The sequence below is a fragment of the Anolis carolinensis genome, chromosome 2 (genome assembly GCF_035594765.1).
Source record: "Anolis carolinensis isolate JA03-04 chromosome 2, rAnoCar3.1.pri, whole genome shotgun sequence".
Lineage (NCBI taxonomy): Eukaryota > Metazoa > Chordata > Lepidosauria > Squamata > Dactyloidae > Anolis > Anolis carolinensis.
In genome coordinates, this window is record NC_085842.1 from 214983529 (window position 1) to 215127707 (window position 144179).

Below are 144179 nucleotides of genomic sequence, written 5' to 3' on the forward strand. Positions count from 1 at the left end.
CTGACCGGGACCGCCTTCCACCTGGAAACCGATGTCCTCACTGCGATAGAACATGCAGATCAAGAATAGGTCTCTTCAGCCACCTAAGAACCCACCCCCAAGACACCAGAGATGGAAGACAATCGTCCTCGAACTACGAGGGATCACCTAAGTAAGCAGGGGACAAAAAGGTGCATCTACACTTACTTATTGTTTCTGTTTATTCATTCGCCTGGTCCCATTTCTGTTTGTTTGCCGCTAACGGAAATAGGCGCCTATACAAATGGGCTTTTCTGTCCAAGGTCAGAAAAAAAAAATCAGGCCTTGGGCGGCAAAGCACCAGGCCTGTAAGCCAGGCCTACGAGCCATCAAGCGCTCGATGCTCCTAGGCCCGGCAGACATCTCCAACCCATCCCCTGTTCGGGTATCAGCCAGCACGCCAATGCCTTAAATCAAGAAATAGTTTTCTAAGATCTATAGAGATACTGTCAGGAACACCTCAGCAAGCGAGAGTCCAAAAGTGGCAGGCTAAAACCCAGAACCTCATTCAGTGGCTGAGACTGGATCCCTCCTGGGCACACAGAAGACTGGGCGACTCTGAAGGCGCTGAACAGACTGTGCTCTGGCACCTCAAGATGCAGAGCCAACCTTAAGAAATGGGGCCACAAAGTGGAATCCACGACATGCGAGTATGGAGAAGAGCAAAGAACAGACCACCTACATACACAATGGAGGACCGTCTTACAGCGACACCAGAGGCACTCCAAATGGCCAGCTACTTGTCAAAGGACATTTAGTATAATGCCAAGTTTTTTAAAAAAAAAAACTTTGTGTTTTCAAATACATTACATCTTGACCCTCGGTTCGCTTCTGATAACAATAAATAAATACCTAACATCCAAAAACAAACAATACCTTTTTGAAATAACCCTGGAACGGCTACCCAAGCTAATGATAATAATAAAGCAGGCCTCTTCACTGTTTGGGCCTCCAACTCCCAGAAGCCCTAGCCAGCTTGTTCAGTGGCTAGGAATCCTGGGAGTTGGAGGCCCAAAGTGCTGGCGAGGCCACAGTTGAAGGCGTCCTTTCCTCCTTGAAGGAGAGCTAACGGGAAAGCGCCATGCCACGAATGGGCAGAAGGTGGCGCTGTTCCCCTCGTTTCTCATAGGCCGGAAGTGGCTGGGCGTGGGGCGTGGCCGGATGTGCGCAGTGCCGTGACTGCTGCTGCCGCCATTAAAGGGCTCGGAAGGGAGGGCGGGGGGAGAGGGAGGCAGTGAGGCCTGGGCTTCTCTCTCGCGCGTCCTTGCTCTGTCGCGCGCGCTCCCTCGGCCGTTGGCCCCGGCCTCCCTTCCCCCTCTTCCCTCTGCCGCTCTGGCCGCGCCGCCCCTCAGCGACTTCCTTCCCCAGTGAGCGGGCGGCAGGCAGGCAGCGGGCCGGCATGGAGGATAAGAGCTTCACCAAGGAGCTGGACCAATGGATCGAGCAGCTCAACGAGTGCAAGCAACTGGGCGAGAACCAAGTGCGGAGTCTGTGCGAGAAGGTACGGGCCTGGAGAGGAAGGAGAGAGGAGGCCTCTTAGCCAGCCCGCGCCCTGCGTTGGGCAACGCCGAGGCCCACAGTGAGGCAGGCCTTCAGAGAGGCCACCTCTTTCTGCTATAAAGTGGAAGGGGCTTTGTAGACAAGCAGGCCCAAGTGGCCAGCAAGTGAGGTTCTCTAGCCTTGTTCTTCGGTTGAAACCCAAAATCGACATGGTGCATTCACCTCTTCTGTGATGTACTATCGATTTGAATTGTGGGTTGCATCTGCCACATCTCAGTCCCCTTCCACACATCCATATCACCTACAATATCAAGGCAGAAAAGCCCACATTATCTGTTTTGAACTGGAATATATAGCAGTGTGGACTCAGGGTGCTTCCACATATCCATGTAACCCAGAATGTCAAGGCAGAAAAGCCCACAATATCTGTTTTGATCTGTATATAGTAATGTGGACTCAGGGTCCTTCCACACAGCCAGGTAACCTAGAATATCAAGGCAGAGAATTTCACATTATCTGCTGTAAACTGGAATATGTGTCAGTGTGGACTCGGGGCCCTTCACACAGCCATGAACCCAGATTATCAAGACAGAAAATCCCACAATATCTGCTTTGAACTGGAATACAGTAGAGTCTCATTTATCCAAGCTAAACGGGCCGGCAGAAGCTTGGATAAGTGAATATCTTGGATAATAAGGAGGGATTAAGGAAAAGCCTATTAAACATCAAATTAGATTATGATTTTACAAATTAAACACCAAAACATCATGTTATACAACAAATTTGACAGAAAAAGTAGTTCAATACGCAGTAATGTTATGTTGTAATTACTGTGTTTATCACGATATATTGAAAACATTGACTACAAAAATGGCTTGGATAATCCAGAGGCTTGGATAAGTGAGACTCTATATAGCAGTATGGACTCAGGGCCCTTCCACACAGCATTATAACCTATAATATTAAGGCAGATCATCCACAATGTCAGCTTTGAACTGGGTGATCTGAGTCCACATTGTCATATAACCCAGTTCAAAGCAGATAATGTGGGATTTTATTTAGCTGTGTGGAATCATGAGATCTGTAGTTTTATCATTTTTTGTCTTCTCTATCAAATAGTGCATGTTTCTCACCCAACTACAGGTCCCATGATTCTGTAGCATTGAGCCATAACAGTTAAAAGAAATGTCAGCACAATTTTGACAGTTCAGACCCTAAGGGCTTTTCCAGACAGGCCCTGTATCCCAGGATCTGATCCCAGGATTTCTGTTTATCCCAGATTATGTGGTAGTGCAGACTCATGTAATCCAGTTTAAAAGCAAAAAACCTGGGATCAGATCCCGGGATATAAGGTATGTCTGGAAAGGCCCCCAGGTGTTGACTTACCAAGTTGCCATTGATTCAGTGAGACTGTTATAGTGTAGGCAAGCAATGAGATTTAAATAAAAATGTTATTTAGTTTTGACGTGTATTTTTTAAAACCCTTTCATCCCTGTAAAAATGCATGGTAGTATCAAAATTTATTTTTTAAAATATATAAAAATCTTAATACAAGTATTCTTCACAATACATACAGTCCCCAAGTTACAAAGAAGAGTCTTTAGGTGTATTCTTAAGTTGAATTTGTGTGAAAGTTGGAACAGGTACATGTTTTAAGTGTAGCTCTAGCCAAATATCTGTATTTGTATGTATATATAGCGTAGGGAAGGGTGAAAACTCCCATTTGTTTTGCTGTCTTTGCTCCTGGTCAGAAGATTTCACCTCACTTTCTGTCCCTGTGATCATTGGGTTTTGAAAAAAATGGTTTGTTGTGGAAACAAGGATTAGTGAGAAAGCTTCAACCAGAGACACATTTTCCCCATGATAACTCTTTTAGAGGCGGATTTCCCTTCCCAGAGGTAGAGTTCTATCACTTCTTGTTGTCTCACCCCTGTTTGTAACCATGGATCATTTGTAAGACAGATGTCTGTAACTTGGGGAGTACAACTTTAGAACACAATGCTGTAGTGAATCTGTCACGTCCTGCATCTTTTTCCTGAAATGTTTGGCAGCAAATGTGCTTTGGATTTCAGATTTTGGAATCACTACATAAGGGTGTGTGTGTGTGTTCCAATCTAAACATGAAATGCTGTAATGTTTCACATACACATTGCCTGAAGGAAATTTTATACACACGATAAGAAGGCAGGGAGGGGGCACCATAACCATGTTTAAGTATTTGAATGTTTAAACATTTAGATATTTAAATATTTTAATATTTAAGCATGGTTATTTAAATATACAGTAATGTCATATTGAGGAAGGGACAAGCTTGTTGTTTGCTGCTCTGGAGACTAGGGGCCCTTCCAGACAGGCCCTATATCCCAGGATCTGATCCCAGGGTTTCTGCTTTAAATTGGATTATATGAGTCCATACTGCCAGATAATCTGGGATAGACAGGAAACCTGAGATCAGATCCTGGGATATAGGGCCTGTTTGAAAGGATCCTAGGAAACAATGGAGCACTTGATTCAAATTGCAAGAAAAAATATTCCACTCAAATATTAGGAAGAATTTCCTGATGGTAAGAGTGGCAGTGGAATATTCCTTGAAGTGAGGTAGAGTCTCTTTCTCCAGAGGTATTTAAAAGAGGCTGGATGGCCATCTGCCGAGAGGACTTGGATTGTGCATTCCTTCCTGATGGAATGGAGTTGAACTGGATAGCCTTTCCAACTCTATTATTTTATGACAATATCTTCAATAATTTTGTGCTTGAGGCCAAGTTTGTATATATTGAACTATCAGAAAGCAGATGTGTCACCACCTCTGCCAGTCATGGATGGTTTTGGACTGTTTCGCATTTCATGATTACAGACAATTATGCTTCACTTGTATAAATGAAAGCCATAGGTAGCTCCCTTTCTCTTTTTCTAAAGTTAAGGCTGTGTTGTATTAAAATATAATTTCATCTTTTAACTTAGAAAAACCCCGAACTCTCTTGCTCTTCCTCTATAAAGCCTTTCTGAGAACCTTCTCTAATCTCTTTCTTCTTTTAACTGCTCCCTCTTGGTTCCTAGGATTGTTTTTGACATCCAGATTAATTATTGACAAATCCAGAGTTGGGAGCTTTTAATAAATTGCCATTCTCCATGTAGATTGGGATGCAGATATGGAGAGTATCATACAGGAGCTGGTGGGAATAGAGAACTTCTCTTCTCCTGTAGTTCGTTGACACAAAGCAGGATGTAGTGGAGGGATGTGTAAACAGGCCAAAAATTAAAGCAGCCAAAGATCTCTGAAGTTGGAATTATTAAGGAACTCTGGGTAGTTCCCAAATAAAGGGAGATTCATCCAAGCGGTGAGGAGCGTTGTCAGAATTAGAGAATTAGAAGGGACCCTGGGGATCTTCTAGTCCAGCCCCTGCCATGCAGTAATGCAGAAAGCCCCTGAAAATGCTCAATCTAGTTTCTGTTTAAAACCTTCAAAGAAGTAACTCTAGTACCCTCTAATACAGTTCTATTCACTGTCAAACGGGTCTAGGCAATAAAAAATTCTTATGTTTAGGTGGGATCACTTTCTTGTAATTAGAATTAATTGGTTCGTGCCCTAGTTTTTAGAGCAGCAGAAAATAAATTAATCTTCTACATGACACCTTTTCAAATATTTAAAGATGAGTGTCATGTCTCCTCTCCAAGATAAACCATAGTCAGCTCTCTTAGCTATTTCTCACAGGATACTTGTTGTAGTAGAGCCTGCAAGTAATGTTGCAAGCAGTAGTTTGAGTACCAGAAGGGGGGAAAAGGTTACTCGCGAGCAGGAGTCAGATGAAGAACAACAAAGGAAAAGGCTCCGGGATATACTTATGTCGCCTTCTGATGAAAACACATGCAAAGGTTTTTCTAGTGATGAGGAGTCAATGAGCGAGGAGGGAGGTGTGGTGGATGAGAATAGAGGTACTAAGAGGATTACTCGGGAGCAGGAATCAGATGAAGAACGGGAAAGGAAGAAGATTCGGGATATACTTACTGCTCCCACAGATGATGAATTATTTATGGGTTTCTCTGGGAATGCTGGGTCTGGCAGTAACGAGGATGGGGAGGATACAATGGATTGGACTAAGATACAAGAAGTAAGAGATGTATGTGCAGAGCCAATCTCTAGTGACATGTTTGTGGGATTTTCGGGAGATGAGGATTGGCAAACGGAAGAGACATCCGAGTCATGGGGAAAACTATGGAGGAACTGGAGAGATGGAAACGGGTTCATGTGTTAAGACGAGGACAGCTGCAAGAGATGATGATGGGGTGGAGGCCAGCTCATCATCGGATGATAGTGTGTTAGTAAGTTAAAAGTAGGCTTTGAAATGGGTAACTTTTGCAGAAGGCAAAGTGTCAGTCTCGTGTGTATTTGTCGCTGCCTGTCCTCCTGTTGAGTTTTGGGTTCGGGTCCTGCAGCTTGGTGTTTGTGGTTCCTTTGGGTCTTCAACTTGGACTGGTTTATCGTGAGTGTGGCTTTCTCCCTTCCTGGACTCTTGGACTGATTTGACATCGGCTCTGTTTGACCACCTTGTTTGGACTTCTTCTACAGCGACTCTGGGACTTCCGCTGGCTTTAACAACAACTCTTTGCATTTAACTCTTTGGGTGCAGCACTGTCTGTTGAAATTCTTTTGTTACAGCGCTGTTTGCTGGAGCCCCCAGATGGCGTAGTGGACTAAGTGACTTGAAGGTTGGGTTGCTGACCTGAAAGCTGCCAGGTTCGAATCCCACCCGGGGAGAGCGCGGATGAGCTCCCTCTATCAGCTCCAGCTCATGCGGGGACATGAGAGAAGCCTCCCACAAGCATGGTAAAACATCAAAAACATCCAGGCGTCCCCTGGGCAACGTCCTTGCAGACGGCCAATTCTCTCACTCCAGAAGTGACGCAAGTTGCTCCTGACACGAAAAAAAAAGCGCTGTTTGCTTGCTGTTTACTTTGACTGTGTTTTAATCCAGGTTTTCTTTCTGTTTAATCCAGGTTATTTTCCGTTTGCTTTTTGGAGCCCAGTTAGGGCAAAGTCTTTGAGTTTTGGCCAGAGACACTGAAGCTAAGTGTCTCTGAGCATATTATTGTTTTACAATAAACCTTTTGTTGGATTAAATGGTGTGTGTGGCTCTTTAAGGCCTCTGTGTCTTGACAATACTGGTTTCTAGAACTTTGATTGTTATAGCCACCCCCTAACTGGATCTTTAGCCTTTCTAGGGCCTGTTATAACCTCTTTGAAGCTGGATCTGACATATAAACTGTTTAAACCTAATTAAGTTTCCTGTCCTAAATGTCCTTGCTAAGGAGGGAACTGGATGGAGCTTCATGGAAAAGTCTGTGTAAACATGCTTAGGATGCCATTGAAAGTCTACAAAAATAACCTCTTGTTTCCCTCTTTCATCAGCTACCATCTACCTAGAAGAGACAGAGTCTTTGCTTTATCTTTGCTTAGAATATTTTTCCATCAAGTTCTTTAATTGAAAGAAGCTTGCATACAATGTTGTGAATATTGATTGTACTCAGTAAAAGAAACTAATTTACTGACTCTGCTTTGTCCCCATTCTAATGGATGAACATAGCTTTTACATTTTATCCCTATGATTAAATCCTTAAATGGGCGAATGAAGTATCATTTTATAGAACAACCAGTACGTCAGGCCTCCATATAACAGAACAGGATTTTTAAATCTCCCTTGGCGGAGGCAGGCCTTCAGTAAATGTAGAAGTATTTGGATCTTGGGAGTTGCTATTTTGATGTTTATAGAATTGAAACTTCATTACATTGAAGCTTGTTTGTGTAACAAGTCAGCAGTTTTTGCTTCCAGGAAAGGAATGTACATTCTTTGAAAACGTATTCAGTGAAGTATATATGTATAGTCTTTGAAATAATGAGAAATGCTTTTTACATAATTTGAAAGCTTCTTACTTTGTTACAAAGCATGCTGATATGTAATATCCTGCTAATTAATTATTTATCTTTGTGTGCTCTTTGGGGTATATGGATCTGTTATTTCTTGAAATGGTTTTTATTCATATGAATAAAAATAAAATCGTCACATTTAGTATAAATCTATTTTAAATTTTTTTATTTATCAATCAAAATGTATAAGTATACATTCTTTCCTCTTTTTACAATATAGACATATCATATTGTATACAATCCAACAGTAAAAAAAATCAGAATCAAAAACAACTTTAAGCATATTTCTTATCAGTTTTTAACTTTTCTGTTACAACTTTACTACATATCACTGTACTACACACCTTTTATCTACTTATACATGTTTTATTAATATTATTGTTATTATATACATTATTAATGTATCAATCAAAATGTATAAGTATACATTCTTTAGTATAAATCTAATGAAGGGCACAGAAGTTGTGTCCCTTTCAGTATCCTTCAGCTTCAGCAGGGGTGAGAATTATGCAAGCCATGTGCAGCTCTAAAAGCCCTCCACCACCAAAACCACCAAAATAAAGATGTAATTTTATACTCTTAGCTGGAGCTGTATATGCATGGTGGAACCACTTTTGTGTGGAACGTTATTCTATTCTCTCACCACAGCGTTAGAGACATATGTAGTTTGAAACAGTAACATTTTTGGTTGTGCCATTGTGCTGATAGTAACCAAAATTATTTCAGAAGACTATATAGTTGTCCTTGTTTTGATTTCCTGTTAAGTCTGCCTCTTCCACCTGTACTTTCAATTTTTCATTTATGTACATCGTTGTATTCTCTTCAGGATGATTGATTAGGGGATAGGCATCACCATAATCACAATGCTTGCATTATGCTGCTTCTGCTTGCTTTGATAAGCTTAGAAAGACACATTTGCTAGCACACCAGCTTTGAGTCTCTAGAAAGCTTAATATCTGCGCGCGCACACTATTGTACAGTATGATCTCCTTAGCCACAGACATGTACAGCAACACAGACTCAGTAACCATCATTTCACTTGCGCACACTCCAAAAAATATTCCCCTGGTATTGTTTAAGGAACTCTTTAACTCCTCCAGTGCAGTTCTATGATATTCCCCTGGCCCAGGGATGCCTTAGATAGCACCGAAGTTCCTAGAGAGGCCCACAAATGGAGGTGTTTGTGAACTCTAGTGTTGTACTGTAGTATGCTTCCGAATGAAGTGTAATCAGAACATAGGGCTCATAGTTCTGGGTATCCATGGGATGGTCTTGGAACATATTGCACATGGATACAGAGATTGTACTGTATAGATCAGGCATGTACAAACTTCAGCCCTCCAGGTGTTTTGGACTTCAACTCCCATAATTCCTAACAGCCTGTTAGGAATTGTGGGAGTTGAAGTCCAAAACACCTGGAGGGCTGAAATATGCCTATGCCTGGTATATATTATGTTCATACGCTTTAATTCTTCTGTGTTTTGAAATTCACCCATATGCTTTGCAGAAACTTCTCACGCTTCTTAGAAACACACAATGATATATGCCAAGTTAGTCTGAAGTGTGCAAGTATTGTTAACTTCAGTGACACTGACTGACAAGACTGATTCTAGGGTGGTGATCTTTCTTAACAGCAGAGTACATTTGTACTCTCCATGAGCTACGCTGTTCTCCATAAATTTATAACACGGAAACATGCTAGGCTCCTGGTCAGGAATGCCTAAGTATGCAATCTAGGTGCACATTCCATTCAAGGGTGTTTGAAAGTCAAGGTGTTGCTACAAAAATGACCTAATTTTGTAAAGGATGTGTATGGCTCTTATAGAAGACATCAGAAAAAGAGTCACCCTTGTCTCATGATGTTGTAATATGTGGGTAGGTAAATAGTACCTTGAATTAGACTTGTCAGCAAATAGACAACCTGATTTTATATAGCTCCATCTAGAACTGTATTTTTCAAATTTTAGTCTTCAAAATATTTGAGACTTTAACTCCCAGAATTTCTAATTGTTGGCCAAGCTGGTAGGGGCTTCTGGGAACTTAAGTCCAAGATAGTTTGAGGACAAAACTCTAGGAACCACTAGATTCACCTGGCAGAAGTCAAGGGCAGCCTTGCCTATAGCAAATTATATAGGCAGTCTTTCAGCGTTGGTTTTTTGTTTGTTTGTTTTAATCTGAAAAAACACTTTTAGGAATCTCTGGGCCCTCCAGCACAATTCTGTGGTCAGCTTCTGACCATAAAATTCCACTAGAGAATTTAGACGTTCTTGGAGAGAACATTTTAATTGAATCTGCAAATCAAACCTGTAAAAGACAAAACCACAAATATGGAGGGCTGACCATAGTAACCTAGTGAGGAATATCTAGCAATTTATTACTTTAATTGTTATCCTTTACCAAATTGAAACCCAGATTTGAAAATACCATACTGTAGTTCATGCATACTTAAAGCATGGCTTACTATAGCCGCATCATCTCTATCCAGGAAAGGCTGCAGTGGACAAACTAGGAGAACCTGATGACAACTCCTTCAAGCCACTGAGGCTCCAAGTCACTGAGGCTAAATAGCAGCCTAAATGGCACACCTCTTTCAGGGGGACATCAGTCTGATCTAGAAATAGTAACAACAAAGTCTCATCTGAATCAAATGACAATGAGAAATAGAGCTGAGTATCACCTTACTCTGAATCCTCACACAACTTCACCCTTTAGCTTCTATCTGCGGGGAAGGGTAGAGGGCTAGGAAGATAAAATAAAATATTCAAGCTTCTGCAGCCTAACTACCAGAGAAGTCAAATAATAGTCCAAATTAAGCTTTTTTAAAGGTGACCTCATGTGAATATTGAGGAGGAGTATCCTGGGATTTTCTAACAGTGTGCGCAAGACTGCACCTGACAACTTCCTATTGTGCTTGATGATGGAATCCACAGAGCACCCTTTTACTAGTGAGTCTAAGGGGCCTCTTCTGAGTCAAAGCAATGGAAAATATCTAGTGGGGAATATGAGCAGCCCCTATATCTCTTAAAGTGGGTAAATTCTGTCTTAGGAACAAAGCAATGCTGATGCTGTTTCATATACTTGAGTGGCATAGGTGGGTAGGATGCATTTCTCCCACTCCATCAAGCTTTTGTTTATTTAATTGATTAAATTTAATTTGTGTCCAGATCTTTTCCCATATGGGACTAAAAGAGGCATCAGTTCAGGTCACATTTTTAGATTCCAGCTATGGAGGTGGGAGAATCAAAATTCCTTTTTGCTTTCAGTTCCATATATTATTCTGGCTTCCTGTAAAGCAGTTCTGATTATGTCTGAAAGTTCTCTGTGAATGTTTAAAATTATGGCTTTATTTTTATTAACTTTACAACCTTGAATCTTTAATTGGAGAAGGAAGTACAGTAGAGTCTCACGAATCCAAGCCTCGCTTATCCAAGCCTCTGGATAATCCAAGCCATTTTTGTAGTAAATGTTTTCAATATATCATGATATTTTGGTGTTAAATTCGTAAATACAGTAATTACAACATAACATTACTGCGTATTGAACTACTTTTTCTGTCAAATTTGTTGTATAACATGTTTTGGTGCTTAATTTGTAAAATCATAACCTAATTTGATGTTTAATAGGCATTTTCTTAATCCCTCCTTATTATCCAAGATATTCGCTTATCCAAGCTTCTGCCGGCCCGTTTAGCTTGGATAAGTGAGACTCTACTGTATATAAATGTGTATCTCTTCTGTAACTCAACATGCAAATCACTGGTTTTAGGGTTTCTGTTGCAGGTTTTTTTGATGTTTATATTGACTGAATTCATGCAGTTTAGCTTAATCTAATCTGCTGCTTTTTCATATTATCAGGCTAAAGAAATACTTACAAAGGAATCCAATGTTCAGGAAGTACGCTGCCCCGTTACAGTCTGTGGAGATGTCCACGGTCAATTCCATGACCTTATGGAGCTCTTTAGAATTGGTGGGAAATCACCGGACACAAACTATCTCTTCATGGGAGATTATGTCGATAGAGGCTACTACTCAGTGGAAACCGTGACTCTGCTTGTTGCATTGAAGGTATGTTGCATAGATATTTAATTATCAAGGGAGCAAATTTTAAAACTAGAATGTTGAATATGGATTCAAGTATGGAAACCTGCATGTTAGATCATAATGGTGTACCCAGTTTCTAGACTGTTTTATTGTTTGTCTGTTCTCTGACTAGGTGCGTTATCCAGAGCGCATTACAATCCTACGAGGCAACCATGAAAGCAGACAGATCACACAAGTGTATGGTTTCTATGATGAATGTCTACGGAAATATGGAAATGCCAACGTTTGGAAGTATTTCACAGATCTGTTTGATTATCTCCCTCTTACAGCTCTAGTAGATGGACAGGTAAGACACTTTTTTCACTTATGTGATATCATTGGCTACTATTTAATAAAGCTGGCATTCTGTAAACCTGGACATCGCAATCCTAACTACTGCCTGTGTATACAGTCTTTTCTGCAGCAGATTATCCATGTAGCAAACTGGTAAAAATGGATCCTTAACAATGTGTCAGTGGGCACAGGTTTTCTAAAGGAGCATCATAAATAATAAATAGTGTATCAATACTTAGATCATTGATCATTCACATAAAGGGTAAATAAGCGAAATATGAAAGTACAACAGTATAAAAGGACTGCGTGACATACAAAGCATATAGAATTTGTTTTAAAAAGTTACTACAGTTAGAACATATAGAATATATACATCAGTGCTAAGAGCATCCTCAGAGCAATCAACTGTAAAATCAGCAATAAATCTTTCCTGAATTTTCATTTTGAGTGGCCATAAAATTAGTATCACTTAAGAGGTAGAAAATGTTTTCTGTAACAGTATTGGAATGTAGATTCCAAAATTTAATTTTTGGTTGAGAATATAATGAAAAAACAAACAAACAAATAATGAGACAAATCCTCAATTTTTGGATCTCTACAAATGGACGGTCAAAGACGAATGGGAATATTTATCATCGATCATAAAACTGTAGGCATGTTTGGAAAGTGAAAAGGCTAGAAAGTTTCCCTAAGTTTTGAGAATGTAAGTCACATCTTTTCCCCTGACCCAAGTGGCATTTAGCAACAGTGTGGGGACGCTTGAAGTAAGTGGTATGTCTGCCATTTTTGGCACTCGAAGCAGAGCAAAATAGTAATGGCAACTTTTAATTAGGGCTTTCCTTAGCAGAGAGACTGCAGCAGCCATTTTAATAGGGACTTGCCATAAATGCATTCTAAGCATTCATAAAGTGAAATAGTGGTGTTGGCTGTTAAAAGGTATTATGTATTTTGTCACAATATCTAGGGGCATGTGATTATTGTTCAGTATGGAGTTTCTTCTCAAGCGTCTTCTCAAGAACAGACTCATCTGTCCCATTTGACTCTTAATGCACCTTCCTGATAGGCAGCCAAATTACTGCCAGAGATTTCCAAGGGCTCTGATGGAGACTTGTTTTTGTATCCAGAGCCAAGAAACTGTCAGCAGTAGGAATGGGAAACACTGAGTTTAAGTTTGGGATACTCACAGTTTCATCAGAGACAAACAATTCATCAATCCCAAGCTGTTTGGAGGCCTTGTTGTGCCTAGCTGTAACTGGGTTGTCCTAGAACATTTTTTATCCTTTATTTCAAGATCATCACCGGTTGTCACGGGGAAGAAAAAGCAAATTCAAAATGGTGACGTCTTATATTCCTAAAGTTTAGTTTTCTGAACTTCCATTTACAATCTACGACATTGCTAGCAGAATGGCCAATAATAAATCTGAGAAATCATAAAAACAGAAGTAGACAATGCTGCACAACAGTACAGTGCAATAACCAATTAAAAGATTTAAAAAATCCGGATAAAAGCGAGAGAGAAAAATATCAAGATATCATAACTCATTAAACACATCCTATCACATTGATGCCATCTTGTCTCCTGTATTGTTAAGAAAAAGTGACTCTTAACGGTGCCCACAGGATTTCTAAGGGAGCAAAGTAAATCAGTCTTAGAGTGATAGCTTTGATCACATATCGTGCAGTACTTTTGTGCTAACCAGAGTTAAGAATTCACATGATCAGCAATCTGTTGTACAGATTGGAGTAGTGCTACATAAATTACATCTTCATGCCTGTTTGATAACTTGATTTGACAACTCATTTGAATGCACCCATAAGCTCATAACTTGATGCATGTATACTATTTTGATATATAGAGCATTGGATACAGAGTTAGTGTGTCATGGTTTGTGTGTTAGTCTACAATTCCCAAGGCCAGGGTTTGAATCCCTGCTTGGCTATGAAAGAAGGCTAAAGCGAACCCCGTCTAAACAAATCTCGCCAAAAACCCCTAAGATCCCATGGTAGATTCACCTCAGGATCACCATAAGTGGGAAACTACTTGCAGAACCACAGCAACAGCAACAAAGGTATTGATTAAATTACGTAACATACTTCTTACACAGCAAAATGAGATGTTACATATTCTTATGTTTTCAGTTTGGAATTACTGAACCTAGCATGATAAGAATGAGCCTTTGGTAGCTGTAGTCCCCTCAGTTCTGAAACTTCCATTTCCATTTTTAGCTTTCTGTGTTTGACAGGAGTAACTGTTGCTGACTTTAACAGTGGTTAGTGCAAAACAGCCAGCTTCATAAATGTTGGCTTAAGGTTGACTTATTTCAATGTGGTGGGCAGTGGTTAATTTGAGCCCAGTTGATGCTGGCTAAATAATGTGTCTTTACATTGATTCAAGTTCCATTGGAGTACATGACATTCCTATTTGTTTCTAATTGAAAACAAGTTACTATCAATGTGTGAGGGCTTTAAGGCAATTTACTGTTTTAAGGAAGAACACTTTAGTTTAAAACATGTGATTCATCTGGTGGGGGAGAGTGGGACTAGGTTGGTGGATGGTCACCTGGGCATCCCCACAATGGAAAGATAAGTCCCTTGCTTATGTTGGCATGAAGAAAGAGTGGTTCCGCTTTCCCCCCTTTTTTTTGTTTTGGATTTGATTTTTGTGTGTAAACCATCACAGTTTGCCTACATAAAATTGCACATGTGTATGGGTTGGTATTTCATATCCTCCTGCTCTACTGGCTTTACTTTATAGAAGTGCAGGTAAACAGAAAAACAGTAAGATTAATTGATTACATAAATATGGAAAAATGCAGAGGTGTGTCAGGAGTAGAAAAAAATTGCATCTGCCGCAGTTGTGTTGACCAGACATAAACGAATATAGTGAACACGTACACATAATAGAAACACCCCCTGCACCAACGTGGCTGCATTTTTCCCCACATCTTGTCTACCTGTTGGATTAAAATGTGGAAGTAAAGGGGTTAAATCAGGCAAAGGATATTACTACACGGTCAAGCTGAGATACAACCCTCATGTAGATTCAGCCCTTAACAAAATCTCTAGGTCAGTGGTTCTCAACCTGTGGGTCCCCAGCTGTTTTGGCCTACAACTTCCAGAAATCACAGCCAGTTTACCAGGAGAATGTGAAAGTTGGACGGTTAACTATAGCTTCTGATCCTGACACTGAACCATGATATGATATTTATTTTATTTACATCATTTCTATCCTGCCTTTCTTACCCGAGAGGACTCTAGGTGGCTTACAAATCTGGCAAAATTCAATGCCAATAAACAACAATATTGTGTATGTCCAGCTGCTGCATTCAAAAAATATGTTTCAGATTCCAGATTCAGGTGGTTTTAATCTTCAGTAATAATTTCTGCTTCTCGGTTTTTATCAAAGGAAAGTTGGCTGTCAAAATACAGGATGACACAATAGGGTAATAGTTGGTGTTAGATATCAATAGATGCAATTACTCTTCAGCAATGCATATCATTTAATTCTGTTTCTCTCTCATCTTCAGATATTCTGTCTCCATGGTGGTCTTTCTCCATCTATAGATACACTGGATCATATCAGAGCTCTTGATCGTCTGCAGGAAGTTCCACATGAAGTAAGAGTGATAAAAATATATTATGATCTTACTAAGATATTGTTGGACTTTAAGCTTTTTTCTTGCTTGAATGCAAGTAGTTAAAAAATCTGGGAGTGGCAAGTCCTTCGGTGCTGTGAAATCTTACCTGGGAAAAAGTCTTGTGGAACTCGATAGGACTTGCTTCTCAGTAGGTGTGTATAGTGATGTTGTGGCAGAGAGAAAAACATGTTAGTTAAATTGAGTTTTAAATACCAACTGTCTTGTCCTGCAAAAAAAAACACCCTTAAATGATGAAAACATTTGGCTTTGATTATAGTAGGGCTAATAAGGAGCGCACAGTGCCATGTTCTGAAATTCCATCTTCTTTCCATATAATTAAAATTGGTCATCTAGATCAGAGGTGTTAAACTTGTGGCCCTCCAGATGTTTCAGATTCCAAATTCCAGAAGCCATAGCCAGCTCATCCAATGTCCAGGAATTCTGGGAGCTGAAGTCTAAAACACCTGTGGGGCCACAAGTTTGACACTGATCTAGATAGTGGTCAATCAGTTTATCACACTTTTTAATGCAGGTGTTTTCAGAAAAGACTATGCACACCTCACAATTAAAATATTTGGCCTATTCAGTTGCTAAATATTAGAGGCACACCTGGATAATTCAACACAATTCAGTATTCATTAGCTTTAGAATGGGGTGGACAAGTTGTAGCTCTTATGTTTTTTGGGTGTAGTTGCAACAGCTGTGATATCTAATACTGATGAGAGTGGTAAGCTGAAAGCATCTAAAGCAGTGGTTCTTAATCCGGGGTCCCCAGATGTTTTTGGCCTTCAACTCCCAGAAATCCTAACAACTGGTAAACCGGCTGGGATTTCTGGGAATTGTAGGCCAAAAATCATCTGGGGACCCCAGGTTGAGAACCTAAAGAACAGCTATTAACCTGGTGTAGAAAGTGGTTAGTACATTGCTATTGGACAATTTCTTTTTTTAAAAAAACAAGAACTTGAGAAGCTTTTTGTGAAAGTCATAATTTAGTAAATTTGTGAGTAATAAATCTGTAATCTCCTTCATGCACAAATGTTTATATTCAGACTTTTTTCTGTTTATTTTGAATCGTAATTTGAATGTTCGTATATTGAAAATGGTAATTACTTTAGAACGGAGTGGATATCAAGTGGTCTGTGGACTGCATGTGGCTTTAGAAGGATCCAGCATGATCCTAAGGGGTGTTTCAAAGCCCCAATATCTCCTCTTTTACGCTCTGCCCACTTCATGACATTATACAACAAATATTGTTGTTTGAGGCAATCATAGTGTCTTTTATTGTCATCATAGTGGCTGTTACGACATTGTTTCAAGAGACAAAATGACTGGTGTGGCCTTTCAGGTTCCCAAGCTTTAGCATGTTGAGCTTGTTCCTCTCACTGTGCTTTGAAATTGCTGGCTCACAAAGCATAGGCTTGAATATTAATTGTTGGGCATTAGTTATGAAAGGGTCGGCATTCCAAACCACCCTCCCACCTGTCAAACCCTGTGTAAACAGGATGTTTGGAGGGCTCTGGCCTGACCTCATGGGCATCTCATTCCTTCTCACGTTGCATGTATTTTGGTCAGACAACCAGCTACAGCTTTCAACTGGCTCTGAAGCCAGGAAACAGTTTTCCTTCATCCCTTTATCCATCTGCAAGGGAAGGGGAGGGATGAGTGAAATATCTGAGACCAGCCAAGCACTGTTTGCAGGAACCCTCTGAAGCTTTGTTTTGTGCCCACCAGTCTCAGCAATAACAGCATGCCCTACTGGGAATTAGCTATTGCTACCTCACTTCTCTGATCAGATTAGAATAATGGGGGATCTCGTCCTGTGTGGGAGGCAGGCTGCATGAGGAGTCCCCAAGATGTGGACCTTTTCAAGACTTCATGGGTCAGTTTGGAACTAAGGGCAAACTGAATATATGCCACAAGTCAGAGAGCCTCTTCCCGAGGTTTAACATGTTTTACCATAACCAGTTTATGGCATGTTTTTGTTTATTTATTTACTTACTTTATTTATATCCTGCTTTGCTCCCTGAGGGGACTCAAGGCAGCTAACAGTTGCACACTTTGATCAATTTAAAACAAAGCAAATACAACAATTAAGAAACAATTAAACAGTATTGTGTGTGTTCGGTTAAAAATACAGTTAAGATACGATACAATTAAAATGCATTTTAAAACACCCAATTCCTCCCTCCCCAAATATTGACCTTTTTGCTGAAGTCTCGCAGGAATGGGGCCTTCCTGGTCTTTCTTGGGAGGGAATTCCAGAGTTTGGGAGCAGCCTCTGAAAAGGCCCTCTCCCGTGTTTCCACCAAACATGCTTGAGCATGTGTTTTTGATTGTGTGAAATCCCTTTAAAGTTCATGTAATGGTGGTAGTGGAAGCTGAGCGCCCTTTCCCTCTTTCCTTTTGCAGCCCCCCTCCCTGAAAAGATTCCTCCAAAGGGTGCCTCATGGATTTGTGTGGGGGGGGGGGGGGGGAGTAGCTTTAAAATACGAATAGCTCGGTATTTATATTTGCAACAATACATTCATTTCACAATCATATGCATGAAGTCCTTCAACCATAGTGTTCCAACACCTTTGCGTTGAAAGAATGGACATTAGAAACTGATGTTGATGTCATCCATAGTTTGCCGAATGAGTCAGTTCTTGAGGTTGTACGTTGCTTTTAATGGAAGGGTGTGGAGTCTTTAAATAAAACATTGCATTTGTGTGCACACATCTAAAATTATATCCAGTTGCTTTGCATGCAAGAGCTGATCTTGCAGGATTCTGGCATCCCTCGGCTGTTCTCTTGAATTCTGTTTCTTTGTTTAACTCTCCGGTTTCCGTCCCTTTCTGGGATGAACTGATTCTTCTCAGCATCTTGACTGTTTTACTGTTGACTGATCTTTCGATTTCATTTGTATTTTCATTCCCACTGAACGTTTAGTACTCCTTTTCCAGTTTTGTCTCAAAGCAACAGTATTTGTCGTCCTTTGCCAGCTAATTTAAATAAACATTTACTCTTTTTTATCTTAAATATCACCTGCTGCAAACTGAAGGCATTTTTCTGATTTCTAATTTCCTCAAGTTTACTTTTATTACAATTGGCTGCAGTTCCTCTCTCCCATCTAGTTTGTTTAATTTAGATACAACATCAGTTGTTACACACCCTCATTTCAATACCAATAACAACAACAAAAATATGTAAGACACCTATGATTCTAAGATGTTTTTGATTCTTTTTCAGTTTCTATTGCTAAATCCATTTCATGAATCTTTCAGTGCTTTTAATGCATTTCTTCTATTGATACTGCTTATCTCTTAAACACTCTGGGAAATGCCCAACATTGTGAAAATATACTTCCTTATTCTTTGTCCAGTGTCCTTCTCCATCTCAGCCCCCACCATGTGTTTTACTGGCTGCCCAAGCCCCCCAGTAAAGATTTGGTTCACATGCACGGAAATGAATCTATTTTGCTACTGGTCCTACTGTGGGCAGACAAAGATAGATACAACCTTCTGATCTTATTTGAGATTATTTTTCCATTTCTGAAAAAGAATACAGTTTTTCCTGCTTTATTGATATAAAAGTTTATTATATGTAAAGTACAATTGACGTTAAGATATCCAAGGGCTAATTCTTGTTAGTTAATACTTGAACATCTAGGTGTGAGCAAATTACATCTATATTAAAGTCACTCCATGTTGCCAATTAGTTTTCGGGCAAAATACAAAGTGTAGGTTTTGACCTTTTAAGCCTTTATGGTTTGTGTCCATGTTGTGTCCACGTTACCTACAGAATCGCTGTCTCCAGCACAATCCGCCCTTTAGCACACTCTAATCAGTCAGAATCCAACTGGTGACTGTCACTCAGAAGTCCTTTTCATTGGCTGCCCACGACCGTGGAATGACTTGATGGAAGAGATCAACAGCTAAATGAGCTGTCAGAATTTAAAATGCAATTGAAAACTTATCTCCTCCAGCAGGCTTACCCAGTCAATTTTTAATCATAAGTTTTGTTTTACATGTTGCTACCATATAGCAATTCTATTATCTGTGTTTGGTGCACATTTAAAAAAATATTTTTGTGTTTTTATCTATGCAATTCTATATATTGTATGCTTTTTGACTTTGTTGTAACCCACCTTGAGCCATCAGGAAAGGCGGATGATGATGATGATGATGATGATGATATTGTTATGGTAGCTTCACTGGCTGCCAGGCTGCTTCCGGGCTAAATACAAAATGCTGGCTATTACTATAAAGTCCTAAATGGTTCAGGTCCAGGCTTTTTAACTAACCGCATCTACGCATATAAACCAACATGGGCACTGCGGTCACCGGAGGCCCTGCTCGGTCCCACTCCCATCTCAAGAGCGGTTGGTGGGGATGAGAGATGGGGCCTTCTCCATGATCACTTCCCACCTCTGGAACTTCCTCCCTAAAGAAGTAAAAATGGCCCCCTCTCTCCTCTCCTTTAAAAAACTCTTGCACTTTAGCACATAGAGAGAAGGAAGAGGAGTAGAACATCTCAATATGTAAACACATTGGACACTGGAAATCCACTTTGGTGCTGTTGACTGTGGTATATAATTTTTAACATGACATCATCATCATTTTACACTTTTAAATGTAATTTATTAAGATTTTATCATATAACTGGATGATGAGGCCTATTTGTTTTTAAGCATTTGTTTGGTTAGTTATTATAAGTTCACATTGATGTTTATTTTATGTATTATTTGATTGTGTATTTGGTTTATTTGTTATTATGGCATTGAATGTTTGCCACTTTTTGTCTGGAAACTGCCCTGGGTCCTCCGGGAAGATAGGGTATGTTACATATAATATTATTATTATTATTAATGTTTAGTTTAGCTGTTCTTCAGTTTTAGAAATCTGTACATACTTCATGTTTATTTTTTATTTTTTTGGACAGGGTCCAATGTGTGATCTCTTGTGGTCTGATCCAGATGATCGTGGTGGCTGGGGAATTTCTCCACGTGGTGCAGGCTACACCTTTGGTCAAGATATTTCTGAAACATTTAACCATGCCAATGGGCTTACATTGGTATCTCGTGCTCATCAACTTGTAATGGAGGTATGATTGTTATGATGTGCGTGTTACTGAGGTTTTCAAGTCGGTTCTCTCCTTGGAAAAAATATTGTATTAAGTTTCAGCCCCATGCCCTTTGATTCTGTTCAAGTAAGTATTTATTATTTATCAGGGGCAATTATGTTACTTTTCAAGGTAAGTCAGAATTGTTTCACTTTGCTGTAATCTTTGCCATTTTTTTCCAACAGCTGGTCTAGAAATAAAGAGATGGGCAAAATAGGCTTCTGGTTCTACAAGTAGATTTTGAATAATTTCTGGTAGATTGGCAAGGATTTTTGGCTGGCAGCTGTTTGAAAATAGTAGTATGTTTTGCAGTAGACTGACCTGATCCAAAGTATACCTGTGAGGAGACGAAAGAAATTACTAGGTAGGATTTTTGTATACAGTTGCTTTCTTTCGTTCTGGTACTCAAATTACTAGGTTCAGAATTTTGCTAAGCATGTTTTCTGCACAATCTTCAAGTCTATCTACCCTTGTTGTAATAGATATGGAGTTGTGACTAATACTAGCTTATTCTCATGATTAATGTACAAGTCTTTAAGGACCTAATGGAAAGTTGGAATCATAAAGCTGAAGGAGCATATAGGCCATCTAGTCAGGTCCTTGCCATGCAGGAATAAATAAAGCACTCTCAACAGATGGCCATCCAGCCCCTGTTTTAATACCTTCAGAGAAGGAGAGTCCACTACACTCTCAGACAGCACCATATTTCACTGTCAAACAGGTCTTACCATCTGGAGGTTCTTCCTAATGTTTATGTAGGATTTCTTTCCCTGTAGCCTCAACATAGCATTACTCCGTTGTCAATTGAAATAAATTGCCAGATACTACAAGCTCATAGTAAGTACCATAGAATGATCATTAGGTAGAAAGTTTTAAAAACAAATTCAGATCTTTTTGAGAAAGTCATGAACACTTTTAATGTTAGTACCTGAAGGTGCTTGTCACATCGTGTTCTTTAAAGGCATTTGGATGTTAAGATCTTACATATTCTTTGGGCTAGTTTAAAACATATTTGATACTAGTGAAGATAACTGAAAAGGATAAAATGAATAATTCACTCACATCGTTTAAGTATTTCTTTTTCTGACTAAAATGTGTTCCTTCTATTGCAGGGCTACAACTGGTGTCATGATCGGAACGTGGTCACCATTTTCAGTGCACCCAATTACTGTTACCGCTGTGGGAACCAGGCTGCTATCATGGAGCTAGATGACACTTTAAAATATTCCTTGTAAGACATATATTTGTTTCAATGGTTGGGATTAGGTTCAAGAGGGGAATAACTTTTTTGCTTCGTTTTGAGTATGTAAATAGAAAGTCCAGAACTTGGCAATAAGAACATTATGGAGCATATGATAGATTAGAGCGTGGAGGTGGGGTGGGAGGGCAACTGTGGTAGGACCAGGGGCTGCATTCAGGCACCTGATTGATACTCGTTGAGGGAATACTTAAAAAAATAAAATTCTGCCATTTATAGTTTTAAAACAGAAAAGGGGGAATAAATATTTGCAGGCAAGGTACCATATATGACTTTGCACAATGTTTGTTTGCCATAGCAAGTGTTACTTAAAATATAAAGCATCAATGATCTCTCTACTTTGTAGACTCCAGAGCAGTGGTCCTCAACCTGTGGATCCCTAGATGTTTTGGCCTTCAACTCCCAGAAATCCTAACAGCTGATAAACTGGCTGAGATTTCTGGGAGTAATAGGCCAAAACACCTTTGGGGTGAGTTGCATTTGCCCCACTCTGGGTTTAGAGCAAAGACAAGAGAAAATACATAATTTTGAAACTTTTATGCTGCATGTAGTCTTGATTAGGCTGTCTGTTTTTAGTACTGTTTCTCAGTTGTTCTATCCAAGCAGCAATAAAAAAAGAATTTAAATATCTTTACGAGTTAAGATAAACCAAAATACTAACAATCCACCTCATGTGGCTGCATTTTCTTGGGTTTTGTTTTTACAGCAAAGCAACAGATGCCATATTTTCCATGTTGTACATTTTACAGAAATGGGCAGATAATAATGTATTTTACCACATAATAGTCATTCTCCGCCCCCTCCCCCTAAGGGGATAAAAGGGGGTGCGACTATTACGTGATGAAGACATTTCCAGTTATGGGGCTGAGACCCTGTAGCTCCAAGGGGGCAGATGCACTGACAAGCAAATAAAGGGTGCGAGGAATCAAAATATACTAATTTTGACACCCAAAAATGGGGTGCAGCTATTATGCAGTGGTGACTTTTATGCAAGGAAATATGGTACTTCTTGTTTTGTACCTTCAAATCATTTCTGACTTACAGCGACCTTGAGATGGTATTTTGTTCATAGGGAGTTTGCTATTTCATTTCCTTTGAAACTGAGGCCCCTTCCACACAGCTGAATAAAATCCCACAATATCTGCTTTGAACTGGGATATATGGCAGTGTGGATTCAGATCACCCAGTTCAAAGCAGATATTCTGGGTTATTCTGCCTTGATATTCTGGGTTATATGGCTGTGTGAAAGGGTCCTTAATTTCTCCTTCCTCCACCTTTCTGTGTGTAAGGGCCCTAAATGTGTGTGACTTGCCTAAAGATCATCCATGGCTGTGCAGGGCTAAAAAATCCTGATCACCAGAATCATAGTTTAACACTCGGTCTTCTTCACCACGCCAATTCTTATGACAAATATACCATGATCAAAGAATATGGGAATTGCATGGATCACTAAAGTGAAAACAATGTTTTAGTTTGATTTATTACATTTTGCTATTGCGGGGGCGAGTAAAAAGACATAATAGATAACGTCTGTAATACGGTGATATAAGGGAATTTGTGGAAAGTGACCTCATAACTCCCAGCGTTTGAGATGGGCTATGACTCAGGTGAGGATCTACAAATTCCCTTTGGCCATCAAGGCACTGCAAGTCACTCAGTGAGCCAAACCAAAATTATCACCACCACATCTAAAGACACTTTCCTTCCAGTAAAACACTTATTCTTTGGGATTGCTGCTCAGATATAGCTGAGAAACAATATTAAAAAGTTGTTGAAGGCTTTCATGGCTAGAATCACTGGGTTGCTTTGAGTTTTCTGGGCTGTATGGCCATGTTCCAGAACCATTCTCTCCTGACATTTTGCCCACATCTATGGTAGGCATCCTCACTTGCCTAGTTTCAAACAGACCTCACAGCCTCTGAGGATACCTGCCATAAATGTGGGCGAAACATCAGGAGATAATGCTTCTGGAACATGGCCATACAGCCCAGAAAACTCACAGCAACCCAATATTAACAAGACTTCATTACCTTTGTTCAGTATAGTGTTGCTAGTGAAAACCTTTTACTGTAATGCCTCTGATTTAGTTCCATAAAACTGCTGAGAAATACAAACAAGCAATACTAAGTCTCATTTAAACCCTCAACTTAGGCTAGAATGATACATTGGGTGGGAGTTGCAACTAATAAATGCACCACTTCAGAGCAAACACCTAATTTTTCTTCCACTTCCTCCACAGCCTTCAGTTTGATCCAGCACCTCGCCGTGGAGAGCCTCATGTTACTCGGCGCACCCCAGACTACTTCCTATAAAATTCTCCTCCTTGGTTTGGCCTTGAGCAGTAGTAGTACACCTGGCATTTTTTTGAAAAGCAACAATGTATGTGATGAGTTGAGGTCTGTCTCAGCAAAGCCTCTTCATGGACCAAACTGTGCCATAACGAGGATGCGCAGCTTTGAGCACAACTTAAGACTGACTTCAATACACTAATCAATCCTGTATCAGCCAGTCCAACAGCCAGTTTGCCTGCTCTTTAACTGTAGTAATCGTTTTCTTCTGGACTGTTCAGAGAGGAAAGGTAACTAACCCATCTCCCTTTCATGCTTACTTGTACATTTTAGTTGTAGTTAACCGGCATGTTATCAACGTTTTGAAGTTTAAGAAAAATGCACAAACTAACTTCCCTCTTAACCCTATTGCCCTCTATTTTATGGACATAAGTAACTTAACTGGAGAGAGAAAATCCTCTTGGGAGTACGTTGTCATAAGCTTTCCCTCCATTTAACTAGATTACTGTTCTGTGTTGATCCTTTTTTCTGTATATTTGTCATGAAAGTGCTTGCATCTTATTTGATGTAATTGAACAAATAAACTTGCAGATCATTATTCCAAACAGATGGGTATTCTCAGTTGGCATAGTTTGTCTCAAACATACACAACTTATTTAAGGTGACAATATGTTAGAATACTCCCTTAGTTGTTTGTATTAATTGAATTAAACGCCTTGGATATAAACGCTTAGCACGAGACTTGATTTCACTTAGTTTTATACTAATACAAAGGCAGCAAATTGTGGGGGTTTTTCTCTAGTAAACAAGCATCGACAAGTCTTTTTTAAAGCCACTGGCCCCTTCCTAATGCTGAAAACATTAGATTTCTCAAGAAAATCTTGCTGCCTTCCCTTCTTTTCACATTTGCAATTCTAGGAACACATTAAATTAATGGAGAATATGGCTGAATGAGAACTAATTTTACACACTGCAATCTTAGTTGTAAAATTCAGCTTCCTGTAACAAAAAGCCTATTTTTTCCATTTTAGATGCAAAAATTTGCATGTTGGTAAGGTTTTTTGAAATCTAGAATGAGACTAACAAATGTATAAGATTGAGGAGGTAGAGTGGCACTCCCCTATGTTTAACATCATACTTCCTTTTGATCACAATTGGAGTGATGTTGAAGATCTGTAGTCGCCTTTTTATTAGTTTTTTTGTATGTTTTCCCACTGTTTACACATGTTTCATCACAGCTATTTTTTTTCTCTTTCCTCCCCTGCTTTGGTTAATGCAAAGGATACTGAGGGAGAGGACAGTCAAATTAATAATAATCTGTAAGATGATCTGGGAACCTTTATGGCTGAAGAATATAATATAAATACTCTAAACCACATGCATCAAACTCAAGGCCCGCAGACTGAAGCTGACCCTCCAAGTCATTTTATGTGGGCCTCTAGATGCTGGATTACAACTCCTGTGTTCCTCCTCACTAGACATCAGGACTAAAGTTGATGGGAGTTGAGGTATAGCTAGTTAGGCTACAGTTTGTTATATTTAGTTAGGATAGTGGGGATTGAATTGAGATAGAAGGCTTGTGAATATGATGTCTGACTTAAAGATGTATTTTAATCTTTCCCCAACCTCAGAGCCACAAGTGCTCTTGGATCACAGTTCCCATTATCTCCAGTCTTCAAGGGAGACGATGAGCTGTAGTGGTGCAGTGAGTTAAACCCTTGTGCCAGCTGAACTGCTGACGTAAAACAGAATGGTAACACATTGGTGTGTCCCCTGGTCAATGTCTCTGTAGACAGCCAATTCTTTCACACCAGAAACTACTTGCAGTATGTTCTCAAGTCGCTTCTGACACGATAAATACATTAAAAAAATTAAATGGCTGATGATCAGAGGTTATGGGGATTGCTGTTCAGTAACATCTAGGGACCCAAACTAGGTAAAAACTAAAAAGTATTCACCACTATTTAAAAATTACAGTTGGTCCTCTGTATCCATAAATTCCCTGTCCGATAGGGTCCTCAATGAAAATGAATTTGACACCCCTGCTTTAAATGAATATATAGTTGTTTTTAAGTAGTCATGTTAAAAGATGTAAATGCAGATGCTTCCAGCCAGGGTGCTCATAACACACTAATCAAAAAGTATAGTTGCATTGTCTGTCTTTTTGCGGGTTAAAAAAATGGACAAGTGAGGACACCAGATACAAAAGGCAAGCATACTTGACAGCACACGTTACTATCAGCATACATATATTATCCTAGGCTACTCTCATGCCCACATTTCCTCAGCAATGTACAGGAGAAGTAGGAGACTTCCAGGCATGGCTTGGTTCTCCCAGCTCTTCTTGAGCTGCTAGTAGAGGAGGAGCTGTTCTTTCTTTGCCAGCAGGTTAAGTGTACCTGGAATAGAGCCAGTACAGCCCCACTTTACCTAGAAGGTATTTTGCAGGTAGAAAAGGGTATCTTCTTATGCAACATCAAAATACACATCCTGCTAAAGCCCAAGATTACATAGGAACATCAGCAAAACAATCAAAACTGACACACCGGCCTCTGCCCTCCACCCCCAACTCATTTCCATATTTGACTCAAGACAATAGCTGGATAAAACCCTTGTTTAGAAACACACTTTTTTCCAAAAGAGAAAGACCAAATAACCCCTCTCATTCATTTAAAATATTTTATTTTATCCAAGTAGGTAGACCACACCAGTTCCAACACCAATTTCCTGGTTTCTGTCTGGGAGAAGATTTTCATCCCATTTCAGCTGCAGTAAAAAAAAAAGCCAGGGGAGGGGGAGGCGATGTACTCAAAGAAGAAAATACAATTCTGTAAAGATTAAGTCTTTGGTGCAGAAAATACTTCTGTAAGCTTCAGTTTGTTCAAGCTTTTTAACGCAGCGTAACCAGCTCTTCTGAAGAGGTTGGGTGAATGGCCACAGTTCGATCGAAGTCTGCCTTTGTTGCTCCCATTTTGACAGCCACCGCAAAACCCTGGAGCATTTCATCACATCCCAAGCCTTGCATGTGAAGTCCAACAACCTTAAAATACAAAACCATGCTCATATTTAAAACAGAACCTATCACTGTTGCTTTCTAAGGCAAAAGAGCTACAAATATATACCTATAATCCAGACAAGAGGCAAAGAACACAATATGGGTCTGGACACAATGTGGAGGTGGGGAGAATGGTATTCAAGAATCAAGTGGGTCAAACAAGATTGTGTTTTATCATCCTCTCGCTATAATTTACATGCAGAATATATATGGAAAGACTCAACGTGGAGGAAGGAATAGCCAAAATGCACAACATGCAAATGATACTGTATCAGTAGCAGAAAATGGCATAGCCATGCTTGAGGAAAATCAAAGAAGAAACTGAAAAGTAATATTACAGCTCACTAAAAACAAACTAGTGACCACACATTATTTACAAAGCCTTAATGTGGTGATGAAGACATCAAAGATTTTTGATATTTTGGGTTAGATACTTTGGGTTAGTTATTAATCAAAATGCAGTGAAGGATGGCTATTGAAGAACTAGATCAGATCCTTAAGTGTAAAGATATATCCTTGACTAGCACAATCAGGATTGTTTGGGGGATATAGTTATGAAAGCTGGACAGTGAGGAAACTGGAAGAGAATAAATGTGTCTGAAATGTGCTGGGGGAGAATTTTGTGTAAACCATAAAGTGTCAAAATAACAATAATTGAGTCTTAGAGCAATTCAAGTTTGAATTTTCTCTACAAGTCAAAGTGACCAAACTAAGTTATTGCATCATGAGATATGACATATTAATAGATGACAATGCTTTTTAAAAGGGATGCAGCAGGAAAAGAAGATCACATTGCAAGTAGATGGACTCAATAAAGGAAGCCACAGCCCAGAGTTTGCAAGACTGAACAGGACTGTTGATGATGGGTGTTTTTAAGGTCTCTCATTCATAGGGTTACTCTAAGTCAAAGCTTACACATTCTTCCTTTGCTTACCTTCTCTTCCTTAGTGGCACAGACAAGTTTCATTACACATTTTGATTTTCTTTTAGTTACAGCATGATACATTGGAATAAAGTTTGTTGTATACGTTTTGACATTCTTTTCCCCATATGTAGCTATGGCTTCCCCTGGAAACAGAGAAAGTATTTGATTAGTGAAATAACCCTCATAGTGTTTTCTGTTTCAACAGCAAGAACTGCCTCCTTTTGCAGGCTGTTTTAACTTAGAGCTGTAGGACTGAATACCAAGTATCTTTGCTTAGTCCAGAGAGTCTGCACAATGAATCAAAACTACTAAGCAAAGCCAACATTCTACAGAGCCTTGACTCCAGCGTTTGTAATTCAGTCCAAACTATCTAAAACATGGAAGACGAAATACTATGCCCCCTCATTTATATGGATTGCTGCTAGATTTTTTCAAAAATGTTCAAATTTATGATATAACTAGGCCAGAATGTTTCCTATATTGATGCTCCTCTGTGCTGAAGGAATGCATTTAAGAAAGAGTGTATGCAATGATAGCTTGTCTCTGGGAGAATTGTAGTATATAAGCCAGATAAATTAACAAGAATGCCCAGGCATGAGCTGTAGTATTACTATTTTGATATCAAGATTGCCAGGGATACAGCTATGACATCCCTGTCAGATTACTGAGCAGACTACTTATGTATGCATAAATGTATGCACTAATATAGAGGTTTCACCAGCAGTATGTCATTGACAAGCCATTCTAGGACATTTTCTCTTTTTGTATTAGGGAAATTATTTAAAAAATTGGTTCTCAATTCGTTCTCAATTACTTTTACGAATACAATGTGCCAGCCAACTCCTTCTTTCCCATCACCCAAGTATTGTTTCATGGGCCACTGTCAATCGCTGTGGATATAGTTTGTCCAAAACACTGCTTCTTTAATGATAGATCTCAATGTCAAATAGGATCTTCTGAGCTCAATTTTTGGGGTTGCAAAACATTTGCAAACACTAAAAGGTTTTCAAATGTCACCTAGACATATACATAAATCTGTTAGCAAGGAAATACAGTGTTTACAGTGAACTCTGCAGAAAATGCTTCAGCTGCACTTCAGAAAAAGGTACAGCCTGTTTGACAAGCCTTGCAAGTGCTCATTTAGTATCAGGAAATGTTTGATTTTTATACCTGTTTTGTATGCTTGTGGTTGCATAAAAATTTCTCAGATGGAAAGGGGTCACAAAAATACTTCTCAGGTGAAAAGGCGTCTCAAATGGAAAAGATTTGAGAAGCCCTGGTCTAAAATATATCTACTGGAGCAGGAATCTGGATTCTGTGGTCTTCCAGAAGGGCCTCGTGTTCCCCTTCTGTCCCAGAACCAACAATCTATAGAACCATCATATCACAGGTACTAAGGCTTGTTTGGTTTTCTTACAGAAGGGGTAATATTTTGTTTACTGAACCTTATGAGCAAAGAGATGACATCCAAAAGCCTACCTTCTGTTAGTCCAATTGTTCCAATAGGGGGGTGACTGAAGACCACAGTAGGAATGTTTGTGTAGTCGAGTTTAGAGTCTTCTTTACCTTCAAAAAGCCTGTGTGCCAGCTTCCTTCCTGCTGCTATCGCAACTGTAAGAACAACATTTTGGCATATTACTGAATAAAGTATCGGTGCATACTCGCATGCTTATAATTCACTGAGAAGAGCTGGAGTATAGGAGCACTGTACTACTAAATTACCAAAGCAGGGATGGAATTGGCAGGCTTCCCAATGTTCTTGCACTGCAATTCCCAGCATCTCTCACCACTGGTTAAATGGCCAGTCCTGCTGGGAATTGCAGTTCAGCAGCATGTGGAAGAGTGCAGGACTCCCATCCTTGCACTAAAAAGAAGCAGCAAACTTCTATCAACCAATACATTAATGAGAATCATTATTACAATTGCTCCACATGGGAGAGCTCTCTGGGAACACTGTTTCTACCACAAGCTATGCACTGAAATTGGGAAGACTGACTTGCGCAAAACAATTTAGAATGCTTTAAATCAGGCCCGCACAACCTGCGGACCTCCAACTGTTTTGGCTGCCAACTCCCAGAATTCCCAACCATTGGACTGTCAAAGTAAATTGCAGCGCAGCAATAGTTGGATGGAATCAGAATGAAGAGACATCAGAGACGTTGGTAAAAATATATACAAGTTTTACTCTACAAGACAAACAGACTTGCAGACAATGGACACAGGACTTCTCAGCAGACAGCAGAACAGAACAGAACTGATGCAATCAGCAATGCACACACACTTGTGTCTGTACACTCCCCAGTTCCAGCCACACATCAAGGTCATTACAGATTCTTAGTAATTAACTCTTTCCAGACTATGTTACATTCTGGATGATGCAATCAGTATGCAATACAAGCGAGACACAAATTTCATTTAAACACTATCTATACACAAATCCCACATTAACATGGACAAGGTGGCTAGGACTTCTGGGAATTGGGAGTCCAAAACAGCTGGAGGGCCCAAGGATGTGCAGGCCTATTCTATATGGAGGATTTTAGCATTATATACCAAGCCTTCAATGTATTATTTACACCTTTTGCATAGTGGGAAAATCGCAAGAGGAATCTAGTAGAACTGGAGCAGTGTAACAAAAGACATCAAGGGAAAAAGCAAAGCAACTGGACCGAAAGGATCAAATACCTCCCCAGAGTATGTAAGAATTCTTTCCACAGGGACAACGCAGATGGAAACGACAACAGCAACACTCTTCTATGCTGCTGTCTCCCAGCAATCTGAACTCAAGAACATGCTGTCTCTGCCTAACATAGTAGTCTATATCCATGGCGACAAGCAGCCACTGCTACCTCTGTCATACTTGAGGTTTTCTTGCCCCTTTAAAAATATCCCATCTTGTAACAATTTTGAGATTGTGTATAACGCCGCTACTTTTTGTTCTGAATCTCCCAACGTGTTTCATTAGATTGTGGTAGCTCAGCCTCTCATTGAACATCAAGAAAACCAAAGTGTTCTTCCAACAGTCACCAGCCAATCCCTCTGCAATGCCAGAAATACAGCTTAATGGTGTAACATTACAAAATGTTGACCATTTCCACTACCTTGGCAACCACCTCTCTACAAAAGTCAACACTGTCACTGAAACACAACACCGCCTGAGCTCTGCGAGTGCAGCATTCTTGCGAATGAAGCAGAGAGTGTGTTTGAGGACCAGGACATCCATAGGGATACCAAAGTGCTTGTTTATAACGCTAGTTTCCTCCCAACGCTACTATATGCCTGCGAAACGTGGACTGTCTACAGACGTCACACTCAACTCCTGGAATGATTTCACCAGCGTTGCCTCCGAAAAATCCTGGAAATCTCTTAGTGAGCTGGAAGAAGCAAAGACTACCAGCACTGAAGCGATGCTCCTACGCCAACAACTCCACTGGACTGGCCACGCTGTCCGAGTGCCCAATCACTGCCTCCCAAAGCAGTTACTATACTCCCAACTCAAGAACGGAAAACATAATGTTAGTGGACAGGAAAAGAGATTTAAAGATGGGCTTAAAGCTAACATTAAAAACTGTGACAAAGACACTGAGAACTGGGAAACCCTGGCCCTTGAGCACTCTAACTGGAGGTCGGCTGTGACCAACAGTGCTGTGGTATTTGAAGAGGCACAAATGGAGGGCAAAAAGGAAGGCATGTCAAGCGAACCCTGACTGGGATCGCCTTCCATTTGGAAATTTATGGCTTCACTGCAGAAGAACACACGAGTCAAGAATAATGCTCCACAGTCACCTACATATCCACTGCCAAGACATTGCACTTGGAAGGCCATCATACTTGGACAACAAGGGATCGCCTAAATAAAGTAAGTATACATTTAGCATTATTCTTGGGAAGAACTACTCTTTCTCCACTTTCTCTAGGCCATATCTGATTTTTTTTTACTAATTTCTATCCTATCCCCCCCCCCCCTTATTTACTTGCCTTCAGAAGTTGCAAACATTACACCTTTGTCCATGCTGGAAAGTTGTTTCACCTTATCTTACTGGTATTGTTTTCTGTTCCCTTTCTCACTTCTATGATAAACTTTTTTTGATGGCCAAAGTATTTCACATGATCATGCTACAAATTTCTATATATGCACCAAGATGGAGCCCCCAGATGGCGTAGTGGACTAAGTGACTTGAAGGTTGGGTTGCTGACCTGAAAGCTGCCAGGTTCAAATCCCACCCAGAGAGGACAGATGAGCTCCCTCTATCAGCTCCAGCTCCATGCGGGGACATGAGAGAAGCCTCCCACAAGGATGGTAAAAACATCAAAACATCCGGGCGTCCCCTGGGCAACATCCTTGCAGACGGCCAATTCTCTCACTGCAGAAGCGACTCCTGACACACACACACACACACACACACACCAAGATGCTGAGAGGAACCAGTGCAGTGTAGTGGTTTGAGCATTGGACTATAACTCTGGTAATTAGGGTTCAAATCCCTGATGCGTCATGAAACTAATTGGTTGACTTTGAGTAAGCCACACTCTCTCAGCCATAGAGGAAGGCAATGGCAAAGCTCTTATGAAGATATCTTGCCAAGAAAACCCTGTGATATAGTTGCCTTAGCATGGAAGCAACCTGACAGCACACAAGAACAAGCAAGATGCTGACACTTTTATTTTCCATCTCATTCTTAACTTTCCTTCATATGAAATTAAGTCTTTACAAACTATGTCAAAATGTGTACTGAGTTGTTCATCATGATGCCCAAAATCTCTTTCCTGGTCAGTTCAGATCCCATTGGTTTATGTGTAAGGAGCCGCGGTGGCGCAATGGGTTAAACCCTTGTGCCGGCTGAACTGCTGACCTGCTGACCTGAAGGTTGGGTCACTGACCTGAAGGTTGCCGTTTCGAATCTGCAAGATGGGGGAAGCTCCCGTCTGTCAGCTCTAGCTTTGAGGGGACATGAGAGAAGCCTCCCAGCTAATACATCTGGGGGTCTCCTGGGCAACATCTCTCTAGACAGCCAATCCTCTCACACCAGAAGCGAATTGCAATATGTTTTCAAGTCACTTATGACACAATAAAAAGTGTATGTGTGAAACTAGTGTAAAATGAGGTGCCACAGAGACATTTTTTGTTACTTGCACAAAATCATACCTTGAAAAATTAACTTACCCACTTTGCTTTTTGTTTGCTTGTACTATTTGCTTTTAACTAAGTTCTATAAAGTATTCTGAAAAGTTGGTGAGCAGAAAAAGAACCCAAGCAGTCGCCTCACTACTTCCAAATCCCAACACTGCTTCTCTCATTGTTCTGTATCTCTGGTGAAAAACACACAGGTTCCCACACATTATATAAACAATTTCAAAATACCATTACCTGGTGTTAGAAGTGCTTTCCCACATACATCTCCAAGAGCATAGATCCCCTTTCTGTTGGTATTTTGGAACTCATCAACAATAATGTGACCAAGCTTGTCCATCTTAATATCCTGAGGAATATTGGGAGGTGAAAGTCAAAGCTTGCATCCAGGAGAAGTATAAATAAAACAAATAGCACTACAAAATTTTTGGTTATATGGGCTTGCAACTTTTCAGGGGAAAAAATCTGTGAATGATAATAATAATAATATTACCTCCCTCTCTTTGCAGCTTGAAGCGAAGTACATCATTAAAACAGGAGATAAAAGTGAGGTGCACAAACAACAAGATACAGAGTTAAAATATAAGTTAAAGTCAAAATCCACTGATGAAATGCAGGTTAAAACTCACAATTTAAAACTGATTTAGAGGTAAAACAGGTTTATTTTCCCCACATAACCTGAATAAATAATGTGTACAGGACATAAAGGAATGGATTTATTTCAAGCGGTAGCCAGGCAGTCATTTGCATACCTCTCATCAAGAGATATACAGAATAATTTTTCATTCTCCCATAAGTAATACTTTTCATGTGTTCTACATGTTATATAGTTTAACAAAAACGTACAGTATATCAAAATACCACAGCAGGGAAGAAACCTTAAGAGTTATTGGCCTACCCAAGACTGAATGAGTTTATAGCTTAGATAGGATCTGAAGTGGGGACTAACTAGCTGTAGAAGTAATTTTAAAAATCATATTGGAGCTGAATTTGTCAATTAAAAAACAATAGTTCTGAAGTAAAAACATATTCTACCATGACCTTCCTCAACCTGGTGCCATCGAGATGTTTAGGTCTACAACTCCAAAGATTTTTCACTGCTGGTCCTACTAGCTGTGGCTGATCAAAAGAGAACTCTGAAAAATTTGGAGGATGCTTTACTGAATGTATGTCTTGTTTCATTCCTTCCTTTGTGAAAGAAAAGTTGGGACTGCTTCTTTGAATCATCTTTGCCACTATCAGTTACTCAATAGAGCAGGATTTATTGCTGACCAAAGTTAATTTTTAATTGAGAAATAACCTTTTTCTTAACCGTTATATAATGGCAACTACAATATAATCCAAATAAAGTCAGGAATCCTTTATGGCAATTACAAGGGGTCTTTAAAAAGTTTGTCAACTTTTATAGTTTCATTGGAAACAGTGAGAGCAGTAGAGGGAATGATTGGTTGTGTCTAAGATTGCCATGTGACTGGTCTGTCTACAAGCCAGCTGACCTTGCGGTTTGGTATAGGAGTTGTCACGCTGTGAAGCAGCAGCAAAACCTATTATTATTATTATTATTATTATTATTATTATTATTATTATTATTATTATTATTATTATTTCATTTCTTACCCACCTCTCTTCGTGACTCGAGGCAGGTTATAGCATAATTAAAACACATACATTAAAGCAGTGCTGCATCAGTGGTTATGAGCTCAACCAAAAACAAAATGCTTCACAAGGAAAGTTGACTATGTAGGAAAGTGATGTACCGTATATATTTGAGTATAAGCCGACCTGAATATAAACTGAGGCACCTAATTTTACCACAAAAAAACTGGGAAAACTTATTGACTCGAGTATAAGATGAGGGTGGGAAATGCAGCAGCTACTGGTACATTTCAAAAATAAAAAAATAGATACCAATAAAATTACAACGAGGCACCAGTATGTTAAATGTTTTTGAATATTTACATAAAACTGTAATTTAACATAGTAAGATAAGACTGTCTAACTCTGATTACCTATATACTCGAGTATAAGCCAACCCGAATATAAGCCAGCCCGGACCCTCACTCAAGTAAAACCAAGGGTGGCTTTTTCAGCCCTAAAAAGGGGCTGAAAGACTTGGTTTATACTCGAGTAAAAGGTAGAGGTAAAGGTAAAAGGTTTCCCCTGATGTTAAGTCCAGTCGTGACCGACTCTGGGCATTGCTGCTCATCTCCATTTCTTAGCCGTAGAACCGGCGTTGTCCATAGACATCTCCAAGGTCATGTGGCTGGCATGACTGCATGGAGCGCCGTCAACCTTCCCACCGGAGCGGTACCTATTAATCTATTCACATTTACATGTTTTTGAACTGCTAGGTTGGCAGGAGCTGGGGCTAACAGCGGGCGCTCATTCCGCTCCCGGGATTTGAAGCTGAGACCTTTTGGTTCACAAGTTCAGCAGCTCAGCACTTTAATGCACTGTGCCACCAGGGGCCCCCATACTCGAGTATATACAGCAATTTATTTTTAATTCTATTTATTAAGAATTTAAAAAATGAATTGCTGTATATACTCGAGTACATACAGCAATTTATTTTTTTTAATTCTTAATAAATAGAATTAAAAATAGTGTGGAAACATTTTGAAGGACCCTCACATAAATGTGTAATCTTGAATTATGCAGTCATTAATGATATGATATATATGCAAGATCCTTATGTAGTCCCCTGATTTAGGGATTATATAGGGAACATGAAAGTTCCCAAATCCCTATGCACTGGACAGCAACCACTGTACTCGACAGGGATCTGTTCCTGTCTCTTGGGAAGACAGGCAGACAAATGTCAGCGTTCTGGAAGAAGCAAAGACCACTAGCATTGAAGTGACGCTCCTACGCCATCAACTCCGTTGGAGTGGCCACGTTGTCCGAATGTCTGACTCCCAATCAGTTATTATACTCCCAACTCAAGAATGGTAAACATAATGTTGGTGTACAGGAAAAGAGATTTAAAGATGGTCTTAAAGCCAATCTTAAAAACTGTGGCATAGACACCGAGAACTGGGAAGCTCTGGCCCTTGAGCGCTCTAACTGGAGGTCAGCTGTGACCAGCAGTGCTGCAGAATTCAAAGAGGCACGAATGGAGGGCGAAAGGGAGAAACATGCCAAGAGGACGGCGCGTCAAGCCAACCCTGACCTGTTTATTTATTTACAGTATTTATATTCTGCCCTTCTCACCCTGAAGGGGATTCAGGGCGGATCACATTGCACACATATAAGGCAAACATTCAATGCCGTAACATAGAACAGAGACAGACAGATGCAGGCACAGGCTGGCCTCGAACTCATGACTTCTTGGTCAGAGTGATTTGTTGCAGCTGACTGCTAACCAGCCTGCACCATAGCCCGGTGGAAGACTGTCTTCCACCTGGGAACCAATGTCTTCACTGCGGAAGAACATGCGGGTCAAGAATAGGTCTCCACAGCCACTTACGCATTCACTGCCAAGACACTACACTTGGAGGGCAATCATCCTTGGGCTACAAGGGATCGCCTAAGTAAAGTAAGTTCCTGTCTTAATTGGGAAGCAGATGGTTCTACTTCTATCACACTGAAGATCACTCATGGGACGGTATGGGAATAGCTATCAAGGAACAGATGGGACAGATACCCATATATCACAGAAGCCACTTCCTGGTAAATAGAGATTGTGGAATCGGGACAGAATTCATTGCAAATAATATGGTGCTTAGACATACTTATTTCAATGGAAATGGAAAGAAAAAGAATTTCTACTCACCAGCTGGCCAAGATTGAGTCCCTTTGTGTTGGGCTCTCTACCAATGGCCCACAAGAGACAATCAACATCTTCAACGGTGTTGACGGTCGGTTTTTGACTGGGAGGAGAGGATGCTACTGTTATTGCTAGCCGTCCTGAAGGTGACTTTGTGACCGACTTGATCTACAGAGAAACAGGAGACTAGTAAAGAAAGGGAGAGCAAGCCTGTGCATTGCATTCTCCACTAAAAGAAGATACAGATTGTAACTTACATTTCAAGACTCATTTAAAGAAAACGAAAGAGGAAGTTTTTTGTCAACACTTCCCAAAATTAAGAAACGAAGGTGTTTAAAATACTTTTTTAAGAGAACTGTTGTCCTGCAGGTTTTTCCAACAAGTAGAGTAAGTTATGCAAAACTAACATAAAATAATAATGTGGGATAAATTATAGAAGCAATATCACATGCAAAATTTACTCGGCTGGCAATGACTGGAGGATAAAATAACCATGAAAGCTGCAATTGGTGGTGTGGGCATGGCAGATGAGCTATTATTGGATCTATATACAGTAGAGTCTCACTTATCCAAGCTAAACGGGCCGGCAGAAGCTTGGATAAGCAAATATCTTGGATAATAAGGAGGGATTAAGGAAAAGCCTATTAAACATCAAATTAGGTTATGATTTTACAAATTAAGCACCAAAACATCATGTTATACAACAAATTTGACAGAAAAAGTAGTTCAATACGCAGTAATGTTATGTTGTAATTACTGTATTTACGAATTTAGCATCAAAAGATCACAATATATTGAAAACATTGACTACAAAAATGGCTTGGATAATCCAGAAGCTTGGATAAGCGAGGCTGGGATAAGTGAGATTCTACTGTATGTTTGTGGAGGGAGGAGCTTGTCTGTGTAAGTGGACACCTCAGCCATACACACATACATATTTTCACTTTTATTATGTGTACAGATTTGGTTTAATTGGTGCAAAATAGGCTTGTTATTTTTCCTATTCATACTTTTTGTGACCTGAGGCAAATTACAATCTCACAGCCTCAGAGGAAGTCAAGTGCAAACCCACTCTGAACAAATCCTGCCAAGAAAACCCCATGATACGATTGCCACACGTTGAAAATGACTTGAAGGAACGCAACAACAAAAACGTTTTGTTCTTCTAGGCGCATATTACCATAATGTTGCATTTTATAGTTATACTTCTCAGGAGTCTTGTGCCTAATATCTATATTTGGCACTGAAGAGGCTGGAACTTCAGCGCACAAAATACTAGATTGATTTTTGGTAGGAATGTTATCTGCAACTCTTGCACCCTCCTGTGGTGAAAATAACTTTTGTTTTCCTACGTTATTCATAGGATGAATAAGACATCCTGTGGGTACCTATTCATTCAGCGACCAAGGGGCTACAACAAGTTTCAGGAAGAAAGCCACCACAACCCCTGGCTATAGCATAACTTAACAGAGGCTGAAAAGAAAGTAGACTTTTGGTATTGCCATGGCAAGCTATATATTCCGCAGACCCTACAACAGTGGTTCTCAACCTATGGGTTCTCAGATGTTTTGGCCTTCAACTCCCAGAAATCCTAACAGCTGGTAAACTGGCTGGGATTTCTGGGAGTTGTAGGCCAAAACATCTGAGAACCAACCAACAGGTTGAGAACCACTGTCCTACAAACAAAAGTGTTACAGTGAATTCATGACCACAAAACCATCTGCCATTTTGCTACACCAAAACCCTACATTTGCTTAGCTGACAATTTTGTTGGCTCGTGCTCAGAAAAGACATCAAAACCTTGTCGAGAAGCGGCAAATATGCATTTATTTTCATTAAAATATAGTGATCAAAGCTTAACATATAGGCAAGAAGAAGTGGCAAAATACCTGTGCATGTTTCCAGACTTCTACACCGCTGTGTTCCAACTCTTCGGTGCAGTTTGTACTGATCATTGAATCAAAATTTCTCAGCACCTGCATAGAAAAGCTTATCATGTCACTACTCGCTTTTTTATTTTTCAAGCTCTTTCCCTTCATTGAGCTAGAGTAGAACTATGAGGGAAACTGAGGGCCCTTCCAACAGGCCCTATATCCCAGGTTCTGATCCCAGGTTTTCTGTTTATCCCAGATTATCTGTGTAATGAAGTATGAATTTTTGGTTTACAGACGTTATGTTTAATTGTGTGTTTGTGTTTTAAAAGGGTAAGTATTACAGTTACTGCATCTCAGCACTCAGAGGCTGGTTACCATGGAGAAGTAGGAGGAGCCAACTGCCGTTTTGTTGAAGAAGTGCAGAGTTTTTAAAAAAGGGATTCAGTCTGTGCTCTGATGAGGCACAGGGAAGATTGATCCTAGGTTGAGGGGATCAAGGAGACTCAATTGTTCATTTTGAGTCGGTTTAAAATAAGTTTGGTGACTTAGTTAATGTAGTCTGTGTCCTGGTAAGGAACAGAGAATCTGTGATTGTATATCACAGGGGTGACTGAGGTTTAAAAGTAGCAGAGGAAGAAGTTCTAACTACTTTAAGTAAAAGAAGTGACATGTTAGGGAGTTTGACTCACCTCATTCTAGTATTGTAACTGTTAATAAAAGTGCCTCTAAGTGAGAAACAACATTGTAACCACTAAGCTCTGTGCCTGAATAAACTTGTTATTGTTCCTCCAACATCTAAGTCTCTGTCACATGTAATATAAACCAAGTTGCGTTACCATCTAAAGTGAATAAGAAGAAGAAAGAAAAAAAAGTAAAACGTCTCTTCTCTGAGTCTTTGGTGGTTGCATCTTTACAAATTGGTGGCAGCGGTGGGATAAGAAGATCCCCCCTGCCTGAAAGAACCTTAGTCGTTCATAGTCCTTCACAATCTGGCAGTGCGGACTCATATAATCCAGTTTAAAGCAGAAAACCTGGGATCAGATCCTGGGATATAGGACCTGTCTGGAATGGCCTTGAGACAAAAACTGGGAACTCCCCAGTTCAAAAACTCTCAACAGCTGAATTCTTTTGGCTCCTTCTTGGGTGATACATTTATAATACTGACTTCCATAAAGTGTGACAAAAATGAATAACTTTTAAAAAGCAACTCTCCATGCTCCAATTCAAACTCTAGAATTAAAGCTGCAAGGAAAATATTAATTATGCAGGCTTTAGATGACTTAGTTTTAGTGTAAACAAACAGACAATCTGCTTCCTCCTTCTGTGAGTGAATGAGGCTTTAATAGGAGTAATCTCTGACGTCACTTGGAGAACCCAGTAATTTTGAGTGTCTGCTTTATCTGATGCATCAAATGTTCTTAGTCAAGGAGGACTTTGCTACAGTGGCTCAGGAACTAGTAATCTCCAAACCAGACAAATTACAATGTATTTCATGTATTCATTGAGTCTGCTTTGAGTCCCGTTTGTGGAGAGAAAAAGAGGGTTATAAATAAACATAATAAACACCATAATATGACCCTCTTTTTCTCTCCACAAAGGGGAGTACAGTACATACTATACACTGTAATTTTGAGATTACTAGTCGGACACGACTAGACTTAATGTCAGGGGAAAACCTTTACCTTTACCTAAATACTGTAATAAGAAGGCTTCCCATCAAACTGATCCAGAAACTTCAACTAGTGCAGAATGCTTTAACCAGGTTTCCAAACAGGGCAAACTATCCGGAGCAAATAACATACCTGCTGAAGGAATTGCATTAACTGAATATTTCCTAGGAGGCCAGGCTTAAGATTTGTTACTAATTTATAAAGCCTTAAACAATTTGGGACCTGGTTACCTGAGAGGCTGCTTTCTTTCTTACAGATCTGCAGTAGTCTCACTTATCCAACGTTCTGTATTATCCAACGCAGTCTGCCTCCTGTTTGAATCCACAGCTTTTTCTCTAGGCAGCAAGGACTGAACTTTTTACGGATTTAACTTCCAACACTATTGTTACTGTAACATCATTTTATGCAATTCTATCTTTATTTGTAGTCAATTTTTAGTCATCAATATTTTTCAATACATTGTGATGTTTTGGTGCTAAATTCGTAAATACAGTAATTGCTACATAATATTACTGTATATTGAACTGCTTTTTCTGCCAATTTGTTGTAAAACATGATGTTTTTGTGCTTAATTTGTAAAATCATAACATAATTTGACGTTGAACAGGTTTTTCCTTATTATCCAAAATTTAAGCTTATCCAACATTTTCTGCTGGCCCGTTTATGTTGGATAAGTGAGACTCTACTGTATTTGGAATTTAAGGTCATCTGCAGAGATCCTTCTGTTACAGCCATGAATTCCTAAGCTCTGTTTGCAATCATTCAGAGCAGGGAATTTATTGTGCTGGCTCATACTATGTGGAATGTTCTTCCCTGAGAAATTGGACATGCTCCAGCTAGTCCTAGCTTTAGATGCCTGTTTACAACTTAATTATTTATACAAGGTTTCCCTGTGTTCAGTGCAATCTCACATCTATTTCATGGACCACACAATGGCCTAGATCAAAGCTTTCCAAACATTTCATGTATTTTTTTTTCATGCCAGGAGCGACTTGAGAAACTGCAAGTCGCTTCTGGTGTGAGAGAACTGGCCGTCTGCAAGGACATTGCCCAGGGGACGCCTGGATGTTTGATGTTTACCATTTTGTGGGAGGCTTCTCTCATGTCCCCACATAGGAAGCTGGAGCTGACAGACAAGAGCTCACCCTGCTCCCCAGATTCAAACCGCCGCCCTTTTGGTCAGTAGTCCTTTTAGTCTACTTTTTTTAATGACATGCATCATTAAATGACACAATAATTCAGTTTTACTAGCAAACGGGAAGTTAAACCAACCATTTATAAGATATACGGACACATACATACATTGTAGTAATTCAATGTACAGGGACACAACATGTCTCATGAAAATACTTCACACACACACACACATATATATACACATATGGTTTATTATTTCACATACTTAGAGGTTTCTCTTTATATTGTGCAACACACCTACATGCTGCAGCTGACACCCTAACGTGTCACAACACACAATTTGGAGAACTTTGACCTAGATTGTGCATTGTTGAAGGAGCCCCGGTGGCGAAGTGAGTTCAAGCACTGAGCTGGAGACCGAAAGGTCCCAGGTTCAAACCCCGGGAGCGGCGTGAGCGGCCGCTGTTAGCTCTAGCTCCTGTCAACCTAGCAGTTTGAAAACATGCCAATGTGAGTAGATCAATAGGTACCACTCCGGCAGGAAGGTAACGGCGCTCTCTGCAGTGATGCCGGCCACATGACCTTGGAGATGTCTCCGGACAATGCCGGCTCTTCGGCTTAGAAATGGAGATGAGCACCAACCCCCAGAGTCAGACATGACTGGACTTAACGTCAGGGGAAACCTTTACCTTTACCTATGCATTGTTGATATGGGTATGCTCTGTGTGTGTGTGTGTTTGTGTACTGTGTTTCCAAAAAATGGACCGATTTGACATTATTCTTACCCCTTGAAAGGGTGGGCACAGTGTTTCAAAGGTTTATCGCTAGATGCCTCTCCCAGCACACAGTCAGCCCCTAGCCTTAATCATTCGCAAGGTGGCATCCCCGCAACATAAGGCTTCATGAGAGATTCTCCATTTTGTAATTACTTTGTTTTAGATTTGTTTCTGGATTCAAATGGTTAGTAAAACATAACTCCTTAAACCATTTGTAACCTTTTGTGTAACTGTAACATGTTGCCATCGTGAAATATACTGCTTTGAAACTGAGTCCATCAGTGTGGAGAACCTTGAGTTACAGGGGTGTATATCACTAAGGTATGTTAAAGAGTGCATTTGTAATGGAAGCATTGTGTGTATTTGTTTTATTGTCATACACTGCTTCCAAATCTCTGCCTCTAAGTGGCGTGTAAACAAGCACCTGTTCAACCAAAGGTAAGTATGGCTTTAGACAGAAGACAATCATTCAGCTGTTTTCAACTTCACATGTTAAATCAGTACAAGTTCCAGAGACATGTTTTCACCAACCAACTCCACACCCACCAAATGCAACCCACTATTTTGATCATGAATTTTATAATAGCCAGGACAGTGAAAGAGTATGTGAGTGTGCCTTTACCTACCTTATCATAACGTATCAATAAAGACGTCTTTGATCCTAAAGCTGAAAGGATTCCAGCTAGCTCTACTGCTATGTATCCAGCCCCAACAATAATACTGCGCCTAAGAGAAAGAATAAAACAATTGTGAGGCCTACATAAAAATAGATCTGCATCAATGTATAGGCCTTATTGTTGTTGTTATTCCAAAGAGATTATGTCAACAGTGTAGAAACTGCAGCTCTGATACAAGATGTTACACAGGTCATACGCAGCAAATTTGTAACAGCACTGTATTAAAAGATTAGGTTGTTCTCTAAACCTAATTAAAATTTTATAAAAGAAAGAGGAAATTATACATATGTGTGATACACATACCCATGTGTGTAGGTGTAAGGTAATAACTGTCAAAAACATTAAAAATTAACGACGTATTTTAATTACAAAAATGTTAAGCACTGAAAAGGGTTAAATGCATGCAGTGACTCAGCAAAAGCTGCAGTTCAATATAAGGAGGAGTGCCTGTAGTTTAGTAGGCCTCAATGTTAGTCAGCCTCAGTGTGAGAAGACCTCAGTGTGAGACGGCCTAGTGTGAGAAGCTTCAGTGAGAGAAGCCCCAAGTTGAAGGCCTCATGTGTGAAGCTCCAGTGTGAAGGCTGCTGTGAGTAAAGCTACTGTGTGAAGCTCCTGTGCAAGTTTGGTGTGAAAGGAGGCTCTGTGAGAGCGAAGCTGTTGATCTGCATGACAAAGAAGCCCAGCATGAAAGCAAAGAAGGAAATAAAAAACTTCATTTGGGTTATGGAAACCTTGTCTTTGTAAATAGTGTAACCATATTATTTTGTTACAAAGAAAAGCCTCCAAAGGAAGAGATAACATTGGTCTGTGTATTTTTGTTCTTTTTATCACTTTTGGCTATTGGTGCTGGATCATGCTGCTGCTAATAAGTTACTCTACTATATCTTTATGGGGAGGGTCTTTTGTTAATAAGACCATCAATAACCCATAACCAACGTGCTTTATTCACAAAATAATTCTATCACAACAGGGCAACTTAGAACAGGTTCATATAGAACTGATTGCAACTTACTTGGGTAGCTCTTCTAGTTCAAAGAAACCATCACTAGTAATCCCCAACTTGGCTCCTACAAAGAAATGAGACATTGCCTGAATATTTACAATTATTAAATATATACATAACTCATGAAAAAAACATTTATTCCTTATAGTTCTTTCCCTGGTATAGGACCATTTCAAGCAGCCAACTACACATAAAATCTAAATTAGATAAATCTATCATAGGTAAAGGTAAAGGTTTCCCCTGACATTAAGTCCAGTCATGTCTGACACTAGGGGTTGGTGCTCATCTCCATTTCTAAGCCGAAGAACCGGCGCTGTCCATAGACACCTCCAAGGTCATGTGGCTGGCATGACTGCATGGAGCACCATTACCTTCCTGCCGGAGCGGTACCTATTGATCTACTCATATTGGCATGTTTTCGAACTGCTAGGTTGGCAGAAGCTGGAGATAACAGCGGGCGCTCACTCCGCTCCCGGGATTTGAACCTGGGATCTTTCGGTCCACAAGTTCAGCAGCTCAGTGCTTTAACACACTTCGCCCCAGGTGCATACAGGTACATTAATCAGAGAGCTAGGACTAATAGGATTAAGTTTTTACAAAATGCACACTGAGAAGTAAAACCAGTTCTACTGCCATGTTATGGCTGGAATGGAACTTAACAGTAAATAAACTTTGGCAAATTCTCAGAATAAGCATCCACAGGACAAGGAAGGATAGAAAAGATATGTATACACCCTCAACAGGATGAACGATTACAATAGCAGGGAAGCATCGTAAAATTACCAGGGAAACGTTTGAAGTAAGGTTTGCAACTATGTATATAGGTGGTCTCCAAGTTACAGACATCTGACTCATAGTTAAGAACAGGGATGAGACAGCAGGAGGAGAGAGAAATCTACTACGAGGAAGGGAAATTCACTCCTGAAAGAGTTATCATGAGGAACAGGGGTCTCAATGAAGCTTCTCGCCAATCGTTGTTTCCACAACAAGCCAAATTTTTCAAAATCCAATTCTCACAGGGACAGAAAGTGAGGTGAAATCTAAACATGAAAACTTCTGGTCCCAAGTATTTTGGATAAGACTCAATGTGCATTATAATTTGCTTTTAAATATGGGAGTGGTGCCATAGTACAATTCCAAAGTAATCCTATTAAGAATGAATGCTCAGAGAAATGTTTGAAAGGCAAATAAAGAGCAAATATACAGATGTTCAAAGAGTAAGATACAAAATAGAATGAGGCAAGTGTTGATTATTCTTTCCCGGCCAGGCTTTAGCACAGCAGGTTAAACCACCAGTTGCAATAAATCTTGCCAGTCAAGAGGTTTATTTATTTTATTTATTTACAGTATTTATATTCCGCCCTTCTCGCCCCAAAGGGGACTCAGGGCGGATCACATTACATATATAAGGCAAACATTCAATGCCTTAACATAGAACAAAGACAAGACAAACACGGGGCTCCGAGCTGGCCTCGAACTCATGACCTCTTGGTCAGAGTGATTTGCTGCAGCTGGTTGCTCAACAGCCTGCGCCACAGCCCGAGTCAGGGTGAGCTCCTGACTTTTACCCCATTTCCACCTACCTAGAGGTTTGAAAGCAAAATGTAAGTAGATAAATAGGGAGGTATTAAGGCACCCATAAGGAAATGCTGGCGATTCGATCAAAAAGAGTAAGTTATGAACAAAGCTCTTCGACAGGGAGATGGAGCAACAGCACCCCCCGTGACCGGAACTGAGTACAGGCCTCCAAGAAGCCGAAGATGGGAAAAGTCTATATACATCTCTCCATGTTGAATTGTCTGTCTTGTCTGTGTATAAACGGCATTGAATGTTTGTCGTATATGTATGTTCTGTGATCCGCCCTGAGTTCCCTTCGTGTGAGAAGGGAGGAATATAAATACTGTAAATAGATAAATAAATAAATAAGTTCTTCTGAAAAAGCATTAAAATGCTTTGGTGTGTTCTTCCTCCCCATCTGGGAAGGGAGTGGGGGTCATTCCATAATAATAATCTAATGGCACAATTGTGTGATCGCTGCTTCCTGTTGGGAAAAAACCCACCAAGTGTAGAAGAGGAGTCAGTATAAACGGTGTGGTGTAAATGGTACTGTCATATTGCAAGTGCAAGACATCAAACATGGGAACTGATACCAATGACATGCAAATGCAGTGATGGCATGAAAGAGCAAATAGCCATTCTGGTATTTTTTTTCAAAATATAAAAACTCATTTTCAAATAGAATGACCTGAAATAACTCAGTAACATGACAAATAAATATTGTAGAATGAGGTGTGTACTGTACACTGCTGCAGTAAGGCTGTCATTGCAAACTGTACATGGTGGAAGCTCCTTCCTTAGAGGCTTTTAAACAGAGGCTGGATGGCCATCTGCCGGGGTTGCTTTGATTGTGTTTTTCCCCGCATGGTAAGGGGTTGGACTAGATGGTCCATGTGGTCTCTTCCAACTTCAGTATTCTATTATTCTATAATCTGTATGTACTCTGAGCAGGAGCTGCCTGGCTGATTAAAACAACACTATAAATCTTGATGTTTATTTATGTGACTTCAAATCATATTGTTGAATACCAGAAAAAGCCACAGAATCTCCAAAGATCAGCCAAATGTAGTATGGTGGTGGAGGCAACTGTATTTGCCAAGGACTGATGTTAAAACACGTCATGTAATACTCAATCTTTTGACTGTTCTTAGGCAAACTGATGAACCAAGAATTCTGCTTTCAACTGAGATCTTTCCTAGCCATAAGACAAGCATAAAGATAATATTTAGAAGTGTTACCTGGTATCTCGCTCTCACTGGGGATCAAAGGCTGCCCTCCAGTAGCAATCAGGATGTGAGGCGCTGTATATTTTTTACCCGCAACTTCAACTGTGGGTTTCTGATCAGTTGTGAATGATGCATGGCCACGAATAGTTTCTACATGTGCCTACCAAAGCCAAGTTTGATCAAAATAGGTTAATGTATATGGATTGTCAACGGCAATGTTTAGATGTATGTATGAGCCTCCAAGTCACCACTTGAGTTATGGCAACTGCATGGATTCTATAGTACGAATCCAGTTTTTGAATCTAGATGATCTGATTAACTGGATCATATGAGTCTACACTGCCATATAACCCAGTTCAAAGCAGATAAAATGATTCAGAAACTGGATTATATGGCAGTGTAGGTGAGGCCTGAGAAAGGGAATGAGTTTACATAACCTAAGACTCTTTTCTAGCTAAAACCTGTTGCTCTAGCACAGTGGTTTTCAACCTGTGGGTCCCCAGGTGTTTTGACCTACAACTCCCAGAAATCCCAATTAGTTTACCAGCTGTTAGGATTTCTGGGAATTAAAGGCCAAAACATCTGGGGATCCACAGGTTGAGAACCATTGCTCAAGAGAGGAGCAGAGAAACAATACTGGAATTTTCCAACACTATCCAAGTTCTAACCAAAGTTGGATCTACTTAGCTTCCAAACCAGGTGGGATCTGGTGCCTTTGGGATATTCAGGCCAAAACAGTTATTTCTCTCTATAAAAAACTTAAATCTGTCTCATTTGTCAACATAACTATTTGTGGTTGGTGTACACACTTCTCTCATCTATTGTCTGCTTGTTATTTTTAAATACAGTAACCGAAGAGTCTGAGGTCCCATCAACACTGCCATATAACATCCAGATTATCTGCTTTGAACTGGATTATATGTCAGTTTAGATTCGTATAATCCAGTTCAATGTGGATTACCCCCTTTGATTATATGGCAGTGTAATTCCAGGATGGTGGCAATCAAAACTGATATGCATTTGACCAACTTCCTGCAGAGATGTCTGAAATGAAAATGCAGAGCTGTAAACTGATTTACACACTTGCATTTACCACTCCCTTTCCATAGAATTCCCAAAGAGAACTAGTAGGGCTCTCTACAGCTGGATCAATACTGCCATACAATCCAGATTGTCTGCTTTGAACTGGATTATATGAGTTTACACTGCCATATAATCCAGTTCAAAGCAGGTAATCTGGATTTTATATAGCAGTGTAGATAGGGCCCAACAGGAAAGAAAGTTTAAGGTTGAATGTGTTGTCAAAGGCTTTCATGGCCGGGATCACAGGGTTATTGTATGTTTTCCGGGCTGTATGGTCATGTTCTAGAAGTATTCTCTCCTGACGTTTCACCTACATCTATGGCAGGCATTCTCAGAGGTTGTGAGGTATGGAAAAACTAAGCAAGGAATGTTTAAGTTTATCAGGATTATCTTCTGAAGCCGTTCCATTTAAGTGATTATCAAGTCAATACAGTAAAGGACTACAAAAACCTTAGTATGAATCCCTGCCTCATTTTTTAGTTATCATCACCAAACAATATTTCAAATACTAAGCAATGGGGCATTATAATGAGGCTTCACAAACTATATTTGTTCTGGGTTGCTGTGAGTTTTCCAGGCTGTATGGCCATGTTCCAGAGGCATTCTCTACTGACATTTTGCTCACATCTATGGCAGGCATCCTCAGAGTTCTTGTGAAATCTGTTGGAAACTAGTGAGGTTTATATATCTGTGAAATGTCCAGGGTGGGAGAAAGAACTCTTGTCTGTTTGTAGCAAGTGTGGATGTTGGTTCATCAAGTGCTCTGCTATGGCTGACTTCTCTGGTTGAGTTAGTTTGCAGTGTCTTTCATGTTTCTTGATTTGTGTTTGAGCAATGCTGTGTTTGGTGATCCCTATGTACACTTGTCTATAGCTGCATGGTATACGGTATCAGGGCCAGCTAACACCTCTCAACAAAGGATTCCCCCAGGCAAGAAGCAGCCAGGCTTTGAAGCTGCAAGGCTAATCAATGCTAATCAAGCTGGCCAATTGCAACATTCACTATTGTCTCAAACAGACAAGAGTTCTTTCTCCCGCCCTAGAAATTCCACAGATATATAAACCCCACTTGCCTAGTTTCCAGCAGACCTCACAACCTTTGAGGATGCCTGCCATAGATGTGGGTGAAACGTCAGGAGAGAATGTGCATGGTACATGGCCATACAGCCTGGAAAAATCACAGCAACCCAATGAGTCCAGCCATGAAAGCCTTTGTCAACATGTATTTGTTCTGAAGCTAAAACATGTTTCTTTAGAGAATTTATAAAACAAAATAGGAACTTTAATCAACAAATCCCCTTTTCACACAGGGAAACTAAGATTTAACAACAGAAGGAATGTGTTTTAAGATTGGTTGGGACAGAACAGGACCATTTTACAAACCTTGTCCAAATTATTTTGATAGATCTCATTCAGTCGCTTCACATAAGCATCACGCTTTTCTTTAATTACTCTGGAACAAAATGAGTTTTACGTCACAAAGTTTCTCTCTTTCTCTCAAATTAGAGTAAAACCTTCATTTTAATGAATAACTTATTATCAGGAATTATTAGCTGCCTCTGAAATATGATTCCTAGGAGAGCTTATAATACCGTATCAAAGGTGCCATGCAAAGTAAGACATATTAATATTACGGTATACATGTGTATAGGTTGAGGTCAGGTTTGGGGGGCATAATGATGGATTTTAATGCGACGTGTGGATAATCCGAGGGTCATTCCACACCAATGCCAACTCAAGAGCCTGCCACTATTGTCATTTCCTCACCCAGACATTCAAAAAGGCCAGATGTGGCATCACAGCAGAGGGAGTAAAAGGGATTGGTGCTTTCGACAACACAACTTAAGAATTGTTTGTAACTTGGCACATACTGCAAGATCAGTGGTCAGAGAAAACAGTCCTGTTATACATTTTTGGCCATCAGCACCAATTTAGTTAGCTTTCCAATTAATGCTTTCTATCTCAGTTTTCATGTCAGCTCTACTCCACTTAGATGACTTGAAAACTACCAAAGGTTCTTGTAAAAGGGTTAAGAATGAAACCACAAGAACACTCTGAGCTCTAGATAGTCTGACAGTGTCAAGGGAGAGCCTTCGGGCACAAGCAATGGTCCAAATTCCCCCAAACAAAGCAACGTTCAAGGAATCATAACACACACTAAAGGAGCACAAAACTGTTCATTAAGTGTTATTTCACTACCATCTATCAACTTCTATCCAGCTGTTCGGTTTGTTATTGACATATGGTTGATATTTACATGAAGTATTCCAGATTTCCATTTGACTTACCTCCAATTAAATTTCACATTGGATATTTCAAAACCATAATCTTCATGATCATGGATGAATTCAGAGTGGACAGCAGTATTCCACATCACCTGTTGGAGAGGAGACACACATCAAGAATATAATATGTAATAATGCATGAAATAAAGCTAATCATTACATTGTGCAAAATAAATGTTTAGTACAGGGAGATGTGCATAATACATGGAGACCCTACTGTGAGTACTCTGGTTAGGATAGAGCAAAATATAGCTCATAACACATCAAGGAAGGAATAACCCACTGCCTATGTAACACAGCCTTTTATGAATAGTTCCCTACCAGAAGTCACATCTTGCTTTATCCAGCCACTGATGGGTCATATACCATGTGGCTGGGTTGCTGTGAGTTTTCCAGGATGTATGGCCATGTTCCAGAAGCATTCTCTCTTGCAATCTATAATAATAATGATAATAATAATAATAATAATAATAATAATAATAATAATTTTATTTTTATACCCCACCCCATCTCCCCGAGGGGACTTGGGGTGGCTTACATGGGGCCAAGCCCAGGCAACAGGCATCAGTCTATGGCAGGCATCCTCAGAGGTTGTGCGGTCTGTTGAAAACAAGGCAAATGGGGAATGTCCAGGGTGAGAGAAAGAACTACTGCCTGTTTGAGGCAAGTGTGAATGTTGCAATTGGCCAGTTTGATTAGCATTGAATAGCCTTGCAGCTTCAAAGCTTGGCTGCTTCCTGCCTGGGTGAATCATTTGTTGGGAGGTGTTAGCTGGCCCTGAAAGAAAACCACAAGTATGTGGACAATTTCAACAGAAAGGAGGAAACAGTAAAAATGAACAAAATTTGGCTACCAGTATTAAAAAAAACTCTAGACTCAGGACAGTCAATAAAGAACAACACTCACAAAACTGGGGGATTCCAGACAGAAAACAGTCAGGGCCAGATAACACCTCCCAACAAAGGATTCCCCCAGGCAGGAAGCAGCCAGGCTTTGAAGCTGCAAGGCCATTCAATACTAATCAAGCTGGTCAATTGCAACATTCACACTTACCTCCAACAGACAAGAGTTCTTTCTCCCAACCTGGACTTTCCACAGATATATAAACCCCACTTGCCTAGTTTCCAACAGACCTCGCAACCTCTTAGGATGCCTGCCATAGATGTGGGTGAAACGTCAGAGGAGGGATTGCTTCTGGAACATGGCCATACATCCTGGAAAACTCATAGCAACTCAGTGATTCCAACCATGAAAGTCTTCGACAATACCACATGGCTGTTGGCTACAATCAAAATTTGTGCAGACTAAAACAATTCCATAATCAATGTATGCTGAACTCAACAGGCATTGTGGCATTCACACTCAGCCTTTGGTCTCCTACATATTTTGGACTTCCAGGAGTCCTGGGCCAGGATGGTCAGTGATGGGGAATTTTGGGAGTCCAAAACATCTGGAAGTTCAAAGACAGAACCACAGCCTTATAGGAGCTGTTCTGTGCCTGATAAGCAAGACCTGAGTGATGGAATGCACTTGGCGTTTTTCCCCACAAGGAATCTACTGCATCCTTTTAAATATTTATGTTTATGGATACTGCATACATTTCATAAGGCGCTCCATATACAATTATGAGCCCCAAATAGAACAGAGCCACGGAACCAATGGAAAGTATATGAATTGTAGCTGACTAATAATAATAATAATAAAACTTTATTTATACCCCGCCACCATCTCCCCAATGGGGACTCAGGGCGGCTTACATGGGGCGCTGCCATCGATAAAACAGTCTACTGTACTTGAGACTAACAAACCAACTGATTTAAGCCAACTGTGTCAGAAATGGTGCACCCTTCAAAGAATCCAGCAGATTACACTTATGATGGCCCTACTGAACATTTTAATTCACTCTAGTGTCCTCAGTCAGATTCAATATGAGCAATCACTTTCAACTGTTGCTAATTTCATCCAACTGCATGTTAAATCAGCCCGCTGTTGTTAATCATATTAACCTTGCATATTTTGTACACTTACAGAGCAATAAGGGACTTTGGACCATAATAAAATATTGATGATGATAAGTAACCATTGTATTTTAATTTTGAAGATATTTCTAAGACAACAAGCTAAAATATCTGTATTGCAGACCAAAAACAGCGAAAGTGCTCTGTTTCCCATTTTGTCTATTTGGCATTGAGCATTCACAGCTATAGGGAAATTCAGAGTTTGGAAACACTACTATGTAGGCCTATGAGAGGTCATAGGGAACTACTAGTACTACTACTTTTTTATCATGTCAGAAATGATTTGAGAACATACCTCAAGTCGCTTCTGGTGTTAGAGAATTAGCTGTCTACAGAGAGCTTGTCCAGGGGACGCCCGGATGTGTTACCATCCTGCTGGGAGGCTTCTCTCATGTCCCCACAAGCTACAGCTGACAGATGGGAGCTCACCCCATCTTGCGGATTCGAATCAGCAACCTTCAGGTCAGCAACCCAACCTTTAGGTCAGCAGTCCAGTCGGCACAAGGGTTTAATCCATTGCGCCACCGCAGCTGCTCCTCCTCCTATTATGTTTATTATGTCTATTTATATTTCATTTTTTCTCTCTACAAGGAGACTCAAAGCAGCTTACATTAAAAACATTGCAATACAATTTAAAATCTACAAATATACAAACATTAAAACAGAACTAAACATCAATTGTATGAAAAATTTACAATTAAAACGTTTAAACATTGGGGAGTAGCAAGTACTGTTACCTATAAAAGATCAACTGATCTCCTATAGTCTGGGAATATTCAATGCAGAGGGGCTTCCACAACTAAAGGTGCAGATAAACACTGAGCAAAATGAGATGAAAAGTGATGGGTCAAGACCAGCATAGATTTATTAACTTTCCTGCCAGCATTTTCTTGTTCTTGCGTGCCTTCAAGTAATTTACGGCTCATGGCAGCCGTAATGATGGGTATGGCTTAGAGTCACCATAAGTCAGAAACAACTTGAAGGCACAAAGAACATTTATTGCTTTGAGCTCAGGACAGGACATGTTAGAAAAGCCTTGCGGTTAGCCACCAAAATGGAGCAATACTAGAAATTTCTTCTGGACAAGCAACATGCCAGAGCCAACTGACAAAAGCTTACGGTGACGCAAACTTACAAAAGAGTAACCAGTTAGGCAGTGTTGCAATCTAGCAATTTTCTTTCATTCTTTGCAAGCCATAGCCAAATACAACAGTCTCTCTAGGTATTCCTTTTGCATACTATTACAGGGAATTGATACACAAACTAAGATAAAGCCCATAAAGGTAGATTGGATGAGTGAGTTTTCCTTATGCTAAGATAAAGATTGGGAAATATTTAATTCTTTGGAGGTTTTACAGGTTTTTTTTAAATGACGGGTAAATTCTGCATCTCCATTTTAAAAAATTAGACAAACCCACAACAACTCATCTAGATTTTACTTTACCTTTTTAGGCACACATCCAACATTCACCTATAAAAGAAAAAAAAACCAGTAATTAGAATTGAATTTCAGGACTTCTAAGATAAGTACATATTAGCAGAACATGCACAAACTGATCAAACTAGATTTGGCATATTTTATTATTTCACTACTCTGAATTCATAACTAGGATCATTATAAGGTCAAGGGACTTTACAGCAGGCATGGGCAAACTTTGGCCATCCAGATGTTTTGGACGTTAACTCCCACAAATCCTAATAGCCTATTGGCTGATAGAAATTGTGGAAGTTGAAGTCCAAAACACATGGATGGTCAAAGTTTGTCCATGCCTGCTTTGCAGGAAGCACTGTATCCCTATAAGATGCCACCCTGGATTATTAATATCAAAGATGGGGAACAATTTTATCCTTGCTGCAACATTGTCCAAGTATAGCACTTTTATTTTTCTGTAATATTGACCACTGATATAAAGGAATGGCAACTGAGACATCTGTTGACTGCGGTCTTCACCAAATCCAGGCTAAATTTGCACAACCTAATATTTGGCTTTCTTCCTCTGTCAGGGTAAGGTATGATGTCTATTGGAAAATGTCTTGTAATACTATTTCCCTGGTGTCCCATTAAGCAGACATCATCTTGGGCAATCCTTGTATGGAGAACTTCCCAAGCATCCCATCCTTGCATTTTTCTAAAGAGAAAGAAATATACCATATACACTTAGGTAAAGGTTTTCCCCTGACATTAAGTCTAGTCATGTCCGACTCTGGGGGTTGGTGTTCATCTCAATTTCTAAACCGAAGAGCTGGCGTTGTCCATAGACACCTCCAAGGTCATGTGCCTGGCATGACTGCATGGAGCGTTGTTACCTTCCCGCCAGAGCGGTACCTATTAACCTACTCACATTTGCATGTTTTTGAACTGCTAGGTTGGCAGAAGCTGAGGCTAACAGCGGGAGCTCATCCCACTCCCCGGATTTGAACCACCAACCTTTTGGTCAACAAGTTCAGCAGCTCAGCAGTTTAACATGTTGTGCCATCAAGGGCTCACCATATACACTTGCTGCAAAACAGGAGCTTTTTGTTGAGTTCCAGGATCAGAGAAGCAGATGGCAGAAACAGAAGAACGGCCTCCCTCAGGGGAGCATGCTTGCTCCATCAATGTTGAACATTTACACAAATGACCAACCACTGCCAGAAGAGACAAAGAGTTTTATCTATGCTGATGATCGTGCCATCACTGCTCAAAAAGGGAAGCTTTGAAATAGTTGAATAGAAGCTCTCCGAAGCTTTAGGTGCTCTTACTGCCTATTACAGAGAAAACCAGCTGATTCTTAATCCAGCTAAAACACAGACATGTGCTTTTCACCTTAAGAACATACCAGCATCTCGAGCTCTGAGGACTACCTGGGAAGGAATCCTATTGGAGTATTGCAGCACACCAAAATATCTGGGAGTTACTCTGGACCATGCTCTGGTTTATAAGAAGCACTGCTTGGATAGCTAACCTCATGTATACGTTGAGGGCAGGTTTTGGGACCAAGATTATGGATTCTGATACAACCCATTGTCAAGACTGTCACCCCTTACTGCCATTTCCCTTCCCAGGCATTCAAAAAAGGCAGAAATGGCATCACAGCTGAGAAAACAGAGGCAATTACAAACATTCGACATACATACAACTCATAATTAAGAACTCGAGTGAGACAACAAGAAGTGAGAGGAAATCTAATGTCACTGAAAAGGAATCAATGCAAGATCCTAAAAGATCTGGACCAAGGGAAGAAAAATCTCCATCCTATTTGTCAGCACTTTGTTGCCGTGCACCTTCAAACGTTTTCTGATTTATGGGAAAGGTATCTTCTTGGAAAGGTAGGTTCAGAAGAAATTGCTTTTGCCTTCCTCTGAGGCTGAGAGAGTGTGACTTGCCCAAGGTCACTCAGTGGAAATTTGAACCCTGATTTCCAGAATCAAAATCCACTATGCCATGCTGATACTTATCACCACTTTACAATAACTCAAATAGCTAATTATTTTGCTATCCCTTTAACAGAACTCAATTCAAACCGGCAACCTTCAGGTTAGTGACCCAACCTTCAAGTCAGCAGTCCTGCCGGGACAAGGATTTAACCCATTGCGCTACCGGGGGCTCCTGACAAATGGCCATCCAGCCTCTGTTTAAAAGCTTCCAAAGAAAGAGCTTCCACCACACTCTGGGGCAGAGAGTTCCACTGTTGAACTGTTTGTATGGTCAGGAAGTTCTTCCAAATATTCCAATCAAAATCTAATCAAAATGAAAAAAATGTATAAAAAGTGGAAGCGAGTGAAAAATAAAAGCATCTCCCAGAATGCATTTTGCAAGATGCCTTTGAACAATCTCTAGGAGGTTCAAAATGTTTTTATCTACTTACACAAGCTCTACCTGATCTTGCCTATGTGTGCATGTGTGTGTGTGTGTGTGTGTGTATAAATAAAATAAAAAAGACAAAAAAATATAGGTGTTGACTTTTGCATGTGCACACAAGTCAAACATGAATTTACTTTTGGGATTAGGCGGGGTGTTTATTTTCTTTGTTTAATGAATTATGGCATTGACTGTTTGCCATTTTTTGTTGGAAGCCACCCTAAGTCCATTTGGGGAGATAGGGTGGGCTATAAATAAAGTTTTTTTAATTATTATTATTATTAGGAGCCCCGGTGGCAAAGTGTGTTAAAGCACTGAGCTGCTGAACTTGCAGACCGAAAGGTCCCAGATTCAAATCTTGGGAGCGGAGTGAGCGCCCGCTGTTGCTCCAGCTTCTGCCAACCTAGCAGTTCGAAAACATGCCAATGTGAGTAGATCAATAGGTACCGCTCCGGCGGGAAGGTAAGGGCGCTCCATGCAGTCATGCCGGCCACATGACCTTGGAGGTGTCTACGGACAATGCCGGCTCTTTGGCTTAGAAATGGAGATGAGCACCAACCTCCAGAGTCAGACATGACTGGACTTAACGTCAGGGGAAAACCTTACCTTTATTATGATTATTACTATTATTACTATTATTATTATCTTGCAGCACATTTTGCTGTAGTTTTTAATGAGTATGTCATTGAGTCTCAACCAAGTAAGTAAGTAATTTTATTTTTCTATCCCGCCACCATCTCCCTGCAGGGAGTCCCTGCAGGGACTTGGGGTGGCTAATACAGGGGCAAAGGCCCAGAAGCAATCAACAACATACAGCAGATAAAAATATATTACAATAAGTAAAAACACAGTAAAATCAGCATTGTACAAGAGCAATACATTAACCATAAAAACTCATTTAGAGCATAAAATGAGTAAAATAAAAATAAAATAAAATGGACCACCAGGTTGAAGGAGGGGGATAGCATAGAGGGGCCATTAAGACTAAAGTGCAATAATGTAGTTATAAAGTGCTTCAGAGCAAAAGAACAAAGTGCAGCAGTTTCTCAGCAGTTGGAGTGAGGACAGACATCCAATTAAGTACGGGGAAAGGGAACAGTGCGTAAATTAGTACCGTATATTAATTTTTAAACTCATCACAGTTTGTGACAGCCACAAAAATAAAGTTTCTGGAGTATAACAACTACTTTCAAAGTAAGGATCTCACAATTAAACAGGAAATAACCATTTCAAGCCTCACTTATTGTATGTATATGCAGCTTTCTTTCCTTGCTCTATGTTTTCCTGAGAAGCTGTGGGAGGGGCTGCAAAACACATGATTTGCTCTAAGATGAGCACAGAGCACAGATTTCTTTAGACTTTGGGACTGCTCAGATCGCAAACTTCCAAACACTTGCCTGTTGTTTACTGTAAGAGAGAGATGTTCTGACCGGATGGCACAAAAATTATCTCAAACATATCTGTAAATTACTGATAAGTTGTGTACCTGTATATGCTGAACACATGAAGTTTGTGAGTAAACCAAATTTATTTATTTTTTACCAAAATCTACTTTACTTTGTCTCTTAAGTGCATAATATAAAACAAGTTGTTTCATTGGAGAGTATGTATATTTTTAGGCACTGAAAAACACTTCTGAAGAACGGCTATTTTTATGCACTGGCATATTCTCTGTTTTCCAAACAGATCTGAAACAACAAGTTATTCAGTCTAACAACTGAAGCCAATTACTTTGCATAATTACATTTGGTTGCAACTACATTTGGAAGCAGTGAAAGATTACCTATTTACGCGACTGCATCTTCCCTATTCGAACCTATTTGAACCTTAAGATCAGCCGGGGAGGCCCTCCTCTCGGTCCCCCCTCCCTTACAAGCGCCAACTTTGGAATTTCCTCCCCAAGGAAATTAGACAAGCGCCCACCCTTACAACATTCAGAAAAGGAACTGAAAACTTGGCTATTTAAGCAGGCCTTTAACAATGGCTTATAACAATCACCCCAACCGGACAGGCCTTAAATGGCTATTATAATTATAACTACATGCCCATACAACCCAGAGCGCTTGCAATAACCCTATGCATATATTGTTGTGATATTTTGTTTTTTGTGACATACCTCACAACCTCTAAAGATACCTGCCACAGATGTGGGCGAAACATCAGGAGAGAATGCTTCTGGAGCATGCCCATACAACCCGGAGCGCTTGCAACAACCCTATGCTTATATTGTTATGATATTTTGTTTTTATTAACTAATACATAATGATTTCTTATGTGTTTTGTCTGGTTGTAAGCCGCCCCAAGTCCCTAGGGAGATGAGACCAGGCACAAATAAAGTTTATTATTATTATTCTAATCAGTCGGGTTTTTGGCTCTTCTCTAAAAGGTTATGATCTCTAAAAGGTCATGCTTTTCTAAAACACATACAGAATTTGGGGGAGGGGGCAACCTGGCTCGACAGCAGTATATGTGAAAAAGGTCTTGGGAGTCCTCTAGGACAGTAAGTTAAACATGAGCCAACAATGTCATGCGGCGGCTAAAAAAGCCAATGGGATTTTGGCCTGCATAAATAGGAGTATAGTGTCTAGATCCAGGAAAGTTATGCTCCTGCTCTATTCCGCCTTTGTCAGACCACACCTGGAATACTGTGTCCAATTCTGGGCACCGCAATTGAAAGGAGATGTTGACAAGCTGGAATGTGTCCAGAGGAGGGAGACGAAAATGATCAAAGATCTGGAGAACAAGCCCCATGAGGAGTGGCTTAAAGAGCTGGGCACGTTTAGCCTGCAGAAGACAAGGCTGAGAGGAGGCATGATGAGGGCCATGTATAAATATGTGAGGGGAAGTCATAGGGAGGAGGGAGCACACTTGTTTTCTGCTGCCCTGGAGACTTGGATACGGAACAAGGGCTTTCAAACTACAGGAAAGGAGATTCCACTGAACATTAGGAAGAAGTTCTTCACTGTGAGAGCTGTTCAGCAGTGGAACTCTCTGCCGCAGTGTGTGGTGGAGGCTCCTTCTTTGGAAGCTTTTAAAACAGAGGCTGGATGGCCATCTGTCGGGAGTGCTTTGAATGTGCATTTCCTGCATGGCAAGGGGTAGGACTGGATGGCCCTTGGGGTCCCTTCCAAGTCTATGAGTCTATTATTAACTCCACTGAGGAAGAGCTAGGGACGCAGAGGAAGGCTGGCAGTACAAGGCAATTTTTTTTCGTGTCAGGAGCAACCGGAGTTGCTTCTGGAGTGAGAGAATTGGCCGTCTGCAAGGACGTTGCCCAGGGTGTTTTGATGTTTTACCATCCTTGTGGGAGGCTTCTCTCATGTCTCCGCATGGAGCTGGAGCTGACAGAGGGAGCTCATCCGCGCTCTCCCCGGGTGGGATTCGAACCTGGCAGCCTTCAGGTCAGCAACCCAACCTTCAAGTCACAAGGCTTTTAGCCACTAGGCCACCGGAGGCTCCAGTACAAGGCAATGTCAACCCGCAGTGCAGAGTCCCCCTTCCGTTCCCCTTCCCCGGGACTCACGCAGGTGCCGCCCAGGGCTCCTTTCTCGACCACGGCCACCCGGGCCCCGAGCTCCGCGGCGCGCCGTGCGCAGGCCAGGCCCCCCGAGCCGCCCCCCAGGACCAGGAAGTCGAAGGCGGAGGAGGAAGAAGCACGAAGCTGGGCCATGGCTCTGGCTTTGGCTCTGGCGGCGGCAGCAGGCAAGAAGAGGAAGGAGGCGAGGCGAAGGCGCGGCGGCAGACCCATCCCGCCTCCCCTCCGGACTCTCCCGCCTTCGCTCTGACCGGGGACGCTTCTGTGGCCCCGCCCACCCGCGCTGTGATTGGCCGCGCGCATCAGTCACTCTCGTATGAAAGCCCTTCCTTTGGGGAAGAAGGCGGGGCTAGGGATAGAAATCCCGCCTTTCCAGGAAGCTTCACTTTTTGAGCACTCGGCTCTGCCTTTGGGCGGGCTTGGTTGCCAATCCAATCAAGGGGCAGTCCAGGAGCCTCCGGTGGCCCAGGGGATAAAAGCCTCGTGACTTGAAGGTTAGGTTGCTGACTTGAAAGCTACCAGGTTCGAATCTAACCCGGGGAGAGCGTGGATGAGCTCCCTCTATCAGCTCCATGCGGGGACATGAGAGAAGCCTTCACAAGGATGGTAAAACATCAAAACATCCGGGCGTCCCCTGGGCAACGTCCTTGCAGACGGCCAATTCTCTCACTCCAGAAGCAACTCCGGTTGCTCCTGACACGAAAAAAAAAAAAAAAACCACCAGATAATATTTATTTATGTTCCAGGTTGGGTACCCAGCGTTGCCCAGGTTATTTGAAAAAGCATTTTTTAAAGGGTTGTTGTATGTCTTTCGGGCTGTGTGGCCATGTTCCAGAAGTATTCTCTCCTGACGTTTCGCCCACATCTATGGCAGGCATCCTCAGAGGTTGTGAGGTATGGATAAACACAGCCCGAAAGACATACAACAACCCTGTGATCCCGGCCATGAAAGCCTTCGACAACACATTTTTAAAATTTTTTACAAAATGCATAAAGTTGTGGGTGAACTACAACTCATATCATGCCAGGTGAACTCCATGAAACTCCATCAGCGGTTGAAGTTTGTCATGTTGGGCAAGTTTGGCCTAGATCTGGCATGCGCAAACTTCGCCCCTCTGGGTATTTTGGACTTCAACTCCCACAATTCCTAATAGCCTATCGGCCGATAGGCTGTTAGGAATTGTGGGAGTTGAAGTCCAAAACACCCGGAGGGCCAAAGTTTGCCCATGCCTGATCTAGATGCATCATTGGCACCAATTTGGTGGGGTTCAGTGTGCTCTCTGGCTGCAGGATGAACTATAGCTCCCACCATGGTGGGTCTGTCCCCCCCAATTCCTTCCAGTAGGTTCAGTTGCTCATGGGGGTTCTGTGTGCCAAGTTTGGTCCAGATCCATCATCGGTGATGGTCGCAGTGTCTCTGGATGTCAGTGGACTACAACTCCCAGAAATGAGCGTCAGTTCCCCGCAGACTCCTCCAGTATATTCAGTTGGTCATGGTGGTTCTGTGTGCCAAGTTTGATCCAGGTCCATTGTCGGTGGCGTTCACAGTTTCTCTGGTTGTACGTGAACTACAACTCCCAGAAATCGAGGTCTATCCCTCCCAAACCAATCCAGTATTCAAATCTGGGCATATCAGGAATGCATGCATCTTTGTTTGAGCTCATGGTGCTCTCTGGATGTAGGTGAACTACAACTCCCCCTAATCAAGGTGATTTTTCTGCTGGTTGTGTGGGTTCTGTGTGTCGAGTTAGGACCAGGTCCATATTTGGTGGGGTTCAGAGTGCTCTTTGATTGCAGGTGAACTTTAAATTCCAGTATCTACAACTCTCAAATGTCAAGGGCAATTCTCCTCAAAACCAACCAGTATTCAAATTTGGGCATATCGGGTATACGTGCCTAGTTTGGTCCAGATCCATTCTTCTTTGGGGTTTCCCAGTGCTCTCTGGATGTGAGTTACAACCCCTATAAATCAAGGTCAGTTCCCCCCAAACCTCTCGAGTATTTTTCGTGGGTCATGGGGCTTGTGTGTGCCAAATTTGATCCAGGTCCATTACTGGTGGGGCTCACTCTGCTCAGTCTTGACGCATGGCAAACTACAACTTCCATCATTTTGAGTCAGTCCCCCAAACCCTTCTAGTATGTTCAGTTGCTGATAAATTCTGCTCTGTTTGCTGTGCACCATAGAAAAGAGTAGGAAAGGGTTATGGGAGAGGCAGCGGGCGGGGTCAGGCAAACTCCACACCAATGGAGAGACTCAGGCCCCTTCCACACAGCTGAATAAAATCCCACATTATCTGCTTTGACTGGAATATATGGCACTGTGGACAGAGGGCCCTTCCACACAGCCATATAACCCAGAATATCAAGGCAGAAAATCCCACATTTTCCGCTCTGTACTGGAAACATATGTAGATATTGTGCCATTTTCCGCCTTGATATTCTGGTGTAAAGTGCTAAGAAAGAATGTCTAAGGTTCTTTCAGGCAGGGGGGGGGGAATCTTTTTATCCCACCACTGCCACCAATTTGTAAGGAATTTATAATATCGACTGAGGTTCTTTCAGGCAGGGGGGAATCATTTTTATCCCACCGCTGCCACCAATTGTAAAGAATTTATAACGACTGCCACCAATTTGTTAAGGACTATGAACGACTAACACCAATTTGGAAAGATACAAATCACCAAATACTCAGGGAGGAGACCTTTTACTTTAAAGGATAGCGTAACTTGGTTTAGAATATATGCGACAGAGGCTTAGATGTTGGAAGAACAATAACAAGTTTATTCAGGCACAGAGCTTAGTGGTTATAATGTTCTCACTTTAGATGGTATTCTTATTAACAGTTACAATATTAGAATGAGATGAATCAACTCTCTAAAGTATCACTTCTTTTACTTAAAGTAGTTAAAACTTCTTCCTCTGCCACTGTTACTTCAGTGGATCTCTGTGAGTCCAGCTGGGATTGGTTCCCAAAGTCTGAAACTTGGACTATCCAGTGACTTTAAACCACAGTCACCCCTGTGATATACTATCACAGATTCTCTGTGCCTTTCCAGGACACAGACTACACTAAATAAGTCACCAAACTTATTCAAAACCGACTCAAAATGAACAATTGGGTCTCCTTGATCCCATCAACCTGGAATCAATCTTCCCTGTGCCTCATCACAGCACAGACTGATTTTCTTTTTTAAACTCTGCACTTCTCCCACTAAACGGCAGTTGGCTCCGCCTACTTCTCCATGGCAACCAGCCTCTGAGTGCTGAGATGCAATAACTGTAATACTTACCCTTTTAAAACATAAACACACAATTAAACATAACATTTGTAAACCAAAATTCGTACTTCATTGCATCTGGGTTATATGGCTGTGTGGAAGCATCCATAGATAATATAAATATCTATCTATATACACATAATAAAAGTGAAAATATGTATGTGTGTATGTGGCTGGGGTGTCCACTTACACAGACAGGCTCCCACTTCCACAAATAGATATAGCTTCCAATGGCCTTCCCTCCAATGACATTGCAGGTTATAGCAAGCGCTGTGAACATGTACAAGAGCCTGCCAATGTTCTCCACAAACACCATTCTGCCCATCACCCAAGTGAAGGCTTTCATATGGAGACAGTTTCATCCTAGATTTTATGTGTTTCCTCCACTACAGACATCCCAGTGTTTCTTAGGGCCCTTCCACACAGCCATATAGCCCAGAATACCAAGGTAGAAAGTCCCACGATATCTGCTTTGAACTGGGTTATCTGGGTCCACACTGCCATATAACCCAGTTCAAAGCAGAAAATGTGGGCTTTTATTCAGCTGCATGGAAGGGGCCATAGAAGACATTAAATATGCCAAGTAGTTGAGGACATTCTATTCCCTTTTAAAAGCACACACTTTGAGGACAGCCAAAATCCAAGACGTCAGGTTACTCATAGCAAAGTGTTCCCAGAACTCACAGAAATATGTGTTGAGGTAAACACACCTTTTTAAACAGACACACCTTGTTTTATAGGATGACTTGGCGCCTATCAACCATGCAAAATTGATGCGTAAGAGTTGAGGGAAGCATTCTCTCCTGATGTTTCACCCACATCTATGGCAGGTATCCTCAGAGGTTGTGAGGGGTTTATATATCTGTGGAAGGTCCAGGGTGGGAGAAAGGACTCTTGTCTGTTTGAGGCAAGTTTGAATGTTGTGATTGGCCACTTTGATTAGCATTGAATAGCCTTTCATTTTCAAAGCGTGGCCAGTTTGCAATATTCACACTTGCCTCAAGACAAGAGTTTTTTCTCCAACCCTGGACTTTCCACAGATATATAAAACCCACTTGACTAGTTTCCAACAGACCTCACAACCTCTGTGGATGCCTGCCATAGATGTGGGTGAAACATCAGGAGAGAATGCTTCTGGAACATGGCCATACAGCCTGGAAAACTCACAGCAACCCTGTGATTCCGGCCATGAAAGCCTTTGACAACAAATAATCCACTCTTTGGTTTGTAATCCAGTGTCTTTATTGACTACCAGCCATTGAACAGTTGTTGAAGGACAAACATGCAGAGCCTTCATTGGTGAGAGGTCACTGGCACAAGGAGGCTAGTATTTGGACTCTGTGCAGCCAAGGTGTAATCCAGACTTCAAAATAGCAACTGAATGTCTACATTGATAGAAGAAAGAGAAATTAAATCAGACCAAAAACAAAACCCAGAAGGCTGGCATTTGTTTTCTAGTATCTTGTTTTACAAAAAGAGAATATGCACCCATCTAAGCTCTCTTCTTGTGCAAACCTAGGGCAAGGAGATGTGGTCACCATGTGCAACTCCTCCACTAGCTTCTGTTCAACATGATAAAATTGAGACTTGTTGCAATCTCTCCTCTTAGGAAATGGAAGCCACAGACGACACCAAATCAGGAGGAACAGCTAATGCCCCAAATTATAGGAATCAGAATCCAAAATAACCTTTGCAGATTAGAGAGTGGGCCAAAATGAACAAAATAAATTTCAAAAGGGAGAAATTAACAGTACTATACTTGGGTGATAGAAATGAAATGCGCAGGAATAGTATGGGTGACACCTGGCTTGAAAACAGTCCACGTGAAAGGGATCTAGGAGTCTTTGAAGATCACAGACCTCACTTGCCTAGTTTCCAACAGATCTCACACCTCTGAGGATGCCTGCTATAGATGTGGGCGAAACGTCAGGAGAGAATGCTTCTGGAACATGGCCATGCAGACCGGAAAACTCACAACAACCAACTGGATTATTTTTTTGTAGATGGAACTATTTCAACATATTACTTAAAACTAAACTCTAGGCTGGGAAATTGGTGTGTTATGTTTCCAGGGTTTGTTCACCTATGTTGCTTCTTCTAAATCGATGTCTATGCCAGATGGTGATAACATTGAATACAACTAATGGTAGACTCTCATCCATGGAAACTTTATGTTGTAACACACACACACACACACACACACACACACACAATGAGCAATAAAAGCTGTGCCTTACAATAGTAGTTTATAAAAAAAGCAAGGGGAAGTATAAACCCAATTTACTTGTTTCAATGTCTTGTTCCTCTGGAACGCACAGCTGTCCAAGTCAGGGTGTGTCCTTTTGGTGCACACAGTCCGGCCAATATCAACATTAACTGTGTATTTCAAGCCTCTGACTACCTAGAGAAAGCATTTTTCATATTACTGAACAGCACACAATGAGGTCAAATTGGCAAGAGGGACCCATAAAGCCAGACACAGGTCACAGTTTCTTCCGATTGCTTGGTGTTTACCATATTATGCTTACAATGTGTATATTCTTTCGCCTGTTATTTCTCTTCCAATGTGTAAGACCATTTCCCTACTAACAGTGATATTACTTATACTATTCCCTTTGAGAGCTACAACGGCACAACACTGTTGCTTTTTTGAGATCAGACCGATATTGTCATTAGGCTAAAATAAAAAATAGAGATGCTTTCAGGTTTAATACCTTGGGAAAATGGTGCTATAGCCTTTTGGGAAATGGAAATCTCCATAACCTTTTGGAGAATAATGATACAGTAGAGTCTCACTTATCCAAGCTAAACGGGCCGGCAGAAGCTTGGATAAGCGAATAACTTGGATAATAAGGAGGGATTAAGGAAAAGCCTATTAAACATCAAATTAGGTTATGATTTTACAAATTAAGCACCAAAACATCCTGTTATACAACAAATTGGACAGAAAAGGTAGTTCAATACGCAGTAATGTTATGATGTAATTACTCTATTTACGAATTTAGCACCAAAATATCATGATATATTGAAAACATTGACTACAAAAATGGCTTGGATTATCCAGAGGCTTGGATAAGCGAGGCTGGGATTAGTGAGACTCTACTGTATTTGGAAAGGATCTTAGAAATCATAACCTTTTGAAAAATGATGCCATAAGCTATTAGGAAATGGAAATCTCCATAAGCTTTTAGAAAATGTCATTCACTACCATTTTGGGAAAATCAGAAATCTCCCCGAGAAGAGTTAAAAACTCACTTGAGTCACCCTTCTCCTTAGTAAATATCCACTAGTATTCACGCAAGGCAATTAGGTTTATCATCTGTTAAACAGATATACCTAGAAATCTCTTTGAACTGTTAGGGACGAAGATATGCCAGTGCACAAAAGACATATATATAGAGGAGTTTCAGAAGTGTTCTTTTCAGTTGCCCAGAAAACATTTACTCTCTCTTAAAACATCTAGGTTTAAATCAAGCTCTCAGGAGACAAAATAAGTAGACTTCTTTAAAAGTAACATAGTTGGTTTACTCACAAACTTAATGTGTTCAGCATACAGGAACTTTGCATATCAATCCAGTTACAGATAGGATTTGAAGTAGTTTCCTTGTGCAGATAACACAGGACATATTTCTTATAATCTTAGCAGTCCAAAGTATCTCTCTGTTCTGAGGGTCTAATGAGTCTCTGTTCTCTAAAGCACTCAGTTTCTATTGACTTCTAAAAGCATACTGTTTCTACTGACTGCTGTAAAGCATACTGTTTCTTGTGTCTAAACTGTAATGTTTCTAAAATACAGTCTGAGTCCTGAACAATCCCAGATCTGATCACATGGTCTGCAGCCCTTCCCGCAACATAGAGTTAAGGAAAACTGCGTACCAATACACACATATACAATATAGTAAGCAATCTAAATTATATACATACAATAAACTAGTGGAGGCTTGAAGAAAGTTGCTATTTCCAACATAATGTTTTTGGATTATTCATAGATTTGATTGAAATGTTTTCTCTAGATCTCCTCGTGGCACTATGGTTAATTTCCATTGGAAGCTGATCAGAGTTACACTAGAGCAGTGGTTCTCAACCTGTGCTCCTCCAGGTGTTTTGGACTTCAGCTCCCAGAACTCCCAGCCAGCTTACCATCTGTTAGGAATTGTGGGAGCTGGTTGAGAACTATATTGTATTTGGACCTTCCCAGTCCTTGCCAGCCCAATGACCATCGTTTGACTACACAACCAACCCACACTGCTTTGTGAACTCCAGTTGGCTGTTGTAAATTAATGTGGATGTTTGTTTAGATTTTATGCTATTATATAATTTCGTTTGACTACATGTAGTTTAACGTATTGATGTTAGGTTTAATTTACTGATGTTAGGCTTTAATTTGATGTTAAGTTTTAATGTTATTTTCATATTTTCAGATTTTATGTCAGTATTTGTTTGTTTTACAGAGGCATTGAATGTTTGCCATTGTATGTTGGAATCCGCCCGGTGTCCCCTTGGGGAGATAGGGAGGAATACAAATAAAGTTTTATTATTTTATTATGACACAGCAAACAAGATAGATATGCTGGATTTCGTATCACAAAATCACAAGTCGAACACTTCCCAAATGTCTAGGACTGTGTGATGTATTTTTGGATCATGTGTGCAGATCCCAGTAGGGTGGCCTTTTGCAGTTGGCAGATCGTAACTTTGTCAATGTCTATTGTTTCCAAATGCCGGCTGAGATCTTTTGGCACAGCACCCAATGTGCCAATCACCACCGGGACCACCTGTACTGGTTTCTGCCAGAGTCTTTGAAGTTCAATCTGAATTATTATTATTATTATTATTATTATTATTATTATTATTATTATTATAAGTCCAAAACATCATGAGGAGCACAGTTTGAGAAACTTTGCACGAGAGAAACTAGAGAGAATACTTCTAGGGATCCCTAGGTCTTCCAGTGCAATTCTATGGCCAGATTCTAGCAGACGTTGACTACAAACTTATGCTACCTTGAGATTTCTAGAAAGGTATTCGATCAATTTTTTAAAATGTGTTTTTAAATTCACTTTTTTATTATGGTTGTGTTACATGTTTTGTACTGGTAATTGAATGTTTTACCTATGTTGGAAACCATCCTGAGTCCCTTCGGGGAGATAGAGCGGTATATAAATAAAGTTTATATACAGTATGTGTGTGTGTGTGTGTGTGTGTGTGTGTGTGTGTGTGTATACGCATTCCTTTACGCATTAATGCCCTTGCCTCAGGCTATTAATACGGTAGAATCTGTAATGGCTATAAGTGCTTGTAGTTGTCACTGTCTGTCCTCTTTCTGTATACAGTGCGTGCCAGTCCACAAAACACAAGTGATATCTAAAGTTGTTTCCACTGCCATCTATTGTCTGCCTCAAGTCAGATACTATGAAGCTCTGGGCCACATTCCTGGTTTTCTATTCATATGGGTGAGAGAAGTAGAAACGTACAGTTCCCTTTCGCATGAGTTTATTTAATGTCAACACAGTTGCAATAGCAGGTGAATCAGTGTAAACAGTAACTCACGTTGCTACCCGCTCGGTTTATACTGGTAATACTGTTAGGATTTTCTGGGTTATGTTAGGGTTAGATAAAGGTTTCTCTCTGACATTAAGTCTAGTCGTATCCGACCGAGGGTTGGTGCTCATCTCCATTTCTAATAGCTGGCGTTGTCTGTAGACACCGCCAAGGTCATGTGGCTGGCATGACTGCATGGAGAGCTGTTACCTTCCTGCTGGAGTGGTACCTATTAATTTACTCACATTTGCATGATTTTGAACTGCTAAGTTGGCAGAAGTTGGGGCTAACAGCCAGAGCTCACCCTGCTACCTGGATTTGAACCGCCAACCTTTCAGTCAGCAAGTTCAGCAGCTCAGTGGTTTAACCCGCTGTGCCACCTATGTTCCTCTGTGTTAGGGGAAACTACCCAAAAAACACAGCAGAGCATCCAAAATATGAAAAAACAGGATACTTATAGTTGAGCATTCAGCTCACAGCAAGCAGAGCATGAAGTGCCATGTGGCTGCAAAGAATTTAGGACTTAGAAAGCAAATATGCAGAGTTCTGTCTTTAAAATCACAAAAGGTTTATTTATAAAATAAGAATAACTACATTTCTTAATAGTAAATAACTGGGTTCTAGCTACTTTATAACTATCTCTTCTAAGGTTCAAAGAGGGAAAAATCTCCAAGCACTATATCTGTCCATACACACAAACAGAGAGAGATCTCGATACCCACATCGCACACGCAGATGTGAAAGTAGAAGTCAAAGACAAAAAGATATACATCTGCAAAGTATCCATTCTACACAACCAATCAGAATGAGAGCAGAGACAGAGAGGAGAGAAGAATCAGATACATTCCAACTGTCATTCAGAAGACGGAGAGAAGGGATTTCCCTCAGCCTATTCTGTTGTGAATTGTGGATGGTAATAAATGGAAGCTTTACGTCTACTTCTGAACCTAAAGTCACCCAGCAGTGTAATAATGTGCCACACAGGCTTGTGAAAGAAATAACAGGAACTTTACTTAACTTCAAGAGATCAATCAAAGCAATAGTAGTCTCTCGGATTGTTCACAGAGAACATAGGGAATAAACAGTCCTTTTAAATAGTCTTAAATATGCCTCAATGCCTTAGAAATGACAAGGCTTTAGAGAGTCGGCAGCCATCTTCTCTTCTTGCTGTTTCTTTCACTCGCTAAGGTAAAAGCTGCACAAACCGGTTCCCTCAGCATGATGGCAGAGAAAGTAGCCAATCAGATTGCCAGCTCTTCACAAGCTCAGCCAATCAGCTGTTTACACATATTCTTCCAGTTAACCCATTACATCATGGTGTCTTTTACAAACACTAACATATTCTAAACTAACTAACTACTCATTGAGGACTGCAGACTTGAGCGGTGTGGGGTTGAATTCCAACAAATACAACCCAATAACACATGAGTTGTCTTACACAAATACAGTCAACCCTTCACATTTACTGTGGTTAAGTATGCAACACTCCCACAAAAGTGGGGAAACCGCAAATAGGAATCCTTAAGTCCTACAACCTCACTCTATGATGGACTTCTGTCAGAGGTTAACCGTATAATTGTACTGGAAGACCTACAAATGCCTAGAAAAGTATTATCTCTAGAAATCTTTAGGTCTTTCAGTGTGATTCTCTGGTCAGCTTCAGGCAGAAGTTGACCAGAGAATCAGACTTGAGGACCTAGAGATCCCTAGAGATAACATATTGATCAAATCTGCAAATAATTACCAGGCTGGGCTTTAGCACAGCTGGTAAAATCACCAGTAGTAAGAAGATCTACAACCGAAAGGTGGCCAGTTCAAAGCAAGGTCGGGGTGAACACCTGACTGTCAAGCCGTGCTCACTGCTTAACTAAGCAGTTTGAAAACAGCTGAGATGTAAGTGGAGATATTAGGTACTGCTAATTTAGTGGGGGAGATATTTTACGACACCATAAAATGCCAGTGACCAAATGGAAGGAGGAAGTCCTGATGGCTCTTCACCATAGAGAATGGAGCAACAGCACCCCCTGTGGCTGAATCTGAGCACAACCTCCAAGGCACCGAAGCTGGACTTCAAATACAGCATACCTCCTTTCTGCCTGTTCTGTTCTGTCTGTCCAAACAGCATTGAATGTTTGCCGTGTATGTGTATTGTGATCCTCCCTGAGTCCTCTTGGGGAGATAGGGCGGAATATAAATAAAGTCTTATTACTACATAAATAGTTATAATTAAACCTGCAAAAGTTAAACCTGCAAATGTGGAGGGCTGACTTTTATTGTTGCAAGGAGAGGCCAACTTGTGTGCTTATTTTGTTTGTTACCAAAACAATTCGACAAGTCTTACCTGCAGTGTGGCTTTGCTAATGCAGGATTCTCTGAAGAGAAAGATGTCATTGGAGAGGTTGTTGTATCTGTAAACTCCAAACCTAGCTGCGTGCTGAACTCCTGGGTCATCGGTCTTGACATTGATAGGAAATCCAGGTTTAATGGTTGAATTGGGCAACCATCTATCTGTGCCTATTAAAAACAATTGGGAAAGGAACAGTTCTTTAGAAATAGGTCTATGAGAAAACGTGTTTCTTCACAAGATTCATTTCCTCAGTTATTCGTATCCATGAAGCCCCATGGAAGCAAAGAAGCCCAAGATATCCATAGACCGTACACCTTTACATGTATTAGGTATGAGAAATATATTGTGTGTATTCCTTGTCACATTTCTAGAAACACTTGGCTGGTCAGGGCTTGGGACAGAAAGCTAAATTATACATCATATGACAAAATGCACCTTTATTTATTTATTTATTTATTTATTTTATTTACAGTATTTATATTCCACCCTTCTCACCCCAAAGGGGACTCAGGGTGCATCACATTACACATATAAGACAAACATTCAATGCCTTAACATAGAACAAAGACAAGACAAACGCGGGGCTCCGAGTTGGCCTCGAACTCATGACCTCTTGGTCAGAGTGATTTGTTGCAGCTGGTTGCTCAACAGCCTGCGCCACAGCCCGGCCCTTTGCATTTAATATGTGCGGATAGGTTTTTCCTGGGGGATTTTCTTCCATGTCAAGAAGCAGTTTTAAGGGTGGGACCTTTAATCTTTGTGCTTGTACATAGACAGAAGGATTCAATTTCTTTTGTGTACCATGTGCTGTCCTGAAAACTAGCAGCATTTTCAGTTGATGGGTTGATTGTGCGTGTGTCTTAACCTGCATGTTAGGACAGGACTTGGCTTACAGTTCTGTATTAGATGGAAACAACAATATATCTCCTTTTCTGGAGACACCTCTGTTTTGGCAATGAGTAAGTGGCTATGATAGAGACTGACGTTGTCATTCTCTTACATTATACTCTTTCCTAGTCATGCCTAGAAATCTTTGGTGGTCTCCCATCAAAGTGCTAGCTGGAATGTATTTGGTTTCTATAATCAGAAAAGATTGGGTGTGTTCAGACGGCATGCTCCAATCATATATACCAGGGGTTTTTAAACTGCGGCCTGTGGGCAGGATCTGGCCTGCCAAGGTCATTTCCTGGGCACACAAAAGTCTGGGTGACTTGGAGGGCACTGAACAGACTGTGCTCTGGGATGCACAAGATGGAGAATTAATCTTAAAAAATTGGGCTATAAAGTGGAGTCCACGACATGCGTGTGTGGAGAAGAGCAAACCACAGACCACTTACTACAATGCAGCCAGAGCCCTGCCACATGCACAGTGGAGGACCTTCTTACAGTAACACCAGAGGCACTCCAAGGGGCCAGCTTCCAGTCAAAGGAAATTGAGCATAATACCAAGTTTTTAACTTTGTGTGTGTGTTTTTTTTAAAAAAAAAAAACATAACTGTACCCTCAATTCGCTTTTGAAATGATAAATAAAGATACTTAGTGAATTTGGAATGGAGGGAATACAGGTAGTATTCAAACCTGATGCCACAAAGCAGCAGTTTCTCCTTTCACAATTAAAACTTCTTCTGTGGTTGAATGTTGCTCTACTATTGGCAATTGACTCACTGGACAGTGTAGTGTTGAAACTGGAAATGTGTTCGGCATGAGCATGACATTTGCTCATTCTGAACACAATGGTGAGGCATTTCATCAACAGATCAGATTCCAAAAAACACTATATGTCTTAGGCAAGCACCCTGGTGCCTGTAGAGCTCTAGTTTATGCACTTGTGTAATTGGAAAGCAAACGGACAGATAAATTACTGCTAAGAAGGGTGCAGTGGCTGTCTTGTTGGGCACTGATATAGAATATGCCTGCATTCCCTTTCATTCAATAACTCAAAGACTGATTAAAGCCAGAGAATTCAGAAATCAGAGAAGTGTATAAGTACACATATATGAGAAATCCAAGCTGGAGAAATGGATGTATATGTCCGAACAGCCCAAAGATGCCTATAACCAAACCTAAATAGGTCTTGCTTCCTTGTGTTTTCATATTTGGTTCTAAATCTTTCTAGTGACCTATAAATATATAAAGCACTGTGTTAATTCAAGTGCCTCACAATTCTAGGAGCAGCAAAAATAGTAAAGCAGGGGTTCTCAACCTTCCTAATGCTGCAACCCCTTAATACAGTTCCTCATGTTGTGGTGACTCCCAACCATAAAATTATTTTCATTGCTACTTCATAACTGTCATTTTGCTACTGTTAGGAATACGTAATGTAAGTATCTGATATGCAACATGTATTTTCATTCACTGGACCAAATTTGGCAGAAATACCCAATACTGGTGGGATTGGGGGGGGGGGGGGGATTGATTTTGTCATTTGGGAGTTGTAGTTACTAGGAATTATAGTTCACCTACAATCAAAGATCATTCTGAACTTCACCAATGATGGAATTGAAACAAACTTGGCACACAGAACTCCCATGACCAACAGGAAATACTGGAAGGGTTTGGTGGGCATTGACCCTGAGTTTTGGAGTTGTAGTTCACTTACATCCAGAGAGTACGGTGGACTCAAACAATGATGGAGCTCGACCAAACTTGGCACGAATACTCTATAGGCCCAAATGTGAACACTGGTGGAGTTTGGGGAAAATAGACCTTGACATTTGAGAGTTGTAGTTGCTGGGATTTATAGTTCACCAACAATCAAGGAGCCCCTTGAACCCCACCAACGATAGAATTAGGCAAATTGGGATTTTGGTGGGAGGATTTGCCGTCTGTTTCCAAAAAGGAAAAGAAGGAGAGGTGGAGAGATCTTCAGCCTTTTCTAACAAAGGGGTTCCTAAGACCATCAGAAATGCGTCCCATCTGACACCCCCTTGTGACCCCCCCCAGGGTCTCGACCCCCAGATTGTGAAATGCTGTAGCAAAGCTTTCAATAAGTACTGATGGGAAAATAGACACTCCACGTGTAATAGCAGGGAGCTGTATATCCATTAGTTACTCCAAAAACAAAATGCTTCCATGCAACTGTGGTTGTGTGTTGGAGCCACTTTCTGTACCACACTGTAGAATCTATACAAATCTTTGTCATAACAGCTCCTGTGATGTCGAAGCACTCACACTCTCCCATGGCTTCTTCAAGTTTTTAAATCCCATTCTCGAAATGGTAGCATAGCCCTTGGTGGGATGCCAAGCTTCCTAATCATGGACAGGCATCTCCGTAAAAGCATTATTAACATGTATTGCAGCATGTAAAAGTTACTTTATTGATTCCAGCTCATAGAATCCCCGGTGAGTGACTGGGAAGTTCTAGGCACTGTAGCAGAGAAAGAAAGAAAGAAAGAAAGAAAGAAAGAAAGAAAGAAAGAAAGAAAGAAAGAAAGAGAGAGAGAGAGAGAGAGAGAGAGAGAGAGAGAGAGAGAGAGAGAGAGAGAGAGAGAGAAAGAAAGAGAGAAAGGGAAAGGGAAAGGGAAAGGGAAAGGGAAAGGGAAAGGGAAAGGGAGGAAGGAAGGAAGGAAGGAAGGAAGGAAGGAAGGAAGGAAGAAAGAAAGAAAGAAAGAAAGAAAGAAAGAAAGAAAGAAAGAAAGAAAGAAAGAAAGAAAGAAAGAATTTTGCTAAGCTCTACATAACATCAGTATCTCGTCCACTTGGAAAAGTTAAAATTGTTTTGATGTGTTGTCGGAGGCTTTCACGGCCAAAATAACTGGGATGCTGTGAGTTTTCTGGGCTGTTCCAGAAGCCATGTTCCTCTGAGGATATCTGCCATAGATATGGGCGAAACATCAGGAGAGAATGCTTCTGGAACATGGCTATATAGCCGGGAAAACTCACAGCAACCCACTACAATGGTTTTATTTAAAGACTCCCTTTCAATTGTCTTGTCAAAAGCTTTCATGGCCGGAATCACAGGGTTGTTGTGTGTTTTCCCGGCTGTGTGGCCATGTTCCAGAAGCATTATCTCCTGATGTTTTGCCCACATCTATGGCCTGTATATACCTCACAGCCTCTGAGGATGCCTGCCATAAATGTGGGTGAAACATCAGGAGATAATGCTTCTGGAACATGGCCACACAGCCGGGAAAACACACAACACCCTTTGAATGCTTAAAACATACCAGTGCATCTTATTTTAATCCCTCTTAACTCCTTTCGCCGCTTTGAAGCGAAACCACAACGGAAAAAGTGAGGCTTATCTAGCAACAGGCAGCCTTTTTATCTTGTTTTCTGCACTCGCTTTTTTTTTCAACAATCATGACTGAATGGCGAGCAATTCCAGGCTTGCTATTATAGCATTAGGACAAGCTTGATAGACATATTATGTAGGCAAGGCTTTTCTCTGGGCAGTAATATGGTGGTGACAGTTTTTCTTGCTGAATAGAAGCAAAGGGAGAAAAAGAGTCAGGGAAACCAAGTGGATTCTTTAATGCTGACTTCAAATAATGCATCTGAAAGCTGCTAGTTAAATACACCGAGAAACTTTGTAGGACAGATTAAGGATTTCGAAAAAATTAACATCCACCCAAAGCCTAATATCATCCTGGATTTTAGAAGGATCAAAACATCAATGGTACCTATTTAGCTTATGCATGGAAATACTGTAAGAGAATATTAAAAGCATTTTCTCACTCTTACCAAATGCAGCATTTAGAAGCAGAACGCAGAGGATCATCAGAGTCCCCTTGAAGAGCATGGCTGCTACGTCATAACCCAGCTAATGGAGAGGCAAAGCTTGCTCAGCACCAGCCCGCACTTCTTGCACCCAAGAGAGGAAGTGGGGCTTCTTTCCTCTACATGCTCAAGGCCTCCCACTAGTCAGGAAGAGAGCAGATATGCTAATCTCATTGAAATGCTACTCAGCCCCTGATCCCAACCAGGCTGGGCTCCATTCTCATTTTCAGCTTGTCACAACTCCTTCAGATAAATTAATATTTCGTTCAATAGAATCATAGAATTTAAAGAGACCACAAAAGGCCATCTGTTGTGGTAATCTCTGAGCGGTTGGACTCAATTTAACCCTCTCTGGGGGAGATTCCACCAAAATGCAGCAGAGTAGCAAAAGCAAAAGCTTTCAAAAGCAACAGTTACTCACACGGGGTGAGCAAGAGAAGCCTTTGTCTATTTTGGATTGCAATGGACTGCAGAGTCTCAGTAAAAGTTCAAAAAATATTTATTCAGGTAAAAAGAACTCCATTGTAGATAGAAAGGCTTGGGAGCTGTCTAGTCTACTCTAGACTGGTTTCTAAGGAAAAATAAGAAAGGAAAAATAACAAACCTCTAAATAGTTACATCTTGCCAGGAGGGAACTATAGGCTGTGGAGGCGGGAGGCTGTCTGTGTGAGTGGACACCTCCGCCTCATACACACATACACATTTTTCACTTTGATAGATAGATAAATTGTTATTATCATTCATATTACCTGCAAAGAACTTGGGAACTTTCAAAACGTTAGGGTGAAACAATGCCTTAAAGTTGAGATGTATGAACATACACAACAGGAACAGAGGTTTATTCAGTTTGGCCATGTTGCCTACAAACTTATTTTTGCTCCGGCTTGTTCAAGTTACACTCTCTTCGCTTCAGATAAAGGCAAAGGCAACCCCTCTGAACAAATTTTGCTTCAAAAAAACCCACAATAGTGTTGCTTTAAGGTTGTCATAAGTCAGAAACAACTTGAGGGCAATGTGTTGTCGAAGACTTTCATGGCCGGGATCACAGGGTTGCTGTATGTCTTTCGGGCTGTGTGGCCATGTTCCAGAAGTATTCTCTCCTGACGTTTCGCCCACATCTATGGCAGGCATCCTCAGAGGTTGTGAGGTATGAATAAACTAGGCAAGGAAAGGAAAAAAATGTATCTGTGGAGAGTCCAGGGTGTGGCAAGAGTCCTTTGTCACTGGGAAGCCAACATTAATGTTTCAGTTAATCACCCTAATTAGCATTGGAAAGGTTTTGTCTCTTGCCTGAGGGGCATCCTTTGTTCAGTCATTAGCCGTCCTTGGGGCTCCTCTGCCCTCAGAGTGTTGGTTCCCATCTACTGTTTTGATTTTAGAGTTTTTTTTTAATACTGGTAGCCAGATTTTGTTCATTTTCATGGTTTCCTCTTTTCTGTTGGTGAAAGGAGGAGACCATGTTTCTTCTGGAACATGGCCACACAGCCCGAAAGACATACAACAAACTTGAGGGCACACAACAATATAGGCCCAGTTCTTGAAGGAAAAGAAGAAACTACTAGAATAAATTACCTCCATACCCAAAAGGTAAATCAATATATTACGGACAAGTCCAAACTCAGTAAGGAGAGGCACACTCCACGAGAGGGCACTCTTACTCCTTCCAAGCAACAGGAGTAGTCCTTGAATAAGATCTTTCTTGCAAGTCTAGGCAGAGAGCGACACTTATCTGAAGTGTATGAAAAAATAGCTAAAGCTTCATGAAACATTTATTTCAACTGAAATTATTGTAATCACAAGTTAGTCATGTGTGCCAGTTACTGTAAAGATTAGTACTTTCTCACAGGCACAGATCTTAATGCCCCAAAGAAGGCTGTACATTGTTTTGGCATTTGGTGATTGTAGCTTTGCCTGGTGCCTCTGAATCTGAACAGCTTTTCTTCCCTGGCATCTTGTTGGATGGGCCGGGCTGTGGCGCAGCTGGCTAGTAACCAGCTGCAATAAATCACTACTGACCGAGAGGTCATGAGTTCGAAGACCGGGTCGGGTTAAGCCCCCGACCATTAAATAGCCCGGCTTGCTGTTGACCTATGCAGCCCCGAAAGACAGTTGCACCTGTCAAGTAGGGAAATTTAGGTACGCTTTATGCGGGAGGCTAATTTAACTAATTTACAACATCATAAAACTGCCAGCAAAACACGAGGAAAGGAATGAGGAAGTACAGCCACTAGTGGATGGTGAAGCAACAGCTCCCCCTGTGGCCAGAATCGTGAAGCTGGAAAAAAAATGTTAAATGCCTCTGTGTTTGTCAATACTGTATGTTGTTTGTCTGTTGGCATTGAATGTTTGCCATATATGTGTTCATTGTAATCTGGCCTGAGTCCCCTTGTTCCTGACATGAAAAAAAAAATTTTTTCATGTCAGGAACAATTTGAGAAATTGCATATCGCTGCTGGTGTGAAAGAATTTGCTGTCTACAAGGACATTGCCCAGGGGATGCCCACATGTTTGATGTTTTTACCATCTTTGTGGGAGACGTTTCTCATATCCCCACATGAAGCTGGAGCTGACAGAGGGAGCTCATCCACGCTCTCCCCAGGTTGGATTCGAACCAGCAACCTTCAGGTCAGCAACCCAAGTTTCAAGTCAGCAGTCCTGCCGGCACAAGAGCTTAACCCATTGCGCCACCGGAGGCCCCTTAATAATATATTTGCAAATACAGTAGAGTCTCACTTATCCAAGACTCGCTTATCCAAGGTTCTGGATTATCCAATGCATTTTTTGTAGTCAATGTTTTCAATATATCGTGATATTTTGGTGCTAAATTCGTAAATACAGTAATTACAACATAACATTACTGCATATTGAACTACTTTTTCTGTCAAATTTGTTGTATAACATGATGTTTTGGTATTTAATTTGTAAAATCGTAACCTAATTTGATGTTTAATAGGCTTTTCCTTAATCCCTCCTTATTATCCAAGATATTTGCTTATCCAAGGTTCTTCCGGCCCATTTAACTTGGATAAGTGAGACTCTACTGTGATATTGACATTGTTCTTTTTAAGTGTTTTATTCTACTTTTTAAGGTGGTTGCATTGTATGATTCACAATTTATTTTACTTTTTAAACTGTTTCAGAGTCTTTTTAGAGAAAACTATTTCAGAATGGATACTGTTGGTAGCTGCCACATCACTGGAGCAGTTAATCCAATCTGGGTTTTAAATTAAGGAATTATCCAAAGTGTCGGACCTATTTTGGTCCAGTGTCTTGAATAATTCTTTTAAAATTCCAGCTAAAATACAGGACAGATTTACTACTGCACTGACGTGGCAACCATGAGCCATTTTCAGGGTATACTTCAATTACATTGACTGAGTATAATCGATGCACATAATAAAAATGAAAATATGTATGTACGTGTGTGTGTGGTTGGGATGTCCACTTACACAGACAAGCTCACATTTCCACAAATAGCTATAGCTCTCACTACTCAGGAGACACCAATGGCCCTCCCTCCAAGGACATTGCAGGTTATAGTGAGTGCCATGAACATATCCAAGAGCCCTGCCAATGTCTTCCACATACTGCCCACCACCCAAGTGAAGTCTTTCATATGGGAACAAATTCATCCTAGATTTTCTGTTTTTCCTCCACCACGGACATCCCAGTGTTTTATTCTCTCAATTGGTGTGGAATTTGCATGACCCCGCCCACTGTCTCTCTCATAACCCTTTCCTATTCTTTTCTATGCCACACAGCAAACAGAAGAATTGATCAGCAACTGAACATACTAGAAAGGTTTGGGGAGAATTCACTATGATTTGTAGGAGTTGTAGGTAATGGGATGTATAGTTCACCCGCAATCTAAAATCACTCTGAACTCCATAAACGATGGACCTGGAACTAACTTGGCACACAGAACCCACATGACCAACAAAAAATACTGGAGGTCTTTGGAGGGATTTATAGGAGTTGTCCACACTGCCATATAATCCAGTTCAACACCAATAATGTGAGCTTTTATACAGCTGTGTGGAAGGGACCATAGTGACAACTCAAGTATTTAGAAACCACTCCTGTTTTGTTTAAGGCGTTCCTTTTTATGTCCAAACTGACGGGTAATCAAGCATGTTGCTTTTCCATTAAAGAAAGCTGTATTAAAAGGTGTGGTGTTGCTATTCAGGATTGCAAATGCACACCAGTTGGCTGAAACAAATAGTTCTCCCATATAATCATCCATCAGCATTTTATGGCCACTGAGGTCAATCAGACCATATTAGGTTGTATCCACCTCCATTGCTATTAGGTGTCTCTCCGAATGATTGTTCTTTCTTTTGCAAACTTTGGGGTTTCGGCAAACTTGCTGATATCTTGTTCCTGTGCATGGGCAGGGTTACAAAGCCACATACAGAGATTTAATGTTGAAAACACAAAGATTTTGGGGAGGGAGGAAGGCGACAGTGACAACTCAAGTATTGTAAGGATGAAACTCATACTCCTAAATCCAAAACTTAGGGTAGAGAAAAGGAAGTCTGAACATTGGTATCAGTTCCCGGTACTAAATGCAGGGTGTTGCCATTGTTTATATGTGTGCCTTTCCCCCCTACTGTTCTAGCATTTGCTTTTTAGTACAACATCCAACCTTCTGAAGGATGGTCACCTAAAGCAAGACAGACTGCTTGATCCTGCCTGTGGAGCCTTTCCCCTGCCTGCAGCGGAGAAGAAATATTACTAAGTCAGTTTTGCAAACAGAAGCCACTCCTGCAGATATGAATCAAAATGGAATCCAGCTTCTCCACATGTAAGTAAATGCCAGAGGAGCAGTGATGTCAAAAAGAAAAACCCTGTCATAAAACACTTCTGCTGAAACTGGATATCAACTACCAGTGAAGCCAAACATTGTAGTAAAAGGGTAACCTTTGTGCAAATTCGGCCTGTTCGTCTTTACTGCTGAAATTACATTTCATTACCATGGAGTTTAAGTTTCATTTGCAAATCCATCTCTCCAACAGTTTGGATCCAGGAGTTTCAATACAATTGTCATTCCTTTATTAACTGCCTCTGAAGTCATAAAAACTTTGTTTCTGAGCTGTATTGTATACTATCTTGGGCACTTGGCAGTGCCTGGATTATTATTAGAAGAAGGCATTGTTTGTTTTGGGTTGTTAGGTAATATCACTGAAGTTTGGTCCAGATCCATAGTTGGTTGGCTTCAGTGCTGTCTGGATAAGGGTGAACCACAACTCCCAGATTCCCAGGGCAATCATCCCCAAACCCTGACAGTATTTGCAGTTGAACTATATATGTCTATCATGACAGAATAGTATTAAAAGGTCTGTATGCCAAGTTTAGTCCAGATCCGTTGTCAGCTGGGTTCAGGGCTCTCTGGATAAGAGTGAATTACAACTCCCAAACCAGGCCTGTATGCACAGTTGGCCATGTTGGATCTGTGTGCCAAGTTTGGTCCAGATCTGACGTCAGCTGGGTTCAGTGCTTTCTGGATGAAGGTGAACTATAACTCCCAACATCAAGGTCCATTCCCACTAATCCCTGTAGTATGTTCAGTTGGTCATGGGGCTTCTCTTTCCAAGTTTGGTCCCAGTCCATTGAGGGTGGGGATCACAGTATCAGCGAATGTACTGCATGTCCCATTACCCATGGCAAGTTTGGTCCAGATACACCATTGATTGGGTTAACAGTGCTCTCTGGATATAGGTGAAGTACAACTCTTGTAAATCATGGTGAATTCTCCCCAAACCTCTTGTTCAGTTGCTGATCAATTCCTCTGTTAACTGTATGCCATAGGAAAGGGTTAAGGTAGAGGCAGTGGGCGGGCTCATGCAAATTAAGGAACTCTGGGATGTTCATTCTGGAGGAAAAACAGAACATCTAGAAGGAAATTGTCTTCGCATGAAAACCTTCACTTGGGTGGGAGGAAGAATAGTATTCTTCCTCCCACCCAAGGCACTGGCAGGGTTTGGGCTACATGTTCATGGCACTCCCTATAACCTGCATGTCAGTGGAGGGAGGGCTATGGGTGTCTCCAGCTCAGTGGGAATTATAGCTGTTTGGGGAGGTGGTAAGCTGTTTGTATAAGCAGATACCTGCTTCACATACACATTTTCACTTTTATTATGTGTATAGATAGATAGATATATAGATAGATTGCCAACATATTACAGGTGTTCATATGCTGATGGCAAACACTCCTTGTTCTCATCCCAAAGATAAAACTGAATAACGTATTGCTGAGAGCACATTTATTTATTTACAGTATTTATATTCCACTCTTATCACCATGAAGGGGACTCAGGGCGGATCATAATGCACACATACATGGAAAACATTCAATGCCATTGTAAGGAGCTAATATCGACTGCCATTTGTAAAGGACTAAGAACGACTAAGGTTCTTTCAGGCAGGGGGGATCTTTTTTGTCCCGCCGCTGCCACCAATTTGGAAAGATGCAACCACCAAAGACTCAGAGAGGAGACCTTTTAATTTGCTTTTTTTCTTTCTTCTTCTTATTCACTTTAGATGGTAACGCAACTTGGTTTATAATATATGCGACAGAGGCTTAGATGTTGGAGGAACAATAACAAGTTTATTCAGGCACAGAGCTTAGTGGTTACAATTTTGTTTCTCACTTAGAGGCACTTTTATTAACAGTTACAATACTAGAATGAGGTGAGTCAAACTCCCTACAGTGTCACTTCTTTTACTTAAAGTAGTTAGAACTTCTTCCTCTGCTACTTTTAAACCTCAGTCACCCCAGTGATATACGATCACAGATTCTCTGTTCCTTACCAGGACACAGACTACATTAAATAAGTCACCAAACTTATTTTAATCCGACTCAAAATAAACAATTGAGTCTCCTTGATCCCCTCAACCTAGAATCAATCTTCCCTGTGCCTCATCAGAGCACAGACTGAATCTCTTTTTTTAAACTCTGCACTTCTTCAACAAAACGGCAGTTGGCTCTGCCTACTTCTCCATGGCAACCAGACTCTGAGTGCTGAGATGCAATAACTGTAATACTTACCCTTTTAAAACACAAACACGCAATTAAACATAACATCTGTAAACCAAAAATTTATATTTCATTACAGCCATTATTAGGCATACCACACATACAGACAGACAGTAGAGGTAATGTAACATTTTCCAACTTCCGGCTTCATGAGGTTATGCTTGATTCCGGCCACAGGGGGAGCTGCCACTTCATCCACTTGACACCGAGTCCTTTTGATCGTAGTACTTCCTCCTTGCTCTTCGCTCGCCGGCAGTTTTATGGTGTCGTAAATTAAATTAAATTAACTTTCCCGCATTAAGCGGTCCTTAAATTCTCTACTCACAGCTGCAGCTGTTTTTGAACTGCTTAGGTGGACAGTGAGTTAGGCTATTAAACAGTTGGGAGCTCAATCCAACGTGAGCTTCGAACTAATAACCTTTCTGTCAGCAGGGATCTATTGCTGCTGGCTATTAACCAGCTGCGCCACGGCCTGGCATTCTTGCCAGTTATCGCTTGTCTTCATTAATCCTGAAATAGGACAGTAAGACCAGAAAATAAACAACACTCAGAAAACAGGGGAATTTCAGGCATGGAACCATCAGGACCAGCTAATTCAACAAAGGATTCCCTCAGGCAGGAAGCAAGCAGGCTTTAAAGCTGCAAGGCCATTCAATGCTAATCAAGGTGGCCAATTGGAACATTCACACTTGCTTCAGACAGACAAGAGGTTTTTCTCCCACCCTGGACATTCCATATATAAACCCCACTTGACTAGTTTCCAACAGACCTCACGACTTCTGAGGATGCTTGCCATAGATGTGGGTGAAACGTCAGGAGAGAATGCTTCTGGAACATAGCCATACAGCTCGGAAAACTACAGCAACCTAATCCTGAAAGAGCTTGCTCTATAAACTGGTTTCTTATCCAGCATCTTGATATGTTCCATTTGCCTGCTTGATGCATAGAGACCAAGGGCCCTTCCACACAGCCATATAACCAAGAATATCAAGGCAGAAAATCCTACAATATCTGCTTTGAACTGGGTTATCTGAGTCCACACTGCCATAAAATCCAGTTCAAAGCAGAGAATGTGGGATTTTATTAAGCTGCATGGAAGGGGCCCTAAGAAAGGAGTTGAATTGGGGGAACAGTGTTGTACACATTTGCATTTTAAAAGTCCCCCTCTGCACTTGCCAAAGATACAAAAAGGATAAAATGGAGATTATAATATCCAGGGACAGATATCACAAATGGAGGCCTCTTTTACACTGCCATATAATCCAGATTATCAAAGAAGATAATCCACATTATCTGAACTGGATTATATGTGTCTACAATGCCAAATAACCCAGTTCAGAGCAGATAATCTGGATTTTATATGGCAGTGTAGAAGGGGCCTGAGCCTCTATTTAGAAGTAATTTGTGATTCCAGCTACAATTTGATGCTTATCAAGCACTATTTGTCACTGAGCTCAAAATAGTTTCCTTCTACGTAGTAGATATGTTTTGGAAGGTTTATTAAATCTGCGATATTGATAACAAAATGTCATTATTTTAATTACACTTTTTTCATTTGAAGTATTTTTATTGTTCCTTAGAGGAGATGCAAAAGTACTCTGGATGCACTGGTGAAATGCATCATACGTTTTAGAAACAACTGCCTGTCTCGTTTTTCAGTTTGTCTGTATTATTTAGATATAATTACGTATTGAAACAGCCCAACCTGAAGGCCAGCTAATTTCAGGGATCAACAGGAAGCCAGAACTGCTGGCGCAGCTGCTCTGCTGACAGAGATCAGCTGGTTCGAGAGCAAAAGAAAGAAAAAGCAGAAAAGGCCCAGAGCGAGGGAGGACGGCAGCTGTGTCAGATCCAGGCCTCTTCTGTACAGCTGTATAAAATCCAGATTATCTGCTTCGAATTGAATTGTATGAATCCACCCCACCCTAAGCCCCCAGTGGCGCAGCGGATTAAACCACTGAGCTGCTGAACTTGCTGTCCGAAAGGTCAGCAGTTCGAATGCGGGGAGTGGGGTGAGCTCCTGCTGTTAACCCCAGCTTCTGTGAACCTAGTAGTTTGAAAACATGCAAATGTGAGTAGATCAATAGGTACCGCTCTGGTGGGAAGGTAACGGTGCTCCATGGAGTCATGCTGGCCACATGACCTTGGAGGTGTCTACGGGTAACGCTGGCTCTTCAGCTTAAAATGGAGATAAGCACCTATCCCCAGAGTTGGACACGACTAGACTTAATGTCAGGGGAAAACTTTTACCTTTACCTTACCCTGCCATATAATCCAGTTCAAAGCAGACAATCTGGATTTTATACGGCGGTGTAGAGGGGGTCTGAGAACAGTCCCAGCTATACTGCTATATAATTTCGAATTGCCTTATATGACAGTATAGATGGGGCCACCGAGAAGGCATTTCCCCAAGTCTTCGGCTGGATCTACATTGCCATATTATCCATATTATCAAATCATATAGTTCCGATTGTCTGCTTTGAATTGGATTATAGGAGTCTACACTGCCATATAATCCAGTTCAAAGCAAATAATCTGGATTTTGTATGGCAGTGTAGATAGGACCTCATGGACTGAATGGATCTGTCAAAAGATAAGAAAACTCTGTCCAAATGCTAGCCTAGCCAATATACGAGGCTGGTAAAGAATACTGGGAGCTGTGGTTCAATAATACCTGGAGGATTGTGCTTTCCCCACCCGTGATCTACCAGATCCCAAGCTGTACGTATGGCCTTCAACAACTACAACTGTGAAAGTGGCAGGTCTGAGAGTAAGCATTTCCATACAGATTTTAAAGCATACACTGATTTATATAAGCCAGTGGTGTCCAACCTTTGGGCCTCCAGATGTTTTGGACTTTTGTTCGCACAGTTCCTAAAAGCTGGTAAACTGGCTAGGATTTCTGGGAGTTGAAGTCCAAAAAACACCTGGAGGCCCGAAGGTTGGTAACCACTGATATAAGCAGATATGATCTTTTAAATAGTCTGAATAGTCTGAACCAAAACCAGCACTTTGAATTTTGACTGGAAATGGACTAGGAACCAGTGAAGCTGTTTCAACTGGGGAGTCATATGATCCCTGAACCCAGTCTTGGATCAACAGCCTGGCTGGTAACATTTTGGACCCCCAGAAGATGCCAAACATATACTAAAGGCAGCTTCACACAGACTGTGTAACAGTGGCTACAGTTGTCCTAAATTGGTATTAGTGCAAAAGAAACCTGTATGACTTTGTGACAGCCTCAGTGTCTTTAAGGAAGCACTGAAAGACCCGTTGATGGAGCATATTGAAACTGGATTTTAACTTTCGTTGACTGTTTTGAATTTTATGTTCTTGTCTTATTATGTTTATTATTTTTATTATGTTCATGTTGTTGTATGGTCAATTGAATGTTTTGCTTTTATGTTGGGAACCACCCTGAGTCCTCCTGAGGAGATAGGGCGGTATATAAATACAATTTTATTATTATTATTATAGATTCTTAAAAGCACATGAACAAGCAAGTACAGTAGAGTCTCACTTATCCAACATAAACGGGCCGACAGAACGTTGGATAAGCTAATATGTTGGATAATAAGGAGAGATTAAGAAAAAGCCTATTAAACATCAAAATAGGTTATGATTTTACAAATTAAGCACCAAAACATCATGTTATACAACAAATTTGAAAGAAAAAGTAGTTCATTACACATTAATGCTATGTAGTAATTACTGTATTTACGAATTTAGCACCAAAATATCACAATGCATTGAAAACATTGATTACAAAAATGCGTTGGATAATCCAGAATGTTGGATAAGTGAGACTCTACTGTACTGGCAAACCTCAACAAAGCCCCCAAAAAACCACAAAAACTGGAGATTGAGATAATGCAGAGGTGGAACTATCCTGTGCTGTAGCTGGTGCTGTTGGAATGGAGTCCAGCCTGTGAGATGCATTCTACACTGCACTATAATCCAGTTTCAGAACCCAGATTCAAATGATAGACGGGTACTCTGTGGTTCCCAAAATTGGGTCCTCAATATATTCGGGACTTCATCTCCCAGCAGTCTCAGTCATTTTGGCCAATGGCCTGGGAGCTGAAATCTAAAGATCCTGGGGGATTAGTTTTGGGAATCCCTGGGTTGAGTGACCTGTTTTCAAAGCTCTTGCTATTCCTAATTTTTCTAATTCCATTAAGGTAAAGGTAAAGGTTTTCCCCTGACATTAAGTCTAGTCATGTCCGACTCTGGGGTTTGGTGCTTATCTCCATTTCTAAGCCGAAGAGTCAGCGTTGTCTGCAGACACCTGCAAGGTCATGTGGCTGGCATGATTGCATGGAGCGCCGTTACCCTCCTGCTGGAGCGGTACCTATTGACCTACTCACATTTGCATGTTTTCGAACTGGTAGGGTGGCAGAAGCTGGGGCTAACAGCAGGTGCTCACTCCACTCCCTGGATTAGAACCTGTGACCTTTTGGTCCGCAAGTTCCACTAGCTAGTCTCAAAAATAGACTGCAGGATGATTTGTTTGGATAACGCAGTGCACCTTTTGCTTACTAGGGCCCCTTTCACACATCTGAATAAATTCCCACATTATCTGCTTTGAACTGAAATATGTGTCAGTACGGACTCAGATAACCCAGTTCAAAGAGGATATTGTAGGATTTTCTGCTTTGATATTCTGGATTATATGGCGTGTGGAAAGGCCCTAAGTCTTGAGTTTTTGCCCTCCCATCTGAGTTTCTTCTCTTTTTCCACTGCTCCGCTTCAGCTAAAGAAGCTCTGCGCATAATATTCCTCGACCTTAAATTTCAGTGCCTGCAGAAACAACTGTTTTGGATCACAAACCTCAGTATGTGGTGGATCTTGGGGGTCCTGGTCTAGAACAGTAACTTCCCCAGCTCTAATTTATTAATTTGTTTTTAGCTTTCTTCTGTTTTGATCACTTCAAAAATGCAACACCCCATCCATCAATGTCTTTGCGGAAAATTGGGGACTGAAGCAGAGTCTAAACCAAAGTTTCCTTAACCCTTACGCATCAATTTAACATGGTCAGAAGGTGCCAGGTCATCCGAGAAATCAAGGTGTGGTTGTTTAAAAAGCTGTGTTTGCCTCACCACCTATTTCCGTGAGTTCTGGGGACAGTTTGCTATGAGTAATCTGACGTCTTGGGTTTCAGCTGTCCCCAAAGTGCATGCTTTTAAAAGGAAATTGAATTGCAACAACTACTGGGGACTTTTAATGTCTTCTAAGAAAAACTGGTAATAAAATAGTGTCGCATGGGAAGATCGCACAGAAGTGCAAGCTACAAAATATGGATATTAATTTTCCCGAATAACTTATTGATTTGTTTATTGGATTTATACAATTTCTCTCTTATCGAGTACAACATTTAGGCAATGCCTGCATCCTGCCAGATTGTGTCCAAGACACAGAATACAGTAAGATAGGTAAAGGTAAAGGTTTCCAATGATGTTAAGCCCAGTCGTTTCCGACTCTGGGGGTTGGTGCTCATCTTCATTTCTAAGCCGAAGAGCCGGCGTTGTCCGTAGACACCTCCAAGGTCATGTGGCTGGCATGACTGCATGGAACACAGTTACCTTCCCGCCAGAGCGGTACCTATTGATCTACTCACATTTGCATGTTTTCGAACTGCTAGGTTGGAAGAAGCTGGAGCTAACAGCAGGCGCTCACTCCGCTCCCCAAATTTGAACCTGGGACCTTTCGGTCTGCAGGTTCAGCAGCTCAGCGCTTTAACACACTGCGTCACTGGAGGCTGTAACATACTATATTATAATTTTAAAAATTATTTAAGCAATGCTATTTACCTCTTTACGGGGCCGCGGTGGTGCAGAGGGTTAAACCGCTGAGCTGCTGAACTTGTTGACTGGAAGGTTGGCAGTTCAAATCTGTGGGAAGGGGTGAGCTCCTGCTGTCAGCCCCATCTTCTGCCAACCTAGAAGTACGAAAACATGCAAGTGTGAGTAGATCAATAGGTACCGCTTCGGCAGGAAAGTAACAGCGCTCCAAGCAGTCATGCTGGCCACATGACCTAGGAGGTGTGTATGGACAACACTGGTTCTTCGGCTTAGAAATGGAGATGAGCATGCCCCCCCCCCCCCCCCCCAAGTTGGATGTGACTAGACTCAATGTCAAGGGGAAACCTTTACCTTTACTATTCATCTCCTTCTACAGAAATCTTCCCTGTAGAACCTGTGTATACAGTACAAGAATAGGTAACTATTGCTGTTGTGAACCTTCAAGTCATTTCTGACTTACGGAAACCCAATCACAGCTTTCTCTTGACAAGATTTGATCTGAGGATATTTGCCTTCCTCTGAGATTGATGCCCCTTCCTTCCGCACAGCTGTATAAAATCCACATTGAACTGGATTGCATGGCAGTGTGGACTCAGATAATCCAATTCAAAGCAGATACTGTGGATTGTCTGCTGTGCTATTCTGGGTTATATGGCTGTGTGGTAGGACCCTGAGAGAGTATAACTTGCTTAAATAACCCAGTGTGGTTCCATGACTAAACAGGAATTTGAACCCTGGTCTACAGCATAATAGAGCATAATAGTGTGCATGGTTTGGGTGGGGGAGAGAATGGGCCCTTCCACACAGCCCTATATCCCAGAATAGGTAAAGGTAAAGGTCCAGTCATGACCAACTCTGGGGGTTGGTGCTCATCTCCATTTCTAAGCCGAAGAGCCAGCATTGTCCATAGACACCTCCAAGATCATGTGGCCTGCATGACTGCATGGAGCGCTGTTACCTTCCCGCCGGAGCGGTACCTATTGATCTACTCACATTTGCATGTTTTCGAACTGCTAGGTTGGCAGGAGCTGGGGCTAACAGCGGGCGCTCATTCTGCTCCAGGGATTTGAACCTGGCACCTTTTGATCCGCAAGTTCAGCAGCTCAGCGCTTTAACACACTTTGCCACCAGGGGCCCCAGAATATCCCAGAATATCAAGGCAGAAAATCCCACAATATCTACTTTGAACTGGGTTATCTGAGTCCACACTCAGATAATGTGGGATTTTCTCCCTTGATGTCCTGGGATATAGGGCTACATGTAAGCGCCCAAAAAATGAGCCGCTGGTGGTATATCGACAATGTTACAAGATATGTTAGTATGTTACCTGAATGGGAATGGGGGAAAGGTTGAGGAAATAATAAACTGGTCCTTGGTTGCTAATGAAGTTGGCCACCTCATCTAAAGTGTATTTGCAACCAGTATCCTGTCATAAAGATACACAAACACAGGAGCCGGATCTTGCAACAGACTCAGAGGTTTGCTCAATGTCTGTTATTTCCCTGTGAGTATGTACTTCTTCTTTCTCTCAGAACTGCTGAGTTTTCTTTGTCAATTTATTGTAATAAAAGTCAGCCTGGATTGCATAAGAGTTCCAAACAGTTTAAACTTCATTGCTTTCCTCGTGTCACTATATTCCATCTGGTGCAGCAGAATTTGGATCCGTCCTACACGGTTTGGTTTAACCTGAGTGTTTTCACAGTTACAGCACAATAAATCTACTTTAACTGCCATAGCTTTGTCCTAGAGAATTATGAATATTGTATCTTGTTCAGAGGCAATGTAGGAGCTCTCAGGCCCATTCCATACAGCTGAATAAAATCCCACATTTTCTGCTTTGAACTGGGCTATATGGCAGTGTGGACTCATATATCACAGTTCAAAGCATATATTGTGGGATTTTCTGCCTTGATATTCTAGGTTATATGGCTGTATGGAAGGTCCCATAGCCTGAGAATCTAAAATGCCCCCCCCCCCTAAAATGACAAATCCCAGGATTCCACTAGATGTTGCCATAGAAGCTATAATGGAACCAGAACACTGTAATTATATAGTGTGGAGGAGCTCCTGATCATATGTCAACATTTTCTCTGACAGCAAACAAAAATGTCTGCTTTCACTATGGAGGCAAAACACTATCCAAATCTCCTGGTTCCTATATGCTCCAATAACGTTACCTACAGCTTGAGATCTAGTAGATCAAGGGTGAGTAAACTGCAGTCCTTCAGGTATTAGGGTAAAGGTAAAGATTTCCCTCTGACATTAAGTCTAGTTGTGTCCGACTCTGGGGGTCCATAGACATACTTCATCTTTGCCTCTAATATCCTTCCCTCCAGTGAGCAGTCAGGCATTATTTCCTGGAGGATGGACTGGTTGGATCTTCTTGCAGTCCAAGGCACTCTCAGGATTTTCCTCCAGCACCAAAGTTCAAAAGCGTCTATCTTCCTTCGCTCAGCCTTCCTTATGGTCCAGCTCTCGCAGCCATAGGTTACTATGGGGAATACCATTGCTTTGACTATGTGGACCTTCGTTGCCAGTGTGATGTCTCTACTTTTTAGTATTTTATCGAGGTTGGCCATTGCTCTCCTCCCAAGAAGTAAACGTCTTCTGATTTCCTGGCTGCAGTCTGCATCTGCAGTGATCTTCGAACCTATACACATAATAAAAGTTAAATTCTGTTTGTGTGTATGTGGCAGGAGTATCTGCTCACACAGACAGAGCCCCACCTCCACAAACAGCTATAGTTCCCACTAAGTGGGAGCCACCTATGGCCCTACATTCACTGACATTGTAGGTTATAGCGAGTGCCATGAACATGTCCAAGAGTCTTGCCAATATCCTCAACAAACACTACACTGCCTACCACCCAAGTGAAGGCTTTCATTTGGGTACCATTTTCTGTTTCTCCTCCACCAAAGACACCTCGCAGGGTTCCTTTCTCTCCACTGATGTGAAATTTGCATGGCCCCACCCACTGTCTCTCCCTTGACCCTTTCATAGTCTTTTCAACTGTCTGCATAACAAACAGAGCAGAACTGAGCAGCAACTAAACATACTAGAGGTGTTTGGGGACTGACTCCACATGATGGAAGTTTTAGTTCACCCTGCATTAAGGCACAGCACTGTGACCCCCACTGACAATGGACCTGGACCACATTTGGCACACAGAGACCCCCATGAACAAAGAAAAATACTGGAGAGGTTTGGGGGGAATTCACCTTGATTTATAGTCATTGTAGGTACTGGGATTTATACTTCACCTGCAATCAAAGAGTACATTGGAACCCACCAGTGATGGACCCTGGAACTAACTTGGCACACAGAACCCTCATGACTAACAAAAAATACTGGAGGTGTTTGGAATGATTGATAGGAGTTGTAGTTTACCTACACCAGAGCTCACTATGAACCCAAAGAATGATGGATCTGGACCAAATTTGGCATACAGACCCAACATGGCCTACTGCGAATACTGTCAGGGGTTGGGGGTGACTTCCCTGGGAATCTGGGAGTTGTAGTTCACCCTTATCCAGAGTGCACTGAACCCAGCCAATGATGGATCTGGACCAAGGTTAAGTGATATTCCCTAGCATCTCAAAACAAACAATGCTTTTTTGGGCTAGAAATATTGGAAGAAACAACAATTTAAATGAATGGGAACGAATTTGGACTAAACGGCTAAAATATACATATGCAACTGAATTAAAAGAGAATTGGATCAAGATGATTCATAGGTGGTATATCACACCAAAAAAACTAGGTATAATGCAGATCAAAAATGTTGGAAGTGTAAATTGCATGAAGGTTCGTTCTATCATATATGGTGGACTTGTGGAAAAACAGGTAAATGCTGGAGATTAATACACACTGAATGTAAAAAAAGACTTCCCAATGAAACCTGAAATTTATCTCTTAGGAATGTTTGATTTTGATTATTTGGTGATTTGAATACAGATAAGTTATTTACATTCCTTACGACGGCTGCCCGAATTGCGTTTGCCAAGCTTTGGAAACAGGATGTGACCCCCTCTAAGAGTCAATGGATGGATAAAATTATGGAAATTAATGACATGGATAAACTAACATATATGTTAAAGCAGAGTAATGGAAAAGGAATTAAGATGACTGACTGGACAATGTTTGAGAGCTATATAAAGACAAATCCAAAATAAATGAAAGAAAAAAGGAGGAATAATTCTTGGAAGATAGAAGAAAGTTTTTCTTTTTAATTACATTAAATTTTTGAGAATTATAGAAGCGGGATAATTGTGGGTTAAAGGAAAATGAACGGAAGTCAATTTTTATTTTTCTTATTTTGTTTTGTATTTTTTTCCCCATTATATGTCTATATAGTTGTTGGGGGTGGGTGGGTAGGGAGGGTTATTGGGCTTTCTTACTCTTTTTCTTGCCTTCTTATAAGTACAGTAGTGATGACCGTCACCCCGGCTTTTAAATTGATTTGAAATCGCAGCGGGGAGTTCCGCAGATCAGCCACCAAAGGAACGGAGCGGGACCGCAGCAGACTATTATTAAAAGATCTTTTTTTTTCCTTCACTTTCCCCTTCCCTGAACTATGTAACAAACCCCCCAATAAAAGTAGCATTTATCTTAACAGTAACACTCTCTATCTGGTTATTTTGTGTCATTCTCTGACTCCTTCCTTTGCATGCAATCTCTCTCTCTCTCACTAACCCGTCTGATCTTTAAAAACCCTAGCGGAGGCTTCTCCGCCATAGATTAATACGGCGGACGATATAAATTGGCTCATATCTCTATCAAAATTACCCCTAGAACGCTCCTCTTTTAGTCCTAACCCTTTCTAAGGCTCCTGACTCGAAGACCACCAACGGAACCGAAATCGGTCCAGTTTTCGGCACCTCAACAGCTGACTGTCAAACGGGATCGACTGCTCTTTTCAAGCCGGGCTGCCCTCCTCCAGCCTTATCCCGGACTTTCCTCTCCCCGCGACTCGCGGAATGGTTTTAAGAGATCCCTAGCCCCTTTCTGTGAACTGGGGATGGGGGGATCGCTCTCCCGCTGGGGAGACATAGTTCTCCAAGGACCCTCACCCTCTCTGCAGCTGCCAGGGGGTGCCCGAACGGGTGCCCTCCACGTTTCATTCATACCTTCATAATTTTATGAAGGAGAAGAACACTCTTCCCTAGACCTATCCCTGGACTTATGAAATCTTATACTTCCAAAGACTACAACCCACATGTGCCCCTTCCCCATGCCATCTCTATGAATTCCTCCCATCACAGATGAACTCTTTTCCCTCATGTATCCATGAATTTTCATATTCTATGTACCTGGACACCCTCATGACCCACTGTTGTATGAATTTCTAATCATTGGGCTAACTTCATGAATTGTGAAATCATGCTGCTAGAACTCCATTTCTATGACTTTCCATATTGGGTTCCCCAGATGTTGTAAACCTCGTTCTTATCAAATGTTTTCAATTGTTTATATCATCCATGATTCCCCTTTATGCAATGTAACCCCCCTCTATGGATTCCCCCCTTACTTCCTTGAAATCTGTCTACCTGCCTATATGTATTTGTACTCTTTGGGATCCCCGGAAATTATGTGTTTTTTCCTAGCTGGGTTTACGCTCCAACTTTATTTTATTTCATTTTTATCTCATATAATTGTCAAATCGTGAAATCAAATGGGAAATATTTTGACCCCAACATGAACCCTAGCCCCTATGACCCAGGTCCCCCTTCCCAAAAAACAAAAGGATAATCTGCTACAGCTTAACCCAATCTAATTCAGATGGCATGGACAATATAAGGCTTGAGTCACCAAATTCGGAGTATAGTCCTAAAAGGTGATTCAGCCCCCAGGGCAAACATTGTCATATCTCAGGAAATTCCAGGATGCTGGGCGCCCTGTGGAGCCTATCAATTTTGGCTCATCAACACCCATCACCACTTCCCCTCTGGCACCCCAAGGCATATCTAAAATCTGTGAATGTGACAGGACCCCGGACATCCTTGATGGGTGCCATTAATTCCTTTAGAAATCGGCCGGGCAAGGATTAATCTGATATTTCCTGTCCTGTCACTTCATTGTTTCAATAGCTCCCGCCTCCTCCTCTCTGATTGGCCCGAGTGGGGACAAAAAGCGGCTCCCCATTGGGCCAGCAGAGCAAGGCGGGAAACGAAAGCCCGCCTCGTTCAGCCTCCCAGCCTATCCGCGATCAGATGGGCGGGGGAGCGGGGCGGGAAATTCAAAGGGCTGTCAAACCGAAACATTGTATAAATATGGCTTTATTTGAAACATATGTTACGCTAGTAGATTGAATGATCGCTATTAGCGTCCTTTTCGGCTGAATCGCTCAATAAAGACTCCTTGGCGGATTTTCCTTCAACTTTGGCGGACCTTCTTCATTTCGGCTTCAGGTTGTATTGCGGCTTATATTCTCCTTTTGGCTTCGCCAAGGTCCGTTCCCTCCGGACCGGGTCGGGTCTCTCCTTAAGGGCCCGATCCCCTAAAACGCGGTCGACAACAGTAGAGTCTCACTTATCCAACATAAACAGGCCGGCAGAACGTTGGATAAGCGAATATGTTGGATAATAAGGAGAGATTAAGGAGAAGCCTATTAAACATCAAATTAGGTTATGATTTTACAAATTAAGTACCAAAACATCATGTTATACAACAAATTTGGCAGAAAAAGTAGTTCAGTATGCAGTAATGCTACGTAGTAATTACTGTATTTATGAATTTCGCACCAAAATATCATGATATACTGAAAACATTGACTACAAAAATGCGTTGGATAATCCAGAACCTTGGATAAGTGAGACTCTACTGTATATATTCTCACTCTTTCGCTGTACATGTTTAGAAAACTTGCAATAAAAATTATTTAAAAACAAACAAACAATGCTTTCCTTCTAATAACCCGGGCACATCCAGGTCCCCAAGCTAGTAGCCAATAAAACAGAAATAGATATTTTTCTGAAACTCCCTAGCTGTTCCTCCTCCATTATACACGAATGGTGGCAATTTGGTCTCTTGTTCCTCTGCCTGTTCTAAACTCAGTTTGTTCATCTACGGTACTCCTCTACAGTAACGCCCACAGGGAGTAGGCATGGGCTGAATGAGTTAGTTGGAGCATCCCTCATTCCCTCCCTAGTAGCAAAGGGCTCCCTGGATTGGGCGTTCACGACAAGGGGCCTGGTAGCGCGAGCAGCAAGAGCGAGCGAGCGAGCGAGCGAGCGCGCGCTTGAGGGTGAAGGCTGAAGGGAGCTAGCTGCAAGCAGAACCCGGCGCGTGGCGGCGCGAGGAAGGAAGGGAGCGTGCGCGCGCGAGTGAGCGAGCAGCAGGAAAAACGGAGCGCGCTGATTGGCCTGAGCACAGGGAAAGGGGTTCCCCGCGCAGCCCAAAGAGAGAGAGAGAAAGAGAGCGAGAGGAGCAAAGGAGGAGGAGCCGAATTGAAGAGGCGGAGGAGGAGCCCCTGCCCGTCCTCTTCTCGGATCCCGGGCCGGCCTGCTAGCGGGGTGGAGGTGGGAGGCCATGCGGCGGAGCCCCCCGTCGCCCCTCCCGAGGGCCGCGTGAAGGAGGAGGAAGAAGACGATGCGGGACCTGCCCGGCGCCTCGCTGCAAAAGGCTTGCCGCCTCCTGGTGCTCTTCTGCCTGCTCCACCTCCTGGCCGTGCTCTTCTACTACCTGGCCGGGAGCGCCCTCGGGCCCCAAGGCAGCCCCGAGCAGCCCCCGCCTCGAAGGGGAGCCTCCATCGCCGCCCTCTTCCCCGGAAACGCCTCCGCGCCCTGCCCGGATCCTTCCCCAAGGCTCAGTAAGTATACACGACCAGACGCCCCCCTCCCACCCTTGTCTTTCTCTCCTTTCGCTTCACCCTTTCTCTCTCTCTTTGTGTCCAAACTTTTCCCTGGAAGAGAGCGCGGCCCCAGGAGCCTCATCCGCCTCCTCATCCTCTGAACCCCACTAGTCTCCAACAGACTTCACAATCTCTGAGGATGCCTGCCTGCCATAGATGTGGGCAGGCAGGACATTTGCTTCTTGTTGATCTCTGAAGTCTTAAATCTCATCCTAACTCACAAAATCAAACCTCATATGCTCAGTGTCACTCTGCATACTAGGACAAACATGTTGTTACTGTGAGCCTTTGTGAAGAAGCTTCTAGCTGTCTACAAATAGAAACCAGCTGCCTAGTTTTCAACAGACCTCACAACCTCTGAGTATGCCTGCCATAGATGCGGGTGAAACGTCAGGAGAAAATGCTTCTAGAACATGGCCATACAAACTCACAGAAACCGGCCATGATTCCGGCCATGAAAGCCTTCGACAACACATCCTCATCTGATTCATTCCCACTCTGCCTAAGGGACTTCCAATAAGAGCTAATAAGTGTGTGTGTGTGTGTGTGTGTGTACAGTAGAGTCTCACTTATCCAAGCTAAACGGGCCGACAGAACGTTGGATAAGCAAATACCTTGGATAATAAGAAGGGATTAAGGAAAAGCCTATTAAACATCAATTTAGGTTATGATTTTACAAATTAAGCACCAAAACATCATGTTTTACAACAAATTTGACAGAAAAAGCAATTCAATACGCAGTAATGTCATGTTGTAATTAAAAGTAAAGGTAAAGGTTTCCCCTTACGTTAAGTCCAGTCGTGACCGACTCTGGGGGTTGGTGCTCATCTCCATTTCTAAGCTGAAGAGCCAGCATTGTCCATAGACATCTCCAAGGTCATGTGACCGGCATGACTGCATGGAGTGCCACCGTTACCTTCCCGCCAGAGCGGTACCTATTGATCTCACATTTGCATGTTTTCGAACTGCTAGGTTGGCAGGAGCTGGGGCTAACAGCGGGCGCTCATTCCGCTGCCGGGATTTGAACCTGGCACCTTTCGGTCCGCAAGTTCAGCAGCTCAGCGCTTTAACACACTGTGCCATCAGAGGCCCCAATGTTGTAATTACTGTACAGTATTTACAAATTTAGCACCAAAATATCACAATATATTAAAAATATTGACTACAAAAATGGCTTGGATAATCCAGAAACTTGGATAAGCGAGGCTTGGATAAGTGAGACTACACACCTCCCTATCGAAATGCAAAGTGACACAATCTTGGACTCTCAGGGATTGCTGTGAACTTTCCGGGCTGTATTGCCTAGTTTCCAATATATCTCACAACCTCTGAGGATGCTTGCTATAGATGTGGGCAAAACGTCAAGAGAGAATGCTTCTGGAACATGGCCATACAGCCCGGAAAGTTGATGAGGATGTGTTGTTGAAGGCTTTCATGGCCTGAATCATTGGGTTGCTGTGAGTTTTCCAGGCTGTATGGAAATGTTCCAGAAGCGTTCTCTCCTGACATTTTGCCCACATCTATGGCAGACTTCCTCAGAGGTTGTGAGATCTACTGGAAACTAGACAAGTGAGGTTTATATATCTGTGGAAGGTCCAGGGTGGGAGAAAGGATTCTTGTCTGTTTGAGGCAAGTGTGAATGTTGCAATTGGCCACCTTGATTAGCATTGAATGCTTTCAAGCTTCAAGGCTTGGCTGCCTCCTGTCTATGTTGGGTGGTGCTAGCTGGCCCGGATTGTTTCTTATTTGGAATTCCCCTGTTTTTTGAGTTGTGTTCTTTCTTTACTGTCTTGATTTTAGAGGATTTTTAAATACTGTTGACCAGATTTTGTTCCTTTTCATGGTTTCCTCCTTTCTGTTGAAATTGTCCACATGTGTGTTGATTTCAATGGCTTCTCTGTGTAGTCTGACATGGTGGTTGTTCGACTGATCCAGTATTTCTGTGTTCTCAAATAATAGGCTGTGTCCAGGTTGGTTCTGCTATGGCTGACTTCTTTGAATGAATTACTCTGCAGTATATTATTCCAGACAGGAAACAAACTTTTTTAAAAAGTACAACTAACAATCCCCAACTCCCTCAGGTAGGAAACAGCCAGACATTGAAGCTGAAAGGCTATTCAGTGCTAATCAAGGTGGTCAGTTGCAACATTCACACCTGCCTCAAACAGACAAGAGCTCTTATTCCCACTGTTGACATTATTCCACAGATATATAAACCCCATTTGCCAAGTTTCCAGCAGACCTCCCAACCTTTGAAGATGCCTGCCATAGATGTGGGTAAAAAGTCAGGAGAGAATGCTTCTGGAACTTGACCATACAGCCCGGAAAGTTCACAGCAACCCAGTGAATTCTGGCCATGAAAGCCTTTGACAACACACCTTGAGTAGCACTGAAAAAGCCTTGTAGCTTTAAAGGCCTTGCTGATTCCTGCCAGGGGGAAATCCTTTTTCTGGGAGGTGTTAGCTGGCCCTGATTGATTCATGTCTGGAATTCTCCTGTTTTCAGAGTGTTGTTTTTTATTTACTGTCCTGATTTTAGAGCTTTTTAAATACTGGTAGCCAGATTTTGTTCATTTTCATGGTTCCCTCCTTTCTGTTAAAATTGTCCACATGCTTGTAGATTTCAGTGGCTTCTCTGTGTAGTCTGGCATGGTGGTTGTTAGAGCCATCCAGCATTTCTGTGTTCTCAAATAATACTGTGTCCAGGTTGGTTCATCAAGGGCTCTGCTATGGCTGACTTTTCTGGTTGGATTAGTCTGCAGTGCCTTTCCTGTTTCTTGATTAGTCTGCAATGCCTTTCATGTTCCTGACATATGAAATGTCAGGAGATAATACTTCTGGAACATGGCCATATAGCCCAGAAAATTCACAGTAATCCAGTGATTCCGGCCATGAAAGCCTTTGACAAAATCCTCATCATCCTCATCTGATTCATTCCCACCCTGCCGAAAGGGCTCCACACAAGGTGGCTGATTAAAAAATATATAAACACATTCCTCCCTATTAAAATGCAAACTTTAAAAAAAAAGCACATACAGTTTTAAAACATGGAAAAAGTACACCGCCCCGCTTTGGCCCAGCGAGGAAGCAGAAAGACAGCAGATGTGCTCTCTCTCTTTCCCTGTGTGTGAACTCAAGAGGGAGTTCCTTCTAAGGAAACACACCCATTTCCTATCTTTTCGGCTTCTCACTTGCATGTAACTTCCCACTCACCACTCTTTAAACTCCCAGCAGCAACAGCAACTGGGTGAAATGGAATTTCCCAAAGTCAGCAGGATGGCGGTACCCACGATTGTCTTTGTTCCTTTCCTTCCTCATCCCCTTCTTTCTTTCCTTTTTTCCTTCCTTCTCTTCCACCTTCCTTCCTTCCTGTGGGTCTGGCTTGCTGCCTTCCTCCAGAGCCCTGCCCTCTGTCTTCTTTCTGCCTGTGCAAGTTGGGGATGAATCACATCTGCCACGTTGCGGAAGAAGGGGAACAAACTCTCTTGCATATGCTGATTGCCCTTCCTTAGGTACAGAGTTGGTGCATGCTTATACTTTGAAGCGAACCCAAGTGTGTCAAACTCAAAGCCCATAGGCCATATCTGGCCCACCATGTCATTTTATGTGGCACTCCACCAGGCCTGTAGTCAGAAAAAAACTGACTTTTTAAGCCAGTGTCTCCTGATCTGGCATGAGATCTCAACAAGGCCTTGAATTACCATCATTATGGAAAGGTTCTTCACAGGTAATAGGTCCTGAAATAATTGTTTAAGTCTGTTCTTGTTGACCACAAAGGATAATTGTTTCCACAATTGGCAGAAGTTTCTTTCTGTTTCCTTCTGCTTTCTTCTTACAGTAGAGTCTCACTTATCCAACATTCTGGATTATCCAACACATTTTTGTAGTCAATGTTTTCAATATATCATGATATTTTTGTGCTAAATTAGTAAATACAGTAATTTCCACATAGCATTAATGTGTAATGAACTACTTTTTCTGTCAAATTTGTTGTATAACATGATGTTTTGGTGCTTAATTTGTAAAATCATAACCTATTTTGATGTTTAATAGGCTTTTTCTTAATCTCTCCTTATTATCCAACATATTCGCTTATCCAACATTCTGCCGGCCTCTACTGTATTTCCTTTATCACCGTTACATTTTCCAAGTTTTCAGCTAAGCACAAGTTGTTCTGATGGTACTGTTTTCTGGTGTCTATTGAAGACTTCTGTTGCATCTTTCCATCACACAAATGGTTTAGCAATGTACCAAGCTTTTGATAAGCATCTTTACCCCCAACTTCTCCAAACACCACCCTGTATTTATAGAGTTCACCTTGTACATGAAAGAAGTAGGTCAACCAGGGAAATCTGCTGAATCATTTGAATGAATGAATGGTTTATTGTACTAGCCATAGGCCATGACATCAGTAATGTACAACCTTTATAAGCACTTTCCAATATAAACATTAAAACTTGTTAAAAAATTTAGAACTAGCTCTTTAAAATTATGATAGCAGCAACATAACAATGACAGTGTCTGATTTGTATCATCCCAAACCATCACCATTTCCATTTCTGTCCTTTTGCTACTTTAGCTCTGATCTTTTGGGCTGCAATTGCAAATGTGGCAACCTTTAGTGTTATATTTTTGGAATAATCTGCTAGCAAGTCACAGATCACAGCAGATTGTTGCCATGCTGCCCTTTCTTCCAAGAGTGAATCATTTGGGTTGAAAACTTAGGCCCCTTCCACACAGCTGAACACAATTCCACATTATCTGCTTTGAACTAGAATATATGGCAGCGTGGACTCAGATAACCCAGTTCAAAGCAGATATTATGGGATTTTCTGCCTTGATATTCTGGGATATAGGGCTGTGTGAAAGGGCCCTTAGGTACCTCTTCTTATCCACAGGAAAAACATATTCTGGCAATGGAGTATGTGGATTTTGCAGTAACTGAGTGGTCACTTGCTCATCAGAAACAGTCTTGTTCATGTAAAGTCCAATGTCTAACAATGATACAGCTTCTTCTCTTTGCTCCTGTGCCATGGTTTCTTTGGCAGGATTTGGATTAGACTAGCATTGCTCAACCTGGGGGTCAGGACCCCTGGGGTGGTTGCAAGGGGCGGGGTCAGGGTGGTCACCAAAGATGATCAGAAAACACATATGGTCTTAGGAACCCCTTTGGCAGAGAAGGCTAGATGTAGGTGAAACCCAAAACTCAACCTTTACAGTATTTTCTGTTGGCCATGGGAGTTCTGTGTTCCAAGTTTGGTTTGATTCCATCATTGGTGGAGTTCAGAATGCTCTTTGATTGAAGGTGAACTATATTTCCCAGAAACTACAACTCTGAAATGGCAAAATCAATCTCCCCCAACCCCACCAGTATTCAGATTTTGGCATATTGGGTATTTGTGCCAAATTTGGTCCAGTGAATGAAAATACATCCTGTATCAGATATTTACATTACGATTCACAACAGTAGCAAAATTACAGCTATGAAGTAGCAATAAAAATAATTTTATGGTTGGGGATCACCATAACATGAGGAACTGTATTAAGGGGTTGCGGCATCAGGAAGGTTGAGAATCACTGAATTAGATTATCATTAGACATCATGACTAGAGCTGATGGGTAGTTAATGATATAGTAACAAATGGAAGTCTGCAGTTTGTTCTGTTTAATTAGGAGAGTGGGATTTGGATTGAGATACAATGATTCCCTTTAATCTTTCCCTGACCTTAAAACCACAAGGGCTGTTGAGGTGCAGTTCTCATCATCCCCAATCCACAAGGTGAATAATCAAAAGAGATTGAAGTTATCATTTACCCAAACTGGGTAAAAACTAAAGAGCACCAACCACTTTTTAAAAATATATATAGTTTGCCCTCTGTATCCATAGACTCTCCATCCATGAATTCAACAGCCCCTTGAAGGCAACCATAATAAGACTGATGTGGCCCTCCCTGAAAATGAGTTTGACAGTCCTGATCTATTTATTTACAGTATTTATATTCCGCCCTTCTCACCCCAAAGGGGACTCAGGGCAGATCACAGAATGTACATATGTGACAAACATTCAATGCCGTTTATACACTGACAAGATAGACAGTTGTACATAGATGTTTATATAGGCTTTTCCCATCTTTGGAGGCTTATGCTCGGTTCCGGTCACAGGGGGGTTGCTGTCGCTCCATCTCCCTCCGGAAGAGCTTTGTTTGTAAACTTCCTCCTTTTGATCGAATCGCCAGCATTTTCTGGCATTTCCTTACGGGTGCCTTAAAATATCTCCCCACTTTTAAGCAGTACCTATTTATTTACTCACATTTTGCTTTTGAACCGCTAATAGACTGAAGCTGGGCTAAAGGCCAGGAGCTCACCCTGACCCGGGCTTTGAACTGTCAGCCTTTTGATTGACAAGATTTACTGCAGCTGGTGGTTTAACCTGCTGTGCTAAAGCCCGGCCCACATCTACAGAGAGAGAGAACTTTTGGGGGGGAAGTGTGCCAAAGGTAGGTTAGACAAAGGGGTACTCTCATACTAGTGTAAACCATGATCTGACTCTCCTATCCCAAGTACATTGTGAGTGTGTGCCTTCAAGTCGGCTGTCAGCCTATGACATAACCCCATTAATGAATAGGGTTTTCTTTGGCAAGCAATACTCAGATGTGGTTTTTTTTTTATAGAATCATAGAGTCAGAAGAGACCCCAATGGTAATCCAATCCAACCCTCGGTCATGCAGGTCACACACAACCCTCGGTCACACACAATTAAAGCATCCCTGACAGATAGCCATCCACCTTCTACTTAAACACTTCCAGAGGAAGGAGACTCCACCACTTCCCAAGGCATCATATTCCACTGTTGAACAGCTGTTTCCATTGGGAAGGTCTTCCTAATTTTTCAGTGGGAATCTTTCCCCCTGTAATTTGAGGTTTTGCCATCCTTTTCCTCCGAAACAGAGCCCAGAGCCCCTGGAATTTATTGGCAGACACCTAGCTAAGTACTAACCAGGGCTGACGCTACTTAGCTTCCAACATCGGACAGGATCTGGTGCCTTTTAGAGCAGTGGTTCTCAGCCTGTGGGTCCCCAGATGTTTTGGCCTTCAACTCCGAGAAATCCTAACAGCTGGTAAACTGACTGGGATTTCTGGGAGTTATAGGCCAAAACTCCTGGAGACCCACAGGTTGAGAACCACTGCTTAAGAGTTCCTAGCACACAAGCACATTTGAGTTATTTGATGATCCTTTCTTCTACAAGGATGAATGCAGGCTGAGCAGAGCTGCTCTGTATCCTAATCCCTATGACCTTCGCCCTGTATCTCAATGCTACTCAGTGCCAATCCGTGAGCCATTGGTTGCTCATTCTCAGAGAGTTTCCAGGACAGTAAGCAACAATTATAGCCGATGAGGCTAAATATGATACCAGTTCCTGGCACACCGGGGGAAATGGCAGTCCCTCTTTTCCAGTACTGTCTATCTAAACTACTGGCATTCTGTCTCCATCATTTTATTTTCTGTTCACCATTTCCTTCAATGTGTTATCCTGCACTTTTCAAAATGATTTTGTTCAGCTTCCTTTAGGAGCCATCGCACTGCTTAGGCCAGGCATGGGCAAGCTTCGTCCCTACCCGCTGTTAGGAATTGTGGGAGTTGTAGTCCAAAACATCTCAAGGGCCCAAGTTTGCCCATGCCTAACTCAGGCCAAAGGGAATGAGTGATAGCTACTACTGCACCCGAAAGGATTTTCGGCTTTTTGGATGTTAAATTCCACAAGTATTGTAATTTTAGACGATCTTCCATTGTTGTATATTAACATCTATATATTCTGATCTGTTTACTGTAGATTTCCTTTTGAGTACCCTTTCTTTTGTTGCCATATATATGTCCAGGATGTGCCTTCAGTCAGTTCCTTTGAGCTAGGAGTCCAGATCTGTAAACCCAACAGATGGAAATGGACTGCAAACCCCATCAGTCCTAGCCAGCTTGGGAGATGCAGTGTGCTATGCATACTAACAGCAGGGAAAGGTTCCCTGCTTCAGAAATTCTGCAACATTTTCAGGTTATCTGTACTGAAATACAGTTTTCTGAGTTATTTTTAAATTTTCTATCCCTGAAACCATTGATGTCTCTGTCTTATTTTCCTTTTGAAAAGTGCAAATTTCTCTGTGTCCTCAATATTCTATTACGCTAATAGGAACTCTCTGTAATGATAGATAGTGTCATGAAGAGAGATAATTGGATTTTTCTAAAAAAAACTTTAGACAGGAAATTGTGTGCTCCTTGCCAAATAAAAAGGCAGACGCCCATGAAATATTTTTAAATTCTGTTTTTCAAGGCTCATTGGTTAGAAATAACTACATCTTCATTGCTAAATGGGGTGGTAAAATCAGCTCATAGGGAAGAGAGGAGTGGAGGACAGCAATGCGGAAGGAAGCCTTCGCTCTCCTTCAACAGAAGATCTTTCTAAGCTTCCAATTTCCCGTGGAGAAGAGATAGACTTCAGCTTTTTTTCCCCAGGAGAGACCAATACTTGGTTCTCCATAATGTCTGCAGTCTTTTTACTGTCCAAGTGTAGAGAGGAAAACACCAGATGCAACAGCTGGAACTCCTTAAACCTTAATTGAATCTGTTCACTTTTCCCCCTTTTTGTTGTTGTGCAAAATAATTTATATTTCTGCTGCTTTGTTCAATGAAATGTTTTTTTAAAAATAGTGTCTTTTGTGTATGTTCTGTCCCCACCCCTTAGAAATAGCAGGAGTGATCAGGATACACTTTTCTCTAAAGGTAAAGGTTCCCTCTGATGTTAAGTCTAGTCATGTCCGACTCTTGGGGTTGGTGCTCATCTCTACTTCTAAGCCGAAGAGCCAGCGTTGTCCATAGACACCTCCAAGGCCATGTGACTGGCATGACTGCATGGAGTGCCGTTACGTTCCCGCTGGAGTCAGTGGACCTATTGTGTAGTGAGTAGATTGATCTACTCACATTTGCATGTTTTCAAACTGCTCGGTTGGCAGAAGCTGGGGCTAACAGTGGGAGCTCACTCCGCTCCCCGGATTCAAACTGCTGACCTTTCAGTCAGCAAGTTCAGCAACTCAGCGGTTTAATTGCTGCGCCACTGTAAGCTCCCTTTCTAAAAGTATCAATACAGTTTTAAAAAACCATTTTGGATTACGTTTATTAACACTTATTTACCTGCTAGGAAGTTTGGAAAGTTGTATACATTTTCTTGTTTACTTTTGCCCTATTCTTTTAAATTACCATGTTACCACTATCAGAATGTATTTCTTCTGTTTTGCTCCTCTCTTTTAGAACTCAGGGTGCATCTATACTGTAGATTCTATAATGTAGAATCAGTGCAATTTGACATTACTTTAACTACCCTGACTCAGTGGTATGAAATCATGGGCATTGCAATTTTACAAGGACTTTTTCTCTGCCAAAGGATTGCTGCCCACCAAACTACAGATCCCAAAATTCTTTAACATTGCATCATGGCAGTTAAAATGGTGTCAAATTGCATTCAGGCTGCAATCTAGACGTCTTTACTTGGGAATAAGACCCATTGAATTTAGAGGGGCTTAATTCTGTTCACAACTGCACAATTGGGTTGCTGTGAGTTTTCCGGGCTGTATGGTCATGTTCCAGAACCATTATCTCCTGATGTTTTGCCCACATCTGTGGTAGGCATCCTCAGAGATTGTGAGGTCTGTAGGAAACTAGGCGAATGGGAATGTGGAATGTCCAGGGTGGGAGAAAGTTGCCCTGTTTCGCTTCCAAAATAAACCAGGATTTGACCACCTGAGATTATATGCATGCAATAATGCTGGATGACTAATTTTTCAGTTCTCAATTTTTCTGTGTATATTTTTCCATTTTCAAAAAGATTATTATTGTTTCAGAAAATATTTACAAATTTTGTTTTATTTCGTGTCAAAAGCATTGCATAAATAGGTAAGTTTAAAACTGATAAAATAAAGGGATCACAAGCTGCTAGATAGTTTTAGAGCTAAAATGGGCAACAGCGACTGCATTGTCTGTAGCTTTAAACAGTTCTTCCTCTGTGCATGAGGCAGGGCATTGTGGGCAAGCATACAGATGCTGAGTTGTTTGTTCTGCTCCACAATTGCACAAGGTGGAGAACTCTTCCAGGTAGTGCCATTTTGCCAGGTTGTCTTTTGATCTGCCAAATCCACTTCTGAGTCTGTTCAGGGACTTCCAAGTTGGGTTGTTGTATGTTTTCCGGGCTGTATGGCCATGTTCTAGAAGTATTCTCTCCTGACGTTTCGCCCACATCTATGGCAGGCATCCTCAGAGGTTGCAACCTCTGAGGATGCCTGCCATAGATTTGGGTGAAACGTCAGGGGAGAATATTTCTAGAACATGGCCATACAGCCCGGAAAACATACAACAACCGTGTGATACCGGCCATGAAAGCCATCGACAACACTTCCAAGTTGCCCATTCTTGCTTTGCCCCTGAAGGAAGACCCCCATTGGGGGCCATCCATTTGGAATTGCCTGATTTTACGGCCCTCAAAGATATTCTTGCTGTTGCTGGAGGAACATTTAGAGGAGTGGTGGTTCTCATGAAACTTTTCCTTGATTTAAGTCTACTGGGAGGAGTCTGATAGCCATACAGTGGGTGGCTTTCACAGTGTTCTACTTTATTTCTCTCACAATTGGCAGCAACTTCCCATCGTACATCTGGGGAAATGATGTAGCTCAAGTAGTTCTGAATCAAATATTTACACATGTGGCACAAGTGGTTCTGAATCAAATTTGCCTTCATCTGAAATTGAGCTAATTCATGTCAATGATTCTGAGGACAGTGATCGTGGAAATAGAGATGTTTGGATGACTGCAATGGAACAGATGCTGGTTTGGGGGATCTTTTGGAGGCAAATGCATGGATAAGCACAGCCTGTCATGCATACTTCAAACTAGTGTATGAAAAATTCCTAATACCTTTTCCCTGCTAATGAAAATTAAAATAATTTTCATGCAAAGCTTTGATGTTGTTTGAATTGTAGTAATTAAGCCACATTAAGTGTGCTTTGCATTTTCCTAATCAAATCCTGTAATTTAGAAACATAAGCACTGTTGGGATGTTTTGTTTAGTTAATGTCAGTAAAATAAACATTCTAGATCAGTGGATGCTTTTAATCAAATAGTATTCAAACATATAAACCATTAACAACAAAAATGCACTTTCATTGTGGTTTCAAATTCACACAAACAAAATCAAGTTGGAATTTGGCCTTATTGGGTTTAGTCGCAGTGGTTTTCAACCTGTGGGTCCCCAGGTATTTTGGCTTACAACTACCTGAAATCCCAGCCAGTTTACCAGTTGTTAGGATTTCTGGGCGTTGAAGGCCAAAACATCTGGAAACCCACAGGTTGAGAACCACTGGTTTAGTGAGATTTATTGGCAGATAATAGTGAGCAGGATTGTAATTGAACTGAAACCTCATCTATACAGGGCAGTTTACTCCAAGGTATTTCTGCCCCAATTCCAGCATGTACTTGCTGAATCCGGGGCAAACGTCCAGATGATTCAACTCATTTCTGCGCAGGCCTGTCTCTATGTCTGTGCTGCTGTTTCTTGCCAGACACAGAGCTTCCCATAAAAGACTGACTATCGTATCTGTTAATGTCAGAATTGACACTCATGCAATCAGCAAGGAGGGGGTAGAGTGACCCTCTCCTTTCTTGTCATGCAGATGCCCCATTCTATTGGTCTATTGGATTATGACCTGTTATGATCATAGAATCATAGAATAGTAGAGTTGGAAGAGACCTCATGGGCCATCCAGTCGAACCCCCTGCCAAGAAGCAGGAAATCGCATTCAAAGCACCCCCGACAGACAGCCATCAACCTGTTGGGGATTATGACCTGTTAGGATCATAACCTATTGAGTAGCAGAGTTTCAGGAGTGTTCCTTTAGTTCAGTTATTCTTAACCTGTGGGTCCCCAGTTGTGTTTTGGTCTACAACTCCAGAAATCCCAGCCAGTTTACCAGCTGTTAGGATTTCTGGGAGTTGAAGGCCAAAACATCTGGGACCCACAGGTTGAGAACCACTGTTTTAGTGTACTGGGTAATGGATATCACTGGCACATAGATACCTTGTTTCTATTCCACGCTCTCAGCAGGAAAAGATTCAAGTATAAACTTTAAAATAACATGATTATTAAAATAACTTTAAAATAACATGATTGAACTTCATATATTTAAATATACAGGTACGTTTCTTGTCAGATGAAACTTTAAAGTTTCAGTTTGTATCTTTAACTTAAAGTCTTTATCATTCTCTTCAAAACTATATTTCTCAGTAAAGCTCAACTTTATAACAGCCTACTTCCAAGGAACATAAGCCTCAACTGACTTTTAACTTCTAACATTGGCTTCTGTAATTAAACAGACTCAAGCCTCAACTGTCTTTCCTCAACTGTCATCCTTTTAATCTGCATTCTAAACAGTCACTGAACCAGTCACAAGCCTCCCCCCACTGCCTCAAGTACAAAGAGCTAAGAAAACTATAAACCAAAGAAGACATATACTTCTGGAAATAAACTGACACACTATAAACAGGCAAAACAATAGATGGAGGAGGCTTGAGAAGGTTGCTATCTCCAACAGTCCTTCTCAACTGATCAAGCTGACTCTAATAGTCTCATCTTGATACGTTGATCTTCAAAAGTTTTCCTTCATAAAGGCTTCGTTAGAATGCCTGCCACCATCTCTTTACTTGGGCAATAGTAAAAAGGTAAAGGTTTTTCCCTGACATTAAGTCTAGTCGTGTCCAACTCTGGGGGTTAGTGCTTATCTCCATTTCTAAGAAAAATACCCTGCGTTGTCCGTAGACACCTCCAGGGTCATGTGGCTAGCATGACTGTATGGAGTGCCGTTACCTTCCCACTAAAGCGGTACTATTGATCTACTCACATTTGCATATTTTTGAACTGCTAGGTTGGCAGAAGCTGGGGCTAATAGTGGGAGCTCACCCTGCTCCCCAGTTTTGAACCACCAACCTTTTGGTCAGCAAGTTCAGCAGTTTAACCTGCTGCGCTATCGGAGCAATACGTTATTAGTTATCTAATAAAGATAACTTGGGCAATAAATTATCTTTATTACTCCTTCTTGTGAGAGTCTGCTCATACTGTTTTGCCTGATCCCAATGTGTTTCGTGTGCATCATCATCTTCTGAGATTGAGCAAATTTGATGTAACTCTGGTTGTCTTCAAAAACTTGGATTAGCTTCTGTTCATCAAGTGGATACTCCGGTGCTTTGTGCAAAGGCCACGGTATCTTTCAACTTAGCTTAAAGCAAGCAAACTTCAGCCAAGGGCAGAACTCACTTGCAGTTGTTGTGCTTTGTGTAGACAGCCAGCCCTGGATCTGAAGTGAGTCCTTTTTTGTGTGTGTAAACAAGTCCTGAGTGAGGTGTACCTCTGAATGGACATGCATGGGATTATGTTGTTAATCATCGTCTGGTTTCACAGTTAACACTATTTTTTGTACTTAATATTATTCTGGGCCACAAAATAAACTTCTTTAAAAATGTTATTAGATTAGATTTCTATGAAAGTTTTTTTTTCTATTCATGCAATTTCCTTTAAAAAATTTAAATGGATGAGAAATAAAGCAACACCAATCAGAATTTAAAGGAACTTGTAATAAGTAGACAGTGTCAGCTAATTCAGGTATTGCCGACATTATTTCTTCTTAGAATATTTTGCAGCAGTCAAATGATAATATATGTCTGATCAGTAGTCTGGTGTACTAAGCTGCGGTGAAGGTCCTTATTCAGTGTTGCAAGATTGAGACCTTACATGTCTTCTTGTATCACTTTTATTTCTTTTAAAAATTAAAACTTACAGGAATTTTATCTGACTTGTAGAGCTGGGCTGAGTGCCCGTGTTCCTTAACCATCTGTGAATGACTTGCAGTTTGTTTTTGAGTTGCTCCTGATGGAGTCTGATACCATCGTAACTGAAGTACCGCCGTGGAACTTGTTCTTTTGACCTCATGTTGCTGAGAAGACTAAATATATCCACTGGCTGATAAGCACAGGCAGTATGGAAATTTACATGGACACTTGGTTCGGCCCAGCACAAATAGTGACATACCAAGCCTAACTGAATAGAGTTGTCATATCTTTTGCCAAACATCATAAATTAATTATACATTATTGAGTCAGAAGGTATGTGCTTTAACTTGTCATTTTATTTTTGTGTCAGGAGTAACTTGAGAAACTAGAAGTTGCTTCTGGTGTGAGAGTATTGGCTGTCTGCAAGGACATTGCCCAGGGGATGCCTAGATATGGGAGGTTTCTCTCATGTCCCTGCATGGGAAGCTGGAGCTGACAGACAGAGCTCACCCTGCTCCCCGGATTTGAACCGCCGACCTGTAGGTCAGCAGTCCTGCTTAACCCATTCTGCCACCTGTCATTAATCTGTTGCCATTCAGTTTCTGTAGGGCAGTGGTTCTCAACCTGTGGGTCCCCAAATGTTTTGGCTTTCAACTCCCAGAAATCCTAACAGCTGGTAAACTGGTTGGGATTTCTAAGAGTTGTAGGCCAAAACATCTGGGGACCCACAGGTTGAGAACCACTGCACTAGGGGATCCAGAGTTTTAGTCTTACCTATGAGAAGGAGAATAATGTTTCTCAATACAATTGTAGTTTTGGAGAAAAAAAACCTTGTTATTTCTCTGCCTCCAATGGCCCCTGAATATCTGTCAACACCCTCAACGCAAATCTTCTATGTTATTTAGTATTTCTTCATGGGGAAAGTGGTTTATTCTTTTGGTAATACTCATGTACTGTACAAATCTTGAAATTTCAGCCAAAAAATCAGGCCGAAAAAACTGGGTTACTTACTAGTCAGCTTACTATTTATTTATTTATTTGCAATATTTATACCCCTCCCTTCTCACCCCAACAGGGACCCAGAGTGGCTCACAAAACACACATGCGGCAAACATTCAATGCCGATTGTACAGTTATACAGTTAACAAGGACAGACAACACAACAGCTTAAGTGGCTGAAGGGGAAAAGGAAAAGGCCTGAGGCTGTTAGGAATGGTGGGAGTTGAAGTCCAAAACACCTGGAGGGTCCAAGTTGCCCATGCCTGGTAACTTGGTAACAGAGCAGTATATTGATTGTTCTGAAAATGAAATGTGCTCTTGTAGCACACACAAACGGCTAAATCTTCTTGAGCAATCTAACAGCACAGTTTAGACCCCTATGTACACAGTTCCCTTTTTATTACAGCCCCCTGACCACTTTGCATTTAAGAAAACACGTTCCCAAAGTTGCTCTGGAAAATCTGCAGGCAGTCGATGTGTATAGGTTGTCATTATGTGCTTGTCTTTCCGTACCAGTTTTTCTAGAATTGCAATCTTGTGCATTTGGTTGCTAATGGAACCATGTTTGGAAGGCAGGGAAAATTCCAGTTGCTTTTGATCTTCTGTTCCATTACTAACTTCGGCAGGTATTCTAGACCAGTGGTTCTCAACCTGTGTGTCCCCAAGTGTTTTGGCCTTCAACTCCCAGAAATCCTAACATCTGGTAAACTCTCCTAGGCTAAGGCCAGCTCTATGGTCTGCTGTAAAGTCCCAGGACTTGTAGTTTGGAGGGATGCTAGCACTCTTTGGCAGAGAAGGCTAACAAGCTTGTATAACTACATTTCCTAGAATCCCATAGCAATGGGCCATGGCAGCTAAAATTGTATCAAGCAGATTCATTTTATTCAGGCCAGTGTTTGGCTTGATTGTGTTTACACTATTATTTTGTGTGCTGTCTATTTTGTTTATTATGATGTTGTTTTTATGAATTCTATGCTATATTTTAACTGTGTTGTTTAGGCTTGTCCCAATGTGAGCCACCCCGAGTCCCTCCGGGGAGATGGAGGTGGGATATAAAAATGAAGTTATTAGTATTGTTGTTATTATTAGTTTTAGTATATCAAACTGCATTCATTTGACAGTGCACCCCAAGTAAATCGATGTTTTCTCCACCACCGCTCCTTCCTGTTTCCTGTACTCCTAAACTATGCATCTTGGCACTTTTTTCAAATTGACCTTGATTCATAGATTATTAATTTTCTTGTGTAAAAGCAGCTATGTGAACAAAGAAGCGTCTGGATTTTAATGACTGTTGGCAGGCCAGAGGAGGATAATAATAATAAAATAATAAAACTTTATTTCTATCCCGCCACCATCTCCCAGAAGGATAGCTCTGAGCAGAGTGAGAAATGGGCAGAGTGTGGAGAAGATCTGAAACAAGCAGGTATGGTTTCTATATGGCGCAAGGCAGGCTATTGTGCTTGTTTCCGAGAAGTGGAATATAAAAATAGATGTAGAACTGTGGTATGGACCATGGTGAAGACAGTTACATTGGCAACTGCATTTTTGCTGCTTGTTATTTGTAGCTGTGTCAATGCACATAGTGCTTTACAAACAGTTCCAGATTTTGAGGTGTAGGCCTTCACTATGACTGACAGATCTGTGGCATCTGTGCAGGGACTAAGGGCCATTTTTCATTCTACAAACACCATTGTGTGTCACTCTCACACACAGCATGCTAAAGTCTTTCCTCTATTTCTCTTTCAAAATGGCAACTGGAAGTAGGATAGCATCATGCCCTGTTGCCATTTTGAAGGAAAAGCAAGAGGGAAAAAAAGAAGGGTGGAATAGAAGATTTTGATGGGATTTGGGAAGAGCTTGGCAATTATTTTTAGGAAAAAAAACCCTTACTAGTTTTTTGAGATAAATCATGGGGTTCAGGGAATTTTGAGGGACTAGTTGAAGACTTCAAGGGCCACAAAAGTGGATCCCACTGTGTCTGCATGTGTCCTGCATTTTAATAACAACAACAACAACTTTATTTCTAACCTGCCCTCTCTCCCCGGAGAGACTCAAGGTGGCTTACAAAGACAAAAACAAATTTGACAATAAAACAGTAGTAAACAAACAATTGAAAACAAACTATTGAAATTCACACTAATACAGTAATCATTAAAACAATAGATGATAGGTTCCATAAATAGCATAATAGGTTGGTAAAAACCAACATAAAAATTAACAATAAAAAGTGGCTGTACAATACGTTTCCATTTTCTCCAACCATGCCTCTTACTAACACCTCTTAAGAAGAATTGAAAACGGGATGATACAATCTACTTTTTAAAAAATCATGTCAGAAGCGACTTGAGAACATACTGCAAATCGCTTCTGGTGTGAGAGAATTGGCCCTCCACAGAGATGTTGCCCAGGGGACGGCCAGATGTGTTAGCTGGGAGGCTTCTCTCGTGTCCCCACAAGCTAGAGCTGACAGACGGGAGCTCGCCGCATCTCATGAAATTGAACCGGCAACCTTCAGGTCAGCAGTTCAGCGAGCACAAGGGTTTAATCCATTGCGCCACAGCAGCCATCTACTAAGAGCAGGTCTTTTATAAAGCTTGGGGTTTTGCCCTCTAAACAACCAAACCAAACCTCCAGTTGAAATAGGATACCCCATAGCAATGTTTGTAATTACTTGTTGGGAGTGGCAGGAAGCAGAAAGGGCTACCCTTGATTTAGGTTGATGAAGTCTTCTTTAGCAAAGGCGTTCTCATATCAGAGGCATTGGCCAATAGTCCTCTTCTTACCAGCTACTCATAGGAGCTCAATGGGTTAAACCTTTGTGCTGGCTGAACTGCTGACCTGAAGTTTGGGTTGCTGACCTGAAGGTTGCCAGTTTGAATCCACGAGATGGGGTAAGCTCCCGTCTGTTAGCTCTAGAGAAGCCTCCCAGCAGGATGCTAACACATCCAGGCATCCCCAGGGTAACGCCTCTGTAGATGGCCAATTCTCTCACACCAGAAGCGACTTACAGTATGTTCTCAAGTTGCTTCTGACACAATAAAAAAACAGCTACTACTGTAATCAGTGACTACTTTCCATCTGATGTTTTTAGCACTAGTTCAGCCTGAAGCATTAGGAAAACTGGCATGACCACTTTAGTAAAGGTCGTGGAAGGATACAGCTGGATGGCGGTGGAAATGTCAAGCAGTGTTATCATCAGGGATGGTGTAATCAAGACACTACACTTATAAAGTAGCTGAAATGGAGTGGGGACCTATGTTGTCCTTGCTGGTGAGATTGCCCAAAGGCATCTCGCTTCAGGCTGGATGTTGGCAGTGAATGGGATGACACAGTAACTCAATACAGAGTTGAGACATCAACTCAGCGTCTCACCTGATCAGCCTGTCCAACATCCTCCCTCATCAAGGAGGATGTGTTGCAGATGAAACTGTGACTGAGCCATATACTAGGAAGACCTGTTCCTCTACACACCAGCTTCCAACAGCAACATTTTGAAAAATTGTATCTTTGTGTATGTACAAAGGGTATACACAATATTTGCTGAAGTTTGATTCTAGCACCGCCTGTGGAAATTAAAGTCCATGGATGCTCAAGTCCCATTATATGTAATGGTGTAGTAAAATAGTATCTCTTATATCGCAGGTTCAAATCCTGGGAGCGGAATAAGCACCCGCTATTAGCTCCAGCTTCTGCCAATCTAGCAGTTCGAAAACATGCCAATGTGAGTAGATCAATAGGTACCGCTCTGGCGGGAAGGTAACAATGCTCCATGCAGTCATGTCAGTGGCCACATGACCTTGGAGGTGTCTACGGACAACACCAGCTCTTCGGCTTAGAAATGGAGATGAGCACCAACCCCCAGAGTCAGACATGACTGGACTTAACGTCAGGGGAAACCTTTACCTTATATACAATGGAAAAATCAAGAATTGCTTTTTGGAATTTTAACATTTTCAAGCATAGATGATTAAATCTCTGAATACAGAATCTATGTTTTTGAGAGTCAACTATGTGTCTTCAGGCTGTCTGTTGACCCCATAAATTCCATACAGTCCCTTAGGGTCCTCTAAGTATGCCTATCTGATTTCCAATATCTAGGTTTATTGGGTTTGATACCATGTCTCTAACAAGTGTAGACATGTCTTTTAGTGTCACGGTGGCACAGTGGGTTAAAGCCTTGTGCCAACTGAACTGCTGACTTGAAGGTCGATGGTTCGAATCTGCAAAACAGGGTGAGCTTCCGCCTGTCAGCCCCAGCTTCCCATGTGGGGACATGAGAGAAGCCTCCCACAGGATGGTAACACATCTGGGCATCCCCTGGGCAACGTCTCTGTAGACGGCCGATTCTCTCACACCAGAAGCGACTTGCGGTATATTCTCAAGCCGCTTCTGACATGATAAAAGTAAACTTAAATAACTGCAAAACAACAATTTATAAGCTAGCAAAGTGGCAAAATAGTCATGTAAAAATCCATAGGACTTTTTAGTAGGTATCAGAATTAAAGAACTCTGGTCAAATCTCTCTGGGAAGCATGCTTAATAGATAAGGTGCTATCCCCCACTGAAATGGCTCTCTTCCTTGGTTTGGATGGCCGGAATTCCCTCGGACAGTATATGGAAATAGTTTTTCAGCTCTCCTGGTTTCCCTGAACCCTCCTGAGTTTTAAATATCAAAACCAGTATTTTGAGTGACACTGGCATAGGATTGGAAACCCCGCACAGCTGACAGAGTGCAGCTATATTGGTGATCACGATGCCCAGACTGAGTTCAGAATGCAGCTACGAAGTTCCTAATTGCCGCTTCTAAATCCACTGGCAAAAGCAGAGCCACAAAAGGCATGGATGTTTTGTCTGCCCTGAAGCCTCTCTGCGCATGGTCAACTGAGACTTAGCCAGCACATTACCCTAAGCTGCCAAAATGCATATGTTGGTGTCAAAGAAACTTCGAATGACTGAGAGACTTCAAAGAAAATCCACAGACTGCAAGCTTGATCATTCAAGAGAAAGTGTAGCAGCCGCGTCTAGCATCGAATGAACATCGCAACCTCTGAATGAAAATCACTTCCATGGACAACAAACCACCCAGCCACCGTCGCATTATTTGTTGTCTGAACTGAGCATCAGTTTATTGGCCATCTTCCAGTTCATTTATGCAGCCAGACACTAATTTAGCATTGCTTGTTTTCATCCTGTAGAAGAGGAGGAGCAGTACAGAAAAAACCTGTTTGTCAACTGTTTGCCAGTCCTGTACCTAATTGCATCAAATAATTTTGGTGTGTATATCAAATTGATCACTGAGATGTAAATAAAGGGTTTTTGACCACATTTGTAGCCCCTTTGCTTCTCCTTCCATGGTGAGAGGAAATAATCCATTCAACATAACTAACCATTTAATCTTAGTGGGAAACTATTATCAACAGTTTCATAACAAATCATGATTAAGAAATTGCTTAATATTCTGGCTTGCTTTGAAGTTTTAAGCAGAATTATTATGGAAATGTGGCTGACACCAATGCTGTAATTATTTGGATGCCAGCTGGGGCTCTTTTTGTTGATGAAGGTGCTTTAGAGGACTAATTTTGCCTGATTCGTTGTATTTTGTGCTTTTTGTTTTGTGTCAATATGTTTTTGGAATGCTAAATATACTTTTATCTATTATCTATGGGGATGCTGTGCCAAGTTCTCATATTTATAACTGGTCTCCCACTTGGAGGGTCTATGCCAAGTAGGAAGCCAGGTGTTTTGTCTTGCAAAGCTTATGCCTTCTTGCTATTGGCCCTGCTGGCTGGGGAAGATGAGACTTGCAGGGTCAGACAAGGCTGGTTCAGCAAAGGACAAGCGGGATCCTCTCACCTCTGCAGGAGTCTACCATATATCATGCAGCTGTGGACAAGTCTACAGAGGGACCACCAAACATAGCATTGTCCGAATCAAAGAACATGAAAGGCAATGCAGACTAACTCAAGCAGAGAAGTCAACCATAGCAGAGCACTTGATGAACCAACCTGAATACAACATATTATTTGAGAACACAGAAATGCTGGACCACTCTAACAACCACCATGTTAACTACACAGAGAAGCCATTGAAATCCACAAGCATGTGGACAATTTCAACAGAAAGGAGGAAGCCATGAAAATGAACAAGATCTGGCTACCAGTATTAAAAAAAACTCTAAAATCAGGACAGCAAATAAAGAACAATAGAAGATGGGGAAATCCAGACAGGAAACAATCAGGGCCAGCTAACACCCCCCAACAAAGGATTCATCCATGCAGGAAGCAGCCAGACTTTGAAGCTACAAGGCCATTTCATGCTATTCAAGGTGGCTAATTGCAACATTCACACTTGCCTCCAACAGACAAGAGTCCTTTCTCCCAACCTGGTTATTCCACAGATATATAAATCCCACTTGCCTAATTTCCAACAGACCTCACGACCTCAGAGGATGCCTGCCATAGATGTGGGCAAAACATCAGGAGAGAATGCTTCTGGAACATGGCCATACAGCCCGGAAAACTCACAGCAACCCAAGGCTGGTTTGCTTACTTATGCTTACAGAAAAGCTGCAAGCCCCGATTAAGTTATTATTTGCTTTTTTTATTATCTTGCCAACATTACTTCCATTGCCCAACCATCATTGGATCCCTTCCCAGAATTCATACCTAAAGCCGCCTGTGCTTGGTTCAAGATGGGGATGAAGTAATGCTGCTTGATCAGACACATGAAGGGAACACTCTGCACATGCATTTGCCTTATTGCACTTGTTGCAAATGAAGAACAGTTCTCACTCAGGTGGGGTGGGATTCTGCCTCCAAATCAATGCATTGTAAAGTAATCATTGTATATATTGGTGTTATAAGCTCCACTTCTTTACAACTTAATTTCTCCTTCCTCCTCCTTTCTGTCACACCTGCCCCATTTTAACAACTCTTCCTCCCCCCCTTTGTCCCAACTTTGCCTTTGCTTTTGATCTGAGGCACACTTTATGGTCAGTCCCATTCAGTGACCTGAATTGTCCTGAGAATGGAGGAAATTCCAGCAAAGCTTCTTCCTGTGTCATGCTAAGTTTTGCTATGTTAGGTCTGTAAAACCTGAACTTGTTGCATACTTTACATTGCAGATCATATTTTAGATAAAACTTGTTAAATTATCTTCCTCTCTTTGTCATGCCCTCCCCAGTGTCAATTTATAACTTTATTTCTTTTTATAGAGTTCACCATAAAACAAAGATAAACAACAGTTGGCTGCTGAAACCAGCATACAGTTCTACATTTCTGTCCTTGGAGTCTCACTAGCAGTGTTTTAGGAAAACCTGTTTGTATTTATAGAAGGACATGGTGTTTTAAATTACTTATTCTGGTGGAAGGACTTCGAGGTTGGAAAGATACATATTCCCCATTTGTTGTTCACTGATTAGAAGATACAGTAGAGTCTCACTTATCCAACACTCGCTTATCCAACGTTCTGGATTATCCAATGCATTTTTGTAGTCAATGCTTTCAATATATCATGATATTTTGGTTCTAAATTCGTAAATAGAGTAATTACTACATAGTATTACTGTGTGTTGAACTACTTTTTCTGTCAAATTTGTTGTATAACATGATGTTTCGGTGCTTAATTTGTAAAATCATAACCTAATTTGATGTTTAATAGGCTTTTCTTTAATCTCTCCTTATTATCCAACATATTCGCTTATCCAACGTTCTGCCAGCCCTTTTATGTTGGATAAGTGAGATTCTACTGTACTAGTATTTTAGTTACACATTAAATACATGCAAGTTTTAATAAAACATATTTCTCAAAATATGGTCAGTTTACAGTGCAGAAAATGCCGAACCTTCTTCATATCTTCTGCATTTCCCCATCTTGTTTATTTTTTCTTCCCTCCTTTTAAAAATTATCGTACTTTTAAAATCCTATAAAACCAAAAAGAGTTAGTGTGCTTAGCTTGGAGTGTGCTGATCTTTGAAATTTAGTAGAGACATTGTGAACTATGACTGGAGAACTAGGTTTGAATCTCTGGACTATCCAATGTGACTAGTCCTAGACCAAAAAAGTAACACTTTCAAATTCTACATTTGTGAGTAATATTGATACCTGTGTCAATGCATCACAGTGTCAGGTGTACTGTATTGGGTTTATTTTCCTTAATCCGATGGTTGGTTCCAAATTGAGCTAGGTCTTACCATTAATGTTGACTTACCAATTTCCTACTCAAGGTGGTAAGCTATGAGAAACAGTTGAAGGGGTTGGGTACTTTTAGCCTGTGGCAAAGAAGAGATTTGATAGCTAGCTTTAAATATCTGAAGGACTGTCACGTGGAAGATAGAAGAAATTTCGTTTTCTGATGCCCTGGAGGGTAGGAATGAAAAGTTTCAATTTGTTGTGTTTTTTATATATATAAAAAGGAGAATCTGACAAAACTGTATCTGTTGGATCCAGTCTTCCTATGTTCATGTAACCCACGTGCTCTCAGCTTTACATCCGGATTGGGCTGGGTCCTTCATATACACTAATATTTTTGCAGGAAGAACCATATAGTGTTAATTTGTAAATCCCATCAATGCTTGTGGAATTTTCCATAGAGTGGCACTTTTAAGATGGTTAAAGAGATTTTTGTGTATTATAGTAGAAGGAAGAAAATGTGTAACACAGCTGTGGCATGGGAGCGTCTATCAATTTCTTTTTTTTCTCAACTACACTGGTTTTGTTTTAGTTTTTGAAGTGTGAGATATAAGACACTGAATATATGGAGTTGACAAGTCTCTCTGATGTTGCCCCAGATTCTTCCCAGAAAGAACCCCTGTGATTATTTTTGTCCAACTTTAGTTAAAAGCAGTTTGAAGATTTATGAGGACTTGATGTACTGTGTGTGGGTGGGCATTTAAGGGATCACAGACTAATATTATTTGTCTCCCCCTCCCCCTTGATAAGTTCTGTTTGTTCTTGTACTCTCGCAGTGTGCTTAGTACATAGGTAAAGGTAAAGGTTTTCCCTTGACATTAAGTCCAGTCGTGTCCGACCCGGGGGGTTGGTGTTCATCTCCATTTCTAAGCCGAAGAGCCGGCGCTGTCCATAGACACCTTCAAGGTCATGTGGCCGGCATGACTGCATGGAGTGCCATTACCTTCCCGCCGGAGCGGTACCTATTAATCTACTCACATTGGCATGTTTTCGAACTGCTAGGTTGGCAGAAGCTGGGGCTAACAGCAGGAGCTTACCCTGCTCCCCGGACTTGAACCGTCAACCTTTCAGTCAGCAAGTTTAGCAGCTCAGTGGTTTAACCCACTGTGTCGCCGGGGGACCCATATGTTTGGGGCTAACAGTGGGCGCTTACTCCGCTGCTCGGATTTGAACCTACAGCCTTTCGGTCTGCAGGTTCAGCACCTCAGCACTTTAATATGCTGTGCCACCGGGGGCTCTGCTTAGTACATATCCTCATGTATAAATTGGCCTCATGTATAAGGCGAGGGCAGGTTTTGGGGCCAAAACTATGGATTTTGACATGATCCATGGATAAGTTCAGGATCATTTGCCAGAAAGGGAAAGGCTGATGAGATAATCAAGTTAGTTAGGATTGTTGTTGTGCACCTTAGGGCGACCCTGAGTCTAAAGTTTAGGGCAGAAGCTGGGTAAATGACCTTGGAAGACTGTATCCGGTCTGTGGGCCTTAGTTTCGAGACCCCTGATCAAGGTTCTCCAAGGACTGACTTATCTCTTGCCTTTCACTGCTCTCCTCAGAGATGGTTCCTTTTTTTTATACAAGAGTTAAGATACTGTATTTTTATTGACCTCTGGATAAGTCGATCCAGGGTTTTGGAGAGCCTGATTTTTGACTTATAATTCCTAGACTTATACATAAACATATTCAGTATATACTGTGGTGCCTTCCAGTTTTTCAGATTCTGTGATTCAAAGTTTTCCAAATACTTGACAACAGAGAGAGAGATGTTTGTGGGTTATGTGGTTGTGGGTTTGTGGGATGAAATGAAAGGTGAAGCAATCTAGAAAGGTCTTGAGATGTCACTGTTATACACGTGCTTCTTGATGGAAGAGAGGCTTATTCAGACCAGGGATTGCAACTTGCAATGTCCTCAGGAGGTAGGAGGTTCTGCTATACATCTGCGTCAAATTGCCTAAAGGATCAAGTCAGAGCACTGATGTAGAAGGATCAGTACCTGTTCTTCCTGAATGGCAGAAGGCAAGCAAGACCAGAGGGAGGGATCATGTCAAGAAGAAGGCAGCCAATTTTCTCTGTGTGCATACATGTGTGCGTTAAGCTCAAGTGGGCTACTTAATGATCTTTCTTTTGCTGCACCGTAAGAGACTCTTACTTAAGCCTGGATGTGATAAAGGCATGTGCCAATATGTTCAAACCTGGCTTGGCTCCACTTGGAGTGCAGTGCAGTCCCCCAGCCTAGAAGTCATAAGAGTATAAATGGTTGGACAGGTCACATCTCCCTGTTACCCATTTAGACAAAGCAATGTTTGGATCCAAATCTACCACCACCACATCTAAGTTTCCTTAGAAAGATTAAATACTGCTTTTTGTTGCCTCCTGTTGCATGTGCTATGTTGCAGGTACACAGAGCTGCTTATGATGCTGATGTGTGTGCGTGCGTGTGTGTGTGTACGCGTGCATACATACATATAAGAGTGTGAAACCAGGCAAGTATCAGTACAGTGTTCCCTCACTTATCCTGGGGGTTGCGTTCCAGGACCACCGCAATAAGTGAAAATCCGCGAAATAGGGACACTATATTGATTTCAATATTTATACATTATTTTAGTAGTTATACACTATTTTAAGTCTTTATCAACTAATCATGTGTTGATAAATTGCCTCCTCCCGTTACCGCTTGGACTCCTTTTCTCTCCCTTTCAGCTTGTCAAAAACCCCAAAACAGAGCTAGCAAAAAAGCCAGCAAAGGCAAGAAAAGTATTGAGAAGGAAGGATGAAACAGTTAATGTTGGTTGAGTCAGTTGAATTCTGCATCTGATTGTAATGCATCTATTCTCCTTTGAAGTTAGTATATTATTTGCTAATCTGTTTTTCTTTCTTCTCCCCAGTTGTTTCTCTTTTCCTTTTGCTCTCCATTATGAGTTCTTTCCTCATCCTCTCTTGGTTGGTTCCTTAAAATCTATTTTGTGGTAGTTTTGGGAGAGAACCCATCACAGAGAAAGGAATGGCAAGAAGTCAAGCTATGTGTGCTTCTTCTTCCATCCCTTCCACACACACACAGATATCAGATAGAAATTATGACTTACAGATTTAGTTTGTGCTTATTGTAGTGATGATTCATTTCTGTGGTTTTTTGTGCTTTATAACCATGTTGGGATTAATGTTTCCTTTGCTTCATACCTCTGTCTCTAGTGCCTTTTAATAGTCTGGATCTCATGTATTGATTTCAGGATTCCTGAGTGGTGTCTGATGGTTTCTATGCCAATGGAATAATATGTAATTCCGATCTGACTTTCAGTACAAACTTTAAAGTAGCTATCAAATATGCTGAACTCATTTTGGGGGTGGTAGTGGTATGATTCAGCATCTCGAAAACTCCCTTTAAAATCTGGGACCAAATCTAGATTGAATTGGCCACTTTGTTAAAGGTCTTTAATAATTCCTTGTCCTATGGTCTTTTTCTTCTCAGTTGGCCCATTGCGTGTGGAGTTTTCACAAACTGTGAATTTGGAGAATGTGCAGAAGGACAACTCAGAAGTCAGGGATGGAGGCCACTACACCCCAAAGGACTGCAAAGCACTTCAGAAAGTGGCAATTATTATTCCCTTCAGAAATCGAGATGAACACTTGAAATACTGGCTGTATTATCTCCACCCCATTCTTCAAAGACAACAGCTTGATTATGGTATATATGTAATTAACCAGGTAAGAGACTGACTGATTCTTATTCTCTAGTTGCATATGTATTTAAGTAAATACATAAGCAGTGTTGTACTGAATGAAGGTGAAATGTTGAGGGGGTTTTTTGGGTCAAAGACCCTTGCTCTGCATGCTGTTTTAATCAAGCCATTAACATTTGATTTTAATGGTATTTTTGTGTATTTTAAATAGTTTTAAACAGTTTATTTTTAATACTGCCAAGATTTAATCATGTTTTAATGTTTGTATGGGTTAGGTTATTGTTATTGTTGTTATTCCTATTATTATTATGTTTATAAGGATCCGCGGTGGTGCAGTGTGTTAAACCCTTGTGCCAGCTGAACTGCTGACCTGTAGGTTGGATTGCTGACTTGAAGGTTGCCAGCTCAAATCCGCAAGACGGGGTGAGCTCCCATCTGTCAGCTCTAGCTTGCGGGAACATGAGAGAAGCCTCCCAGCAGGATGGTAATACAAATGGGCGTCCCCTGGGCAACATCTCTGTAGATGGCTAATTCTCTCACACCAGAAGTGACTTGCAGTATGTTCTCAAGTCGCTTCTGACATGATAGAAAAAATTATGTTTTTGTTCTTTTATCCCCTGCTTTTTCTCTCAAAGGAGACTCAAATTGGCGTAAATTTAAAGCATTTCAATACAATTTAAAATCCAAAAATATAAAAACATTGAAATAGAATTAAACATCAATGTATTATTTTAAAATTAACAGTTAAAATCCATAAAATTCACATATTGCTTTGAGTCTCCTTTGGCAAAGAAAAGTGAGGCATAAATAAATATAGTAAATAAATTTTATGTATATATTTTTATTTAAAAGTTAAAAAACCAACAAAAATGAAATACAAACTACAAAACAAAAGCCCCACAATATCCCACTATACAATCCATCCCCATTGACATGAACTAACAACCAGTCACTATCCCACCTATTGAAAATATAATAAACCAAACTAAAACATACACACTCTTTCTAAAATGTTCCTTTTGCTCTCTTGGCCCAGAACATTTATGAAAGCAGTTAACAAGTACAGTAAAAATAAGATTATAACCTCAAACCACCAGCCAACATCTATAAAACAGTTCAAAACTAAATACAATAAACCCCCCTAGCTCAGCATCTGAAGTGCCATTCTGAAGTGTATAGGTCACCGTTCTTCAAGTCAGGAATGAGCTGACAAGTCAAGATAACCTATGGGGAGAAAATTCCACTGCTTCTCCCATTGCAGTGTCCTCCTTGTAGGTGTGGTTGGCACTGTGAGAGCTTCCAAAAGCTCGAGAAAGCATATGGGTGGTCAGTTTGTTTCCTTAATTTTGTAAACGGTTTAAATTAGATAGTGTGACCATAACTGGTCAGTCTGTGCATCACTTGGTGGGAGCTTACACCTTTTTCTTCCAATCTGTCTTGAGCCATTAGACATGATAGTATTTCTTTTAAGTTCTGGAGATGGAAAGGAACAATCATGCAGAAAACTGAATTGAACAGCCCCATTTCTTGAAGATTGAGGCTGCCCTCCCGTTTAGGTTTTCAGGAACCATAGATTTAAATTCTGGGCATTAAATTTGAGTAATAGAACTCAATGTAAAGGTTTAATCCCTGTATCAAAATGATAATGTTTTTGAGTACCAGTAAATAATGCTGTTGGCTGATCAAGGCTCCCTTTTGTATTATATCTATGGTATTTATTCTGTATTGTGGTTTTGGTTAGGAGCCCACAGTTGGCACAATGGGTTAAATCCTTGTGCCGGCAGGACTGCTGACTGACAGGTCGGCGTTTCGAATCCGGTGAGAGTGGGTGAGCTCACTCTGTCAGCTCCAGCTCCCTATGTGGGGACATGAGAGAAGCCTCCCACAGGATAATAAAGCATCAAAATATCTGGGTGTTCCCTGGGCAATGTCCTTGTAGACAGCCAATCCTCTCACACCAGAAGTGACTTCCAGTTTCTCAAGTTGCTCCCGACACACACAAAATGGTTTTGGTTGCCAGACTACTTTTCCTTAAACTCTTGATTTTATTATATTGATAGCATTATTCATTGAAATATTTGAGTTATAGAATGTCGTTTTATCATTGTGACTTTAGAAGAGTAGCAATGACTTTCTGTTTAAGTGATAGCAAACCACATATCTTGTAAGGCACCATTCACAATAGCTTAGGGCAGACCTGCATAACCTGTTACTAGTAAGGGGCCAACATTACATGGTAAGCCTCTTGGAACTTAGGCTAAGGGAAATGGCTGAGGTGGAGGGACAGGTAGACATAAAGCCAGAAATTTGGTGGCATAAAGAATGGATTTCACCACCCACGACGAAAGAATTTGGGATGGTTTTTGAAGTGTCCTAGCTGTTCTTGCTTTCTATGACCAGCAGTTTTGACTGTGCAAAATACTAGTTTGTAAAGCTCCTGGTTCAAGTTCTGCAGTTCCTGATATTTGGCTTTTTCATATCATAAATTGTAGTTTATTTATCGTGTCAAAAATGAATTGAGGGTACAGTTATAACGTATTAAAAATATACACAAATAAAGTTAAAAACTTGACATTATACTAGATTTCCTTTGACCAGAAGCTGTCCACTTGGAGTGCCTCTGGTGTCGTTGTGAGCAGGTCCTCCATTCTGCATGTGGCAGGGCTCAGGCTGCATTATAGTAAGTGGTCTGTGGTTTGCTCTTCTCCACACTCTCATGTCGCAGACTCCACTTTGTAGCCCCATTTTTTAAAGCTTGGCTCTGCATCTCGTGGTGCCAGAGCAGAGTCTGTTTAGTGGCTTCCAAGTCACCCAGTCTTCTGTGTGCCCAGGAGGGAGTTTCTCATCTGGTATCAGCCAAGGATTGAGGTTCTGGGTTTTAGCCTGCTACTTTTGGACTCTTGCTTGCTGAAGTGTTCCTACGAGTATTTCTGTAGATCAGTATTTCTTAACCTAGGTTCCCCAGAAGTTTTTGGCCTTCAACTCCCAAAAAATCCTAACAGCTGGTAAACTGGCTGGGATTATTGGGAGTTGTTGGCCAAAAACATCTGGGGATCCCAGGTTGAAAACCACTGCTGTAGATCTTAGAAAGCTGTTTCTTGATTTAAGGCGTTGGCATGCTGGCTGATATCTAAACAGAGGATGGGCTGGAGATGTACCTTGGTCCTTTCATTATTGGCTGCTAGTTTCCGGCAGATGTCAGGTGGTACAATACTGACTAAACAGTATAATTTCTCCAGTGGTGTAGGATGTAGACATCTTGTGATAATGTGGCATGTCTCATTAAGAGCCACGTCCACTGTTTTAATGTGATGAGATGTATTCCACACTGGACATGTGTACATAGCAGCAGAGTAGCAAAGCGCAAGGGCAGATGTCTTCACTGTGTCTAGTAGTGATCCCCAGTTTGTGCTAGTCAGCTTTCCTGTGATATTATTTCTAGTGCCCACTTTTTGCTTGATATTCAAGCAGTGCTTCTTATTAGTCAGATTGTAGTTGTCTTGCAGTGAGTAATGAATGTTGCCATATGTAATGAATGTATTAAGTTTACCGAGTTATTTGCTCATGTCTTCCAGAGTCTTTTGGAATAGTAGGAAGCAAAATGTACTACAAGCATTCTTAACGTACCATAAGGATCTCATTCTCATTTCTCAGTTTTGCAGATGACATAGTGGCATAACACAACTGTACTAAAGATAATAATATCCATTTCTAACTGTAATTCTAAATCAGGTGCATTACTTCAGTCAAATATTTCTGGGATGTTTAGAACCAGCATTTAGAAGCATGCTTTATAGTTAATTTTGAAAAGATCATTTATATTTTTCTCAGGTCTTATCACACTGGGATTTTATGGTGGAATAAAGATTGCATTGGTGAGGAGATGACCAAGGATCTTTACATGGCATTGCTACTATTTTTCTTTTCTCCTGAAGAAATTCTGTGATTTCTGCCACCTAAAAATGTGTTATCAAAGTGTTAATTCCTGTTATGATCCCGTTCTATTTCTTTCTCCAGTGTGAAAGATGCCTTTTACAAACACCCTACTTTAGAGATCACAATATGGACAAGAAACAGGGGAGATATTAGACAAGTACTGGGTTGGCATCTCAAACAACTCCTAGTACCAGAACACTAAAGTGTGATTTATTATCACTATAATCATAGTACTGAAACTGAATCACGAAGAGTAATATTAGAATCCCAGTCCTGTAATGGGTTTATATTAGCATAACAAAGGGCTTGTGTGGAAAAGCCAGTTGGCAGCGAAATCAATGAGCAGAAATCCTCTATGCAAGTGCAGGATAGCCCATTTAGTATTGTTTGTAGCATTCTGCATTTCCTTTTGATTAATCAGTCAAGACTCAGTGTTAAGACCTGATTTTTTATTTTGTTTTTTTAGCAATAGAAATATATTTGGAATTTCTGCAAGCCTATTAGTTCCAACAGCAGCTGTGTTAGGGAATCCCAGGAGTGCTCTTTTTTCAACTTTCATGTTATTACTGTGCCATTTATTGGCATAACTGTCCTGTAGGTGCAGTTCTGCTCAAGCTTCTCAGTTTGTTGACACTGAGTAGGATACATCCAATATGGTGACTTAATTCTGCAAGGTACGCTTTAGCCCATGAATATGGGAACCATAGGATAATACGATTCTTCATCCTTCCCTTAGTGTTGCTGTTTTCTATCCTGAAAAGCCATACAAAATACAGTCAGTCCCCCACATTTGCCAATTTCAATTTTACAGATGTAGCAGATTTGATTCATATGCTCTCTCTAGGAATCTCTAGGACAGTGGTTCTCAACCTGTGGGTCTCCAGGTGTTTTAGCCTACAACTCCCAGAAATCCTAGCCAGTTTATCCGCTGTAAGAATTTCTGGGAGTTGGAGGTCAAAACATCTGGGGACCCACAGGTTGGGAACCACTGCTCTAGGACAAGCATTCTCAAACTTGGACCCGCCAGGTGTTTGGGCCTCCAACTCCCAGAAGCCCTATCCAGCTTGTTCAATGGTTAGGAATTCTAAGAGTTGGAGGCCCACGCAGCTGGAAGGCCACAGTTTGTGGATGCCTGCTCTAGGACCTCCATTGTGATTCAGTGGGCAACTTCTGCCATATGGGTGAGTTAGAGATTCCTAGAGATAGCATTACTCTAGGCATTTGTAGGCCCTTCAGTGTGATTCTGGTAGAAGTTGACTATACAGTTGTGCTGGAGGAGATTCCCAGAAAATGTTCCCCCTGAGGAAAAAGGTGTTTTTTACTCCACTTTTTACGGGTGTCCTTGAGCCCCTAACCCCAGCAAATCTGGAGAGTTGACTGTATCTTTAAGCAGGCTTTCCTGATATTTCGTATTTATCATGTCTTAACAAGGAATCTAGACGTTTAGTTGGATCAGATGAGTTAAATTTATGTTTTGCTCCTTTTATATATCTTCCTCTAGATCAGTGGTTCTCAACCTGTGGGTCCCCAGATGTTTTGGCCAACTCCCAGAAGGCCAAAACCCAGGTGGCTGAGATTTCTGGGAGTTGTAGACCAAAACACCTGGGGATCCCCAGGTTGAGAATCACTGCTCTAGATCAGTGGTTCCCAATCTTTGATCCTCCAGGTATCTTGAACTTCAGCTCCCTCCATTCTTAACAGCTGGTAAGAGGGCTAGGATTTCTGTGAGCTGAAGTCCAAAGCACTTGGAGGAACAAAAGCTGGGAACCACTGCTCTAGATCAGTAGTTTCAACCTTTGATCCTCCAGGTATCTTGAGCTTCAGCTTCCACAATTCCTAACGGCTAGTAAATAATAATAATAATAATAATAATAATAATAATAATAATAATAATAATAATAATAATAATAATCACTGCACCCTCGCAGTGATGTTGACCGGCTATATCTGCCTAGAAGATCAGGGGGCAGAGGACTCTTACAAGTCAAACAAGCAGTCAAAGAAGAACATGCCCTGGCAGAATATGTAAAGCAAAGTGAAGAACCTGCTTTGATTGAAGTCAAAAATCAGAAACTCCTCAAAGCACAGCAGACAAAAAACCAGTACAAGAAAGCCACACTACAAACTAGAGCTGACAGCTGGCACAACAAAACATTGCATGGGAAGTTCCTTGACAAAATTGAAGGAAAAGCTGATAAGGAGAAAACCTGGCTATGGCTCACAAATGGGACCCTGAAGAAGGAGACAGAAGACCTGATCCTTGCAGCCCAGGAGCAAGCCATCAGAACAAATGCAATTAAGGCCAAGATCGAAGAAATCAGCTGATGACCCAAAATGTAGACTGTGCAAGGAAGCTGACGAAACCATTGATCATATCCTCAGCTGCTGTAAGAAAATTGCACAGACAGACTACAAACAGAGGCACAACTGTGTGACCCAAATGATCCATTGGAACTTATGCCTCAAGTACCACCTGCCAGCAGCAAAGAACTGGTGGGATCACAAACCAGCAAAGGTCGTGGAAAATGAACACGCAAAGATACTGTGGGACTTCCGAATCCAGACTGACAAAGTTCTGGAACACAACACACCAGACATCACAGTTGTGGAAAAGAACAAGGTTTGGATAATTGATGTTGCCATCCCAGGTGACAGTCGCATTGACGAAAAACAACAGGAAAAACTCAGCCGCTATCAGGACCTCAAGATTGAACTTCAAAGACTCTGGCAGAAACCAGTGCAGGTGGTCCCGGTGGTGATGGGCACACTGGGTGCCGTGCCAAAAGATCTCAGCCGGCATTTGGAAACAATAGACATTGACAAAATTACGATCTGCCAACTGCAAAAGGCCACCCTACTGGGATCAGCACGCATCATCCGAAAATACATCACACAGTCCTAGACACTTGGGAAGTGTTCGACTTGTGATTTTGTGAAACAAAATCCAGCATATCTATCTTGTTTGCTCTGTCATACAACGTAGTTGTGTCAATATAATAATAATAATAATAATTTCATTCTTATATCCCGCCACCATTTCCCCGAAGGGACTTGGGGCGGCTTACATGGGTACCAAGCCCAGCATAAACAAGGATTACAAGGTAAAACACAATTAAAAACGTATAAAAATAAACAATATAATTAAAACAAAATGAAAAAAATAAAAACATCATAAAAATACATAATCAACCGACATCAACCAGTAGCTGAAAAAAGTGGGCATAAGAGCTTGTGCAAAACATAGACTAGAGGGCCGGGGGTGGTAGTAAAGTGCTAAAAAAACCAAAACAGTAACTTAGTGCTGGGCAGGTCTGATCAGGAGCCAAACTGTCATTCAAAGGCACATTGGAACATCCAAGTTTTCAAGTGATCGGGACTTCTGGGAGTTGAAGTCCCAAACACCTGGAGGAACAAAGGTTGCGAACCACCGCCCTAGCAACACAGCATGGGTCTTTGGGCTATTACTCCTGAAAAATTAGTTCCTGGTAGTTTTCTCCTGGGTGGATTCAAATTTATCCTTGTAAAGTCTTTATCAAAATAATACCTCCCTGATCCAAAACATGCTTGATTGGAAATAAGTCCATTGCCTACTTGCAAACTTACTTTAGTATTTTGAGTTTCAAATGGAAAACATGTCTGTAGAATATGAAGCAGAGAGAAGGGAAATTGTGATACACTTAAGCATACAAAGGACAGGCATATAAAGAATGTAACAGTGCAGTTATTTTCTTTATTGGGTTGCAAAAGTTGTTACTCAGTATTCTGGCCTAATTTGTCAATGAATAACTCATCTTGGTTTAACTTTACAGCGGAATGTCCTGTGTACTCTTCATGGCTCTGGCCAATGAAGTATGTATGCCACAGCTAGCAATGGCAGTGAGCCTAATTGACCCGGATGGTATTTTTGCTGGAAGCACTGTATGCAATGAGTTTTTAAAGCTTGCTAAGAAAGCCCTGTTTCTTTGCTCTCTTGACAATTGCTTTTCTCTTTTTTTCCTCCTCCCCCTCCTTGTCTGTCTGTCCTCTGCATCTACTCGACCTCCTCTTTTTGTTTTCCTCTCTTCCTTTTAGGGGGGATGTCTTACCTTTTTCTTGTTAAACATGTCCTATAGCAAAGCAATCACTGAAGCAAGGAGAGCTTTTGTGTGAGTGATTCTTACTTCATCTGCATCTTTCTGTGCTCTGCATCTCATAGGGGGGAAAAGAAAGAAGGAATGCTGGTCGTCCTGCTGCTTCAATGGTAATGTCTCATCTCTTAACTTTCTGGGTAACGCAGATGCATTTTCAGTATTGACTTTGGGGTGTCTGGGGTGTATTAGACAAAAAATTATGCTGATAGAGGAGAAGAATGCATGTGTAAAAAACCAGAGATTGAACTGATAGACTAATGAATGGCAGGGGGAGACCGGGCGTAAATTGACTTTCTGATGTACTATGCCACTTGGCTCACTCTACAATCCCTTGCTCTCTAGTCATCTTGTCCTGATTCTTCTATACCAGTGGTTCCCAACCTGTGGTCCTTGGACCACCAGTGATCCACAAGAACTAAAATATGGTCTCTGGGCTTACCATTACTACTACAGATAATAACACCACCCAATTTTTTTTGTTGGTGTCTTCATTTTTAGGCCTATTCCTGGGGTGCTGATTCAGAAAATTGTATAGGATAGACCACATCAGCTCTAGATGATTAAATATGGTTTTCTGTGGGCGAGCATATGGTAACTACTGGATGGCATGTGTCCTGTATCAGAAACTAGAGCTGATGTGATTTATCTAATGCAGTTTTCTGAATCAGCACCCCAAATAACCAAACCAAACCTAAAGTTGACCAAAAATTGATTCATAACCCTTTTGGTACTAATGTTGGAAAGTGGTCCTTGGTCAAAATGGTCACTGGTAAAAAAAAAAGGTTGGGAACCACTGTTGTACACAGTCAGCCCTCCACATTTGCTGGGATTAGGGGCACCAGACCTGCATGAAAGTGAAAAAAATGAAAAAATTTAAAAAGAGAAAACATCTCTATGAATTCCTAGGTTTTCCAGCAGAGCTCTGTGGTCAATGTTTGCTGGAAGCTAAACATAGGAATCCCATTGTGGGTCCTAAAAATTCCTAGAGAGCTGTCTTCTCTAGAAATCTCTAGGTCCTCCAGCATGACTGTAGGAAATTTATTATAGTGTCACATTGGAGGATCTAGGGATTTCTAGAGAGAACATTTTACTCAAATTCATGAATAATCAAGTCTGCAAAAGTCAGAACTGCAAATGTGGAGGACCACTGTTCTTTCTGCTTCTGAACACAATGTGCTAGTCGGTGATGTTTATCCTATGGGCATCTGGTATGGTATGAAGTTCCTCTCTAGCATGACAACTTGCTTGTGGTCCTTTATATCTAAACCAGTGTTTTCTTGTTGCAGTTGAAGATTCCTCTTGGTTGGAAACCTTTTATATTACTGGTCTGTCAGGACGCATCTACACTGCCGTATAATCCAATTTCTGAATCCAGATTGTCTGATTTGAGCTTGATTATACGGCAGTGTAGACTCTCATAATCTAGTTCAAAGCAGATAATATGCATTCAGAAACTGGGTTAAATGGCAGTGTAGATCCAGCCTTAGGAAGCTGCTCTGTACTGAAGAACATTTGGGATAATTAGGTTGCTGTGAGTTTTCCGGGCTATATGGCCATGTTCCAGAAGCATTCTCTCCAGAAGATTCATCCACATCTATGGCAGGCATCCTCAGAGGTTGTGAGGTCTGTTGGAAACTAAGCAAGTAAGGTTTATATATCTTTGGAAAGACCAGATCAACTGCAACATTCACACTTGCCTTAAACAGACAAGGCTATTGATGGTCGGGGACTTAATCCAACCCAGGCTGGCTTCGGTCAGTGGTGATTTATTGCAATGGCTACTAACCAGCTATAGTGTGCAGCCTCTATTTTAGAGAGATTCTTCCTCAAACTACTATGCTTGGTTGCTGAGAGTTTTCCGGGCTGTATGGCCATGTTCCAGAAGCATTCTCTCCTGACGATTTCAGGAGAGAATGCTTCTGGAACATGGCCATACAGCCAGGAAAACTCACAGCAACCCAGTGATTCCGGTCATGAAAGCCTTCAACAACACATTTTTACTATGCTACTTGGGCAGTGTTTGATAAACCCCAGAGAAGTTCCACCTCCTTTTAGCTTGGAGTGAAACCTATGTTTATGGAAATAACAAGGCTGCTATTCTCCATCGTCTCATTAATGTAAGGCATGTGCATCTGCTGTTAACATATTTCTCAATCTGTTCACGTTTGAGAGATTTAAATTAACAAGTACATGAACTCTCTCTTCTGCAAAACAAGGCAGGGCAAGACACTTCTATCCTGGAAGCTCAGGGAAGTAACAGAGTCCAAGTCTGCTTTGAGCCTGCTTAGCTTGCGACACCAGTCTTATTAGGCCTTTTATTCTTCTTGGGTAATATCTGTGCCAGATAATGAATGAGCACCAGCTGTTTGACATGTAACTGCGGAAAAGAAAGCTCTGTGTGGGATCGGCTGAGTGAGCAAAGCAACAGCCTTTCTATGCCCAGACATGACAGCTGCTGCTCGTGGCAGATGTCTAGCTGGCTTTCTGAATTGCTTAGTTATCAGTCAGAGGATACTGCGTTAAGGAATTTCATGAGGAAACTGCCTTGTGTGTGCTCAAGATGTGTCCACACAATATTTTTAAAGCCTTGCTCTTTAAGTTTATAGAAAGCAATCGATCAAAATACACAAAAGCCCAACCTTATTTAAACTATTGACCTGAAATTGGTAGCTGTTGCAAAGCACTAGCCTCGAATCAGCGCCTTTCAGATAAAATGTGGAGGAATTACTTTTCTAAACTCTTAAATCTTTTAATCTTAGAGTATTAAGAGGAGAAACAGAAAAGAGTATGGGTTGCTGTGAGATTTCTGGGCTGTATGGCCATGTTCCAGAAGCATTCTATCCTGACGTTTCACCCACCTTTATGGCAGGCAACCTCAGAGGTTGTGAGGTACAGTATATTGGAAACTAGGCAAGTGGGGTTTATATATCTGTGGAAGGTCCAGAGTGAAATAACTCTTGTCTGTTGGAGACAATGGTGAATGTTGAAGTTGGCATTGAATAGCCTTGAAACTTCAAAGACTGGCTGCTTCCTGCTTTGGGGAATCCTTTGTTGGGAGGTGTTAGCTGGCCCTGGTTGTTTCATGTCACAAGTTCTCCAGTTTTCAGAGTGTTGCTTTTTATTTACCATCCTAATTTTAGAGTTTTTAAAATACTGGTAGCCTGATTGTGTTCATTTTCATGGTTTCCTCCTTTCTGTTAAAATTGTCTACATCCTTGTGGATTTCAATGGTTTCTCTGTATAGCTTGATATGGTGGCTGTTAAAGTGGTCCAGCAGTTCTGTGTTCTCAAATTATATGCTGTGTCCAGGATGGTTCATCAAGTGCTCTGCTATGGCTAGTTTCCAACAGACCTCACAACCTCTGAGGATGCTTGCCATAGATGTGAGTGAAACGTCAGGAACATGCCCTGGAAAACTCACAGCAACCCAAGTAATAATAACTATAATAACTTTATTTTTATATCCTGCCACCATCTCCCCTAGGGGACTTGGGGCGGCTCACATGGGGCAAAGCCCAACAACACAATTAAAATAAAAAATACATAAAAATGCAGTTCACAGTATAAAAACAGAGTAAAAACAGCAACATTATAACAATAATTACATCAGCCAGCAACTAGACACAGTTTCTGTTACAGTAGAGTCTCGCTTATCCAACCTTCGCTTATCCAACATTCTGGGTTATCCAACGCAGTTTGCTTTTTAGTAGTCAATGTTTTTGTAGTCAATGTTCTCAATACATTGCGATGTTTTGGTGCTAAATTCATAAATACAGTAATTACTACATAACGTTACCGTGTATTGAACTGTTTTTTTCTGTTGAAACATGTTTTGGTGCTTAATTTGTAAAATCATAACGTAATTTGATGTTTAATAGGCTTTTCCTTAATCCCTCCTTATTATCCAACATTTTCGCTTATCCAACGTTCTGCTGGCTCGTTTATGTTGGATAAGCGAGACTCTGCTATATCTTCATGGGTGAGTGGACTAAATGCAGCAGTACAGGGTAGGTTGATAACGAAAGTGCATAATCATATGGCAGCAGATGAGGACTGTAGTAAAGTGCTGGATAGATTGTTAATCCCATTCGGGGCTGGTTATCTTAAACAACTGTCTATTTAAAGGCACGGCAGAACATCTAAGTCTTGAGTTCTTTTCGGAAGGTGGACAAGGAGGGTGCTAACCTAATCTCCCCGGGGAGGGAGTTCTAGAGTCGGGTGGCCACGGCCGAGAAGGCCCTCTCTCTCGTCCCCACCAGTTGTATTTGAGAGGGAGGTGGAAGCGAGAGGAGGGCTTTCCCAGAGGATCTTGGAGATCGTGCAGGTTCATAGATGAAGATGCAGTCACGAAGATAGGCAGGTCCCAAACCGTTTAGAGCTTTATAGGTAACTAGCTGTGCCCGGCCACGCGTTGCTGTGGCGAAGTCTGGTGGTATGGGAAATAAAGTATTGAGGAATTGGTGGTAGTTAAGGTAAAGGGTAAAGGTTTTCTCCTGACATTAAGTCTAATTGAGTCTGACTCTGGTGGTTGGTGCTCATCTCCATTTCTAAGCTGAAGAGCTGGCGTTGTCCGTAGACTCCAAGGTCATGTGGGATGACTGCATGGAGCGGCGTTACCTTCCCGCCGGAGCAGTACCTATTGATGCATTCACATTTGCATGTTTTTGAACTTCTGGGTTGGCAGAAGCTGGGGCTAACAGTGGGGGCTCTCTCCACTCCCTCAATTCAAACCTGCAGCCTTTCGGTCCAGAAGTTCAGCAGCTCAGCGCTTTAACACGCTGCGCCATCAGGGGATATTATTTCCTAAAGGTTGTGAATATACAATATTTCTGATTGTTTTGTTTTTTTTTTGTCTGTTGGAGGCAAATATGAATGCTGCAATTAGGAAAAATGATTAGGATGTAATGGCCTTGCAGATTTAAAGCCTGGCTGTTTCCTCCCTGAGTGAATTTTTTGTTGGGAGGTGTTAGCTGGCCCTGATTCTTTCCTGTCTGGAATTCCCTTGTTTTCAGAGTGGTGTTGTTTGCGATATTTTATGTGCTTCTACTGTCTGTGGCCCTGAGAAAACAGAGGATTGGCCGGACTTTGATGATGGGAATCCTTTGTTGGGAGGTGTTAGCTGGCCCTGATTGTTTTCTGTGTGGAATTCCCCTATTTTCAGAGTGTTGTTCTTTATTTAGTGTTCTGATTTTAGAGATTGTATTGTTCTGTTTTATTATATCACATTAATTTTTATATATTCTGATTTTAGTGTTTTTGAATACTTGGAGCCAGATTGTATTCATTTTCACGGTTGACCGTAACACAATAATAATAATAATAATAATAATAATAATAATAATAATAATGATAGTAATAATAATGACTTTGGTAATACACAGTGCTTCACTGCCTTCTCAGCTTCCTTTCTGAAGAATCCTTTCTTGGGAAGTGTTAGCTGGCCCTGATTGTTTCCTTTGTGGAATTTTCAATTTCCTTGCTTTATATATTTACTTTCTTTATTTCTTTATTTACTGTCCTGGTTTTAGAGATTATATTGTTCTGCATTATTCTATCTCAGAAATTATTTCAAATCAAAGTAGAATATCACTTATCCAACATTCGCTTATACAATGTTCTGGATTATCCAACACAGTCTGCCTTTTCATAATCAATGTTTTTGTAGTCAGTGTTTTAAATTCATTGTGATATTTTACTGGTAAATTTGTAAATATAGTACAGTAGAGTCTCATTTATCCAACATAAGCGGGCTGGCAGAATGTTGGATAAGCGAATATGTTGGATAATAAGGAGGCATTAAGGAAAAGCCTATTAAATATCAAATTAGGTTATGATTTTACAAATGAAACACCAAAACATCATGTTAGACAACAAATTTGGCAGAAAAAGTAGTTCAATACGCAGTAATGTTATGTTGTAATTACTGTATTTATAAATTTAGCACCAAAATATCACGATATATTGAAAACATTGACTACAAAAATGCGTTGGATAATCCAGAACGTTGGATAAGCGAGTGTTGGATAAGTGAGATTCTACTGTAATTACTACATAGCATTACTGCGCGTGGAACTACCTTTTCTGTCAAATTTGTTGTATAATATGATTTTTCGTGCTTAATTTGTATAATGATTACCTAATTTGATGTTTAATTGGCTTTTCCTGAATCCCTTCTTATTATCCAATATATTTACTTATCCTGCCGGCCTGTTTATGTTGGATAAGTGAGAGTCTACTGTATATTGATAATCTTATATTATCTGCTTAGAACTGGATTATATGAGGCCTCTTCTTCACAGCTGTATAAAATGCACACTGAAGTGGATTATATGGTAGTGTGGAGTCAAGATAATCCAGTGCAAAGCAGATAATATAAGATTAAAAATGGGTTATATAGCTGTGTGGAAGGGCCTTGAGTCTACACTGCCATGTAATCCAGTGCAAATTAGATAATCTGTGGAAGAAGCCTAAGTGAGGCCTAAATTTGCCTGTCCCCTAACTGAACCCTGGCTGTCCCTTGGTTGCTAGGCAACGAAGTGGGCAGAGATTAGCCCTCTAAACTGGCAGCAATTGGATAAAAACAATTATTGCTCTCCCTCTAATTAGGACTTTATTTTTCTTTTCTTTTTGTTGTATCAACCCTGAGGCGTGGCTGATGGGTTGTGTTGTCAAATTTCGAGGTTGGGGGGCCTGTACCTTTGTTGTTTTGTGGATTGCCGTGATGCCATCACTCTTTTATATATATAGATAACCTGCACCTCGAATTGGGACGGGAATGTTATCGGCAGCCAGTGGAGCTGCTTAAACGGGAGGTGGGGGGGGGGGGGGGGCTGACCGCTCCCTGTAAGTTGCTCCGGTTAGTAAGCAAATAATTATTATCTGCTGTTTCATGGATCTATATGAAGTCTGAGAGTGCATCTTGCTCAAACAGGGATTGCACTGTACTTTTGATAGTTCATTTTATTTTTATGATTGATATTTGAGGCTCTAAGAGGAATGCTCCCACATCTTGCTCAAATTAGGCCCACCTCCAGTGTAACACTCTGTGAAGTTTTGGAGCTGATATTCAAAAATCCAAGGAGCCCCAGTGGCGAAGTGTGTTAAAGCACTGAGCTGTTGAACTTGCAGACCAAAGGGTCCCAGGTTCAAATCCTGGGAGTGGAGTGAGCACCCGCTGTTAGCTACAGCTCCTGCCAACCTAGCAGTTCAAAAACATGCCAATGTGAGTAGATAAATAGGTACCGCTCCGGTGGGAAGGTAACGGCGCTCCATGCAGTCATGCTGGCCACATGACCTTGAAGGTGTTTACGGACAATGCCGGCTCTTCGGCATTGGAGATGAGCACCAACCCCCAGAGTCAGATATGACTGGACTTAACGTCAGGGGAAACCTTTACCTTTACCTTTTACCAGTGTAACAGGTCTGGAACCACAAAAGAACAACAAATAGCACCATCACCTGCAGTCATTCATCACCTCTCCCACTTTTTTGTGGGCAAATGCGTGAAACTTGTTAGATCCATCTGATAACTTGTTAGATCCATCTGAGGATGATGAAGACACTAAACATTTTTCATATCATGGCTGAGTCATAAATCCAAATGGAAACTAGCTTATTTATTTAATATGCTGTCTTTCTCCCAGAGCAGCTCACCAAAAGTATGAACTAAAACAATACAATTTTAAAACTCTATGACTCTATATCCTGGTATATAGGGCCTGTCTGGAAAGGCCCTTAGTGTCAGCCCACAGAGACATTAAAATATCCCATTAAAACAATAAATTGAAAACAGCATGAACTATTTTAAAATTGCTGTGAAGTTCTAGGAGCTGATGTCCAAAAACCCACTCTGCTCCAGGAGAGTGTTGAGTAGGTCCTGAGATACCCATAAGACAGAAGTAGTACCCCACCACACCTAAGCAGAAATCTCTGTGGACTGACACTGAGTGCCCATCCAAACAGGCCCTATATTCCAGGATATAGACCCACAGAATTATAAAGTTGGAAGAGACCTTGTGGGCCATCCAGTCCAACCCCCGGCCAAGAAGCAGGAAAATCACATTCAAAGCACCCTCGACAGATGGCCATCCAGCCTCTTTTTAAAAGTTTCCAAAGAAGGAGCTTCCATCACACTCCGGGGCAGAGAGTTCCACTGCTGAACAGCTCTCACAGTTAAGAAGTTCTTCCTGATGTTCAGGTAGAATCTCCTTTCCTGTAGTTTGAAGCCATTGTTCTGCATCCTAGTCTCCAGGGCATTAGAAAACAAGCTTGCTCCCTCCTCCCTGTGACTTCCCCTCACATATTTATACATGATCCCAAGTTTTCTGTTTATCCCCGCTTATCTGGCAGTGCGGACTCATATAATCCAGTTTAAAGCAGAAAACCTGGGATCATGTCTTGGGATATAGGGTCTATCTGGAAGATCTCTGCATCCTTGGATTTTCTGCATTGCATTAGGTTTCCATGCAGAAACGTGGGGCATTCTGGGTTCGTACGGAAAGAGATCATGGAGTAGTAGAAACCTCTTTAGAACATTGATTGGCACAGCTTGCCAGCATTAATAGTATGCTTCACAAGCAGAAGTTAAACTGAAAGGCAAATCTTTACATATGTAAATGCCCAAATGATTTGAGTTTGGTTGCTTTACGTATTTCCACCTCATTGAACTGTCCCCGAGAGTTCAGTTTGTCTGTGTTGTTGACGTGGCAGATGGATCAGGTGCAAACCCATCTCAGAGCTATTCCTAGAACTATATGCATGCTTCAGTTGGTTTGTGATTCAGATACATTTGATCTTGGAATTTAAAGCAGAAGTGTGTGGAACAAAGAGCCAGTGACCCCATTTCCTCTGCACGAAGCAGACAATCTTACAGGAAACTTAAAATTTGCGTTATGTTAAGTGCCAGAAACAAAAGTCTTAAAGTTGTGTTTTTTTTTTTGAAATTATTTTGAAAAAAATACATTTCTTTTCTCCTTACACTCTGGCTGTGATGCCAGATTAATCTCTGCATCTTTGTTTCTAATTGCTTTTAAATAAGCAGGCCATTTTCTTATTTTGTTTTGCATATTTATTGTGCCTGAAACTGGATGGTGTGGAGCTCTTCCTTGGAGTCATAAACCAATGACAAGTAGAGAAGGAGGAAGCTGTACTGTGGCTGCATGGATTTGAACTAGGGTTATAGGTACTCCATAATAAAAGACAGAAAGGACATTGAATTCACAGTCTTAAAATTCCGTGGTACTGTGAATACCACAAACTACAAATTATGCTAATCTAATCATAGGGTTGCTGTGAGTTTTCCGGGCTGTGTGGCCATGTTCCAGAAGCATTCTCTCCTGATGTTTCACCCACATCTATGGCAGGCATCCTCAAAGGTTGTGAGGTCTGTTGGAAACTAGGCAAGTGGGGTTTATATATCTGTAGAATGTCCAGATATATAAAGAAAGGACTCTTGTCTGCTTGAGGCAAGTGTGAATGTTGCAAATGGCCAAAACGTCAGGAGACAATGCTTCTGGAACATGGCCATACAGCCCGAAAAACTCACAGCAACCCAGTGATCCCAGCCATGAAAGCCTTCGACAACACAAATCTAATCAGTTTCCATATTGTAAATGGAATTGTCTTATGGAGTAGAGGAAAAATAGGAAGTTCATGCTTACAAAAGTGGGGAATAATGCCTGAATAAGACAATTGTGTCATAGAAAACAAAATATTGAAGGGGGATCTTAATGCACATTCCAAAACACAGCAAACTATGTCTATATTTGTAGTTTGGTATACATGTTTATTCAGATTGAAGTCCCATGGAGTTCAGTAGGGTTCACTCTCAGGCATTCTACTGATCCTTTTGAACAATCTTGATGCTGGATTGCCAGTGCCATTGCTTTCTACCAGCTGACTGCCATATACTCTTGGCAATTGACATTAAAGTTAACTCTGAAGCTGCTAAAGTAGAATAATACCACTATAACAATGTATTGAGATAGAACCGAAAAGCCTATGGACCCTTGAACCTGTCAAGGCTGCTTCCAGGGGAAAATGTAACACTGGGGGCATATCTGCACTGGTAATATATTGCAGCTTGAAACCGATTTAGGAGGAATTGGTTTAACTATATGGGCCTGTGTTTTTGTGTCGGAGTGCAGCTACACAGTACAGTTAATGAATTTGACACCACGTTTAACTCCTGTGACATAATTCTATGGAATCATAAGAGTTGTAGTTGTATCAGGACTTAACCTTTTCTGCTAAAGAGGGGTGATGTCTCGCCAAACTGCAAATCCCAGTATTCCCTAGTGATATTACACCAGGCTAGAATGATATAGGTAAAGGTAAGGCACAGGTTTTCCTCTGACATTAAGCCTAGTCGTGACCAACTCTGGGGGTTGGTGCTCATCTCCATTTCTAAGCCAAAGAGCCGGTGTTGTCGATAGACACCTCCAAGGTCATGTGGCCGGCATGACTGCATGGAGCACACTTACCTTCCTGTTGGAGCAGTACCTATTGATTTACTCACATTTGCATGTTTTCGAACTGCTAGGTTGGCAGAAGCTGGGCCAACAGTGGGTGTTCATTCCGCTCCGCTGATTCGAACCTGCGACCCTTCGGTCTGCAAGTTCAGCAGCTCAGCGCCTTAACACGCTGCACCCCTGGGGGGCCCAGAATGATGTAATAAGAGTTAAATCTTGGCCAATTTGCAAAGGGGACTAACAACAACAACAAGGACCCTTCCCATGCTAGATAGTGTGTACATTTAATCAAAGCTTTTATGACATGGTTTCCAGTAATAAGTTTGTTACCTTCTGCAATAAATATATGAAATATCGGACATAAATCCTTAACACTAGTATTAAGCCATAGAAGTTAAAGTGGTGTCAAACTTCATTAATTCAACAGTGAAGAGCCAGTCTCAGTTGTGCTTAAATAGATGAAAGTGCTACAGAGTTTTAAGACTTTGTCATCAAGGCAGGGATGATGATGAAAGGGGAAATTTACAGTCTCTAGCAGCTGCATAGTTTCTTTATAAATATAGTTGTGAAAAGAAAGAGGGTGGATCTGACAGCTTTGCTATCTTAATGCTTGGCTCAAGCCTCATGGCTCTCACTTCCTTCCTGCCTTTCCCACTGTGATTATTTATTATTGCACTGTCGCAAAGCTAAAACTGCCTGCTTCATGTAAGCCTTCCTAAAAGGTAATCATACTGAGCTACACCTAGACGTAATTACCATTTTTAATGATGGCATTTTTCATAACTAACTAGTGACTAGCTGTGCCCGGCCACGCCTTGCTGTGGCAAAGTATGGTGGTATGGGAAATAAAGTATTGAGGAATTGGTGGTAGTTAAGGTGAAGGGTAAAGGTTTTCCCCTGACATTAAGTCCAGTCATGTCTGACTCTGGAGGTTGGTGCTCATCTCCATTTCTAAGCCGAAGAGCCGGCGTTGTCCGTAGACTCCTCCAAGGTCATGTGGGATGACTACATGGAACGGCGTTACCTTCCCACCGGAGCAGTACCTATTGATGCACTCACATTTGCATGTTTTCGAACTTCTGGGTTGGCAGAAGCTGGAGCTAACAGTGGGGGCTCTCTCCACTCCCCCAATTCAAACCTGTGGCCTTTCAGTCCAGAAGTTCAGCAGCTCAGCGCTTTAACACGCTGTGCCATCAGGGGATATTATTTCCTAAAGATTGTGAATATACAATATTTCTGATTGGTTTTTTTTTGTTTGTTGGAGGCAAGTATGAATGCTACAATTAGGAAAAATGATTAGGATGTAATGGCCTTGCAGCTTTAAAGCCTGGCTGTTTCCTCCCTGAGTGAATTTTTTGTTGGGAGGTGTTAGCTGGCCCTGATTGTTTCCTGTCTGGAATTCCCTTGTTTTCAGAGTGGCGTTGTTTGTGATATTTTATGTGCTTCTACTGTCTGTGGCCCTGAGAAAACAGAGGATTTTCCAGACTTTGATGATGGGAATACTTTGTTGGGAGGTGTTAGCTGGCCCTGATTGTTTCCTGTCTGGAATACCCTTGTTTTCAGAGTGATGTTGTTTGCGATATTTTATGTGCTTCTACTGTCTGTGGCCCTGAGAAAACAGGATTTGCCAGACTTTGATGATGGGAATACTTTGTTGGGAGGTGTTAGCTGGCCCTGATTGTTTCCTGTGTGGAATTCCCCTGTTTATTTACTGTCCTGGTTTTAGAGATTATATTGTTCTGCATTATTCTATCCCAGTATTTATTTCATATTAAAGAAGAATCTCACTTATCCAACATTCGCTTATACAATGTTCTGGATTATCCAATGCAGTCTGCCTTTTCATAATCAATGCTTTTGTAGTCAGTGTTTTAAATTCATTGTGATATTTTAGTGGTAAATTTGTAAATACAGTACAGTAGAGTCTCACTTATCCAACATAAACGGGCTGGCAGAACGTTGGATAAGCGAATATGTTGGATAATGAGGAATTAAGGATAACCCTATTAAACATCAAATTAAGTTATGATTTTACAAATTAAGCACCAAAACATCATGTTAGACAACAAATTTGTCAGAAAAAGTAGTTCAGTACACAGTAATGCTATATAGTAATTACTGTATTTATGAATTTAGCACCAAAATATCACGATATATTGAAAGCATTGACTACAAAAATGCGTTGGATAATCCAGAACGTTAGATAAGCGAGTGTTGGATAAGTGAGACTCTACTGTAAATACTACATAGCATTACTGCACATGGAACTACCTTTTCTGTCACATTTGTTGTATAATATGATGTTTTGGTGCTTAATTTGTATAACGATTACCTAATTTGATGTTTAATTGGCTTTTCCTGAATCCCTTCTTATTATCCAACATATTCACATCCTGCCGGCCTGTTTACGTTGGATAAGTGAGACTCTACTGTATATTTCTAATCTTATATTATCTGCTCAGAACTGGATTATCTGAGGCCCCTTCTTCACAGCTGTATAAAATGCACACTGAAGTGGATTATATGGTAGTGTGGAGTCAAGATAATCCAATGCAAAGCAGATAATATAAGATTATAAATGGGTTATATAGCTGTGTGGAAGGGCCTTGAGTCTACACTGTCATATAATCCAGTGCAAATTAGATAATCTGTGGAAGACCTCTAAGTGAGGCCTAAATCTGCCTGTCCCCTAAC

At 41.2% G+C, this 144179-nt stretch overlaps 4 protein-coding genes across 5 annotated transcripts in view; 2 read left to right on the plus strand and 2 right to left on the minus strand.

The window, feature by feature from the left end:
• Positions 1 to 1191: 1191 nt before the first annotated feature.
• ppp2cb (protein phosphatase 2 catalytic subunit beta) lies at positions 1192 to 24705 on the plus strand. The gene is made up of 7 exons (XM_003224636.4): positions 1192 to 1519; positions 11296 to 11505; positions 11654 to 11827; positions 15342 to 15431; positions 20373 to 20534; positions 21665 to 21783; positions 24050 to 24705. Exons 1-7 carry the CDS (start codon positions 1418 to 1420, stop codon positions 24120 to 24122), a joined length of 930 nt encoding a protein of 309 aa, XP_003224684.1. The 5' UTR covers positions 1192 to 1417; the 3' UTR covers positions 24123 to 24705.
• Positions 24706 to 26763: 2058 nt separating this feature from the next.
• Positions 26764 to 59987, minus strand: gsr (glutathione-disulfide reductase). Its single transcript, XM_003224649.3, has 13 exons — positions 59645 to 59987; positions 53725 to 53751; positions 50266 to 50354; positions 49361 to 49430; positions 46908 to 47055; positions 44122 to 44176; positions 43059 to 43158; positions 38865 to 38951; positions 36982 to 37143; positions 33447 to 33558; positions 29558 to 29689; positions 28088 to 28221; positions 26764 to 27138 (listed from the first exon to the last, which is right to left on the minus strand). Exons 1-13 carry the CDS (start codon positions 59957 to 59959, stop codon positions 26989 to 26991), a joined length of 1581 nt encoding a protein of 526 aa, XP_003224697.2. The 5' UTR covers positions 59960 to 59987; the 3' UTR covers positions 26764 to 26988.
• Positions 59988 to 62414: 2427 nt separating this feature from the next.
• cst7 (cystatin F) lies at positions 62415 to 75674 on the minus strand. Its single transcript, XM_062971717.1, has 4 exons — positions 75506 to 75674; positions 70817 to 70989; positions 65219 to 65335; positions 62415 to 64319 (listed from the first exon to the last, which is right to left on the minus strand). Exons 1-4 carry the CDS (start codon positions 75561 to 75563, stop codon positions 64242 to 64244), a joined length of 426 nt encoding a protein of 141 aa, XP_062827787.1. The 5' UTR covers positions 75564 to 75674; the 3' UTR covers positions 62415 to 64241.
• Positions 75675 to 95650: 19976 nt separating this feature from the next.
• b4galt1 (beta-1,4-galactosyltransferase 1) overlaps positions 95651 to 144179 on the plus strand; it is a 66331-nt gene continuing 17802 nt past the window's right edge. The window contains exons 1-3 of one of the 2 annotated variants that reach the window (XM_008116626.3): positions 95651 to 96185; positions 122740 to 122975; positions 131082 to 131126. In XM_008116626.3, coding sequence (XP_008114833.1) covers positions 95966 to 96185; positions 122740 to 122975; positions 131082 to 131126 — 501 coding nt within the window. In that variant the 5' untranslated portion in view covers positions 95651 to 95965. The remainder of the gene's footprint in view (positions 96186 to 122739; positions 122976 to 131081; positions 131127 to 144179) is intronic. The other variant, XM_003224648.4, reaches the window with a different exon arrangement.

Bases quoted from the DNA above. Each gene is read 5' to 3' on its own strand.
- ppp2cb (XM_003224636.4), top strand. From the start codon at position 1,418: ATGGAGGATAAGAGCTTCACCAAGGAGCTGGACCAATGGATCGAGCAG. The intron at 11,828-15,341 runs GTAAGACACTTT...TCTCATCTTCAG, and splicing joins CAGCTCTAGTAGATGGACAG to ATATTCTGTCTCCATGGTGG. The intron at 21,784-24,049 runs GTAAGACATATA...CTTCCTCCACAG, and splicing joins GACACTTTAAAATATTCCTT to CCTTCAGTTTGATCCAGCAC.
- gsr (XM_003224649.3), bottom strand. From the start codon at position 59,959: ATGCGCGCGGCCAATCACAGCGCGGGTGGGCGGGGCCACAGAAGCGTC. The intron at 47,056-49,360 runs GTTTGTAAAATG...TGGCTTTGGTAG, and splicing joins ATCAAAATAATTTGGACAAG to GCACATGTAGAAACTATTCG. The intron at 43,159-44,121 runs GTAAGTTGCAAT...TCTTTCTCTTAG, and splicing joins GAACTAGAAGAGCTACCCAA to GCGCAGTATTATTGTTGGGG.
- cst7 (XM_062971717.1), bottom strand. From the start codon at position 75,563: ATGCTCTTCAAGGGGACTCTGATGATCCTCTGCGTTCTGCTTCTAAAT. The intron at 65,336-70,816 runs GTAAGACTTGTC...TGCTTTCTCTAG, and splicing joins TTAGCAAAGCCACACTGCAG to GTAGTCAGAGGCTTGAAATA. The intron at 64,320-65,218 runs GTAAATTGGGTT...CTATCAATGTAG, and splicing joins GGAACAAGACATTGAAACAA to ACATTCAGTTGCTATTTTGA.